This window comes from Urtica dioica, chromosome 2 (genome assembly GCF_054948205.1).
Source record: "Urtica dioica subsp. dioica isolate 48M chromosome 2, U.dioica_male_clone48M_v1_H2, whole genome shotgun sequence".
Taxonomy (NCBI): domain Eukaryota; kingdom Viridiplantae; phylum Streptophyta; class Magnoliopsida; order Rosales; family Urticaceae; genus Urtica; species Urtica dioica.
Window position 1 is genome coordinate 48,912,995 of NC_142757.1, and position 141,434 is coordinate 49,054,428.

The following is a 141,434-nucleotide window of genomic DNA, read 5'->3' on the forward strand; positions in this document are numbered from 1 at the left end:
CTTCTTTTCCATTCGCAACTCTCAACTCTCGTGCGACGAAGAAGAATCACTAGATTTTGGGGATTCGCCGATTTTGATTTCTTGTTGATTTGGGTTTCTCAATTTAGGGCTTTGGGGATTTTGGGTTTCAAAGTTTATGGATTTTGCTTCATGTTTCCCTTATCACAACATATCTAAATAAACAAATGCGATAAATACATGATTTTAAATTGATTTAAAATGAATTTGAAACAAATAAAAAGAATTAATTGTTTAAGAAATAATCTCGGTCTTACACGTATTCCCGTTCAATACTAATGCCATAAGTAGTAACAGCGAAACAAAATATCAACATTAGTGATTTTTTACCGCAACTTTTTAACGTTGAGTATTAAAGTGCACCAAATCGAAAAGTTTTAGTATTTTTGCCGCCAATATCTCTTAAGAAAATATTTTATGATATAAAATAATATAAAAATCATGCCTAGAGACCCTTTTCAAGTTTGAAAGGTTAAAGAAGATATTTTGGACCCGTTTATGGGTCAATCCCTCTTAATGTTACTTATGGAAGTAGGTTTGTCAACAATGACTGAGAACTTAAACCTTCTTGAGCGGACAACTAAACTAATATTTAAGTTGGTGGAAATAATCTTAGGAATTTCTACCTTTTGGTAATTTAAAATTTGTACATTGTAATACACACACACATACATGTGCGCGCGTGGGGATAACCTTTAGAAGGGCTCGAAACCAGTACGACTTGAAAATAAACCGATCACATGACTATTTAACATATTATTTTAAATGGATCGACCACTGAGAGTCATAGTTAACTATAAATTGTTTTTCATTATTCAAACTTGCATATAAAATTCTATATATTGTTACGTTTTGTAACGTTTCTCAGGGACGGAGTCAATGTAAGTCCGGGAGGGGCTCAAACCCCCTCCATTTTTTTACATTTTTGAGCCAATTTTTTAAAAAATTACATTTTTTATCTTAAAAATTTACATTTTTTACCCTAAAAATTTATAAACTAGCTCCCCTTAAAACTTTTTTTTTTCAAATTAGCCCCCCTTGAAATTCGCTTCTGGCTCCGTCCCCGACATTCCAAATTTTTTATTTTATGTTTATTTAAGAAAAAATGCACCTTTGCCAGCATGATAAGAATTCAATATGTACTTTACTTGTTTTTTTTTAAATAATATATACTTTATTTAAAATATCAACATCACAAAAGAAAATATAGAAAAAGCATTAATTTTAGTAGAAAGAATAGAACTCCTGCCTTTTTTAGTAGAATACGACTCGAGAAGAAAGCAAGAATAATAATATTGAAGAAAAATACAAATTAGAAAAAGGCATTTAGAATTTTTATCGCAGAATAAAACTTTAGAAGAAAAGTAAGAATAATAATATTGAAGTAAAATAGAAATTTGAGAGAAAAAAAGATATTGTTGAGATGGAAAATGAACTGTATATGTATGGCGTAGGTCCTTAAGTTAACTCTCTTCATATCTTCATTTTCTTAAAATAAGAATAAAATAAACAAAAATAAAAGAGATTCTCTTCATCTTCATACGCGTTTGAGAGAGAGAGAGAGAGAGAGAGGAAAGAAACAAATAAGCTGTCACATGTCACCGCCTGACGAAGTCACGTGATGGACTTTGGATAAAAATAGGAACAAAAGTTCTCTTTATTATCTATGTTATAGATATAAGAGGTTGAACAAATATATAAATTTATTATGCTATCACATATATATATATATATATATATATATATATATATATATATTCTAAAATTAAATAAATATGGACAATATTATTTTGGGCAGTGGCAAAATAGCCAAAATAAAACTATAGAATTTGTTTTTAGCCTACGTTTCACAACTTTTAGGGAAATAACCAACATGCTAAGGTGGCAATAATTAATAGACTAATTTGCCCTTTTATTTAATCAAATGAAAATAATGAATATAAGGAAATTATAATGCTAAATTAAATAATAGGCAAAGTCAAAATTGTTACACGTAGCCCTTAAACCTCTAACAAATCTCAACAAAATATTTTATCAAAGATATTTAAAATTAAATAACATTAATTACGGTGCTATAATCTAGAACTGTTTCACCTGGTCGCGATATTATAGGGAAGCGTTTTAAATATGTAAACACGCTAAGCTAAAGAGACCCATTTTCAATGCCCAAAAAAAGTCCTTCCTAGCTCATAAAAGCAGAAATCAGACGAAGCTCATAAACGCTATCATCACTGGGAGCTAAAAAAAACGTGTCATAACAACCTTAAATATAAAAGTTATTGGACCTAATTCTAATTAACACACGCATAAAGAAATTATCAACACATACGGAAAAAAAATGTCCAACAAATTAACACACGCACAAAAAAAGGAAGAAAAAATATACGCTAATTAAAAAACTGCCTTAATTATTAAAGGATAAAAAAGTAAAATATATTTTGCCACCTAATACGTTTTACTATTTTCCTAAAAACTCCAAATATAAACTAGATCTCAAACCTAATGTTATAAGTGACCTACTTACTTACAAAACTCTATTATTTTTGGGATTCGATCAGAATAAATGATATCAACACTTGTCTCAAACATGAGTAGAATGGTCCTTATTTAGTTGCTCTTGTATTCCCTTATAGTCTCTGCTACGTAGTGTTTGGACGGAATCAAAATGTCACGTGCATGACCATTCAGTTCCAAACCAGCCTATATTCCCTTGAAAAAAAATAAAAGCCCTCAACGATGCTTTAGTATACACGCTTTTAGTAGTATAGAAAGTGAATTAGTGCGTTTACAACTCCAACATAAATTCACACCAAGACCTCTTGATTTCAATATCATTCATGGATCCATGAATATATGTAGTTGTTTTCGTAATATTTGAAATAAAGAAAGTGAGATTCTTGGCTTTAGTGCTTTACTGACATAGATTGAATCTATGGAATGAAATATAAGTTAGTATAAATCACTTTTCTCTTAAAAAAAAAAATCAAATTATAGGTTTGTTTAAAATGTTTCATGGATGTCCCCACATTTATGCATTCTAATATTGTTCCAAGATAACGCTTTATATGAATAATTGACGGCTACTAATTTAAATTAGTAGTACTTTTGAGTAGAATAATTAGATGGGACATGTTCGTACCAAGTAATATTCAGGGTTGATGAATGGCCAATATAATATATGCTCACCATATAGTCCAGCAAAACAAAAGTGTATATAGCCATGACATAGTCTGACATAGTCCAAATGCAATAACAAAATAGAAGGATTGGAAATAATAATGAATCTTTCATTATTTAAATTACATTTTGAAACGAATAACTAAAAAAAACGTATAAAGTTGCACGGAATGTAAATGATTGAACGAGTGCAAATAAAGAGCTAGAATTTGCGCCATAAAATCGATTGTCACACAAATAAGAGAATCTTCTGACATCAAACAATACCTAGAAAATGAATACTAGACATTTATAGTGAAATAAATTTAGGTTTAGGTGTGTAATGTCTAGTATAGTATTGTTTCTCTAGGCATTTATAATTGTCACACACCCTATTCTAATCAATGATTCACGTTAAATGTTAAATTTACCCTATACACATTTTGACCCATAAATTTTCAGTTTTTTACATTATACATTAATCTTCAATTCACTTGAATTTATTAGCTTAAGTTTTATTTCGAATTAATCTTAATCTTCAAATGTTGGATCATTTTGTGTCATTTTAGATTTAAATATATATTAAAAAAAAAAACCATTTCATTATCCTCGATTATGTGTCCACCATTGCTCAAGTGTTTATCCCTGTCATCCATCAAAACGTTGGTTAAAATTGATAAACATAACAAAAAGTACACATTACAAATATTTATATTGGATCAATTAAGGCAACCATTCATTTTTTTTTTTTTTTTTTTGCGGCTGCATTATCGAGTGTAACCTTTTACTTGCACTGTGACTGTCGTTATTTTGAATGAAAAAAACGCTTGAAAGGCTAAAATAATTAAATATTAATTACATTATTTTATAATAATAAATAAATACTTACACAATAGCATAAAACAGTAGTCTTGACTCTTGAGTATGGCCATAAATCTAAAATCTAATTTCATTTATATATTATTCCCAGATAGAAGAATGACCGCAGTCCGGACTCAAGATCACCAAGAAACCCATCACACTTTTTTTTCTTTTTTTTTTTAATTCCAAAAACACTTGAACAACCCATTTCCTTCTTATCCAACTTCTCTTCCGTACGATCTCTTTCCCTAAAACGGACTTACTCCATCGGACCAGATTTCCAGCTTCTCTAGAGCTCAGTCTCAATGGAGGCTCTTTCTCGCCTCATCGACCATGAAGCTCTGTACCGGATCGTACAGCTTCAATCCCTTATCGTTCCTTCCAGTCGCAATCTGCAATAAAAAAAAAAATATCAAATTAATTCACATCTGATTCATAAAAAAAAATCTCCTACGAAAACATGAGAGTCTCTCTCTCTCTCTCTCTCTCTTCGGTGGACTTGACAGTTCCATCTTCGGAGACGCCGATTCGGTACTTTTTTCCGGTTCGGACATCTTGTTTTTTCCTTTTGGGTCTATTTTGTTTGGTCAAAGCTTCAAGCTTTTTCCTGACCTTGAAGTACCTCATCGACCAGATCAAAACGGGAATAATTTATCCGATGATCAGTGACGGAGCCAAAAAGGCTAACCAAGAGGGGTATAATTTGTAAGCTTTTAGTAAAAAAAAATTTAAAAAAAAGGGTAAAAAAATTGAGAGGGGTTACCTGACCCCTGTGACCTCATATAAATCTGTATCCGCCGATGATCATCTCTTTTGAGGCTTTTTTTTTTTTTTCTTTCTTTCTTTTAAAAAAAGAAGATCTGAGGAAATCGTCCTTTCTTCTTTTTAATTGAAAGGAAATGGTCCGTTCCTGTTGCTTGTATTCCATTTAGTATCCGCCACATAGTGTTTGGACGGAATCACGTAATCTGCATGACTCTTCACTTTGAAAATCTACGTAAGAATCTAAAGATAAAGATAAAAATATTATTACAAAATAACTACAACCAATTTGGCTTTTTTTTTTTTTTTTTTTTACACGATTTAGTCTTAAATGTTTTACGGGGAAATAAAAAAATAGAAAAAATATGAACAACATTTCCTGTGTTTAATCAAAATTAGAAAAAAATATGAACATTTCTTGTGTTTAATCAAAATTAGTGATTTATTTTAGAGCGTTCTAGAAATATGATAAAAAATAAACCTCATTTTTTTGTTTTAACTCATGTTTGCCAAACTTTATAAATATAGTCAAACGGACTGATAAGCAAGAAAAAAGTATGATTTGCCCTTATCTATTAAAAATTCGTCATGTTCTCTCTCCTACTTTTTTCCTACACTTTTTTTTTCATAAAAACTTAAAAAAAAACCATATATATCTCATATGAACTCGAAATTGAGTGATTCAAAATCCTAAGGATTCGTGACGCCGAGATCTTTAAAAATATATCCATTGTAATTGATGAAAAATCATGTTTAATGTCATAGATGTAGAAAAATCTCGTTACTACCTTAGACATGAAAATAACTGAAAATTTTCGGAAATCATCTAGAAATAAATGAAAACATAAACATGATGCATTAATCATGATTTTTCATCAAACACAATGGGTCTATTTTTGAAGATCTCGGCGCCACGAATCTGTAGGATTTGGAATCACTCATTTCGAGTTCGTATGAGATATATATATGGATTTTAGAAGTTTTGATGCAAAAAAATATTTGAAAAAAAGTACGAGACCTTAAGTGACAAATTAAAAAACAAGAAAGAGAAAGTGATGAATCTAGAAGAAAAAAACGTTATATTTATTTAAGGAAAAATATGGAATTTTAACCCATTACCTATAGTGCCACATAATATATTTGATATTTTTCTAAAACTCTACAAATGTGGGCAAAATCCTAAACCTTGAGTTTAAGGTGGCGTAGTTAGTTACAAAATTCTTTATTTGATCAGATTTCAGAAATATCAGACATCTCACTTCAGCTTAATATAAACGAAACATACCTCTCCTAAAAAAATTATGTTATATTGCAAATAACACATTTTTTTCGTTTATTTTTTACCAAAAAAAAAAAAAAAATCCAAAATACCCTTAATAAAGTAACTCTTTATTTTATAATTTATATATAAAAAAAAAATAATCAAAATCTTTCTTTATAAAAACGTTAAGGATTTTTTTAGTGAGGTTTTATTTTTTAATAGAATAGTAAATAAATAGTTATCTTATTAAGGGCATATTTGGGGAGTCCATTATTTTGTAAAAAAAAATAAACAAAAAATGGTGGTATTTGAAATATAACATATTTGTAGAAAAAAAATATGTGTCATTTATATTAAACTAAAGAGAGGTTTATGATATTTATGAAAATTAATAGGATAAATCGCATATTTCGATTAAACACATATTGATATTTTCTCTAAAAAATATGGATATGTTAGACGCAATTCAATAACATCTAGTTTAGAAGCGATTTATCAATGTCACTTTGAGAATTAGAAAAATTAGAACAATTAAGCAACCTCAAATGTTAACATTTCTATTTAGCCAACATTTAATAAAAGTTTCAAATATATTCATTCTTTTGATGAGTAGTGGTACCTAGGATAGCCTAGTGGTAATTCCACACTACCTCATGTGTGGAGGTCGTGGGTTCAATCACCATTGCAGCGAAGCTGCCTTAATTAAAAAAAAATCAACTAACGCTGACGTGGTAAGATTAATCTCCATGGCTTATACAAAAATACCATTTTATATGAAAATCGGTGGAAAACGTTTATAGCCAACATTTGCAACAAAATTAGAAGTAAATTGACAAACATTATTATTTTCAATTAATAATATATATCTTTGAATTTATGTTAGCACTCGTACCCTCTCTTTCTCTCTCATAAATCTTTGAATATTTGGTAAAAAAAACCTCTCACTCTCTCTCTGTCTCGGGTGGAACAACTTACACATAGCAAGAGCAATTGGTGGCGTAAAACGAGAAGAAAAGGTGGAAGCTCGCAGACGAGGGATCGCCGTGTGTTGCGCGTACCGCGCGAAGGAGAAGTCGGCCGAGAAAGAAGGTAGCCGAATTTTTTTCATTCTTCATGAGAGTTGAAACTTTTAGGGTTTGAAGAAAATGGGGTTTTTTTCTCTAGTTTTTCAGGATGATTCGATGGACGGGAGAAGACTGTGAAGTTTACTATTGTTGTTTTCGTGATCGAGGTAAAACACTCCTCTATGTTTGGTCCGAATTTGAAAATGAAAGTTTAGGGTTTCGTTTGTTGATGTTGTTGTTTGGATTTTGTAAATATGAAATTGAATTGGATTCAAGATTCTAGGTTTTCATATTTGTGTGTTGATTTGATAAGAGTTCAATTTCTGGAAACTTCTCTTGAATATGTGTTCTTGAGTTTAGAATTCGAATTGATGATATGTTGTCGTTGAGGTCTAATCTTTTTGGAACTTGTCATTTGTTTATTTAGGTTAATTCGACACGTAATATTGTTGAATCTCAGATATCTTTTTTTCGTAATTTATCATTTATTTATTTTGATTAATTGAAACATAATATTTTTTAATGAAATTAACCATTGATTACTGAAATTTACGGAAATTGCAAGATTTCTAGTCCGGCTCGTCAGTGATGTTCTTCGCATTGAGAATTTGTGTGAGGTATTCTTCTTGTGGTCTCGTCAATGTAGTCTTACGCGTGTGTTAGTGTATTTTCACGGGATTCGATTACATGTTTTTATATTTTTGTATACTATTTCTAGTATTAAATAATTACTTTCCTATTTGAATATAAAATAGTCAAAAGACTGTAAATTTACTTTAGTAAGGGTATTTCATACTTTTTCAATATATATATATATATATATATATATATATATATATATATATATATATATATATATATTGTAAATGACTACTTTACTAAATAAACAAAACATTGGCTATTTCTCTAAATTTAAGTTTTTAAATGGCCAGATAGCTAGAGCATCCTTAAAATTATTTAAACGCAATTTAGTCACGTCTATTGCACCCAAATTCATCAAAAACATTTACTACATTATTACGAGACATTTAATTTGGGAGAAATATTGTGATGACCATGATTTTCAAACCATCGATCTTATTTTATCTTAGTCATGATTCTTAATATTAGAGGATTTTTTTTAAAACGCATTATGTAATGATTCAAAGAAATTAGAATTAAGAAAGACCACTCTTTAATAAGATTTAGTAATTTTATATTATTTTTTATTCTGAAAATTTGTGCTTCCTCTCCTTACAAATACCACATGTTAGTCTCTCTCCTACTTTTCCAAAATCCTAGATGAAAAGAAAATATGTTTTTCTTATCTCCAATTCGCTGCTCGAATTAAAAAAAAATCATTTCAACCCCGATTCAAGTGAATTTTTAGTGTGTTGTTCAAAATTATATCATTGTGTCGTAGTAATATTTTCATAGCCTTAAGATCAATATCAAGTCCTTAATGATCTTTTCCAAACTCAGTCGCTGTTTTGAAAGTCGGAGTTCACTATTCCGACTTTTATTTTTATTTTTTATGAGTACTTACATATCTCCGTTTGATCTCAACTTGTAATATGTTGTTTGTGAAAATGTTACCGAATTTGTTTCAAAATGTGGTTAGATTTCATTTATTATTTTGAACAAAATCATTCTATCAAGAAAGTTTTGTAGATCAGATTGTGTGCCGGAATTCGAATTTTTTTTACTAATATGATGTTTATCCTTTGTTTTAGCATTTTTAATAGTGAATTAAATTATGAGTGTAAATTACTCTCACATAAATAATTTAAAGTGTAATTCATATTTATTCTTGTGAATGAAGTCTATTTTTCTTTCATGTTTTTGCGAAATCTTCAAGAACATAAAATATGTAGTTTTAAAGTTAAAAATTAGTGTATTTTGAATACGGAAGTGATTATTTGTATTTAGAAGCTTTAATTGACGATTTTATATATACGAGTTTTATGAAATAGTTAAGAGCTTATTTTGATAGTGTCACTTCAACAAATATAGCTCAAAATATTATTTATTATATACATGAATGTCTATATAACTTTTTTTCTAAAGTTTTCATTTCTCCCGGATAGGGGTATTTTCACATTTTCACGTATAACTTACGTTTCTTAAATTTTCCAGAAACTAAGTTAATGCTCTTAAGTTTTATACATAATAAGTGTAATTGGCGAAAGCTTAATAACTGTTTATCCTGATTAGATTTCAAGTTGATTAGCGTATCCGATTCTTTCAACGGTCAAAGATCTTAAATTTCCAACACTGACGTGAGAACAATCTCACGACACTACAAATTAGTTTTACATAAATATGAGATGAATTTATTATTCATGATTAGTTTGCTTGATGGTATCGTGCTGATAGTATAAATCTGATTAATATGAGATGTTTTTGGAATATTATGTCTTGATATGTTATGATATGGTGTTAACGGTGCTTTTAGTTTTGATGATGTGTGGTATAAGCTATGTTATGTTTCATGTGAAGTGATAGGTGATGTATGGATAACATGTTTAGATTTATAACTATATTATCATATGATGTTATGTATTATTATTATTTATGTCACATGTCATTTTTATATGTCACAAAAATAATAAAAGTGAAAAGATAAGCAAGAGAGTCGTACCGTCTCGAACTACGGAGGTCTTAAGGAGAATTTCTCGAGCCGACTTACGGGCCCAAATGAATTTTTTTTATCATATGTTATAAGTTTCAAAGATGGAGGGAAGTATGAGACCTTGAAACTCCATATCCTCATCTCTAAATCTCACACTGAAGATTGGTACGGCTACTCTAGGGGAGTCCCGAGTAAAACACTAAGAACCGGTTCATGCATTGCATTACTTATCTTGTTTTGTGAGTTTTATATTGTTCTCGAGCGTTAGCTCATTTCCACAAAAATGCTACGTCTATGATGAAGGTAAACTTATGGCTTAGTGATGAGGGTGAATCAGCAGCGTCGATAACAAGAGGGTTGAGTTTCGATTGCCACTACGTAAGAAAAGACTTACTCTACGCATAAGGTAACGAATTTTAATGTTTTTATAAATGAATATTTTAATCTATTTTTTTAGCTGAACTTCCTAATAACTTGTTTCCCATTTAGTTATTATGAAAATATAGTTTCTATAGTAATGACAATAAAAAAAATGTTTTGATCAAATATGTTTGGGGAAATGGTGGCAAAAATACTTAATGTTTAGATAAAACAATATTTATATATTCATTTTTTTTTTTTTTTGCAAAAATACTCAAAGTTTCAAATTCAGTTACACGTAAATACTTTGCCGTTAAAATTTTTGTTTGAACTTAACGGTCCGAGTAGTAACGGACCCACTATAACGTAACATGTGGTATTTTTGCCAAATAAAAAAAAACTTTGAGTATATAAATAGTATTTTGATCAAAAATTGAGTATTATTGTCACAATTTCCCCAATATGTTTTATAAGTATTAGTATTATTTATTTTTACTATGGTAATCAAGATGTTTTGGTTTTCAAAATTATTAGTTCTTATTAAGGAACGATCTTTCTTAATTCTAGTTTCTTTAAATCATTATATAACGTGTTTAAAAAAAATCGTCTGATAATAAGAATCATAACTAAAATAAAATATAATTTTGTAACTAACTAGGTCACCTTAAACTCAAGGTTTGAGATTTAGCCCACGTTTGGAGAGTTTTAGAAAAATAGTTAATTATATTAGGTGGCACTAGAGGTAATGGGTTAAAATTCCATATTTGTCCTTAAATAAATATAACGTTTTTTTTTTCTAGATTCATCACTTTCTCTCTCTTGTTTTTTGATTCCCCACTTTCTCTCTCCTACTTTTTTTCAAACATTTTCTTTTTAATCAAAACTTTAAAAATCCATATCTATCTCATACGAACTCGAAATTGAGTGATTCTAAATCCTACAGATTAGTGGCGCCGAGATCTTCAACAATAGACCCATTGTGTTTGATGAAAAATTGTGTTTACATTTTCATTTATTTCTAGATGATTTCCGAAAATTTTCAGTTATTTACATGTCTCAGGCAGTAACGTGATTTTTCTACATCTATGACATTAAACATGATTTTTCATCAAATACAATGGATCTATTTTTGAAGATCTCGACGTGACGAATCCGCAGGATTTGGAATCACTCAATTTCGAGTTCATATGAGATAGATATGATTTTTTGAAGTTTTTATGAAAAAAAGTGTAAGAAAAAAGTAGGATAGAGAAAGTGACGAATTTGTTAATAGATAAGGACAAATCATACCTTTTTTTTTGCTTATCAGTCCGCTATATTATTAAAGTTTGACAAACATGAGCTAAACCAAAAAATGAGATTTACTTTTGGCTATATTTCTAAAACGCCCAATAAAATAAGTACGATGATCCGAAAAGTTGAGTAGTCACAAATATTATGTTTAAAAACACGTAATATGTTGTTTTAAGTGAATGATATTAGAAGTGTGAAGTGCATGTATAACCACTAACATAAATTAATCACACCATCGCTTCTTGACTCATGGATATGTAATTTTCTTTTCGTACTATTTTACCAAACAAAAGTGAGATTCTATATCTTGGCTTCATTCACTTGGATTGAAATATGTTGTATGTAATATAAGTTAGTGGAATCACTTTTCTCTTTCTCTTTGAAATTAATAAATCAATATATAGGGTTGTTTAAAAGGTTTCATAGACGTCCTCACATCTATGCATTCTAGTATTGTTCAAAGATAAGAACTATCCCCAGTGATTTTAAGGGTTTATACTGTATGTGATGTTTTGCTAGGACCATAGTTTCAATATTTCATGGTCTAAGTTATACTTTGTAACGAATAAATAAAGATATACTTTTAAAGTTGCAAAGTGTGTACATGACATGATGAGTTCGAATCAAATGAATCAAGGTCTATTCAAAATACGATTTAAATGATGTGTTTTAAATTTACACCATAAATATAAATGGTCGCACATATAAGAGAATCTTGTGACATTACTCACTGCCTAGAGAAACAATACTATATATAGTCCATAGCTAGCATCTTAATGGCAAACCAAATTTGTGAAATATAGTAGGATTGTTGCAATATACTTATAATTAAATATTTATTTTTAAGAAAATATTTAAAATTATCAAGGAATATCGAAATCATGCCTAGAGACCCTCTTATCGTTGGAAGGGTTATAGAAGATGTTTTGGACCCGTTTACCAGGTCAATCCCACTTAATGTCACTTATGAGAGTAAGATTGTCAACAATGGTTGTGAGCTTAAACCATCTCAAGTGGTCAACCAACCTAGGGTCGAAGTTGGTGGAAATGATCTTAGGAAGTTCTACACTTTGGTAATATAAAATGTGTACATTCTATATATATCTTGTCTTGCTAAACTTTAGTTTATATATATAATACGTATATATATCTATATATATATATTCTATATATACTATTCTATACATACTTAGTTTGTACTTGTAATTTCATTTCAGGTTATGGTTGACCCTGATGCTCCAAGTCCAAGTGACCCTCACCTGAGAGAATACTTACATTGGTATCTTTATTCTATATTTTGTGCTATTTATCCGCTTAATAAATCAAAAATATTTTCTTACCGCTAACTTCTCAACTTCATGTGTAGTTGCACTTACGTTTTTTTTAATATATATATATATATATATACATATATATATATATATATATATATATATATTTACGTATACGTACATAGTTTCTTCTATTTATATACATCTTGAATGTTTATCGATCTGATCCTAATAATCATTTAATTTTACAAATTGAAAATTCATATGAAATAGCTACATAAATATAATTATTATTAATACACGAATTGAATTAATAGCCTATAATATATGTACCATAATATTATGTAGTTAAAAAAAAGCATTACAAAAAAAAAACTTTTAAATGATATCATAACTCATAAGATATGTGTTCGTATTATAAAATAAATATTGCACATTCTAAACAATCGTAAAACTATTTTGAGCTTTTATGCAACATTCTGGTCTAACTTTCTATTATTTAAGAAAATAGAGCTATAAATATGTTCCATTTTGAGGTTTTACGTAAAAATTCTAGTCTAAATTTCTACTATTTAAAGAAGTAGCTTAAAATAAGACGATGCATGTGTCTATAATAGATTTTTAATATTCGAATACTTTTACTCTAATTTAGTGTTCAATAAAAAAAAATAGAGAATACTTTTACTCTAATTTTAGAGAGTATCCAATGAACTATTCCAAACAGTTTCATTTTTTTATTACGATATTATTAATAAATGCCATCTTCACGCTTAAGTCTTAGGATAGCAGACGTAGTTGTGGTGCATCACACTCTTCTTTTATGATTGATTATATGAAATTAGTTTGACTAAAATTGTGTTAATTTTCAGGTTGGTAACTGATATTCCAGAATCGACGGGACCGACTTATGGTATGTGAATTGATCATAATAATCATTATCAGTGTTGGACGTACAACCATTGAAGGCCATGGCCCCCCCTTATTTTTCTTTTACACTTTAGTCCTTTCAAATTAATAACTATCCAATTAATTTTCATTTAACTATTTATGGAATATTCACATTAAAATCTATTTCTTTTATTTGCTTATAGTTACAAACTATTTCAAAAAAATTATAAAAATTAAGTTAAAATTTTATTTTTTTCAGCCCTTCAAAATAATTAATTTTTACAATTAGCCCCCTGAATTTGGTTTTATTATGGCTCTACCCAAACTCTAGCTAGCTAGAGGCAATTACATATTGGATTATGTATATGTAGGACATGAAGTGGTGTCCTATGAGAGCCCTCAACCGACGATAGGGATTCACCGTTATGTGTTGACGTTGTTCCGACAGATGAGGAGAGAGACAGTGTTCGCGCCCGGGTGGCGCCAAAACTTCATAACTCGAGACTTTGCTGAGATTTACAATCTCGGTTCTCCCGTTGCCGCCATTTTCTTCAACTGCCAGAAGGAAGGTGGCTCCGGTGGAAGGTCTGCCTTCACCCGAAGATGAATAAACTCGTCTCTCTTCTCTAAATATAATTAATATATGTGTGTGCCAATAAGGGCTGGATTTAATGATATGTCCACTGCCTTATATATATGACCTATATGATAAGGAAGCTGCAACTAACTAATTGTGGCCTTCGTGTACGTTTCTTATCTTGTAATACCTATGCAATGTATGAAATAATATAAAAAAATAAAAAAAATATATGTATAATATGTGTGTCGTTCGTTGGAAGTATGTTTCTTGTTGTTACGTATTGATTCGAAATGTATATCATATCCCGACGGTGTATGAAAAATGTTGTTGAGAATATATATTTATATTTCTGCATTTACAATATGTGCATGATACATGCATATCAAGATTTTTTTTTTTTTTTAGTCAAACGCCATACCACAAGGAACTCACAATAAGTTACGATAGTCAGTGAGACGGCCAAATAAACATTTTTTCATTTCTATGTGAGTACGTCATTTTACAATGGAAAATTGTACAAAATAGCCGTTTGAAATTTATTGATTAGCAAAATATACAAAGCTTCAACTTTTTGGCAAAATAGCCAACTTTACGTTTTCAAATTTTTTTTACGGCCACGATTAAACTTTTTGATTATTATTATAAGCAATTTATCACTTTAAATTTTTTTTGAAACCAGATTACTACACATTTTGGCTATTTCACTAAATTAAGACAAATTTAGGCTAGTTTGCAAATTCATAACTTTAAATTGGATATTTAGCTACATCACCATTTTACAATATATATATATATATATATATAATATATATATATATATAATATATATATAGCTAATTAAAACAATAAAGGTTAGCCTTTGATAGAGACAAAAGTCGTTATAAAGGCTCAGAAGTGCTTTTAAAAGTTTTTTAGAAGCTATATAAATCACTCTTAAAAGTCCGCTAATAAATGATTTAGAACTAACAAGTCTTTTATAATGATTAGAAACAGAAATCGTTTTTAATAAGTCTTTTATAATGATTAGAAGCAGAAATCGTTTTTAATAAGTCGTTTATAAAGAATTTAATTAAAAGCGACAAGTCTCTTTTAAAAGTGTTCCTGACATATATAACGGGAGATCAATTAGAAGTGACTAGCTTCGCTGGATTATGAGATTCAAGGACATGAAACTCGTGTAGATGATAATTAAAATCAATATATAATTATATGTTTTGTTAATAAAGAAACTTGGAATAGTAGTTGATGAATGAATTCATTGGTCACTCATGTTAGACATCTCACTCTATATGCTTGTTTATGTAAAAAAAAAGAAAAAAAAAAAAAAAAAAAAAAGAAGAAGAGTTTGACAACACAACAACTAAAAAGATCAAACAATAAATTTTATATTTCATCATAGTTGTTGAAATCAAAAAATCGAAATCAATAGTCACAAAAAATTCGATTTATTATATTATTCGAGGGGTCTCGAAGTCACGAAGATGATACTCAGATTCACGAACAAAAAACAATAACAAGAAAGATTGAAAAGAAAAGTAAGAAACAAATGAGAACTAGTGCATTTATCGATTGAGTTTGGTGCAGTACAACTGTACAAATGAATATTGAAAGCTATATGGGATGCTGGATAATAATCAGTAATGCCTAAATTGCTATGTACAAAAAAATAAATAAATAAATAAAGATATTCAAATTATAAGATCCTCTAATTAGGAAAAGACGTGGTTGTAGCTGTTGTAATTCCTTCTCCTCTTATCGCTCCACGTCCTTCACTTTGACTGAATTTGTGGGATTGACTTGACTTCGTCCTTCTGCATCCTAATCGGCCTTCCTTGCCCAATTCGTGGGCTTCTTTGCTTTGCCCGAATCTACAAATATTAACACATTTACAAAACACTAAATATAACAGCTACAACTATTTTAGTTTAGTTTACCAAATACCTATTTGCTTTTGAAAATATCAATTTTTTTTCTTACAGTAGAATATAAAAAGTATTTTTTTAAAAAGCACAGCAACTCTAAGTATATTCAATATATCACATACTTTAAATAGAGGTGTGCATAAAAGAGAAAAAAAATGCAAGTTAATCTCTCTCTCTCTCTCTCTCTCTCTCTCTCATTTGTTGAAAACAAGCTCACACTAAGAGCATCTCTAACCCACTACATAATAGAGTAAAAGTGAAAAAATAGAATTAGATTTGCTCCAACCCAACCCCATTTCCCACTCTATTATGGAGTGGGTGAATAGGAAAACTCCAAATATAGAGTTCCTCTATTCATTCCACAAAAAAAAAAAATAATAATCATATTAAAATAAGTTAAATAATTACAAAATGACCCCAAAAATTTAATGTATTTTAATATTTTACAAGGAATTATATTAATTTATCAAAAAATGATGTTATATTATTAAAGTACATAGGATATACATAAATTAAAACTTTAAAAAATAAATTACTAAAATGTAATACACTACAAAGTGAAGTGTAAATTATAAAATGATAGACATAAGCCATTTTTTAGTACTTAGGAACGTAGTGTTCCTCATCGTTGAAATTATAATAAATTGTCGAGTATTTAAATGTTATATGAAATGTGTGTTTATTTTTTAAAAAAATTATTTTGTATTTATTGGAGAGTCAAATAATTATTTTAAATTGATATAATGAGTACAAAATTGTATAGCATGATTGGATACAAAATATACAAGTTTAATATATATATATATATATATATATATATATATATATATATATATATGGACTATAATGTAGTAACTGGGAAGTTAAAATTATTAAATTATTATGGATTATGGTTTTTTGGTGTAAAAAATTGAGTATTGAGTTGGAGATGAAATACTGTTTGAAGTAACATAAACTGCATTTTGAAGTACAAAAAATTACATTTATGGAGTTTTGGGTTGGAGATGGTCTAAACCAAGGTTTAAAATATATTGACGGTATATCGCTATCGAAGACACTTTGGTAACAAAATCTTAATATATCGTTTCGTTTTATAAAATATCACTTAAATATCGAGATATATCGACGAAATGCCAAAATATCACGATATTTTAAACGTTATAAAACGTAAAATATAGTCTAATTTCGGAAGAGAATCGTCTGAAATCAGGAATAAAAAATAAAATAAAAAATTCACAACTTTAAATAATCCCATTTCGAGCGGGCCTAAACTGCAATAAAGCCCAGTTTACAAGGCCATATGCTTTGATGTTGACGTCAATGTGAGACATTTGAAAAGAAGCAATTGTCTTGTTTATTATCGCTTGTTCTATCTTCGCACGTTAACTTTGTATGTCTTTTTAATAAATATACGTACCTTATTTGACATGCCTTCTTATTACATTTCCTTATTTATTTTTTATTTATATATATGATATGACCAAGATTGTATACGAGTATATGACAATATACGGGTTTAGTTTTTAAGAGCAACTCCGATGGTGTAATTAAAGGACTTGCTAGTAATTTTAAAAAAATTAAACTAGTTGCTTAACCATTATTGTACTTTTTTTTCATTTGCTTAGTGAAGCAAAGTAGCTCTATGAAGCCAATAGTTTTAGTAAAACAAATGGGCCCCCACTCTTTTTTAAACAAATGTTAAATGTAACAAGTGTGTCTCACACTCTACTTTTTTCATGTGGGTGTATGTCACTCTTTAGCTTTGGAAGTAAGTTCGAGCAACAACCATGATGTGATATTTTTAACATTTATTTTATTTTTAGAAAAAAAAAGCTACCCATCTGAATGCCTAAAGCTAGGAGAGTAATTGGCTTAGCAATGGAGAATAATATTGTTGTAGCTTAAATTGCTTATGTTGCAATTGAAGCTAATATGGTAGTAGCTTACCATTAAAGATGCTTTTAGATCCATGTAAATAGGCCAAATGAAATGTGAGAATTGTTATGCCGTCTTTTTCTTATGGTAAAAAAAAAACGACGCCCCAATCACAAAAACGACGTTATGATATAAAAGGGCAGTTTAGTCAAACACGCATGACTAAAAAAGCAAAAACCAAAGCCAACCAAGCCAAAAACCAAGTTGCAACCAAGCAAAAACCAAAGCCAACCAAGCCAAAAACCAAGCTTCAACCAAGCAAAAATCAAGCTTCAACCAAGCAAAAACCAAGCGCCAACCAAGCAAAAACCAAGCTTCAAACCAAGCTTCAACCAAGCTTCAACCAAGCTTCAATCAAGCATCAAACACCAGTTTCTTTTCCTATAAATAATTCACTCATTCTCAACTCAAAGGGACAAGAGAAGAGAATCCCCCGAACTCAAAGAAAACTCTCTAAACCCCGGAGACTCTCAACCCCAAAAAACTCAACTCTCAACTCTGGAATAGAGTCTGAACCGAGAATTCCCATGAACTACGTCATGACCTGATCCCGCAAGGCGGGTACGTAGGCAGCTCACGAGGAGCACGGTCACGCCCCCCAAGCGAGCTCCCTCCAGGCAGGGCGACCTCCAGGCGAGCTCGACCTCCAGGCCAGGTTCGACCCTCCAGACGAGCTCGACCTCCAGCCAGGTTCGACCCTCCAGGCGATCTCGACCTCCAGCCAGGTTCGACCCCCCAGGCGAGCTCAACCTCCAGGCGAGCTCGACCCCTTAGGCGAGCTCGATCTCCAGCCAGGGTCGACCTCCAAACCGAGCTCGACCACCAGGCGAGCTAGACCCTCAGGCGAGCTCGACCTCCAGACGAGCTCGATCACCGAGCGAGCTCGACCTCCAGCCAGGGTCGACCTCCAAACCGAGCTCGACCACCAGGTGAGCTAGACCCTCAGGCGAGCTCGACCTCCAGACGAGCTCGACCACCGGGCGAGCTCGACCCCCTAGGCGAGCTCGACCTCCAGCCAGCGTCGACCACCAGGCGAGCTAGACCCCTGGGCGAGCTCGACCTCCAGACGAGCTCGACCTCCAGACGAGCTCGACCACCAGGCGAGCTAGACCCCCAAGCGAGCTCGACCTCCAGACGAGCTCGACCACCAGGCGAGCTCGACCCCAGGCGAGCTCGACCTCCAGACGAGCTCGACCCCTCAGGCGAGCTCAACCTCCCAGCAGGCTCGACCCCCAAGCGAGCTCAACCTCCAGGCGAGCTCGACCCCCCAGGCGAGCTCAACCTCCAGACGAGCTCGACCCCCAGGCCAGAAATCAAAGACGAAGAACGCGTTCCCGACGAAGAAGAAGGCAAAGCATTGTTTCCCTCTTTACGATTCTAAGATCCTCTGAAGCTCCTGGACGCTTTGGGCTTTGCCCCGAACTTCCTTGAGCCCTTTGGACTCTCGAAAAGTAATTTGGGCCGATCCAATACCAGGCACGTGACTATTCCAGGCACGCCACGTGTCCTCAAATGTTAAATCCAAAAAACGGCTTAACAAGAATTATATTATAACCAACGTTTCATCCATTTTTGTTAAATAGCCATTTATATGACGTGGCGAATATATCAAAATTTGTTGTACCAATTCTAGCCCTATTAATTTTGATTATACGAACATATTCTGAAAATAATAAATTCTTATTAATTATAATTAAGGCGTTTTATTTGTGTTGACCCATGTTTATAGACATTAGTTATTCAAATATCATGTAATTACGTTCAAAGTTGTTCCAATTTAAATTATTTTGGGAAATCCCTAAAAGTATGAAACATGATGTTAATATCATATTCGACAAGTTTGATCTTCTCTTCTCTGCCAATCTCAAACCCAGATCCTCCACTGACTGTAGACGTATATCGCTTTCGGTGTTTTCCCACGTTGCGGATTTCGCAACTAGAGTAGAACGTGTTGACCCGATCCAGTTAAACACCTTGCTGTGATGTCGTTGTTGCAGTCATCCGAGCATCTTTTTTTTATGAGGTTTAGCTCGCTGGAATCATCACGTACCTCCTCTCCATCGCCAATATCAAGGTCTCCTCCGTCGACCAAAAAACTCGCTGTAGACAAGCTTCTTCCGCTGCGCGATAGTTATGTACGATTCTTCTTGTTCAATGGCCGGCAATGCGTCTTAAAGGTTTGGAGACGCTATGGAGGAGGGGAAATGGCGAGTAATATTCGTAGTGGTATCATTCATGCGGTGGCGGGTGAAATAAAGAGTGAGAATCTAAAATATCACCAATTTTAGAGTGCTGCTAGTATGTGTGCACTCTCGCTCATCAATGGTGAAACTGCTTTTTTTAGATTAGTAAATTAACGGTAATTAACGTTTTTCATAGTTTTTCAGGTTTTATTTCTGTAGCGACTCGAAATTTTAAGATTTTTGGATTGGAATAATAAGTTTATCGAATTCATTTGAAATATATTAAGGTAAGGAGAAATCTCGGAATAAATAAAAGATTTATCGAGTTCATTTCGAATAATAAATTATTTTCCGATGAGATGTTCCGGAATTTAATTTAAGAAAATAAATTCTCAAGGACGAGAATTATTTCCGAGAAACCTTAAATATATTTGAATTAATCGAGAACGTACGAGCGAATTCTCGGTTTGAAGCTCTAAATTAAATGTTCGTTCAGTTACGGTTTTAGTCACAAAATTTTGTGACAAGGACGTGGTTGTCATGATTTTCTGGGCTCATTTGAAAGAAAACTTGAGTTCAGGGTTCAGTTTAATTGAAACGAAGCAAGAACAAAAAAAAAAAAAAAACGAAGCAAACAAACAACAACGAGAAACCTCGTCACTTCATCAGCTTCCTCGTTTTCCCTTCTTCCGTCTTCTTCTTCTTCTTCTTCTTCTTCAGCCTTCGCGCGCCACACAAACCCGAGCTCCACCGCGCAGTGGCCGAGAGAAAACGAGCACCGCCAGCTCACCAAGGTCACCGACCGGAAAGAGACGCCGGAAATAGAAGCTAAGGTCTCGTGTTCTTCATCTCCTTCATCAAGGTAAGGATTTGAATGACTCTTCTTCCCAGATTGTTTTCTTTTTTGAGGTCTAGGGTTTCAATATGGGATTTTCTTATTCTGAGCGTGAATCTCCAAATTGATGGTGGATTTGAGTTTAAAATCTTGATACAAGTAGTGGTTAACCTTGTCGGATTTCTTGTTTAATTTCGGATTTCTTGTTGAGATGGTATCCAAATTAACTTGTTTTCTAACTTTAATTTCGATATGAGTCACGTCTAATTGGCGTTGCTTATTATGTGTTTGTGAAGATTATTTGTGCAATTATTATCTTTTTGTATTTCATGTAATAGCTCGAGCGCAGACATTTAGTTCGGCTCAATTTCGAGTATATCTAAATGAAAGTAGTTTTCCCCACTACGATTACATTTATTCTATACGTTGAAGATCTAGGCATATATGATATTACTCATATATCTGTGTTGATTGAAAGAAAAAGTGTGTGTTGCAGTATTAAGCCTCATGAATTGAAGTGGCCGTGTTTTGGTTTCATTGTGTAGCTTAAATGGTAGGTGAGGTGCTTCTGGGCTTGCCCGGACCATGGGCTAAGAATTATTGTGAGCCATCTGATCATTACACAACCAAAGTTGGTGGACTTCCTGTGAGTGATTATGCTTTTTCAATTTCTTGCTTTATTTAAATCTAATGGCTTTATGAAATTTGGTAGTGCTAAGTAGAAGTAAGTTCCGAGTAATAGTGCTCTTTTTCAACAGGATTGGCCAGTTCCTGCGGATTTGTTGAGACCCAATCTACTCGAGTGTGGGAATTGCAGAAGTAAACTTGGTCTTATTGCACAGGTTGTTATTAGCGCTTGTCCAAAGTATTTCGTTACTTAAAACTATAAACCATAAGCTTGTTGACAAGAATCTCTGGGGTCCCTCTTCGCTTATAGGTCTATGCTCCTATTTCCAGTGGAAAGTTACGTATAAAAGAGCGTGTTATTTTCATTCTAGGCTGTTTGATGCCAGAATGTTCGAGTACCCTCAGGTTTGTCCTCGAAATTTTCTTTAGGTCAGTGTCCGTGTGCGATGCTTAAAGCCAAACACGACGTCTCTTTTTTGCAGTTGTCGAGCTCTTCGTATTCAGAGATCAGATCAGGTCGTCGACGAATCGAGCGATGCCTCGCATGAAGTTGTAGCTCAAACCGGAGTAGACTCGAGCATAGGATTTGAGGACGATTTGGATGATGAATTTGATGAAGAAATGGATTTGGAACAGTTGAGTAAGGCTCTATTTGAGGCTGCAAGTGCAACCTCCACCGCTTCAGAATCCCGTAAATCGAACACGAAGTATTCTCCAGCGAGAAGAAATCCAGAAGTAGTGGAAGATACTAAACAATCTGTTACATTAGGATTCATGAATCGTAATACTCTACTTTATAAAGCCCCCTTTTTTTTCTCTTGCATCCTATCTCATTTTCTGTTACGTTTAGATGGGGAAAAAACCCGAGCAAGTTTAATTATGCATATTTGGTACTTGCAGCATTGCCGTGCTTCTACATATACACACAAAAGGAATCACCGTCACGTGACATTGCCTCGCTTTGTTCAAATTACGAGTCGATTTCCATTAAGAAAGAATGTGTTGTCGAGGATGACGAACCTGGTGAGTCATGGGACGGCGAAACGTACGAGTATGCTAAAGCTCTAACCGTTGACAGGACATACCTCAAGTTCAAGAAGCGATTGGATGCGTGCCCAGAACAATGTTTCAGGTATTGAATTTGAATCAATAGAATATAGTTCCTTAATTGTTTCTAACGATTATAGCGCTTGATTATTATGGTTAAAATGGTATAATATTTTTTTCAGGTACTCATTTGGGGGCAAACCAATTATGCCTGAAAAACATGAAGTTGAGGCCGGGATTTGCGAACTGTGCGGTGGCTCAAGGCACTTTGAGATGCAATTGATGCCTCCATTATTGTATTTTCTTCAAGAAGGAGCCGATGATAGTCGACACCAATTCTTGGCGAATTGGGATTTCATGACACTTCTCATGTATACATGTCCAAATGTAAGTCCTATTGTTCAAATGTAGTTTACCTTCTCTTAGATTGTTGTGTATATTTCTTTTTTTTTTTTTTTTTTTTTTTTTTTTTTTTTTTTTTTTTTATAAATAAATGGCGTGTGATATATTGCTACCGTCCTCTGAGATATTTCTCTCCACTTTTTTTTTTTTTTTTTTTTTTTTCAGAGCTGTTTCCAGTCTGAACAAGAAAAACATTCCAACGATGACAGTTGGACTGTGGCGGAAGAGGCTATTTTCATTCAAATGGATAAATCTATTAGTGAAAACCTTGGGCGTGTCTAGAAGTGTCGATATGCGATCGTGTTTTTGGCTTTGGCACAACCAAATTTTGAAGTGCAGAGTTGTAGGAAATTTTTTTGGGTTAGTCAGTGATGTGTTGTAGATGAGAGACCTATTAAATTTTGTTTAATACCATAGTTTCTATACAAAGTTATTAATTTAGAACTTGAAGCAAAAAATCGGTGTCTACAATTGAAATTCTAAACATTTCCCAGCTGTCATAAGAGCTACTTAATTTTATTACCATTTGAATTAAAACATTCTTATACTTCATCCATATGGGGGTCATTTAATTGTACGCGTCTATTATTTACTTTCCTGCATATTTCTTTGTAGCGATCAGGAATATGTGAATGCCCGCGAATTTGACAAACTATACAAGACAAAGTCTTTGGCTATTTTTCAAAAGGTTAAAACGTACTCTTTAATAACTGAGACATCTATTTATACTTACACTGAAGCGATAAGAAGGGGTAACAGAAAAGCAAATGATTCTTGAATTCTAGCTAAGAGAAATGTCCTAAGGATAATGGCAGTCATGTTAATTCAATCGGGATTCAACCCGGACCATGTTCTCCCTTGTAGTATGGGATTGTACACTGATTTTATAGCGAATGAAACATTAATAAAAATTGTCGATGGTGCCAAAAAGTTGAAAATCTTGTGTGTTCGTAATGTGCCCCCCAATGAGCAGCACATTTCTATTGGATCGAGTGCATGTAAATCCTCGTCTCGCTCTTATATATTGGAGCACGGTACAATTAGTGGATCCCAGATAATGAATGAAATAAACTTTTAAGTTACCATGATGACCAAATGCTCAGGTATGTGGTTGGCTTCTTGACTGACTTAAAAGTCATTGGCATGACTTTGTCACTGGCCCAAATTTGGACGATCCACACAATGTGTGACAAGTGAAACAATTTTAAGCAGTTTTTTGTGTTTATTGCTTTTGTTGGGGGTAGTCGTGAGTCGTGAGTCGTGTCAAAAATCATTTCCCTTAACTTTATGATGGGAAGTTTATAGGTTGGAATGCATCCATGCTAGATGAATAACATGTTTGATAAGAAGTATATATATAATTGACAGTCATCAATTTTAGTTTTGGGTCTAACATATATATATATATATATATATATATATATATATATATATAATGTATATAAATAATGTATATATAAAACTTGTGATAGTAACAAACAATGGAATTAGATAATGTCTTTTTTCAGCAAGCCCTTCTAAGAGGGTAACTTGTATCGACTTACTAACGATCCGTTTGACACTCAGAAAATGTGAGGTAAAAAAAATGAGAATTCGTTGTGTTTTCCAAACTTTATTTGAATCGAGACAAATAATAAAGAACTTTGATTTCCACTATTTCCAAACATAGCAAATTATTTTGATTTCATTTTCTTTCAAATTTTCACTTTCTCCGGCATTTTCAGAGTTTCAAACGGACCCAACATCATCGTGATTAAAAAAAATTGAATACTATTTTAGGAAATAATTTGTTCTCCCACGTCTCTGTAGGAAATAAGATATTCATAGTATTTTATTTTTATATAGATATGTAATAAATAATATTCCTTACTATCACGAATAGAATTGTATCCAAGTATCAGGAATCAGCCTACTTTGTGACTGTAAGTGTGTGTTTCAATAATAAAAACCTCCAAGAGAATTATTTCTGCTCTCAAACATCCAACATCTACAATTTCCATACAATCTACGCCATTTCAGAAGAATCTCCAAGTAAAATACACATCAGTGCGATTGATCAAATAAAGTAATAAACCATGGAATTGCAACATCCACACGGCTCACGATACAAATCAATGTCTGAATGCTAAACTCTTTTACGGGTATGCCTACTCAAACTTCTTGATCATCAACAAGTCGTTCAACATTTTCTCAATCGCTTCGTCGTCATGAGATCGTCCTCTGGTCTGCAATTTTTCAGAGAGAGAGAGAGAGAGAGAGAACAACAATAAGATGTTATACAAACTATTCATAAACAGATAAATAGTGTAAAATAATTTTCTTAAGAATAATAAGTTTATTTTGGATACGAAATGTAGGGAAAGAATGTACCTTGATAGAAGGTACCATGGCAATAGCTTCTTCCACGGTTTCGGGGCAGAGTAGGGCTGTACAAAATCGAACCGAAAAACGGATAAAACCGATATCCAAACTGAACCGAAACCGAAATCTGGAGCCACGTCAGATAACCGAAATTCGGATTCGGATAATCGATCCAGTTTAAAAAACTGGACCGGATATCGAATGTGATTTTAGACAAATTTGGATATCGGTTATACAACCGAATTTTTTTATTTAAAAAATTAAATTAAAAATAATTAAACATAGGTCTTTCACAACCACCTAGACCATGATTTTGAAAAAAAAAAAAAAAAAAAAACTTCACAACATTTTTTACCTAACTTTTATTTTTTATTTTTTAAATCATGAATTATTATTTTAGAGCTTTATATAACTCGTTTTGTGCTCGTATTTAAATCATTTTAGAACTAGATATGTACTTTAAACACTGGATAGCCGGTTTGTTTAAACCGGATATAAAACTGGATCCGAAATTTAAAGAATCGGATAACCAAATTTTGAAAAACGGATATTGGACCGGACAGTGACGGAGCCAGTATAGGCCCAGCAGGGGCTTAAGCCCCCCTCAAAATTTTTTTTTTGCACTTTTTGCCCATTTTAAAAAAAAATTACATTTTTTTCCCTTGAAAATTTATACTTTTGGCCCAATTTTTATAAATTTTTTACAATTAAGCCCCCCCTGAAATTTTTTTTTCAAATTAGCCCCCCCTGATGGGCTTTTCTGGCTCCGTCACTGGGACCGGATATTGGATTTAAGAAATCGGATAACCGAATATTGGGATAACCGAATTTCGGATTTAGACTAAACTGGACCGGATATTTGATCAAATTTTTAAAAACCGAATATTCGGATTCAGATATATAAAATGTAAGAAACCGAACCGAACCGATTCAGTTTCAACTCTAGGGCAGAGATTGCCAAGAACAAAAAGCTACGTGATGAGAAAAGGACAAAAAATTAATCCCCATGTACCTAAAATGTGGGTTAACTCATGGAAAATATTTTACCTCAAACTCGGCCAACTGATATCTACTCAAGATTCTAAACTTCAATTAAGGCCACAACTATGTGCGTATATAAACAACTAACCCATTGCTCTTTATGTGTTCAAGTCTCAACAAATAAAAAAATAAAAATAAAAAACAAAATAGTTAGGATATATTGCAGCGACTTCTCAAACACACTGTAAGATCAAGATGAAGAAAAGGGGTCAAGAGTAAGACTGTTGAACCGGCAAGAATACGAGTCTGTTAAATTAAAGTATAAAGATCGGCATTGCGCTTAACTGAGAAACTTGGTTCATTGGATCATCGGACGTCTATTGAAGCTGCTCGTACTTGTGTTCGAGAATGAGAGAAACTTCACAATTCATCAGACATTTGGCCTTCAAAAACTCTGTTTAGATTCGAGGAGATTAATAATTAATCTGAGTCCACCATCACATGAAATCGCTAGATTCATCTTCTATAGACGACTCGCTCGATGCAATTCGGAGACCCAATAGGTCTTCGAAGCGATGCCCTAAAGGCTTTGGGCCTACTCTCGGCTTGGTCTGGGCCGAAGCTCAGACATTCTCGAACTTTCACTGGCCGAGTCAAACCCACGTGAGGGAGTTCTCTGAACGCCATTTGCCTATAGCCCGCCTCTTCTATCTTCCGCTCATTAGTTTCTCTTATCAAATATCCTAATTTTCCCGTTATGGCAATTTTATGATGGACGATACGGCTATCTAACCATTTTTAAGTTTGTGTTTGGCAAAATAGCTCAACTTTTCAAAGTTGAAGCAAAGTAACCAAAATTTTAAAAGATCCAAAAAATTTCCCTAAACCGTAAAATTCTCTCTCGACTAAAATTCTCTCTTCTTCTCCTTATTACCCAAACCAGAAAATTCTCTCTTGACCAAAAATCCTAAAATGCTCGACATTGTTGTTTGATCGCCGTCGTCATCTCTGGCAATCATCGTCGTCATCTCCGTCAAACGCCGTCGCCATCTCGGAATTTTAGATATCGGAGCTCGCATGTGCCTACTCGCTCCGCTACGTCCAATGCGTCGCCACAATCATTGGCATCGAGAAAGTCGTCCTCTCGCCGATCTCAGTGTCGTCTTTGTGATCTGCGACAGAAGGAGAGGGTTCACCATCGACATCGTCAAAGACATAACTCTGATCGAGAGCAGAGTCGTGGAGAAGATGGAAACGGTTGGGGAGTAAAAACCTAGGGTTAGGGTTTTGTGGCTATGGGATCTTCAGCCAGAGGACAGAGCATCCACAACTTTTGACTTGGTTTGGGGCTGGATCGAGTCAGAGATCGAAGATCAGCGTCGATCGTCATCACCATCGTCGTCACTGTCTTCTTATTTTTCCTCTGTTTCCGATTTGAGTATTTTTGTTATTGAACAATGGATCAACATTTTTGAAAGCAGAATTATATATTTTGATACTTTGTTACCTTCAAACTTAAATTTTGATAAGTTTTTTATTCTTCTAAGTAGATTAAATAGGCTATATACTTACGTACATAACTAGCTACATAATATTAACCAACTACCTAAAGAATATGAACTAACTACTGACTTAGCTAATAACTAAAAATATAAAAACAACTTTAATTATTACACGTGATATTATCTAATAACCTACGGTACACTAACTGACTAAAGCACTACCTTTAAAATACTATTTGAAATCTATACAGTCCCTTGCATATTTGGACTAAATAACTACATTTTCCAACTCCTCACGTCTACTACCAGTTGAATAATTGCATAAGTAAATTTTCATTATGCCATTTTTTTAATAAAATATTGTTACGTTAATTTCTTTAGAATTTCGGGTATTAGGAGTTGACGTGTTAGTCAAGCTTCCTTGTATTTAGGAGTTGTTAGGGGAGTTAGCTTAGGAAATAAGTTATAATCGGTTCCTTCATTATAGCTAATAGGTTGTTGTTAGTTTAGCTATTTTATCTCTCATGATTTATGTACTTATAGGTGATTAATGCCGAATAATAGTATCAATCGAGTATTCTCTCAAAACACTAGCCCTTTCTTCATGGTATCAGAGCAGTGTTAAATCTCGATCCAGAAATGACTAAATACGGCCAATCACACGCCCTAGCATCCTCATCCGAAACCTCTTCCCTTAACAACATAGCCGATCAAAACCCTCACACCATTACTAGCCATAAGCTCAATGGCCAAAACTATCTTCAATGGTCCCAGTCAGTCCAAATGTTCATCTGTGGTCGCAGCAAAGACGATTACCTCACCGGAGAAGCCAAAGCTCCGAAGACAGATGACCCAAAATTCAGAATTTGGAAGGCTGAGAATAACATGGTCATGTCATGGCTAGTAAACTCTATGATGCCTGAAATAGGTGAGAATTTCCTACTCTACTCCACTGCATCAGAAATCTGGGAAGCCGTACGTGTCACCTTTTCAGATTCAGAGAACACTTCAGAGCTCTTTGAGACATAAAATCTCCTTCATGATGCAAAGCAAGGAGATGCCTAAGTCACTCAATACTTCAGCACACTAACAAGATTGTGGCAGAGAATTGATGTCTATGATCAACACAAGTGGAGTTGCCCTGGGGACTCTCTTCTCTATGCTAAAATCTTGGAAACTAAACGTGTGTTCAAGCTCTTATCAAGTTTCAACAAGGAACTAGACGAGGTCAGAGGGAGAATCTTGAGCATCAAGCCACTTCCAACCCTCCGAGAAGCATTCTCAATGGTCAGGCATGAAGAAAGCCGTAGAAAGCTCATGATGACAACACAGTTCACCTCAGCCTCGAAAAATCCTCATGATAGCTCTGCTTTGTTGGCACATGAAGAATCACAAGCCTTTGCTGTCAAGGCACCCTACAACAAGGCAAAAAAAGGAAGACCCTATTGTGATCACTGCAAGAAGCCAGGGCATACACGTGAGACATGCTGGGAGATACATGAGAAGCCAGCAAACTGGAAGCCATCGAGATACTCAAAGGACCCGGAGACACAAGCCAACTCAGTATCGTCAAGCCCCTTCAGTCCTGAGCAGCTTGAGATGCTCACATGCATCATCAGAAAAGCTAGCCAACAAAGTGACTCGCCTACAACTGGATTGGTGGCTCAAAGAAGTACAATACTTAAGGCTATTCAAGCCTTAACAGCATACCATGTGACTACTAATCTCTCAATTGTGTGGATCATGGACTCTGGGGCATCAGATCATATGTCAAGCAGTTTCCATCTATTCACCAATTATACACCAAGTAATGAGAATTTGTATGTCACAATAGCCGATGGATCAAAGGCTTTGGTAGCTGGGATTGGTTCAGTAAAAATCACCAATCAACTCACATTGAGATCTGTATTACATGTGCCTAAATTACACTGCAATTTGCGGTCTGTTTATAAGGTAAATAAGGAATCATGCTGCCTAACAATTTTTGATGATGTGTCTTGTGAAATTCAGGAAAAGAAATCAGGGATGACGATTGGCAGTGCTGAAATGTGTAGTGGACTCTACCTCATCAAGACAAGCACTGAGTCCAGCAAAATTGCCTCAGCCTCAATTCTAAAAAATAAGTCAGCCTTCTCTCAAGCAGATAAAGATATTATGTTGCATCACTATCGTTTAGGCCACCCTAATTTCATGTACCTCAAGAAAATGTTTCCCAAATTATTCATCAATAAAGATACAAATTTGTTTCAGTGTGATGTGTGTCAATTATCAAAGCATACTCGTAGTACTTATACCCCTAAGCAATATGTCCCATCAAAACCTTTTTCTTTTTTACATAGTGACATTTGGGGTCCCTCACGAGTGAAAAATCTAAATGGTGCTAGATGGTTCCTAACTCTCATTGATGATCACACTAGAATCAGTTGGGTATACCTTATGAAAGACAAATCTGAGGCTAGCTCAATCATCATCCGATTTCACAAAATGATCAAAAATCAGTTCACCTCAGACATACAGATTATACATTCAGATAATGCCAAGGACTATTTCAATTCACAACTCAACACTTATTGTTAGTCTCGGGGCATTATTCACCTTAGCTCATGTGTCCAAACACCTCAACAGAATGGCATTGCTGAAAGGAAAAACAGACACCTATTAGAGGTAGCTAGATCTTTTATGTTTACCTCACATGTACCCAAATACCTCTGGGGAGAAGTCATTCTAACTGCCACATACCTCATCAATAGGATGCCCTCAAGAGTCCTAAAATTCAAGTCCCCATGTGAGAAACTGAGAGAATTCTTTCCAACAACTAGGCTCATATCCACCATCTCACCTAAGGTCTTTGGATGCTCAGTCTTTTAAGCAATTTTTGAGAGAAATTTCGTGCAACCTAGCCCTCCCTTGACCGTGCACTTCTGCTTCTCTTCCCCTCGGAAATTCGTTTCCATTCTTAGTAAAATAAGAGAGATCTCGAAACATCTAGTTTCGTGATCTAGTGAGATAAAGACTGTGCCCACTCATCTTTCTTATTCGTCTCGGAGATTACGTTTCGGAAGACTAAGGTGTCATCACATCGAGTCCTTTGAAGTAGAGTCCCTTATTTGATCGTGTGGAGGCTTGTACGTTCAAGACTAAGACGGATTGCGAAAGCTTTCAGTTCGTGAACCGAAAATCAATGTAAGTACTTGTTTACTCTTGTTTCGGTTGCTTGACTTATATGCTCTCTTATAATTTTTAATTAACATAAATCTATATCTTGTCATGTAATCATTGAATTAATTAGCTCATGATTAGCGTAATTTATTACTTTTCCGCATTTATATGGTTATATGGGGGAATCATCCCCGACATAAAGTAGAGAGGTAGGGAATAACTTTGTAGAAAGCATAACTTTTTATTTTGCTTGATGGAAACTCAAGTACATCATCCCTATTTATACTAGTGACATTCCTAAATCAATGGATAAGATTTTGCCACCACAAACTTAATCTTATGGCTAGAAATAATTTTCTAGAGTTTTCTCCACATTTCCTATCTTATCATTATCTTCTAGAGTAGTCTTTGGATTTATCTAGAATAGGCTTCTAGAATATGGACCTACTACAACACATATTTGGGCTTAAAACTCATAAGGCCCAAAACTAATAAACTCAAAATCAATTTATTATAAGAAGGTATTTGTTGATGGGGAAGGATCGGAGTTGCTTCAGAGCTTCGATGCAACCCTCAACCTCCGGTGATCCCTCCGACGAAGTCGCGGCCGCCAAACCCGCCTTCATCGCCGCCGTGTACAGACTCAACAGCTCGCTTCCCGACATTATTCATGATCGATTGATGACTGTGTGTTGTTTTGCTCTGATCGCTTTGCTTTTCTTTCTTTTTGTAACCCCAAGACTAGTTCTGTAGATCGCATTTATAGGCCCTGTGGGAATTAGGGCTCCTATAAGGATTTCTCAGCTTATTTTCAACGTTAATTACCTTTCTTATGTTGTTTCCAAAATAATACTGCCCTCGCGTACAACAAATCTGACTTGATTTCATATATATATATATATATATATATATATATATATATATATATATATATATATATATATGTTTGGTTATTTTTGTAGCTTTTACGGCTTTTGTTTTACGTTTTCTCACTATATTTTAAATTCTTTGGTTATATTATCACATATATACCTTGTGTGCCAAATATTTTTAAGTTTTTTTTTCGGATAAAGTAAATTTTTTAAGGTTAACGTTAGCTAAACATACTTGAAAACTTTAATGTCAGCTAGAAATATATTACTTATGATAAGGTAAAATATATCATAAAAATATCCACGGTAAGCAAACAGGGTAATGCTACTATATGTTTTATACTATATAATGATACCAAAAAAAAAAAAGATTAACTGGTTCACCTCATGGTACAAATTCTTCTCTATTGTTTATTAAATATCACAAAAGTTCTCAGCTTTTATTATGCTTTCTATTTACTTACATTTACACGTGTTTGTTTTTTTATACCAACCATTAATTACCCTAACATTTCTTCATTTTTATACACACATTATTTCAAGGGTTATTAAGTTATATAGCCAGACGGATATAGTGGATTGAGATATAGCCCACCTTTGGTTAATTTCTTGTAAATAGCCAAGTAAACTTATTAACAGATTAATAAAAGCCTTATTTAACACAACCAAACATATATTTTAGGTAGTTAATAGGTTGCCACGTATGCAAGTTGGCTATTTACAAATTATTTACCAAAGGTTGGCTAATTTACAATTCATATAGTTTAGGTGGCTTACGTAGCCAATTTTTTGTTATTTCAAATAGCAAAAATAAGCATTATTAGACCCTTATAAATTAAGAACGGGATTAAAATATTATATTAAGGAGCCCAAATAGAAAACTTGGGTAGGCCAATAGAGTAATCTCGAAATCCGGATAAATGGTCCACGACGAAATCGCTGAGCTGAGCCATTCAAGCCTCAGCCTAGCTGACCGAGCTAAGTCCATCTTATGATCGATCGGTTCGATTTGACGAGTACTCCTTCAACGGTACATGACAACCCCGATGCCAAAGACCATTCAAAGCACGTTCACTTCAACCGAACGATTCTGAAGCGCAATGTGTCTCTAAAGAATCGAAGCTCATGAACATAAGATTCAGAGATATACTTAATTTGGCACTTACTTTTCTCTACGCGCACATACTTTTGACCCAAGCTCACTGATATTTGTTTTCTATTTCACCAAACTATATGTTTTTCGGAACCAAAGTTTTTCAACTGGAATTTACTTAACCAACTAACACTGGAAGGTGTACGATATATAGTTGTCAGAACTAGCAATTCAATTTTGTTGATCAGTGGAACATAAGAAGATTATCCGGCTCTTAACTCACGATCTTTCAGTTTTCTCATGATTAGTAATTTAATGAATCTATTCTTTGATATAATAAAAAGGCTAGGAATGATATCGGAAACATCTCATCATTCAAGTACAACATATACATATATATATAAACTATCGGCACCTGGCCAATGTCTTGGCCGATGAGATGTCGCCGGTGAGACTCCTCAGCTCGTGGTGGATGATCAATCGAGCCCGCTTGTTCCTCGCCACGTCACCATCGACCTTCTTTCCAAGCTGTTTCGGTGGGGTCCACTTTCTTGGCCGCTCTTCGATGAACTCGACGACCTTGATCTTCACCAGCAACGCCTTCCAAGTCTCCATGATCTCCGAAACGGCTTTTCGGATTCTCGCGTGACGATTCTTCTGCATACTTCCAAGCCTCCTTTCAACCTATTTCATATGAAAATATCGAAATCAAGAGCCTGTTTCTGTTTCTTTCCCGACATAGTATATTATTATAATGGTGTGTGTATTTTACGTACCTGAGTGGAGATAAGAAGGTATTTGCTGATGGGGAAGGATCGGAGTTGCTTCAGAGCTTCGATGCAACGCTCAACCTCCGGTGATTCCTCCGTCGAAGCCGAAGCCGCCAGACCCGCTTTCATCGCCGCCGTGTACAGACTCAATAACTCACTTCCAGACATGATTCACGATCGATCGATTACTTGTATTTTTAGGGTTTAGAATCAGATGACAGAATATCGGTGGTTGTGTGGGTCTGATATCTTAAGAAGAAAAAATACGTGTGATATGACTAGCTATCTGGGATGTACTTATAAGCCGTTTTGCTTTGTAGAATCGGACTAGGATTAACAATTGGAGTCCGACTTTGAGGTTAACCTTATTATCTCTCACTTTCCACGTTCGTTCGAGGCTTTTAATTAATATATTTATTTCAGTATATTATCATTAATCCTGACAAAAGAAAAAGGAAACTCTTTATTCTCCGCGTATCATTGGATATTTTTATTTTGTTTATTAAATAAATAAAAAAAACTCCCATTTTTGTCGTTTCCGGACGTTGTCGTTTTTCTTTTGTCGCTCGAGTATAATCAAAATTTTAAGGCGGATGTGCTTATTATAAGTTATAAGAGGTTCATTATTTGTATCCTCATACAGGGGCCGGAAACTAAATTTAAGTGATGCTAAAAGTGTCAAAATTTTGAATTTACGGGGGGCCAAATGTCAAAATAAATTTTTTGAAGGTAAAAATTAAATACAAAATTTTAAGAGAGACAACAAATTAAGTTTAAAATTAGATAACAAAAATTATTTCATTTTAAAAACATATTTCTTAATTACAAAGGTATTTATAAGGATCAATTTTAATTTTTATAATTGAATAACTTAAAAATTAAAGACTACTATGATAAATAAAAAGGGTTAAAATTTTCTTTTATTCTATAAATAAATAAAAACCATCAAGGCTTTTTATTTGACATTGGATGCGTAAATATCTTCTTTGGTGTTAGTAAAATGTAATAAAAAAAGGTCAAGTTTTTTTTTTTTTTTTTTTTTTTTTTTTTTTTTTTTACCTGCAATGGAGTATAGATGGAGGGAGCTAATAAGTGATAACAGTGTGGTTGGGTTAGAATTGCTTGGTTCACAAAACAACCAAATATGGTTGCAAATAAGTGAGAGTAATTGTAGAGGTGAGTTTTGAGTTTTTGGACATAAATGCTCTTAAAACCTCAGAATAACAACATCAAATTGTTCAGTCGTTTTATTCATCTGCTTATCATTGAGGAGGTTTTTCACTACTCGGAGACGGAAGTTTTTGGATAGCTATTGACAGCTGATATATCATGCAATTAAGAGTGTAAATAAGAAGTCAACCAATAATAATAAAATTGATGCATATATTTACAATAAAACTGCACACTTAGTTATTAAAAAAGTGAAAAAGTAGTTTCTGTAAAAAAAATTAAAGTAATAAATGAGTGAAAATGACTAGTTATTAAGAAGAAAAAAATAACTTCTGCTGTAGTTTGGCAATGAGTCAAATTAAGATGGCTATTTTCTTTCATTATCCAATTTCTTATAGGTAAAACCAATTTTTTTTTTCTTTTTTACGAATGTTAATAGCTCTATAAAAAATAAACTCTTGGAAATAGTCGAATAACTACGTCCTAATTTAAAATTATAGTTTAAACAACTCTATATTAAAACTATAGTCCAATTCATATATAATTGACGCATACTTGTTCTCTTAATTTAGGACCACACTATTTAATTAACTTAAAATTATAACACAGACGGTTTGCTATCTCGAAATCTCCCAAAAAAAAAACAAATTATGCTCTTTCCTTTGAAAAATCTTGTAAATCTCTCTCTGAAATATTATAAGGAAATTGACAACAATAATATCATTTGTTTGTCACTTACCGATTATCAACCAAAACTCACATATTGACATATTTAGTATCAAATCTATCACGAACTGAAATCAGTTCATGATCAATGGGTCGTGAAATCAACTCAATTCGTGATCGATTTGATACTAAATGTGTGAATATTTGAGTTTTTGTTGATTTTTAGTAAATGATAAACAATTAATATTATTGATGTCAATTTTCTCAATATATAACGCCTTCTTAAATTCAAATATCTATTCAATTATTTGTAATTTCCAATTTGGCCACTTCCGTTCTGTTTTATATTTTTTTACCTAGTCTTTTTTTTTTTTTTTAATTTAAAACAGTAAATCAGTAGGTCAATCAGGTTTGGCGGCCAAATAGCACCAAGGTTAAAAATGTCAATAAACTCGTATGAATTATTTAATAAATTGTTTTTCTTTTTTTTCCAGATATCTTTTGCGAATTCAGTATCAGCGAAAGTGTTCATTGTTATTCGGTTCTTCAATATGTCTGGAGAAGAAGAAGAGAACGCTTCGGAGCTCAAAATCGGAGAGGGTAAATCTCTTTCAGGAATTCCTTCGCTGTAGAATTATCGGATTTCCATGATCTTAGGTTAAATATTCTATGAAATATCTGATTTGATGATCTTAGGTTTCTGCAAACTTTCGTAATGTTTATTTATTTTTTCTTCTATAAATAAAAAATCATGGCTTCATTTTTTTGCTGTAATTAAATTCCATAGCTTATTAGCAAAACTGAATCTTAGGTTGAAAAGCTTAGGAATGCTTGTTTTGAGACTAGTATATTGTTGAAGAATCAATAAAAAACTTATTCCTGATTCAAGGTCATGAACTGCGTGTTAATCCGATTTTTTTAATCGATCTATAGAAGAGGAATCTAGCAATTTCATGTGATGGTGGACTCAGATTAATTATTAATCTCCTCGAATCTAAACAGAGTTTTTGAAGGCCAAATGTCTGATGAATTGTGAAGTTTCTCTCATTCTCGAACACAAGTACGAGCAGCTTCAACAGACGTCCGATGATCCAATGAACCAAGTTTCTCAGTTAAGCGTAACGCCGATCTTTATAACTTAATGTACAGACCCGTATTCTTGCCGGTTCAACAGTCTTACTCTGGAACCCGTTTTCTTCATCTTGATCTTTCAGAGTGTTTGAGAAGTCGCTACAATATGTCAAGCGCTTTAGCCGATACAAAAATCCCGATGCTGTTAGACAAGTGCGAGAGTATCCTAAAATTTTTGTTTTTATTTTTATTTTTAAAAAATTTGTTGAGACTTGAACACATAAAGAGCAATGGGTTAGTTGTTTATTTATGCACATAACATAGTTGTGGCCTTAATTGAAGTTCAGAATCTTGAGTAGATATCAGTTGGCCGAGTTTGAGGTAAAATATTTTCCATGAGTTAACCTACATTTTTATAGTTACATGGGGATTAATTTGTGTCCTTTTCTCATCACGTAGCTTTGTGTTCTTGGCAATCTCTGCCCCGAAACCGTGGAAGAAGCTATTGCCATGGTACCTTCTATCAAGGTACATTCTTTCCCTACAGTTCATATCCAAAATAAACTTGTTATTCATAAGAAAATGACTTGCTTATTTATTGTACACTATTTATCTGTTTATGAATAGTAAATATGACATCTTATTGTTGTTCTCTCTCGCTTTCTCTGGAAAATTGCAGACCAGAGGACGATCTCATGACGACGAAGCGATTGAGAAAATGTTGAACGACTTGTCGATGATCAAGAAGTTTGAGTAGGCATAACCGTAAAAAAAAAAGTTTAGCATTCAGACATTGATTTGTATCGTGAGCCGTGTGGATGTTGCAATTCCATGGTTTATTACTTTATTTGATCAATCGCACTGATGTGTATTTTACTTGGAGATTCTTCTGAAATGGCATAGATTGTATGGAAATTGTAGATGTTGGATGTTTGAGAGCAGAAATAATTCTCTTGGAGGTTTTTTTAATTTATTGAAAAACACACTTACAGTCACAAAGTAGGCTGATTCCTGATACTTGGATACAATTCTATTCGTGATAGTAAGGGATATTATTTATTACAAATCTATCTGCTAATGTTCTACAAAAATAAAATACAATGAATATCTTATTTCGTACAGACGTGGGAGAACAAATTATTTCCCAAAATAGTATTCATTTTTATTTTTATTTTTTGTAATCATGACGATGTCGGGTCCGTTAATAGAAAGTGAAAAGTTGAACGAAAATGAAAATGGTAGGAGAATGCATGGAAACATTAAAAAAAAAATGTTATGTTTGGAAATATTGAAAATTAAAGTTCTTTATTATTTTTCTCCATTAAATAAAGTTAGGGAAAACACAAGGAATTCTCAATTTTTTTACCTCACTTTACTGAGTCGATACAAGTTACCCTCCTCTTAGAAGGGCTTGCTGAAAAAGACATGATCTAATTCCAATGTTTGTTACTATCATAAGTTTTATATACACATATATTGTGTAGATATATATATATACATTATTGTGTATATATATACATAATATATATATATATATATATATATATATGTTAAGACCCAAAACTAAAATTGATGACTGAAAATTATAAATATACTTCTTATCAAACATGTTACTCTCCAACTTACTGTATAGCAAGTTAAAAATGTGTGTCTGGTCTACTTCATTACTCTTACTGGATAAGTGATAACACTCTCTCTTTTATTTATATTACCAAAGATCATAATCTATTAGTTGGAAGACTCGACAAATCATTAGTATTTTTTTTTTTGAAAAACGTGACCGGCACCACGGAAAATATTATTAGAAACCCTCACTTAAGTGGCGGAGGAATACCGTGGTTACATCAAGGACTAAGACCACGGAGGTCGTTCACGGCCTCTTGAACAACATTAGGAGGGGCCGATCCCAACCACTTGGTGCCCGGAACAAAATTAAAAGCACAACTAGCTAAAGCATGGGCAGCCTTATTACAATCCCTTGGATGAAAAACAAAATCCAAGCTATCAAAACTAGGGAAGAGAAGAGTAATATCATTTAAAATAGTACCTAGTTCCGTAACCGGCACCTCACGTCTTTGGAGCGCTGATATCACCTCCAGGCAATCCGATTGAACGATGACACGTAGCCACCTCATATCCCGCGCAAAAATCATACCTTGGAGCACTGCCGAAGCTTCTGACAATTGAGGCGAGAGACCGAGCTGAATAACCGTCGTTTCTGAACCAAGATTGCCACTTTGTCTTCCTGGGGAGGTTTCCACTGCCTCGGCGGGGCTGCCTCCCGTTCTCTCTTGTGTCCCCCGCACGCTTCTTGGTAATCACGGAGGAATTGAAATGGCATAATAACTCGTGTATTACATGGAACGCATAATAAGCGATAAGCGCGCAACACACACATATCAATATATTACACATATCATCTAGCTTCGATGCATTCCAACCTATGAACTTTCCATCATAAAGTCTTTAGGACGGTCAAGAAGCCAACCTCCAGTGACGGATCTAGAAAAACTTATCACGGGGGGCAAATTTGAAAAAAAAATCAGGGGGGGCCAATTTGAAAAAAAAATCTCAAGTGGGACTAATTTGTAAATTTTTAGGGCAATTTTTAAAAATTTTTTTAAAAAATGGGCTAAAAATGTCAAAAAAAAAATTGAGGGGGGTCACGGGCCCTATGTAGGTCCGTCGCTATATCTGAGCATTTGGTCATCATGGTGACTTGAAAAATTTATTTCATTATCTGGGATCCACTAATTGTACCGTGTTCCAATATATAAGAGCGAGACTGGGATTTACTATAAATGTGCAGCTCATTGGGGCACATTATGAAAACACAAGACTTTCGATTTCTTGGTACCATCGACAATTTTTTTTATTATTGTTTCATTCGCTATAAATCAGTGTACAATCCCATACTACAACGGAAGAACATGGTCCCGGTTAAATCCCGAGTGAATTCAAGAATCATTTGCCTTTTCTGTTACCCGTCTATCGCTTCAGTTTAAGGATAAATAGATGTCTGAGTTATTAAAGAGTACGTTTTAAGCTTTTGAAAAAAAACCAAAATGTCAGATTTGTTGGTAGCCAAAGCCTTTGTCTTGTGTAGTTTGTCAAATTCGCGGGCATTCACATATTCCTGATCGCTACAAAGAAATATGCAGGAAAGTAAATAATAGACGCGTACAATTAAATGACCCCCATATGGATGAAGTATAAGAATGTTTTAATTCAAATGGTAATAAAATTAAGTAGCTCTTATGACAGCTGGGAAATGTTTAGAATTTCAATTGTAGACACCGATTTTTGGCTTCAAGTTCTAAATTAATAACTTTGTATAGAAACTATGGTATTAAACAAAATTTAATAGGTCTCTCTCTCATCTACAACACATCACTGACTAACCCAAAAAATTTCCTACAACTCTGCACTTCAAAAATTGGTTGTGCCAAAACCAATAACACGATCGCATATCGACACTTCTCTAGACACGTCCAAGGTTTTCACTAATAGATTTATCCATTTGAATGAAAATAGCCTCTTCCGCCACAGTCCAACTATCATCGTTGGAATTTTTTTCTTGTTCAGACTGGAAACAGCTCTGAAAAAAAAAAAAAAAAAAAAAAAAGAAAAAGTGGAGAGAAATATCTCAGAGGACGGTAGCAATATATCACACGCCATTTATTTAAAAAAAAAAAAGAAAAAAGAAATATACACAACAATCTACAGAGAAGGTAAACTACATTTGAACAATAGGACTTATTACATTTGGACATGTATACATGAGAAGTGTCATGAAATCCCAATTCGCCAAGAATTGGTGTTGACTATCATCGGCTCCTTCTTGAAGAAAATACAATAATGGAGGCATCAATTGCATCTCAAAGTGCCTTGAGCCACCGCACAGTTTGCACAACCCGGCCTCAACTTCATCTTTTTCAGGCATAAGTGGTTTGCCCCCCCAAATGAGTACCTGAAAAAAATATTATACCATTTTAACCATAATAATCAAGCGCTATAATCGTTAGAAACAATTAAGGAACTATATTCTATTGATTCAAATCCAATACCTGAAACATTGTTCTGGGCACGCATCCAATCGCTTCTTGAACTTGAGGTATGTCCTGTCAACGGTTAGAGCTTTAGCATACTCGTACGTTTCGCCGTCCCATGACTCACCAGGTTCGTCATCCTCGACAACACATTCTTTCTTAATGGAAATCGACTCGTAATTTGAACAAAGCGAGGCAATGTCACGTGACGGTGATTCCTTTTGTGTGTATATGTAGAAGCACGGCAATGCTGCGAGTACCAAATATGGCTAATTAAACTTGCTCGGGTTTTTTCCCCATCTAAACGTAACAGAAAATGAGATAGGATGCAAAAAAAAAAAGGGGGGGGCTTTATAAAGTAGAGTATTACGATTCATGAATCCTAACGTAACAGATTGTTTAGTATCTTCCACTACTTCTGGATTTCTTCTCGCTGGAGAATACTTCGTGTTCGATTTACGGGATTCTGAAGCGGTGGAGGTTGCACTTGCAGCCTCAAATAGAGCCTTACTCAACTGTTCCAAATCCATTTCTTCATCAAATTCATCATCCAAATCGTCCTCAAATCCTATGCTCGAGTCTACTCCAGTTTGAGCTACAACTTCATGCGAGGCATCGCTCGATTCGTCGACGACCTGATCCGATCTCTGAATACGAAGAGCTCGACAACTGCAAAAAAGAGACGCCGTGTTTGGCTTTAAGCATCGCACACGGACACTGACCTAAAGAAAATTTCGAGGACAAACCTGAGGGTACTCGAACATTCTGGCATCAAACAGCCTAGAATGAAAATAACACGCTCTTTTATACGTAACTTTCCACTGGAAATAGGAGCATAGACCTATAAGCGAAGAGGGACCCCAGAGATTCTTGTCAACAAGCTTATGGTTTATAGTTTTAAGTAACGAAATACTTTGGACAAGCGCAAATAACAACCTGTGCAATAAGACCAAGTTTACTTCTGCAATTCCCACACTCGAGTAGATTGGGTCTCAACAAATCCGCAGGAACTGGCCAATCCTGTTGAAAAAGAGCACTATTACTCGGAACTTACTTCTACTTAGCATTACCAAATTTCATAAAGCCATTAGATTTAAATAAAGCAAGAAATTGAAAAAGCATAATCACTCACAGGAAGTCCACCAACTTTGGTTGTGTAATGATCAGATGGCTCACAATAATTCTTAGCCCATGGTCCGGGCAAGCCCAGAAGCACCTCACCTACCATTTAAGCTACACAATGAAACCAAAACACGGCCACTTCAATTCACGAGGCTTAATACTGCAACACGCACTTTTTCTTTCAATCAACACCGATATATGAGTAATATTATACATGACTAGATCTTCAACGTAAAGAATTAATGTAATCGTAGTGGGGAAAAACTACTTTAGATAAATTTTTGTATCATAATACATCACTTTTCTCTCTGCCTCATCTTTTTTTCTATCTAAGATTTAAACATGTTAAAAAATGATTTGTGCATTTTGTTGGAATGTCGTTGGCCGGGAGTCCGATAGTAGTTTGTTTATTTTTAATTTTTATTACTCATATATATGCATATAAATAAACATATTAATAATTTTTATTTAATTTTTAAGAACATGTCTATTTTATTCTTTTTACTATAATATATTTATTTTGCCAAACGTTAAATCAACTTTTGCTATCAGCTACAGCTGTTTTATAAACAGTTTACCAAACACTTGTCAGTTTTTTAAACATTTTTTTTAAAAACAAAGCTAACGGGGCCGTTATATATTTGGGAAATTGACATCAATAATACCAATTATTTGTCATTTACTAAAAATCAACAAAAACTCAAATATTGACACATTTAGTACCAAATCGGTCACGAACTGAGTTGATTTTATGAACCATTGATTGATTTGGTACTAAATGTGACAATATTTGAGTTTTTGTTGATATTCGGTAAGTGACAAATAAATTGTATTATTGTTGTCAATTTTTTATATATATTTCAGAGAGAGATTTACAGAGATTTTCAAAGAAGAGAGCCTTTTTTTTTTGGAGATTTCGAGACAGCAAACTGTCTGTGTTATAATTTTAGTTTAATTAAATAGTGTGGTCCTAAACTAAGAGAACAAGTATGCGTTAATTATATATGAATTGGACTATATTTTTAATATAGAGTTGTTTAAACTATAATTTTAAATTAGGATGTATTTATTCGACTATTTCCAAGAGCGGCCTTGGGCTAAGGCGGGCTAGGCCCATGCCTAGGGCCCCATATTTGGATGGGCCCCAAATTTTTTTTTTCTATTTAATGAATGAGGCAACAAGCCTCTCTTCCGCCTAGCGACGCGAGTCACACAACCCAAACGAAGGCTTCTCCTCTGCCTCGGCGACCCAAACGAACGACTCATTCGCCTCCCAAACGAGCCTCTCCTTCGCCTCTGCGCGACCCAAACGAGCCTCTCCTCCGCGCGCACGTCAAGTGAAGTGAGCTGGTCAGCACCGAGCGTCCGAGTTCGACCGAGCCTGCACCCAGCACCGAGCCAAAATTTCTAAGAAGGGATTCGATTCGAATCAAGGTGAGGAATTAGAAATTTCTCCCCAAATTTTTACTTGAGATTGAGAATTAGGGATTTCCTTCTATCTGGTTTGAATTTACGTGTTCCGCTGAGTTTGAGCAAGCAATTAGGTAGGTTATTAGGTATTTGATTTTATTTGAGTTTGAGCAAGCAACATGAAGACTGGAAGAGTCCGTGTTTGATTCTTTTCCGCTGAGTTTGATTCCCTGGTTTGATTTTCCACTGAGTTTGAGCAAGCAATTAGAATTAGGTATTTGAGTTTGAGTTTAATCGTATAAGCCTGCATATAAGATATGTTGTATGTATTATATTCGTTTGAGTTTAATTGTAGTAGTATTATATTCTTATATTCTTAATAGTTTAATTGTGACATAGTTTGAGTTTGAACATACCAAGCAATTGTTTTTATGTTTTTTGCGTGTGAGCATCAAGTATTTGGCTGTAATGCAAGAATGATCTATAATAATAATACAGACTGTACATATCAAGCAATAGTTATGCTTTTTTGTGTGTGAGCATATTTGGCTACAATAATTAGAATTTGTATTTCACTATGCTTTTTTTTGCATCTTATATATTTATGAACTTATTTTTAATTGTTTTCAGCAGTTAATTTAATGAGTTCAATTGGAAGATACAAGTCGGGTGCAGAAAACAGAAAAGAAAAAGAGAAAAAAGAAGTTTTACACAAGAGTCAAATTGGTTCTCTCGATAAATATTTTAAAAAAGATGTGGTTACGGATGAAACAAGAGCTAAAGTCGGGATTGAGAACGAACAAACTAGTCAAAACGAGAACGAGAACGAACAAACTAGTCAAAACGAGAATGAGAACGACAACGAGAACGAGAATGTGAATGAGAACGAGAACGAGAATGTGACCCCGAATGAAGAACACGATAATGAAATAGGTTCCATTTATTTTGACGAGGATGATCCGGCGAATTGGAAGCAAATAAATCAAAGTCTTATCGATTTTCTTGTTGAAAAAGGTCCTAAAAGAAACATTGATATGAGATTTCCTAAAGATGAGTCTGATAGAAATTTCTCTTCAAGTCATTATTGGCGAGTTTTACCGAATGGAGAGAGACAAGACAGGAGGTGGTTGGTGTATTCAGCTTCAATCGATAAAGTTTTTTGCTTTTACTGTAAGTTATTTGCAACGAATTGTCATAATGTAGGCCTATTAGGTGATGGAGGTTTAAATGATTGGCATAATATTTTTGCACGACTTTATAGCCACGAGAAAAGTAAGCTACACGTTGACGCTATTGCTAATTGGTTGGATTTGGAAAAAAAAAGGCTTAAACAAGTGTCAACCATTGACTCGAGTTTACAAGAACATATCAACAAAGAAAAGGAGCATTGGAAACAAGTTCTACAAAGGATACTTGCTGTTGTAAAAAGGCTTTGGAGAAATAATTTGGCATTTTGCGGGGATAATGAAAAAATAAATGAAGAGAGGAATGGGTTTTTTCTACAGATGATAGAATTGCTTGCAGAGTTTGATCCCACGATGCAAGAACATATTCGCCGTATCTCGAAAAAGGAAATTGATTATCATTATTTGAGCCACAAAATTCAAAATAAATTGATTCAATTGATGGCAAACGAGGTGAAACTCTCAATTGTTTCTACAATCAAAGAAGCAAAATATTTTTCGGTTATACTTGATTGTACGCCAGATGTTAGCAATGAAGAACAAATGTCTCTAGTAGTGAGGTGTGTGAATATTTCCAAAAATCCAATTGTGGTTGAAGAGTTTTTTTATAGAGTTCATAAAAGGTAGATGACACTTCAGGGCTTGGACTCTTTAATGAACTTTTTCATATTTTGGAGGCTCATCATCTTAATGTTGATGACATAAGAGGGCAGGGATATGATAACGGTGCTAACATGAAAGGAAAAAATAAAGGTGTACAAAGTAGAATGCTTGAAAAGAATCCTAGAGCATTTTATTCACCTTGTGCTTGTCATTCTCTAAATCTTATGCTTTGTGATATGGCTAATTGTTGTCCCAAAGCTGTGTCATTTTTCGGTGTCATACAACGAATATACACATTATTCTTAGCTTCTACGAAGAGATGGAAAGTCTTTAATGATCATATGAAAGGTCTCACTGTCAAGCCATTGTCGGAAACACGTTGGAACAGTCGCATTGATAGCGTTAAAGCAGTAAGATACCAAGCCCCGCAGATAAAAAAAAAAGCTTTAATGTTTTTGGCAAATAGTAATGAAGATGCCAAGACAAAAAGTGATACTGAGACTTTAGTCGTATACAATATCCAGAATTATGAGTTCTTGTTGGCATTAATTATTTGGCATGATCTGTTATTTGTTGTTAACAACGTGAGCAAATTTCTCCAAACTAAAGATATGCAAGTGGATGTTGCCATCAAAGAATTAGAAAGTCTACTTGGCTTTTTGAAGCAATACAGGGAAATTGGATATGATCAAGCTAAATTACAAGCTACAACGATAGCAACTGAGATGGATATAGAGCCCGTGTTCATTGAAAAAATAAGAGTACAAAGGAAAAGACAATTTGATGACAATGCTAGTGACGCGCTCTCACAATCTGAGGAAGAGTCCTTCAAAATTAACCATTTTTTCTACATTGTTGATCAAGCTATATCGTCATTCCATACCAGGTTAGATTATTTAATCTTACTATTCAACACTTACTATATCAACAAATATTTTTGTTCATAATTTATTGTCATAATTATCTTTGTCAATAGGTTTGTACAGTTTCAAGATTTTGAAAAACAGTTCGGGCTTTTATTTGATTTAAAGAAATTAAAGGTCGCCGATAAACACACTTTAAAGAGTTTCTGCGACAATCTTGCATCATCGATGGAGCATAATGAGATTTCAGATTTAGACAAGAATGATCTCTTCAAGGAACTGGAAAATGTTGAGCCATAGTGTCCCGAAAGATATAAACAAAGCAATCGATGTTTTGAATTACATTAAGGACTTGGATTGCATTTATCCAAATGCGTGGATCGCTTGCAGAATTATGCTAACTTTACCGATCACGGTTGCCCATGCAGAAAGAAGCTTCTCAAAGTTAAAATTGATCAAGTCTTATCTTCGTTTAATTATGTCGCAAGAAAGATTGAGCGGTTTAGCTACTCTGTCTATTGAAAAAGATATGGTCGAGAAATTGATTATATGAATTTGATTAGTACTTTTGTATCTAAAAGTGCTAGGCGTGTTATGTTTTGATGAATGAAAAACTTGATTATAATTTTTTGTTTTATATTTAATTTTTTTTATTGTTATCAAAAGGCCCCAAAATGTTTATTCTTTATAGAGTTATTAATATTTGTAAAAAAAAATGTGGTTTTACCTAAAAGAAATTGGATAATGAAAGAAAATAGCAATCTTAATTTGACTCGTTGCCAAATAGCAAAAGTTTTTTTTTCCTTAATAACTAGTCATTTTCACTCATTTATTACTTTAATTTTTTTGCAAAAACTACTTTTTCACCTTTTTAATAACTAAGTGCGCAGTTTTATTGTAAACATATGCATCAATTTTATTATTATTGGTTTACTTCTTAATTACATTCTTAATTGCATGATATATCAGTTGTCAATAGCTATCCAAAAACTTCCGTCTCCGAGTAGTGAAAAACCTCCTTAATAATAAGCAGATAAACAAAACGACTAAGCAATTTGATGTTGTTATTATGAGGTTTTAAGAGCATTTATGTCCAAAAACTCAAAACTCACCTCTACAATTACTGAAATAAAGAGTTTCCTTTTTGTTTTGTCTGGATTAATGATAATATACTGAAATAAATATATTAATTAAAAGCCTCGAACGAACGTGGAAAGTGAGAGATACTAAGGTTAACATCAAAGTCGGACTCCAATTGTTAATCCTAGTCCGATTCTACAAAGCAAAACGGCTTATAAGTACATCCCAGATAGCTAGTCATATCACACGTATTTTTTCTTCTAAAGATATCAGACCCACACAACCACCGATATTCTGTCATCTGATTCTAAACCCTAAATATACAAGTAATCGATCGATCGTGAATCATGTCTGGAAGTGAGTTATTGAGTCTGTACGTACACGGCGGCGATGAAAGCGGGTCTGGCGGCTTCGGCTTCGACGGAGGAATCACCGGAGGTTGAGCGTTGCATCGAAGCTCTGAAGCAACTCCGATCCTTCCCCATCAGCAAATACCTTCTTATCTCCACTCAGGTACGTAAAATACACACACCATTATAATAATATACTATGTCCGGAAAGAAACAGAAACAGGCTCTTGATTTCGATATTTTCATATGAAATAGGTTGAAAGGAGGCTTGGAAGTATGCAGAAGAATCGTCACGCGAGAATCCGAAAAGCCGTTTCGGAGATCATGGAGACTTGGAAGGCGTTGCTGGTGAAGATAAAGGTCGTCGAGTTCATCGGAGAGCGGCCAAAGTGGAGCCCACCGAAACAGCTTGGAAAGAAGGTCGATGGTGACGTGGCGAGGAACAAGCGGGCCCGATTGATCATCCACCACGAGCTGAGGAGTCTCACCAGCGACATCTCATCGGCCAAGACATTGGCCAGGTGCCGATAGTTTATAAATATATGTATATGTTGTACTTGAATGATGAGATGTTTCCGATATCATTCCTAGCCTTTTTATTATATCAAAGAATAGATTCATTAAATTACTAATCATGAGAAAACTGAAAGATCGTGAGTTAAGAGCCGGATAATCTTCTTATGTTCCACTGATCAACAAAATTGAATTGCTAGTTCTGACAACTATATATCGTACACCTTCCAGTGTTAGTTGAAAAACTTTGGTTCCGAAAAACATATAGTTTGGTGAAATAGAAAACAAATATCAGTGAGCTTGGGTCAAAAGTATGTGCGCGTAGAGAAAAGTAAGTGCCAAATTAAGTATATCTCTGAATCTTATGTTCATGGCCCTCGAGGATGCTCGACGAGCTTCGATTCTTTAGAGACACATTGCGCTTCAGAATCGTTCGGTTGAAGTGAACGTGCTTTGAATGGTCTTTGGCATCGGGGTTGTCATGTACCGTTGAAGGAGTACTCATCAAATCGAACCGATCGATCATAAGATGGACTTAGCTCGGGGAGCGTTGGTGCGGGCTTATTCGAGGGGAGCTCGGTCAGCTAGGCTGAGACTTGAATGGCTCGGCTCAGCGATTTCGTCGTGGACCATTTATCCGGATTTCGAGATTACTCTATTGGCCTACCCAAGTTTTCTATTTGGGCTCCTTAATATAATATTTTAATCCCGTTCTTAATTTATAAGGGTCTAATAATGCTTATTTTTGCTATTTGAAATAATGTGTGTATAAAAATGAAGAAATGTTAGGGTAATTAATGGTTGGTATAAAAAAACAAACATGTGTAAATGTAAGTAAATAGAAAGCATAATAAAAGCTGAGAACTTTTGTGATATTTAATAAACAATAGAGAAGAATTTGTACCATGAGGTAAACTAGTTAACCTTTTTTATATTTATATAGTTACCGCGATTTTGGCGGCCACGGCTTCGGCGGAGAAGTCACCGGAGGTTGAGCGTTGCCAGCAAAGACGGTGCCGGAGAGGAACATGCGGGCCCGCTTCAACCCCGAGCCGAGGAGGAGGGTTCTCACCGGCGTCCGGTAGTCTAGGCTCGACGAAACAAACAACTGTTCTTTGTTTGTTCTTTATATATATATATATATATATATATATATATATATATATATATATATATATGTGTGTGTGTATCTAAATATAAATTTATGTTGTAGACATGAATGAATGATGAGTGTTTGAGTGGGTGCCAACCTAGTTGGGATGTGCTCGATATCTCTTTCCTATCATATCATTCCTTCCATTCTTATCAATAAATTAAGTTGTATTTATTTGTTTGTGGAAAGTAATATGCATCACAGCGTCGTCATAAAGAAAACTAATGTGTTTCTGTTTACTAAAGGAAAAAAAAAGGCAGGAGAGAGACAAGTAATACAGTATGTTCAAATTTATATTTTAATTTTTTTTTATATATTTTGTAACTTGAAAAAAATAGGAGTGATTAATTTTTTTTTTAAAGTAAATAGTTATTAAAATCAATAAATATATAAAAATAATAGATGTTAAAAAGGTGATTTTCGTTAATCATATCAAATATGAAAATAATAAAAAAAGATAAAAACAATAACAAATTGAAAATGTTTGGCCCCTTGGGAGGTTGTGCCTCCCCATGGACGGTCGGTTTCGAACGCGACAGAAGCTTCAAAATTTGATGTCGGTGGCGGCGGAGATCTTCAACGTACTATTGAGTGCTAAGGTATTTAACCCATTGAAGATTCAAGTGAGTCAGATTTTTCAACCTTTCGGTTGCAACTGTAGAAATCTTCGACACCGGTGCGGGAGAGGGAAAGATATGTAGGCCAGAGATGGAGATGGGTACGTATCAATGGACAGAGAAGATGAAAGGAGTTGTGAGAGGTAGCTATTTAGTCCGAATATGCAAAGAAACACATAGATTTTCAAATAGTAGCTTTAAGGTGTTTGATTCTATTTTCGAATTTATCCATGGGAGTAGAAATTAACACAACAATATTTCATTCAATCCCAATGTGGCATAATGCAAATTTACGTATGCAATTATTCAACAATAATTTGTAAAAGAACGAGTAATTTTTTGTTTTATTTTGAAACTTATAGTCGAGATTTGTATAATTCAAGTAAAGGATGAATGTTTACCAAAACCGAAAGACACTAAAGTACAAGCTATGAATCTCGTCTTAGCTAGCATAGAACACCTAGCTTGTGATGTGGTCGTAGGCGAGCTTGCAATTCCTATCAAGCTCATGATGAAAGATCAATTTAATGGATACATCAATTTCCAAGCCTTGTATGTTTATAAGAAAATGGCCAACGAGGTTATTTGGGATTTTGTTCGTGATATCTACTTTGATATCTTGAAAACTCTTCACAGATTTTTGAGTTGAAGACCCGATTATGACAATCAAAGCAAGGGGATTGAGATTTAGGTGTGATACTTGTTGAAAGAAAAACTGAAGTGGATATTGTTTGTAAATTTTTATATCACATGGCTCGAAATCAATACAACACTATTATAAAAGATTTTAAGAAGTGACAATAGTCATGAATATTATTCCTAGGACTTAGGAAACTTTTTCAAAGAGAAGAGAATCATTCAACAAAAAGTTCGTGTAACGACACTCCTCAACAGAACGGCATCACTGACAGAAAGAATAAACACCTTTTTGAGATGATTTGTGCTCTACTCTTTTTTACTAAGGTCCCTATATATATCCCTAAATATCTTTAGGGTGAGGCTATTTTATTATGCACGATGAGAACATAACCGCCGTTGTTAATTTACAAAGGCTATAATGCTTATTTTTGCTACTTGAAAAATATGTTTGTATAAAAATAAAGAAAGTTTAGGGTGAATGCATGGTTAATATAAAAAAACATGTGTGAATGAAAGTGTAAATAAATGGAAAGCATAGAGGCCGAAAACTTGTGTGATATTGGGTGAACCATAGAGGAGAATTCGTAACATGAGGTAAAACAGTAAATGTTTTAATTTTTTTATTATTATTATTATTATTATTATATAGCATGAAACACAAAATAGCATTACGTTGTTTGGTTAAAGTGAATGATTTTACGATATAGTCGTATATATTCTAGCACACATTAAAGTTTTCAAGTATGTATATAATGAGCTAGCTTTAAAATACTTACTTTATCCGAAGACAAAAAAACAAAAAAACAATATTTTGCACACTACCTATGTGATAATATAACTAAATATAGTGAGAAAAGGTGAAGCATAGCCCGTAATAAAGCTCACAACTATATATATCTATATATAATATATACACATAGGATATCAAATAATATTTGTTGTACGCGAGGGCATTATTTTTTGGAAACAAAATTAGAAAAAATTAGAAAGGTAATTAGCGTTGAAAGTAAGCTGAGAAATCCTTACAGAAGCCCTAAATCAAAGGGGTTATAAATAAGAGGACTAGTCTTGGGGTTACGCAGAAGTGCCGAAAACAAACATCGTAGAAATTTGACTTACAAAAAGAAGCTATCAGAGCAAAACAACACACAGTCATCGATCGATCGTGAATAATGTCGGGAAGCGAGCTGTTGAGTCTGTACACGGCGGCGATGAAAGCGGGTTTGGCGGCTTCAGCTTCGTCGGAGGAATCGCCGGAGGTTGAGCGTTGCATCGAAGCTCTGAAGCAACTCCGATCCTTCCCCATCAGCAAATACCTTCTTATATCCACTCAGGTACGTAAAATACACACGCCATTATTTAATAATATCCTATGTTGGAAAGAAACAGGCTCTTGATGATCACGATATTGTCATATAACATAGGTTGAAAGGAGGCTTGGAAGTTTGCAGAAGAATCGTCACGAGAGAATCCGAAAAGCGGTTTCGGAGATCATGGAGAAGTGGAAGGCGTTGCTGGTGAAGATCAAGGTCGTCGAGTTCATCGAAGAGCGACCAAGAAAGTGGACCCCACCAAAACAGCTTGGTGGTGACGTGGCGGCAAAGAAACGAGCCCGGCCCATGGTGTTCAACCCCGAGCTGAGGAGGAGAAGGAGGAGGGCTCTCAGCGTCAACATCTCGTCGGCCAGGGTGCCGGTAGTCTAGGAATCTCATCAAATGTTTCTTTTTTGTTATATATATATATATATATATATATATATTGTGTATCTAAATATGTATATGTCGTAGACTTGATCATGAATGATGAGATATTAGAGTGGGTGCCAACCTAGTTGGGATGTGCTTAATATCTCTTTTCTATCATATAATTCCTTCCATTCTTATCAATAAACTTGGATCCATTACTTTACTCTTGCATCATATATCTTTTTACCTCCTCATCATCATATACAATGCCAACCCTTCCTTTTTCCTATGGTAGTCTTTATTTTCCCATCAAATACAAATGACTTCATATAGCTTATGATCATAGATACTAGTCGAAAAGCTACATGTCATTAATAATATATCTTGGATACCCTTAACTACATGTTCTTAGATAGATAAAATATATATTATCCACCCCAAGAGAAACAACCAGGCCTAATTTTGAGTGAAAAACACGTTTAATAAACCTACACAAAAAGTTATCTTCCGGTTTGAGTGTCAAGAACAAAAATCGTAAAAAGAAAAGAAAAAACAACACGATTATCCTGATTCATATTCAATGCGAATCCTAATTATTGAATCTGAGTATTTGATAGAGACGAAAAGAGATGAAGAAATTTATCAAATCAAATCAGAGAAGAATGAATTTCATTAACCAAGAAAGTTCTGACAAACAGATATATATAGACAAATCAGAGCTCATTGTCCAGGGTCAACATGACACGTGGCAAAGCAGCTGCTGAAAGAAAATAAAGGAAATACTACAAGTCGTATAGAAGGAACGACACTAACGACACTAAAAGAAAGAAACAAACACCTATAACTGCAAAACACCCCCTCAAGATGAACTATAGATATTCTTAAAGTTCATCTTGCTCATCAGAAAAGATAACGCTGGTGAAGCAAGAGGCTTTGTGAAGACATCAGCAATTTGGTGTTGAGTTCGAATAGGCAAAAGCTTCAGAGAGCCTTGTTGCAAGTGATCCCGGACAAAGTGCAAATCGATCTCAATGTGCTTTGTCCGTTCGTGGTATATTGGATTCGAGGCGATGTGAATGGCCGCCTGATTATCACAATATATCACCGGCGACGACCCTGACTGAACCTGGAACTCCCTCAAAAGCTGCTGCAACCAAAGAACTTCACTCGTAGCTGCCGCAAGAGACCGGTATTCAGCTTCCGCCGAGCTCCTTGACACTGTAGTTTGCCTTTTGGATTTCCAAGCGACTAAGGCATCTCCTACAAAAACACAGTATCCAGTTACTGATCTTCGAGTATCTGAACAAGTAGCCCAGTCAGCATCTGAAAATGCTCGGAGCTGAGTAGAAGAGATAGCAGGGTAAAAGAGGCCAAATCCTGGATTGGATTTGATATACCGAAGAAGATGATTAACAGCCTGTAAATGCTCAGTCCTCGGAGCCTGCACAAATTGACTTAGAGTATGCACAACATATGTAATGTCAGGACGAGTTATAGTCAAATACAATAAACGACCAATTATTCTACGATAATGAGTAGAATCATCTAAAAGATTGCCGCTATCAAGAGCTAAGCTGATCTTTGGATTCATTGGGGTTCGAACTGGTTTGGAGTCAAGAAATCCAGCACTCTCCAAAATCTGCAGAGCATATTGTCTCTGACTCAAGACAATGCCAGACTTTGCTCTAGCAATCTCCAAACCCAAAAAGAACTTCAATTCTCCCAAGTCCTTCAACCTAAAAGCTGCACTCAAATAAGATTTGACACGAGAGATCACTTCGTTATTTGGACCAGCAACAATTATATCATCAACATATAATAAAATCACAACAAAACTATGACCAGTGCCACAAGTGTACATAGAATAATCACATTTAGATTGAGTAAAACCATATTTCACCACAGATTCAGTGAATTTGAGATTCCATTGCCTAGAGGCTTGTTTAAGCCCATAAATGGACTTATGTAATTTACAAACCATTTTGACAGTGCCATCCATATTCACCCCATGTGGCTTATACCCCATGGGCATATCCATGAAAACTTCTTCATAGAGGTCTCCATTAAGAAAGGCATTACTTATGTCTAATTGTGACAAAAACCAGTTTTGAGTGGCAGCCAAACTTAACAGACATTTAACAGTAACTAGTTTGGCTACAGGTGAAAAGGTATGTAAGAAATCAACTCCCTCTTTTTGAGTGAAACTCTTAGCTACCAAACGAGCTTTTCTCCGAGCTAGGGTGCCATCAGAATTTAATTTGTTTGTGTAGATCCATCTACATCCAACAGAACTTTTCCCAACCGGCAAAGGGACAACAGACCAGGTGTTGTTCATATGCATAGCTTGAATTTCCTCTGACATGGCATCTCTCCAGTCCTTGCTCTTGACTGCTTCATGATAGAACTGAGGTGCAGATAGAGCTGAAACAGACAAGACAAAATCTATGAAAGAAGAGGATAAATTCTCATAAGTAAGAACTGTATCAAGAGTGTGCTTAGAGGTATAGCCACGTGAACCTGCTTTAATGAGATTACAATGGTATTCACGGAGATAAGCAGGTGGAATGTGTTGCCTGGTTGACTTTCGAACAGGCAGTGATTGTTCAACAGGAATCTGATCAGAAATGTCAGCTGCCAAAGGGTCAGGAATGACATTTTCTGAGCTGTCTTGAATAGCCTCGGGAACAAGGTTGTCATGACTGTGAGGATCAGTCTCACGGGAAGTAACATCTCTATGAGGCTCATGAACGTGTGGCATAGATGGAACCTCATCAGTGAGCACAACAGGAAGAGGTATAGTTTCAAAAGGATCAATTTGTATATCCCTGAGAGTAGTGTCATGAAATGGGAAAACCTTTTCATGAAAAACTACATCTCGAGATATAAAAACTTCTTTAGAGTTCAGGTCTAACAATTTGTAGCCTTTCACACCTTGAGGATATCCTAAAAAAATACATTTGCGAGCCCTTGGATCAAACTTGGACCGGTTAGCTGTGATAGTAGTAGCAAAGCATAGACAACCAAACACTCTAAGGTTATTGTAATCAACTTCCTTTTGGTATAAAAGCTCAAAAGGGCTTTTATTAGATAAAATAGGAGAAGGAGTCCTATTAATAAGATAAGTAGAGGTTAGTACACAGTCAGTCCAAAAACGAATAGGAACTTTAGATTGAAATAACAGGGCTCTTGCAACATTCAAGAGGTGTTGATGCTTGCGTTCCACAACAGAATTTTGTTGTGGTGTTTCAATGCAAGAAAATTGATTAATAATGCCTTGTTTTGAAAAAAAATCTGCAAAGACCAACTCACGTGCATTATCAGACCGAAACATTTTAATGTTAGTAGAAAAGTGGTTTGAAACATATGCACAAAAACGAGGTATAATGCTATGAACATCAGATTTATGCTTCATCAAGAAAATCCAACAAAACCTTGAATGATCATCCACAAGAGTTAAGAAAAAACGATGACCTGTGCGAGAGGCAACTTTGTAAGGGCCCCACACATCACAGTGAATGAGGTTAAAACAAGAACCAGAAAAATTGTTTTCTGACACAAAAGGTAACCTATGTTGTTTGGCCAGCGGACAAATACAACAAGGTTCACCTGAATGATCAACAAAATGTAAATCTAACCGGTTTTTAAGAGCATCTAATCTCTTAAAAGAACAGTGGCCAAGCCGTTGATGCCAGATTTCTGCAGACACCTTATTGACGTAGGATACGGAATTGATGAAGCAATTCTTGTCAAGAATGTAGAGGTCGTTGATACAACTACCCCTGCCAATCGTCCTCGAACGACTGATATCCTGAATCAAAAAATAATCATCGAAGAATGAAATACTCACTCTCGATTTCTTTGTTAGTGCTTTGACTGATATAAGATTGAACTTAAAACAGGGAACATATAAAACATCATAAAGCACAAGATCAGGACTCAATCTAATATTTCCAATCCAATCAACAGGAATAACAGTACGATTTGGGAGAGTAACATGAGAATTATACAAAGACTTTAGGCTAAGAAACTTAGACCTATCTGCACATATATGTTTAGTAGCACCTGAATCCATAATCCAAGAATGTAAAGAAAAATTAGAATAAAGTGCAGAGTTGACCAAACCATAAAAACCTGATTGGAATGAAGTCATGTTGACTTCACCGGATGTACCAGGATTGGTTGGGAGAGCGACAGTGAGCTGGTTGGAGAGATGATTGATCAGTTGATGGATCTGATCATTTGAGAGATGAGAAGACGATGCAGAGTTCTCAGATGTCCCTCCATTTGCCATGCTTTCCACTGTGTTGGCTTGATTCTTGGATTTGAACTTGTAACCCGGTGGATATCCATGTATCTTGTAGCACTTATCCACGGTGTGGCCAACCATTTTGCAATGAGTGCAAACAGGCTTGTCTTTTCCTTTGAAGCGCTTCTGATCATCACGTACAGCCATGGCCATGGTGTTGGTTTGATCACTGGAAGAAATTGCATCAGATCCGATGGATCTTTGAGTTTCTTCTTGACTCAGCATCGCATACGCCTTGGTGATTGGAGGAATAGGCTCCATGAGCAAGATCTGACCCCTAGCATGAGTGTAGGACTCGTTCAAGCCCATGAGGAACTGCATAACATACTCCGATTGGGCGAACTCAGTCAATTTGGCTTTTCCTCTACAATTACACGGACAAGAACACTTCGGTTTGAAATTGCACAATTCTTCGTGCAGCGATTTCAGTTTTGTGAAGTAAATTCCAATCGACTGCTGATCTTGAGCAAGATTCACAAATTCACGTCGGAGTTGGAAAATCCTCGGTCCATTGGACAATTGGAACCTTTCCTTGAGATCATTCCAGACGCTTCGAGCTGTACCACCAAAGAGAATGCTAGAAGAGATTTCCTTGCATACCGAGTTCATAATCCAGCCAATGATTGTGCTGTTGTTGCGACTCCAAAGCCGGAGGAGATCTGGATCTTCAGATGATGGCTTGTTGATAGTTCCGTCGATGAAGCCGAGTTTGTTCTTGGCTTCAAGAATGATCAGCATTGACCGACTCCACGGCATATAGTTGTTCGATCCGGTGAGAAGGTGAGAGACGAGACTTCCACCAGAGGAATCAGAATGATGAAGGTAATATGGCGAGAACGGATCTTCCATGGTTGACCTAGGTCTCGGATTTCCAGGAGCGCGAAACTCCGTCGTGTCTGATTGTTCCGTCGACATCGAAGCGGTGATTCTCAATCAGAGAAACGAAGGAGAACGATTGATAATCAAGATACTCAGAGTGAGCGGATATGCTCTGATACCATATTGAATCTGAGTATTTGATAGAGACGAAAAGAGATGAAGAAATTTATCAAATCAAATCAGAGAAGAATGAATTTCATTAACCAAGAAAGTTCTGACAAACAGATATATATAGACAAATCAGAGCTCATTGTCCAGGGTCAACATGACACGTGGCAAAGCAGCTGCTGAAAGAAAATAAAGGAAATACTACAAGTCGTATAGAAGGAACGACACTAACGACACTAAAAGAAAGAAACAAACACCTATAACTGCAAAACTAATTAATCGAGTCACGGCTCGATTATTTATGGACCCACGATTAATGTACAAAGTATGAGAACAATTTTGCATACTGTTGCTTCTTCTACAAGTCTGATCTTGTTCTTCAGACTTCCTTGAGCTCTCTTGAAAATCTCCCCTCGACTCACACTCATAAGCGTTGCCGTCTCTCTCTAATTTTGTTGTACAATCTCTGAATTAACACTAAAGAATGAATGACTTAAATCTATATCGATTCTGTGTCTATACACACACGACTTGGTTTATATGTCCTAACATAAAAGGCAACTTAACCATCCTACCTGATAAATGACACGCTTTAAATTCTACAAATATGTTCCACATCAGATGGAGACTCAAAGAGCCGACGAGCTAATCACCACTTGCGTCACTTGTTTCAAGTCCCACAATCAGGGTCGACCCAAACTATTATGTGAGTTTATCAATAGTAAATTACTGACTTTATAAATATATATTAAAAAGAAATTAGGTATGATAATTTGTTTTCCCTAAAACTTTGAAGCATTTTTTCTTAAAATTTGAGGATTATTTTTTTCACAAAAGATTTGGACTCTTAGACTATTGCCTAGGTGATTTAAGCTTGGGTCGGCCTGCCCACAACAACTATTGGAAATTATGCTGATATACATATTTTATTAATTATGTACAGATATAAGATATATATGTAAATAACTTCCCCTTCAATCGATAAAAAAAAATACTACAAATTTTTTTAATATGAGCCTTGAAGATTATTTGTGATAATTTGTGCTTAAATTTTAACGACAAACTTTAAATAAAAAAAAATTAAAATCGCTGGTTAAAACTTACAATAATACTGAATATTGATGCAAATTGACGAAGCATATTCTGTAGAGATTCTCTTTTTCTTTTCTTTTTTCCTTTTTTTTATATAAATTAGATCGCCAAAAATTCTCTCAGTCAACGAAAATTCGCTCAAAACAAACACGCGCGAGGCGCGGCTATTATTTCACCTTTGTTGATTCTCAACACCCACTAAGATCACGCCACGCGTCTCTCCAGATCTCCCACAGAAAGAAACCAAATTCCCCAGAACCACCAAAAAGCGTGCTTTCGTGTTTAACTTTAATAGCCTCGACGCCAAGCGTAGATCCTTCAGAAAAAAAAAAAACAGACAAAAGAGAACGCTTTTTCCCAAAAACTCTCTTCAGCGACCTTCTCAGGTAAAGTTCTCAATCTTCTCTTCTATATGTTGAAACATTTTGGTGGAATGTGTGTTTGTACCATCGAATCCGTGGGCAAATCGCGGATGGTTTGCGTCTTTTGACGGAATATTTGATTCTCGGCCTCAATTTAGGGTTTTGGAATCGTTTTTGGCTTTCAGTTGGATTTATTGTTGGATCTATGTAGGGGATGCAAATGGTTGAAGAATTGTACCATGTGACCGTAGTATTTTATTTTTGAACTCTGGTATTTCACTTTTATGAGAACGATCCAAATTTCGATTAGGTATTCTGTGGTTTGATGAGTGTTAGCTCCATGGCATTTTTGTTTTGTCTCTTCCTTCCCACGTTCCAATCGAAGCTGTTTGTTTTGATTTTTTTTTTTTTTTTTTTTTTTTATAAGCTTTTGGGAGTGTGTGTTTTCAGCTTGAGAGATTATGGGCTTGACAAAAGTGCTGTATCTATGTGATGTCTAGTTTAACTGGATTTTCCCTTTCGATTTTGTGCTGCAGATTTGTCAGCTTGATCTTAATGAATTCAAGAGCTACTGAAGCATCTGTGGTTTCCTGTACATCGGGAAACAAGAGCGACCTCTGCTTCTTCGGGATTTTCCTTTGCTTGCTGCCCAAATTTCTCGGAACTCTTTTCGCATTCGTGAACTTCTTGTTGATTACCGCCGTTGACCGAAGTCCTTCGGCGTTTGAGAAGATTAACCCGTAGCAAGGATTGGCAGTGCTGTTAACTCTCCCATTTTTTTTTATAACCCTAATCTATACTGCGACATGGTTTTCTCTCAGTTTTCTGGTTCGGAGAAGAACCCATTTGGCAGACAGACTCAGAATCAGAATCAGAACCAGACTCAGTTTCTGTTTTCCAAGAATCCCGCGGATTCCCTCGTTTTGGATCACGTTGAACTAGATTTCTCTGATTTATTTGGCCCTGTATCAGCCCAGGCACCACTAGAGGCTGTTCGTGACGATTTCGACCTCTCTGTTTCCATCGAAGAGTCAAATGAGATAGTGTACGATGACCCTGTTGTTATCCACAACCGCTCACATTCTCTGGTCGGTCCATCGTCTTATGTTAGTCACTCGCTGAAGCTCAGCAAGCTCACCATGCACGAGCCAGAGGTTGCAGAGGAAGAAGTAGAAGCAGTCACGATCACGAAACCCGGCACTGTTGATGAGTCTGTTAACGAAGTCGACGGAGATTCAAAGGCAGTCGAAGCTGTGGGGCTCGGAGACTTTGAGGTTTTAAAGGTTGTTGGACAGGGCGCGTTTGCAAAAGTATATCAGGTGAAGAAGAAAGGGACGTCTGAAATATATGCAATGAAGGTTATGCGAAAGGACAAGATAATGGAGAAGAATCATGCTGAGTACATGAAAGCTGAGAAGCATATTTTGACCATAATTGACCATCCATTTATTGTCCAGCTCAGATATTCATTCCAAGTAATTCCTATTGAATCTCTTTATCTTTTGATTTCTGCTAGTAATTTACATGCTCTTACTTTTAAGCTTCTTGAAACCGATGACAAGATAGCACAACGTCTTGATGCCTAAAATGTGTTTTATGTTTCCAAATTTTACATCTGGACAGGTCAAGCTTGCTATCATTTATAATTAAGATAAAGCTCAGTAATATCTTGAAACTTCTTTTGTTGTTGAAAAGATGCACTTTATCAGGATTTATAGCCAAGTTCTAAGTTTAGTTGAGTATTTAGATAGAAGGAATAAAAGGAATAATGTTGTATTTCTTCTTTAAACAAAAAGTAATGACAGGAGTACGAGGCCTGCGATCATAAGTTGGGTTTCTTTTCTATTATCAAATTCTGATTTGCACTTACTTTCTATTGCAGACTAAATATAAGTTGTATCTTGTCCTGGATTTCGTTAATGGAGGGCACCTGTTCTTTCAGCTTTATCACCAAGGCCTTTTCAGGTAGCTTTTATGGTTTATTTGGTACCTGAAAATCCCGGCGGAAAATTGAGAACCTGTCGTATTGGATAGAGACAAATTCAATGTAAAATATGAGGGAAATTTTGGGGGAGAATGGACAACTAGAATTGAGATTTCATTTTCCTTGTAAAAGCTAGTGAAAAATGAGAATTCAAGCAAAGTTGCATATGTATGGTTAGGCCTATGTATGGTCATACGTGTGTCTCTTCTCACTCCCCCCCTCTTTACCTCAAAATTTTCTTGAATTCCTAATTTCCTATCGCAATAGTGAATGTCGATGTTCCCTTACATTCTCTATCATAAACTCCGGGTTCCGAACATAGCCATAGGTTTTCAGTCCTAGATAAAGTATTTATGCATCAGCTATATAATGAAATCTCACTCTTTTTTTTTCTTCTTTTCTTCCAGAGAGGATCTAGCTCGTATATATGCTGCCGAAATTGTTTCTGCGGTTTCTCATCTCCATGCAAACGGCATAATGCATAGGGATCTCAAACCTGAAAATATCTTATTGGACGTAGATGGCCATGTACCTCTCTCTCTCTCTCTCTCTCTCTATATATATATATATATATATATATGTATATGCATATATACACATATATGCTGGTTTTACCAGGACAAAAAATTGGTAACTGACATAGTTGTTTGATGGGCAGACAATGCTTACTGACTTTGGGCTTGCAAAGCAATTTGAGGAAAACACGAGATCAAATTCCATGTGCGGAACAGTGGAGTATATGCCACCTGAAATTGTACTCGGAAAGGGACATGATAAGTGTGCAGACTGGTGGAGCGTGGGAGTCCTCTTATTCGAGATGCTCACGGGAAAGGTTTGTGCCCTTTTTTTCGTATCATTTTTAAGAATACTTAGAAGGAAGTGATAATGTGATCAAACAACATTGATGTACATTCCATGTGTTTGTGTTGCCTCAAGTGGTTAATTACTTCGCGCTCCTGTCTGTGGGACTTCCCGTTATACCTTTCAACATATAATCATAACATAATTAGTTTTTAATTTAAATATAAACAAACCGTTCAACTTATACTTGAAGTTTAGGTTTGGGTAGTTTTAACAAACGTCAATCTTACCGTGCTTGCTGGTTTACTCCACTCGGAACCACCGGAAATCTGCCTCTGCAAACAGGGCCTATGTATTACTGATGTGTTCTCTTCATACAACATGTTCAGTGAACTTGATACCATGTGACTACACTCCTTTTAAAAAAAAAAAATCAAGATAAAACATGATTTACCATGTTTAACACATAATCTTTTATGCTTTGAATCGCTGTTCGACAAGTCAACATTCATCTGAAAGGATCTTAGGCTAGTTTTATTCCTAAAATTGCATGAGCAGTATATTTTTTTATCCCAACTTCAGTTTTCCGTATTCTTAAAAATAAAATTCTGTTCTGCAGCCTCCTTTTACTGGAAACAGGGAGAAAATTCAACAGAAAATAGTGAAGGACAAGATCAAGCTGCCGGCATATTTGTCTAGTGAAGCACATTCACTACTGAAAGGGGTATGTGTTCGGTTTTTCGCTTGATCTGGTATTTTCCGTTATATTATCTTCTATTTCAATAATATGAACCGACCTATTATGACCCGGCATCTGTGTTTTGTGCTTTCTTAAGTCAGTTTAAACTGATTGGTTACATCAATTAGAGACCTAATGCACCGAGTTTTGTTTTTGATTTTTCAGTTGCTCCAGAAAGATGTTAGCAAGCGCTTAGGGAGCGGTCCGCAAGGGAGCCAGGAAATCAAGAGCCACAAATGGTTTAAGCCGATTAATTGGAAAAAACTCGAGAGGCGTGAAATCCAGCCTAGTTTCCGGCCGGAAGTCGCCGGAAAACACTGCATCGCCAACTTCGAGAAGCGGTGGACCGACATGTCGCTCGTGGATTCTCCGGTCACGAGTCCGGTCGGCTGCGGAAACTTCTCCGGATTTTCCTACGTGAAGCCCCCGACCTCGTTTCTTCACAGAGACAGCTCTCTCTGCTAAGCTCTCTCTCGGACGCATTTCTCGTCCAAGCTTCATATTTATCAAGTTATGTACTGCTGTATTTCCTTTCTTTATATATTTATTGGCACTCTAATCTAAAATCAAATGCTTACAGACAATTACTTTCCTCATATATATTGTTCGTTAAAAACGTGGTTTATTATTAATTACAACAGAATTCTATTTTTTTTTTAACTTGTATTTTGGGTGCTTAAAAATTCATCTTTGAGTCAAGATTGGATAATTGGCATATGGGCAATAGCGGCACATGCGTGGATAAAGGGTATGCCACGCGGACAAAAGCCAGCCTCTGCTGAAACACCAAAAATGAATAAAATAATAATAAATAAAGCGTAAGTGAGAAAAAAAGAAAAACACTGAAACACTGGACTGAACTTGTTGAAGTTAGCCATGGCTTGCTTGGCAATGGCGTCTTCAAGCGCAACGACAAGCACATTAAACAAACACAGCAACAACCCAACAATCACACACTCAAAACCCATCTCTCTCTGCTTCTTCACAAACACAAACAGCCTCAAGTTTCACCGCACCCAAAAGTGCAATGCCTTCCCGGGCGAGCAAAACTTGGAGGAGCTTCTGAGCTCGACGGACCAAACAATCATCCCGGCTCTCCGGTCAACCCTTGAGAGGTTCGCCGGAGAGTGGCCGGAGCCGGAGAGGTGGGGCGTGTTGGCGTTGGCGGGGCTGACGTGGATATACCTGACGGCGAGGCCCGGCGTGCTCGTCGGAGCCGTAGACGCGTATCTTCTGGCGCCTCTGCAAGTGGGTCTCGACGGCCTGACCGGAAAGAGGCGGTGGAAGAGATCGGACTTCGTGGTCGGAGACAAGCTCGGAGAAGGGTCTTTCGGGGTTGTCTACTCCGGCGCTATCGTCCCCAACGGCGTTGACGCCGAAGAGGCTTCTCAGATCAGAGGCAGAGGCAGAACCACCAAGTTGGACAACAGGTTCAAACAGAAAGTCATCCTCAAAATGGTACTTCATTATCATCTCCTTTTCAACTATACTATCATCACCAAGTTGAACGGAAATTTATTAGGAGGGGCTGATTAGAAAAAAAAAAAAAAAAAAAAAAAAAAAAAAATTCTCGGGTGAGGCTGATTTGAAAGTTTATTAGGCTAATAAAAAAAAATTCAATATTTAGGGCTCCGTCCCCCGGTTATCCGTACCGTTGTATGTTTATGATATAAAAAAATGGTACTTCATTATCATCTTCTTTTTCAGCTATACTATTATCACCAGGTTGTTGAACAAGGCTTTTTCTTTTTCTTCTTCTTCCCTCTTTTTTTTTTTTTTTTTTTTTTTTGGGGGAAGCTGGAACTATTAAGAAAGTTTACATAATGAAGCTACTAAACACTAGGGATATTACTAGAGGAAATTTATTAGGAGGAGCTGATTAGAAAAATCAATATATAGGGCTCGGTCCCCCGGTTATCCATACCGTTGTATGTTTATGATATAAAAAAATACCTTTACACGAAAAACTAATTCTTTTCTGATCAAAATTTTCCGAAATATTCGTTAGTATTCATGCGACTCTGAGATACACTATTTCAATCTTTGGTGTTCTTATGTTGCATTGTGAAACTTGTGTTTACGCTTGTATCTCATTATCTCCCGTATGTTACCGTTTTCCATGTAAGTTCAGATCATCGGAGGTTAAACAGCATTGTGCTGTGTGTGAAAGTGGTAATTAATGAAAGCCCATTTTCATTTTTAGCATTTTTTTTTTTTTTTTTGCTTCAGTGTGATTAGTTACGCTCTAATAGAAGTGATCAGGTCAAACTCGGCGTTCAAGGGGCTCAAGAATGCGGCGAGTTCGAAGAGTGGTTCAACTACAGACTCTCGAGAGCGGCCCCGGAAACGTGCGCTGAGTTCCTCGGCAGTTTCATCGCCGACAAGACCAATTCCACTTTCATAAAGGGAGGGAAATGGCTCGTCTGGAAATTCGAGGTACCCTTTAATTTATTGAGAAATTGTCAATTTGCCACCAATTCCATAACATTTTCCCACTTTCCACCAAAACGCTAATTTTTCCCAAAATGTCACATCTATGTCAACAATGTTGACATCTAATAGTTAAGGGCAAACATAGATGTCAACATTGTTGACATAGATGGTGATATTTTGGGAAAAATTAGCATTTTGGTGGAAAGTGGGAAAATATTATGAAATTGGTGGCAAATTAGGCAATTTCTCTAATTTATTTTATTTTATTTATTTTCTTTCTTCGAAAAACAAACCGAGTAAGTAGTGATAAACGCAGGGAGATCGGAGTCTCGGGGATTACATGAAGGATCGGAGCTTCCCGTTCAACTTGGAGCCGTTCATGTTCGGGCAAGTCCTCCAAGGGGTTGACTCGGTCAAACGCAGCGCGTTGATAATCAAGCAGATAATCCGCCAGGTCATTTCTTCGCTGAAGAAGATCCACGACACGGGGATCGTTCACCGTGACGTGAAGCCCGCGAACTTGGTGGTGACGAAACGGGGCCGGATCAAGCTCATTGACTTTGGCGCCTCGACGGATCTCAGGATCGGGAAGAACTATAACCCGGATCGGGGCCTACTTGACCCGGACTATTGCCCGCCCGAGCTCTATGTCATGCCCGAGGAAACTCCGAGTCCGCCTCCGGAGCCGATTGCCGCGTTGCTTTCTCCCATAATTTGGCAGGTAATAATATTGCAACCTTTTTTTTTTATCCCACGTAATAAATAAAAAGGAAAAATTGTACAAAATAGCCATTTGAAACTTATGGATTAGCAAAATAGCGAAAGTTTCAACTTTTCAACAAAGTGGTCAAATTTACGTTTTCAAAATTTTTTTGACAGCCTAGATTAAAATTTTTTACGATCATTGTAAGCAATTTATCACTTTCAAAAAAATTAATCTGGGGGTCAAAAAATTTAATCTTGAAGCAGTGTCAAATGAAATTCTCTGTGGTTGCAGCTGAACAGCCCAGACTTGTTCGACATGTACTCGGCGGGGATCGTTCTGCTGCAAATGGCGATCCCGACTCTGAGGACCTCGGCGGGGCTGAAGAACTTCAACTCGGAGCTGAAAGCGTTCAAATACGACCTGAACAAGTGGAGGGAATCGAGCCGGAGGATGCCGGACTTGACGATTCTTGATCTGGACTCGGGACGGGGCTGGGATTTGGCCACCAAGCTCGTCACCGAGAGAAGATCAGACCGCCTCTCGGCCTCTGCCGCTCTGAGGCATCCCTATTTTCTGCTCGGCGGCGACCAGGCTGCAGTGGTTCTCTCCAAGTTGAGCTTCACCAGAGACTGAGACCCACCCGATTACGGTTTTCTCAAGTATTCGACACATGGTAGGCTCTTTTTTTTTTCTTTAGTGAAAATCGAAATCGTCTCATGTGTTTGGAAGTCGTGGAAAATTATTTGTGGGAAGAAAAAAGAAGAGTTTTTTTTTTTTTTTTTTCACAATCTTGTTTCGAGGTGCGTATAAATTTTTAAAGGAAAAAATTACGGAGAATTGAAAAATTAAGGAAGATAAGAATGCTGACTGTATAAATGAAATACACGTTGTATTTGTATGTTGTTCTTCAATTTTTCTCTTGTAGATTTTTGTTGATCCAAATAGGTCAATGAAAATGCTATTTTTTTTTTTCGCGTTGTGCTTCAGTCAGTCTTGTTTGCAGTCTAAGTGAAGTAAATCAAGTCTTAGGCTGTTGTCAAATCTCCCAAAATGTTTGGCTTATTCTTACTAATCTATATTTGCTTTTCTTAAAAGGTTTTCTCGGGAACTTCAGACGTCTTCAGATCAGTTCCGTAATTCGATCGAATGGTCTGGTAACTTTTCGAAAATGTCCCTGAAATTTCAAGCTCGGTCCCGTTTCGAAAATTCTTACCTTCCCAGATATAATTTATCGGTTTCTTATACATGTATAGCCACATTTCTTCTGACGCAGTGAAAAATATATTTTTTATTTTTTAAAATGAGACCAGTTAAGGTGTTTTAACTTAATTTGTAGCTACGCCAAGATGTGTACAAGAGAAACACCACACCACCGAGCAGGGCTTTGATGTTGAGCTTGCAGTAGTATTATTATTATTCACACCTACAAATCACCTTTTATTTTAATCTTTTACAAAATTTAACCCAATAGTCTTGCACGCAAATGGATAGATAGATAGATAGATAGATAGATAGATACACACTGTAGTCAAAAGAATCTCTCTCACACATACACCATCTTCTCGCTCGAACCGCCTTACAACTCAGCGCTCTTCCTTCTGCAACCCCAACGGCCAATAGTCTTGCACGCAGATGGATAGATAGACAGATAGATAGATAGATAGATATAAAGATAGATACACATTGTAGTCAAAAGAATCTCTCTCAAACACATACACCATCTTCTCACTCGAACCGCCTTACAACTCGGCGCTCTTCTTTCTGCAACCCCAACGGCACTTCCACGCGCACCTCGAGTTGAACAACGCGAGCCTCTTCGAGTGGAGAGACACGATCTTCGAGGTCGAAGGCGATTTGGAGAGAACGATGGCGTACCCATCGTCCATGTACTCCGTCCCGCGGGGGAATATCTGCCACAAGAGGCTCCCGGCTCCGGCCGCGCCTTTCCTCGTGGAGTTCAAGACGGCCGCGTAGACTGTCTCGATTAGGGCGTCTCGGAAAGTCGAGTTGTATCCCGGGTCTTTAGCAGAGACTCCAAACTCGGAGAACACAACTGGCATCCTAAGGTGCTTCTCGGCGTCCTCTATGTGGGCTTGCATCCATGTTTTCGTGAATTGGATGTGTGCTTCCGAGATTGATTGTGATATCCTTCATGGGGACAAAAATGCGATGAGAGTTCTAAGTTCTAACCTTAATTATTTTCAACTGAAATTTTTGGTTAAAACAAGGTTAATATGGTTTTGGCCGTTTTTTTTTTTTGCGCCATAGCAATCTAGCCAATTTTAAACTTGATTTTAAGGAACTAGCCAATGTTCCATTTATGTTGATAAATTAACCATTTACCACAAGTAACACATAGAAATGATAGGGGACAATCATGTAAAATGTTATCTGATTAATGAGGTCACGTCACAAAATGTGACTAGATTTTAAACATGCTCAAAACGTTGGTTAGATTGCAAATCCAACGTTTCAAGTGGCCTAGTCCGTGAGATTTTTTTTTTTTGTTTTTAGTATATAACATGTATTTTTCATTTTAAATAAAGTTAACTAACGTTAATCTTTTTTTTTTTTTGAAGAGGGTCAAACTTAAAGGAAAACTTATGGTTAAGGTTAACCGAAACCTTACATTTAAACACGAATATCAAAATTTATGATAAGCTCACCAAGAGTCGGCGTAGATGTGAACCGAGGCAAAATCGACACCGAGGACTTGGTGGTTTCTGATGAAATCGGTTCCGACTTGCTGAGCGTAAGTGTTGGGATTGACTTGAACCCTGTCCGGTGTCGAGGGGCCGTAAAACCCTTCCAATCCGATCTCCACGAGATGTTTTGGATCGATGCTCTTCACGTGCATCGCCATTTCCTCTATCCAAACCTAAGAAGATAAACAGATTCTAGGATTATATTTTTTCGGAGCACATAATGAGGCACAAATAGTTTCATAGCTGAAGAAGCAAAAACCTGAAGAGTATTGCCCGAGGGATCGGATGTGCACCGGGGCTCGTTCATAAGCTCCCAAGCGAAAATCGTCGGATCGTCCTTGTATGTTATGTTGTTTACCGTGTTGACTCTGTTTAGCACCGCCTGATATTCACATAAAACGTCGATATAGCGAACGTTATAACTGTGTTCGATTCAAAGGAAATTACAATGTCGTAAAAAAAAAAGTGCAATAACTTGCCTTGACATGTGCTTTATAGTAACTTTTGAGAGTTGGGTCAGAGAAAAAATCATCTTCCGAGGTCAAGTTCAGTCCGGCGGCTTTTCCCCAACTGACATATTGAGGCTTGCCACCATAAGAACCCCAATTGTTGACTAGTGAAAGTATGAGCCTAACTTTGTATCTCCTTGCTTCACTCACTACAAAATCTAGAGCCTGCACAATAAATGAATATAAAAATTAAAAATCACTAAGCTCGCATATATTGCACAAGACTAAAAGAAAACAGGAAAAAGGGTTAAAAATGTGCTAAAGTGAAAGTTGAAGCAACATCAAAGGAAAGAATATATATTTTACTTGTGCAGGAAGTTATCTCAATATAGTGTGTTAACAAGGCTGTTATGTTACATCAAGCCGCGAAAACACGAAACAGTACAAGAATTTTCACTTTTGCCCGACAGAACGTTTATTTTTGTAGAAAAAGCATAGTCACTAAAACAGGGGGGGCGATCGAAACAAGCGAGGTCGTACTCGTACCTTGAAAACTTCTTCGTCGTAAATCCCGGGAGATTTCTGAAGAGCACGCCACTGACCGTCGTTGAAGGCCCACGTGCGACACACGGTAAGCCCGTGGGCCGAGGCCTCGCTGAAGAGCTCGGAGACCTTCCCGCGAGTGGACTGATCCACCGCAAACGTCATCAGCCAGTAAGTGTTGAAACCGTTCACGTAAAAAGGCTGGTCGTTGATCGCAAATTGGTTTCCATTCTTCTGAACAATGTCCCATGGTGATACCACATCCTCCTCTATCTCAACCACCTCTTCAATTTTAATCCTAAACAATACAAAAACAAAAAATATATATATACGAGTGTATTGTATATACATGTGTGTGTGTGTGTGTGTGTGTGTGTGTGTGTGTGTGTGTGTGTGTGTATGTGTGTTTCCCTACCCATGATTTGTGGAAGAATCTTGCTCTGCAACACCATCCATTTGAAGAAACAAATCACTTCCCATTATTTGCTCAGCTCCACTAAACTGCTTGACAAAAACTAAAGCAATTGATAAGAGAAAGAGGATGATATTATGGAATCCATGTTTTGTCATTTGGGTGGCCATAGTAAGTGATACTAATGATCTTGTTTAATCCAATGTGTATATCTCTGAGTATATGTATATATAGTTTACAATGTTTGTGTATTTGTATTCACAAATGGCTATAAACTGATTGTAATGGACAAGATAAGTGTTGAAGATGAGAATGGCAGTGTTTTAAGCTTTGAAGGAACGATTTTTGTACTTTAATTTTTCTCTTCATGCCTTTTTTTTTGGCTTCTTTGATCATCTGAACCATTATTCCTTGTTTTAATCCAATAAAGGGGTAGGAGTAAAGTTACAACTATGTGTGAATGGAAATTTCCAAGGTACGTCAATAATAAAATTTAAAAAAAAGTGGGTCCTTGTGATATTAGTCCTTAAGTAAGTAATGTTGGGCTATGAAAAAAAATTAATGGAAATACAAAAAAATTTGAAGCTTAAATATATGGTGTCATTATACTTCTTAGTTAAAAGGTCTTGATCACTAGAACTATCTATTGCTTATGAAAACTAGGTAGGTAATGCTAAGTATATAATGACGAGAGGGAAAAAAACAAGAAGACATATATTAACCTTTGTGACTGAAGATATGTGGATGATTGAAGATGGTTTTTGCTTGCCCTCAACGAGAAGAATATTATGAAAAGATTAAGAAATTTTGAAAGAGTAAAAAAGAAAAGAGGAAAAGAGACGAGAATTACTTGTACTGATCAAATATGAATTTATAAATAGTCGGTTTAGGGAAAAAGTCCAATGGGACTTTTTTGGCTTTTATAGGTTCAATTCAAACTCATTTTGGTGTTACGTGTCTACAATTCCGCGAAAACTCCCATGCATTTAGATTTTCCTAATAAATAAATAAATATATCATGTTTCGTTGTTTTCTCAGTTAATGAGCTTATAGATTATAGTTGAGTACTTGGGTTGCTTGTTTTTATTTTCTAAATTGTATTAATAATGCGTTATTTCAATAAATAAATATATTATCTTTCCCTGGAAGAAGAAAAAAAAAATGTTGAAAAAGAGAGCAGTTTCACTTCATTTCAGCTTCTTTGAAACCGTGATGTCTCAAATTAATTAGCGCATAATAACAGCATCAATTAATGTTGATGATAAGAAGGGTTTTTTTTTTTTTCCCCTTAATTAACACTTTATTTGCCACTTTCTTGATCTTGGTACAATACACTATCATATTAATATATCGACGAGATTTTTTTAAAACTTATTGTAATATAATTATGACGGTCTTTTTCTGTTGTATAAACACCACATCCCCGTCGTAGAGCATACAATTACGTCTGTCGCGATGATAAAATTTCCTATCACGATGTTATCTTGTACGACGGTTATTATTACGTCATGGAATTTCGGTGAAATTGCACTTGAGGATGCCGCGACGGAAAAAAAAATCATGTCATGGCGTGATAAAAAATTTACCATGACGATTTTCTTCGTGGAATCTACATGAATTTCCTCGAGATCGCCACATCGGTAAAAATCATGTCATGATGGGATAAACATATCATTCTTCTCTCGTGGATTCACCATGCTATTACACTACATCTCATCCCGACGCACACATTCCAGCTGCGACGAGATACATTCCAAGACGGTTATTAACCATCGTATATACTCTCGACGCGACGATAAAATGGCATACTCACGATGAAACAGATTCTCGTCACGACAAAATTCGTTCTTGTCGCGACAGAAAACCATTTTTGAGCATTTTTCACGATGGAAAAAGACCGTCTTAAAATTCATGATACAAATTATAAAGTTGAAATAGGGGTGTCAATTCACGGCGGTCCTATTTTCGTTGTGTGAACTTACCACGACAGGGGATTCTACTAACCATCGTGAACTCCCACTTTTCTACTAGTGATTAAACTTTATAAATATATACCTTCGGTCCCAAACTTTAAACGATTCATTTATTTTATTTTTTCTCTTCTCTATCTTTCTTCATATCTCTCATATAATTTTTTTTATTATTAATTTTGAACATTTTTATTTTATTTCTTTAACTTGTGTTTAATTCTCTTCTGACATAGTTTCATAAGTTTTTTTTCAACAAATTTTATACATTGTTTTTTTTTTTTGTGAAAAAAATTAATGCGTTCTAGGGAAAAAATTGATAAAGAAAAACTTCTAAAAAAGCATGAAACAACTTCGCAAATCTCAATTATTTTAATATCCACTATCATGCTAATTAGCGAATGTGGTATTTGTTAACTTGCAATTTTTTGTCCGTTATGAGTTCTTTGGTGAGCTGATTCGATAATGGACGGTACAATAGTTTCTCGTCCATTATATAGTTGTGCACAAATTTTCTCAGTGCAAACATATCTAATTTTCTTCCTCACTCTTCCAACCTCTTGAACGGTCTCAAATTTAGATTTACCACTTAATTAGTTCCATCAAATCCTCACTATTGTACTCTAAACTGTATTACTTGGTTATATAACATTAAGAAATCAATCAAATTTTTGTATAGGATCTATCTATATACTTGTCACGTAGCATTCTTCACGATTTTTCTCTTTCATAGTCACTAGAATTCTTGTCCTCGCCACCGCCATCTTCCTCTTCTAATTAGGGATTATTCTGAAATTTTAAAAAACTTTCACCAAAATCCAATAAATGTTTTTATTCCAAAACTATGATTAAATTTGTCAATAAACAACGATTTATTGTCAATAAACACAGTTATTTATTGACAATATTGTCAACAAATGCTCATACTTTTGGAATAAATAGTACTTATTGAATTTTGGTAAAAAACTTTTTAAATAGTTATAGTTTTGGAATAATCTCTTCTAGTTTTGTAGGTGATATGACTGAATGTAAACTCACGTAGAAGGCTGTTGCTCATATTCACTTTATATTGTCATGAAATATATTTTTTAGGGTCTATTAGGTATATAGCCAATTTAAACGTTTGTTTTTGCAAAATAATCAACGTTTCGTAAATATAAGGTAAATAGTCACTGCATCTTATTTACGCTTATTTACAAGCGCCTATATTTTAAAAAAATATCCATAAATACCCAAAAACACTTGAACTTATTTATGGGTATTTTTGTAAAAATATACTTGTAAATAAAATGCTATGATTATTTTCCTAAGATTTATGAAACGATGGTTATTTTGCTTAACTCAAACGTTTAAATTGTCTATTTTGCTCATTTTTCGTTTTTTTTTTTTATGAAATTCGTTATCATACTTTTGAAATATATGGCTCTTATTGGATAATGAGGAAACACTACCAAGTGTAGTTTTGGAATATTCCTTATTGTCATTAGAGCTAACATCAACATAAGCCCAAAAAAAAAAAAAAAAAAAATCTAACGTGAACTCGTTGTCACCATTTGTATAGCTAAATGCAAACTCTGTGATTAGGGATAATACCCATATGCATAACTAATACTTTGGACTTAATGATTAGTGATCTCAAAAAATAGAGTTGATGCATATTAGGCATACCTATATGCATAATCAGGCCCGTCCAACATATACGAGGCTTTAAGCAAAAATAATAATAATAATAATTAGGCCTTAAGAAAACAAAGAAATAATGATATCTTAAATTATTAAATAATAATTTCGAACCATAAATATCTAAATAATACATATTAAGTGTGTCACTAAATTTTTTCTTGCTTTTTGTGGTATACAAAATGTACACATATATTTTGTCATCTCATCTTATTTTCATTATTGACGCTAAAATCTCAACGTACACGGTTCAAAATTCATTACAAAACCTAAAATTGATATAAGAAATTGCAATTGTAAAGCATTTCAGACCCAAAGGTATATTTTTCTTTTACCCGAAAAAACCTCCAGTTATAAGAAAATAGCTTGTTTACGTATTAGTTTTTATTAATAATATGCAATCATGTGGCGTTTCCTAAATCGTAATTGGTCTATCTCAAGCTCGCGCTGACATTTTTTTTTTGTTCTTGAGAGAAATGCTTATTCAAGTATATTCGCGTGTAAAGTTTTGTTCCGATATTAATAAAGATCAGTAAAAGTGAATAACCCTAAAAAAAATACAATCAGCTATGAATATATAAGACTCGAGGACAAATAAAAATATATCACTCAAGAGGGTCGCTTTTTTATTTGTTTATTAGTTTGGACCCATTGCATCTGCAACGCTAATATGAGAAAAAGTGAGCCTATCTTTCACTCAATTACAAAATTAACCTGAAAAATGGGACCTATTTTTTACTCACAATTTTGGAGCCCTAAGCAATTGCTTAGCTCGCTTAAGGGTTGGACCGGCCCTGTCCATAATCATTATTGGTCGTTCTCTCGGAAATAAAACGAAGTGTGGGTGATAATCTCATCAACAACAACAATAAAAATACTTAAGAGTTTCCATTTTCACGAAGAAGTTATTCAAAAAAATGTACTCACCTACATTCGCCGCTTCGGGCTATGTTCGCTGTTCGAACTCGACAAATCAGTAAAATCTAAGAAAAAATTCCAAACTTTCTCGACGTGGGTTCATGAAAAACCTTTTGAATTTCTTTTACATAAAGCATAAACCCTTGGAAGTTATGCCAAATTCAATTTTTTTTTCAAGATTGCCTTCATGTGGAAGAAGACATGTGAGATTTCCCTAACAGGACTAACTTGCTAAAATCAACAAAAGTTAGTGATGATATTTCCTTAAAAGAATGTAAGTTTAAAAATTCTTTAAAAATAAAAAATAAATGGGACACGTGGCCTAATGCCCCATTTCTATGTAACTTTGTTATTCAAATCACTCGCAAAAAAGCTACACTTGTTCACATTGCTTAAATACTTTCATGTCGTTTATGGGCATTCACATTGTTTATGTACTGATAGAAATATTTTAAATATACAAATAAAATAAAATTTAACTATTTTTTCTTTTATACCATTTTCCTTCATTCATACATTCACACATGTAATGTACAATTATTTAAATTAAATATATAACCACAAATTATATTAACAAATTTTTATATCTAAAATAATGAAGACATTCAACCATTTTTGAAGATTAAATCCATGCCCTCACGGCCTCGCATAAGACGACCTCATGGAAAAAAAGACATTTGCGCCTTTCACTCGTATACATGAAATTTATACACGATTTATCTACGTTGTCATATACATGAAACTTATGCATGATTTATCATTTTCAGTGTTTTCTTTTCAAGTTAAGTGCTATATGTTTGTTTTATATAGTTCGTTTAAGTAATGGTCGTTTTAAGCAATGGTTGTTGTTTAATCCCTCACGCAAAGGTCTTTTGGGATTTAGATTTTTTTTTTTTTTTTGGCTCAGTATACCCTATTTCAAGTTTGTTATCACGATAATAGTTTTCAATAAATTATATGTACATGTAGGTTTTATTGCGAAAAACATTAAAAAAAATAATAATTGAAAAAGTGTATCCACTGTTTTATCTAGATGTTTCTTATTATGATGTTCTTAACAAGTTATGTAACACCGGTAAATCAACAGATTAACAAGACAATTAAAACTATAAATAAATAAAGAGACAAGTAATTGGTAACTCAATTCTGTCAATCGTGCCTACTTATGCAGGGATGCTATCCCGGTAGAAAGGAACTTCACTTTCATATAGAATAAGTATAACCGGTCCAATCTGAATGATCACATTTCAAACACCCTTACTTCAAAATTACCTTAGTGAATTCCGACTCATGCTCCCCTTGAAGTAGAGTCCCCTCACTTCCACTCAACTCACTCAGGCTCCCCCAAGTGATTGATCAACTCACTTCCCCTGTACGTGATCTACAATACCACAATAACAAACCCAACTTTGTCGATTGCACGAACAACGGCAATAAAGAACAAGACAAAATTAAACCACACAAAAATAAAGTGTTTTCGCTCAAACAATCTCTCGAGAACTCTAAATGTGTAACCGGACTTCTGAGGGTAGACTTTCTCCTTTATTATTGAGACCTAGCTACGAGAATGATAACAATGGCGGAAGAAAGTGTTTGAAAATTTTATAGAGAAAACTGAATAACCTTAAATTCTCATTTAACAATTATAAAAGCTGAGACTGGTATATATAAGCAGTCCAGCGTGTAAAAACTAACAAAACAGTCTATCACACAAGAGAAATGCTCACGAATAAAACATTACACGTGTACATTCAGACTCAAACAAAACAAGGTAAACATGTGAAGGTAAAGCGACCACGTTTTAGTCTTGTTCCTCAATACTCCCCCTCAAGCGATACCAAACAAATCTTTTAGGTAGAGCTTGGATAAATCCAACGTTAACGCTGGTGCCGGCAAAGGTTTTGTAAACATGTCTGCAAGCTGATGATGAGTCTGTATAGGCAATAGTTTGATTGTACCAGCATTCACGTGATCCCCGACAAAGTGAAGATCAATCTCCAAATGCTTTGTATGTCATGAAACGCATGATTCGAAGTAATGTGAATTGGTGCTTGATTATCATAAAACAGAACTGTTGATTAAGATGAAGATATCTTGAAATCTCTCAATAACTCTTGTAGCCATATGATTTCACTGGTGGCAGAGGCTAAGGACCTGTATTCCGTTTCCCCATAGCCATATCATTTCACTACAGCTATATGATCTCTCAGAAACTCTCTCAGTTGTTTGCTTCTTAGACTTCCATTAAACCAAAGAGTCTCCGATAAACATACAAAAACCAGTCACAGAACGCCTTGTATCTTGGCATGTACCCCAATCTACATCAACAAACCCCCTAATTTGTGATGAGGATTGAGCAGAGAAAAACAAACCAAGTCCTGCAGCAAAGGAGAATGAGAACAATGCCGGAAGAAAGTGTTAGAACGCAGATAGCTATGATACCATACTGCGACCTAGCTACAAGAATGATAACAATGGCGGAAGAAAGTGTTTGGAAATTTCAGAGAAAATTGAATAACCTCGAATTCTCATTAAACAATAAAATAAATAAAAAATCTGAGACTGGTATATATAAGCACTCCAACATGTACAAACTAACAAAACGACATATCACACAATAGAAAGGCTCGCGAATAAAAACATTACACGCGTACAATCAGACTTAAACAAAACAAGCTAAAGAGATGAAGGTAAAATGATCATGTTTTAGTCTTCTTCTTCAATATTTATAGGAGTCGAAACCTAGCAATTGACGCCTTGCTATAGTTTCTCAATTTTATCGCCAAGTTCTGATTCGGTGGAGAGACAATCGAAAGCGAATCAAACTAAATATAATAGACTTACGTAGAATATCCATGAGAATCGGATCTGTCACAATATTTGCCAAGTAGCACATGTCACAGCTGAAATGGTCTAAGACCGTAGAGAACATCTTGAGACAGTTTTGTCAAAATACAAAAACAACCAATTCAACATAACGACAAAAGTGTTAGAGTAGCCTATCATTGCAAAATAAAGAGCAATTAGTGCCATTTTTTCAAAAATTTTGGAAAAAAAATACCATCCATTTTTTTTTTCAATTTTCAACCGAAGTACTTACTTGTTGTTTGTGTATATTACAATCGTCTCATGATCCCATATTGTTGGGAATTGAGCAGTGTTACTCCATTTTATTGAGTGGTAGACATATTTGTCACATTTTAATGAATTATATCGTAACACTACTCATGGTTGCGAATTTTCCTTCAGATCTTGAGGAAAAAAAATCAATGATTTGGGTATTTTTTTTAAAAAAATTAGTCGAACTAAGCCACTTGAAACATCGAAATTGTAATCTAGCCAACGTTTCGTCCAAATTTTCACTCTAGCAAAAAATGATGACGTGTCTTAATTATGTAAGATGTTAATTACTATAATATCCTCTACTAGAATTTGCTTACAAAACTTGTAGCCCACGTTTGATCAACCAAAATTTTCGAAGTTAATACACGTGTATATATTTAGAATTAAAAAAAAAAAATCTATATTTGGCAAAGTTGGTTATTGAGCGTATATTTCTTTCTAATTTTTTATTGATCTCCGCTGCTTTGTTAATTTATGTTAATTATGGTAAATTTACATATGTGTAGGTAGAGCACGTGTATATATTTAGAATTTTAAAAAAAAATTCTATATTTGGCAAAGTTGGTTATTGAGCGTATATTTCTTTGTATTTTTTTTGTTAATCTCTGCTGCTTTGTTAATTTTTGTTAATTTCCGTTTATTTTACTTACAATAAACTTCGGCTGGCTGAAACGTTGGCTATTATTTGGTTTCTATGATTTATGTTACATAAGGGTATTTTCGATTTTTTCTAACCGTTTGTTTCTGTAAATGGCTAGATTGCAAAATTTACCAAACGTTGGCTACATCCTTAAAACCATGTTTGAAATTGGTTACGTTGCTAGATTACCCTTTTTTTTATTTGAAAGTTTTGAAAAATCGTTGAAGCTTAATCTGTGAGGTAGATTTAGATTAATTGAGGTTTTTTTTTTCATAACCACGAGTTTCTCGCCTAAAAAATATTGATTATTTTGGAGTCTTAGGGACAAGCACGTAACATCACAAGTTTGGGAAAACAAAAGAGAAAAAGACAACAATTTATTGACTTCAATAAATTCATTGTTCAATTCGAGTTTCATTTACCTAATTCCTTTATTCGAAGCTTTTATTTTGTAGATTATTCTAATTAGTTAGCTTTTTGTTTTTCTATTTTTGTGCTGATTTATTTTCTTAGAACACAAAAATTATTGTTATTAACGGCATGAAATAGCTAAATAACTACTCTCAATTGAAATTATACTCAACTATTTAAATATAAGAGAATTGGCCAAATTCATGTCTACATCTCTCCACGAGGCGTCTTACTTTAACTTTAGCTATTTTCTTAATTTTTATATAGTTAGGTTAAAAATTTAACGTAGGAAATAGAAATGGGGTATATGTCTAATTGATAAGGTTGTTTTTTTACGTACTAATAATTTATATCCAAATCCGAATTGTTGCGAGTTCTCAAGTATTTTCTAATGATTCTGTGTGTGTGTGTGTGTTTATGTTGATTTATAGGTTTGATGGAGTAGCTGGGTGTTAAGGCCATTATTGACTCATTTCTCAACTTTTTGGAGCATTGGAGAGTCGAAATACGTCAGAAGGGAGTGTTGGCCAAGGAGAAATGAATTATATGGCGCGCAATGCACAATTGTTGCACCAAGCTCCTAAGAGCATCTCTAAGGTTTGCACGTTCTTTGCACACATTTTCATGCGGCGTGCAACACTTTTGCACGCCATATAGAACACCCCTCGATTTCAAAAGCACACAGATCAAAAAATTATTATCTACAATTTTAAATCATTTAGAGCTCTTTGATTCCATCGAAGTGCTCATATGACTCCAAAAACCCATTGAAAACACATGTAAAACAAATTAGAGACCAGAAAATACATCTTGCCTCTTTTTTTGTTTTTGTTTTTAGATTAGTTTTTGCTTTGTTTGGAAAAAAATTGGAAGAGAAGGAGATTTGGGAGAAGAAACACTTTACCACTGTTCGCACCATCGTCAATTATAGTTTTTCTTCTTCCCTTTATATTTAGTATTCTCATGAATTTTATGAACATTGTTTTGAGATTATTTTCCATGACTTTTACGTTTTCAATTTCTTTGAACTTGTTACAAGCTTTGTTGGCACTGCTAATTCTTCTTCTAGTCTTATAATTGAGTTTGAAATATGTTGTTCAATGTTCTTCATCTTACGGATATTTGGAAAGATATCGAGATCACTGAAACTGAACCGATTCAGTGCTATTAAATCTTCTTAGACTATTGCTAAACATATTGAACCTTGTCACCGCAGCTACTATAAATCATCGACCTTGTATCGTGAAGAAAATATGATTATCGACACTCTCAGCAAATATAATCACTCTCTTGATCCTTGCAAGATTTTAGATTCTCATGTTTTTACATCTTAATGACAATTATTGTATTGTAAAAAATTGTACGCGATATAGATATCACAAAACATATGTGTAATATGTACTTCTTAATCTTTCTTTAATTAATTTAAATTTATTTGTTTTTATTTTTATTTAGAGCACTTTAAGAAAATATCTTGGTTCCATCCACGTTTAAAAAAAAAAAAAATTCCTAGATGTAAATTAGTTTCATTAAAGCTTTTATGTAACTGAATACCCTCAAATTATGTCATTCGTGTTGTCACTAAAAAAAGAAAAGGAAAAGAAAACGTAGAATACAAAAATCTTTTGGACATTTATACGAAACTAAAATATTTGTAATAATCAAGGAAAGGCACTAGCACATGCATTAGGAATAAATAGTTCTTCAAATTTTCAAAAGAAAATTAGGCCTATTTATATAAATGATAGAAAATACAGCTTTTAAACGCGACACAACAAAATATTTATATAAATAAACCCACTAAATGAAATTAATTTATTCTTTTGGTAACGCGTTTGATAATGTATCTATCTCGCACTTGGTCTTAGCACACACTGAGCTGTCAAGCGGACCAATCATAATCCTCTAGGCTCTAACTGGCAAACTCCACAAACACCGAATCGCTAAATTACCCCAGGCCTTTCAACCACCCCACCAGTTATTTTGCGGAAAAATAAGGGCATATTAGTCATTTAAGAGACGAAGCCGGTCCAAATAAAAAGAACACGATTAAAAAATATAAATAAAATGAGTAAATAAACAGAGAGTTGTAGGAGAGTTATGTTCTCCTTCTTCTTCAAGTCAGACGTTAGTTTAACTCTTAATAATTTCAGTTTCTGTCTCTAAAAAAGTCTCTCAGTTAAGAAATTTTTCGATTCTTCCGAGTCGACTCAGTGAGTTTGTTCATTGTTCGTCCGGTCGTTCGATTTTATCCTTGCTCCGTGATTGTCGGCGTTCGTATGAAGTAATTGAGGTAAGATAAAGCTCAATCTATTACAAAAGCTAAGATCTTCTTTTTAATTTTTTTTTTGGGGAAATATTTTCCTTTTATTTCAGTTTGTTTTGTTTCTATTTCCGATTGACTAGGGGTTTGACTGCAATGCAGTGAAACTTCAGTCTTCTCTACTCGCGATCTTACAGAATTCTGAAATTTTGCTTATTTTTTGTTCAGTCATTGTCTTCGAAAACCCTAGGTTTCGTTCATGGTCGGGTCGTGATATCTCTGAGTCGATCGTTGGTTCTGAGATCTCGCTTCTAAGTTGAAGTAGAAGAAGAAGAAGAAAGAAGTTCGGATCTCGATCTCCGATACAAAGAAGTGTCCATGAAGAAGTTGGAGAATTTTAGGGCTTTGTTCGTCCTAATCTTTCTCTACGCGATTAGCTTCTCGGCCGATCTGAGCTCGGCGCAGAGCTACGTCCCCGCCGAGCAGATCTTCCTCAACTGCGGTGGTCCGACGGAGAAGGACTCCGACGGGAAGTCATGGACGTCGGACATCGGGTCCAAGTTCTTGAAAAAAGGCGATAACTCGACGACCTCTCAGGCCTCGACTCAATCCCCTTCGGTCCCGACCGTCCCTTTCATGACTGCGAGGGTATTTCAGTCCGAATTCACCTACAACGTCTCTGTAGCTCCGGGCCGGAAGTTCGTCCGGCTCTACTTTTACCCGGCGTCTTACAAAGGCCTCAACACCACCGCCGGAGTTTTCGACGTCACAGCTCAGTCATTCACTCTCCTCAGAAACTTCAGCGCCGTCCAGACCGCCGAGGCGCTGAACTACGACTCCTTCGTGAAGGAATACTCGGTCAACGTCGAGACCACGGCTCTGACTCTCACTTTCAAGCCGTCCTCGAGCGTAGCGAACGCATACGCGTTCGTGAACGGGATCGAGATCGTTTCCATGCCCGACATGTACACCTCCGACGGGACAACTCCGGTCGTGGGTCAGTTGACGCCGATCATTATTGACAACACCACCGCTCTCGAGAATGTTTTCCGGTTGAACGTCGGAGGGAACGACATCTCTCCGTCCGGCGATACGGGTTTGTTGAGGTCGTGGTATGATGATACTCCGTATCTCTACGGGGCGGCTTTTGGAGTTCCGGTCAGTGCTGATTCGAACGCTACGATCGGGTATCTCGAGCCGAGCCAAGCCTACATGGGTCCGATCAATATGTACTCGACGGCGAGGTCGATGGGGCCGAATTCTGCGATCAACAAGAACTTCAATCTCACTTGGATTCTGTCCGTGGATGCGGGTTTTTCTTACCTGGTCCGGCTTCATTTCTGCGAGATTACAGGTGTTATAAACAAGATCAATCAGAGGGTCTTTTATATATACCTCGGGAATCAGACAGCCACGGATCAAGCTGATGTTATCGCCTGGGGAGGCGGGAAAAGCATGGTCGGATTGCATCAGGATTTCATAGTCCTCGTTCCGAGGGGAGGGAGTCCCCAGAAGGACATGTGGCTCGCTCTTTTCCCGAACGTCGCTGCAAAGTCTGAGTACTACGACGCGATCCTCAACGGCGTGGAGGTTTTCAAGCTGAGCGAGTCGAACGGGAATCTCGCGGGGTTGAACCCGGTCCCGCTCCCGAAGCAGCCCGAGATCGACCCTTCCCGGGTCATACTGGCCAGCCAAGGAAAAGGGAAGAGCAAGACGGCGATCATCGCCGGAGCGGCGTGCGGAGCGATCGCTCTGGCGGCTCTGCTCGTTTTCCTCGCCGTGTTCGTGACTCGCCGGAGAAGGCAAGGGAAAGATTCGAGGTCGAGCGACGGTCCCTCGGGATGGCTTCCTCTCTCTCTATACGGAAACTCCCACTCGGCTGGGTCAGCAAAGACGAACACGACCGGAAGCTACACCTCGTCGCTGCCCTCGAATCTCTGCCGACACTTTTCATTCGCCGAGATCAAGTCCGCGACCAAGAACTTCGACGAGTCCCGAGTCCTCGGCGTCGGCGGGTTCGGAAAAGTCTACAAAGGAGAGATCGACGGAGGGACGACGAAAGTGGCGATCAAAAGAGGAAACCCTCTCGCCGAGCAAGGCGTTCACGAGTTCCAGACGGAGATCGAGATGCTGTCGAAGCTCAGACATAGACACCTCGTGTCCCTCATCGGGTACTGCGAGGACAACAACGAGATGATCTTGGTCTACGACTACATGTCCCACGGGACTCTCCGCGAGCACCTCTACAAGACCCAGAAGCCTCCGCTGCCATGGAAGCAGAGGCTCGAGATCTGCATCGGCGCGGCTCGCGGGCTTCACTACCTCCACACCGGAGCGAAATACACGATCATCCACCGCGACGTGAAGACCACGAACATCCTATTGGACGAGAAATGGGTCGCGAAAGTCTCCGACTTCGGGCTCTCCAAGACCGGCCCGACCCTCGACCACACACACGTCAGCACCGTCGTGAAGGGCAGTTTCGGGTATCTCGACCCGGAATACTTCCGGCGCCAACAGCTCACGGACAAGTCCGACGTGTACTCTTTCGGGGTCGTTCTCTTCGAGATTCTCTGCGCTCGCCCGGCTCTGAACCCGACGTTAGCGAAAGAGCAAGTCAGCCTCGCCGAGTGGGCCGCGCACTGCCACAAGAAGGGCATTCTCGAGCACATCCTCGACCCGTACCTCAAGGGCAAAATCGCTCCCGAGTGCTTCAAGAAGTTCGCGGAGACGGCCATGAAGTGCGTCTCGGACCAGGGGATCGAGAGGCCGTCCATGGGAGACGTGCTGTGGAACCTCGAGTTCGCTCTGCAGCTCCAGGAGAGCGCGGAGGAGAGCGGCGGAGAAGGGTTCGCCGGAGGAAAAGAGGACGAGTCCTTCTTGGCCTGCAAAGGGAAGAAAGACGTCGGAGAAGTCTCGCCGGACGTGACAGACTCGAGGAGCAGCGGGCTGAGCATGAGTATCGGTGGCCGGAGCTTGGCCAGCACAGATTCCGATGGGTTGACTCCGAGCGCCGTGTTTTCGCAGATCATGAACCCCAAAGGGCGTTGAGATCGGTTTCAGTTCATTTTTCCGGTTACTGGTGGGTTCTTTGGTTTTTTTTTTGTTTTTGTTTTTGTTTTTTTTAAGCTCGTTATTATGTTATTTGATCAAGTTAAATTATTTATGATTTGTATCTAAAGCTTGTTACTTTGAAGGATGTAAAAAATAATATTATGTTCATGTTGTTGCTGTTACACTATTATTACTAGTACTACTACTATTAATCTCTGAGGATAAAAGACATAAGTTTGGATTTTGGCTTCTAATTTTCCTTTTGTAATTTTCTTCTTGTCATATTAGGGGATATACTCGCTGTTATCATTGTTGTCTACACATTACACACATTGTATTTGTTGATATTTACAATAAATATTATTATAATTCGTATCATTACAACGTGGGTAGGGTCTACCATTATGCTATATGAGTTGTTGTCACATAGATCACACGTCTATATTGGAAATGAGACTTTGAATTCTTCTGTGATTTGAATCAGATGAGCAAGATCTAGTAATTTATTTTTTTTTCCTTCTTTTAATAGGTGCCCTACAAAAATGCATATGTATAATTTTATATGTAGAGCGGTTGGTGGTGGTAATATAGATTCCAATAAGCTGGCATTTGTGAGGTGGGAATAGCGTGACGCGCTTTGAAAAGAAGGAAAATTTATTCAGATAAAAAAAAAAAAAAAAAAAAAAAAAAAAAAAAAAAAAGAGGAAAATTTATCATTTATATCTAGACGTCTTCTCACCTTTTTGTTCTTTAATATTTTGATTGACTTTTTATGTTCTTAAATATATATGGATTGACATTTTATGTGCTTAAATATCAAAATAAGTGTAATATAAGTAGATAATATCATATCACAACGTGTATTTAAACATAAAAAAAATGAATATCAATAGCATTAACAGCGCGCCGATGCTCTCACATAAAGTGGATTCCACTTGTCATGTGGGTTCCACCAGTGTGAGTATCAGCGCGCTATCTCATATCAACGCTCTTCAAACATGGGTGTATGAAAATATATATCGTCTTTGTTAGAATTTCGGGATCAATATATAGAGTGTCTTGTTATAAAATTTCTTATTTAAGTCGTTCTAAAAGTTACTATTCAAGAATAAAAAATTTCTCTACATATTGAAAAAAAAAAGTAAGAACCAAAGCGAAACCAAAAATTTATTCTCCATGAACAAATACCCGACCATAATTTTGGTATTGTAATTTGGGCACAACTAAATAGAATTTTGATTGTGTTTTTCCATGTTTATGTGTTTAGAAACAGAGACCTTAGTCAATGAAAAATAATCTAAATTTTTATGCTTTTATTATGAATAAGTAATTCTCAAATGTAATATTGTCTATTTTTGTTTATGTCAATTTTAATAAATTATGATGCAAAAACATAATTTAACAATAAATAATAAGTGAGGTATAATTATGGTTGCCTTTCATTTATAATGATGATAGAATCATTGCTTAAAAAATTTAATTACCATAAATACTCGAGAGAAAATAAAAGATAAAATAACATGATATATTATAAAAAAAAAAAAATTAGGTATAAAATATCAATATAATGGATAAATATTCATAGATAGGGACGTACAAATAATATGGCATAAAACTCAAGTATTTTTTGCCGCTATTTTATCGTTAGTTTTTCATTTTAAAATAAAGAAAATTCTCTAAATAATAAAAAAAGTAACGGGCATAATTCTTCGTAGTTGTTCGTTGCTTCATCCCATAAAAGCAACATTTAATATTTTAATATCTTAATGTTAATGTATAATAAAAAATTCAAAAGTTGATATTTTTGTAATAAAATAATTATATAGACATACATGTTACAATTCGAATATGTATAATATATATTATGTTCTCTTTTGTGCAACTGTATTAAATCAAAATCAAAGGCGTGAAGACAACTAATTTGTCGCGTTGGATTTTTTATAAATATTTCTGTTTTCGTCTTAAGACACCTTCTTCTTCACCATAGAGCACTCATCGGTGCTTAAACTTTATAGTTCAATACATATTATAAGAAAAATGTATTTTAATGCAGTGTTATTTAATTATATTTGAAGTCTGAAACATAGATATTCCATTACTTTAAATTTCACATAGATATTTAAAAAAATGAACTAGCCATTCAAGAAAAAAAAAATTACTATCGGCGTAAAAAAATCTCATATAATATAACATCACTCTTTTTGTTTTAATAATAATATAACATCACTCTATGTTCAAAATATTAGAATAATATATTTATTTTAGGGGTATTTTAGTGTTAGCCTCACATCATATATCACCCGATTGTAAAAAAATTTCGTCCATTAAATTTGCTCATTCTCTATCTATCACGACTGCTAACGACACTCTTATGTCATTAGTAGGGATTGGATTTATTTGCACCCCAACGACGTCAGTTGGTCACTTATGTGATTTTGGTTTTTTAGTTTCGCTTTCTCGTTTTGGTTGTTATGTGCAGGACCTTCATTCCGAGAAGCTGATTGGGACAGACCGTAGGAAAGGGGGCTTTACATCTTAGATGAGCTGAGAGCTTCTAGCGCTGAATTGTCTTCTTTTCGTCTAAGTCATTCATTTTCTAGTTTTTATTTGTGGCACTCTCGTCTTGGACATATTTCTGGTTCTCGTTTAAAGTACATAGCATCCACATGAGCATTTGGAAATTTTCAGACTCATGATATATTTCAGATTGTTGTGGTTGTAAGTTAGCAAACTTTCATGTTTTACCTTTTCGCTAAAAGAGTCTCTGTTTCTCATGTGTCTTTAGACTTAGTACATTCTAACGTTTAGGGATCTTCACATGTTCCTACAAAGGGTGGGTCTCGGTACTATATCTCATTTATTGACGATTCTATTCGGTTTTGTTGGGTTTATCTTATGAAACATTGTTATGATTTTCTTGGAATTTGTCATATGTTTTGTGCTTTTGTTAAAACTCAATATTATGCTGTCATTAAATGTTTTCGTTGCGACTTAGGTGGTGAATATACGTCTAGTCATTTATCTGATTTTCTTGCTTCTGATGGTACTTTCCATCAAACTTCTTGTACCGACACACCATAACAAAATGGTGTCACCAAGAGAAAACATAGACACGTCTTTGAAACAACTCATTCTTTCCTCTTGCCTACACATGTTTTAGAGAGTTTTGAAGGGAAACCGTTCTTATTGCCGTTCACTCCATAAACAGAATTTCATCCTCCATTACTTTAGGTTTGTCTCCCTTCCAAAAACTTCATGGTCATGCTCCTGATTATACTTTCTTGAGGGTCTTTAGTTCTGCTTGTTTTTTTCTCCGACCTTATGTCGAACGAGTAAACTAACCCCTCGTTCTGCTCTTTATTTCTTTCTTGGTTATGGTGAAGGTCAAAAGGGATATCGTTGTTATGATCCATTTAGTCAAAAACTTATGTCTCTCTTCATGTTGTGTTTCTTGAACATATCCTTTTTTACTTCATTCCCTTAGATACTCCAAATTTGCACAAGTCTATCTCACTCGCATTGTTCCTTTTGAGTCTTGTATGATTGATACTTCTAACCCTACAAATTATCAACTTCAGCTTATCGATATTCCCCCTACTCCTACTGCCTCCCAAGATGAAGCTTCGACGAGTGTGGATTCAACGCCTCCCCATCATCCTTCTCCACCTCGTTACCCACAACGAACCCATAATTCCACTCAGTTACCTAATTATGTTTACTCCACATACTCCACCTCTTTTCTTTCCTTCTTGACTTATATCCACCAACTCTCTGAGCCATGTTCCTATAAATTGGCTGTTCTTGACCCCATTTGGCAGCAGGCAATGCTTGAAAAACTATATGGATTGTACAAGACAGGTACTTGGGAAATTGTTCCTCTTCCCGAGGAACGTAATATTGGTTCTGGTTAGGTCTACAAGATCAAAACTAAGTGCGATAGGACTGCTGAGCGATACTGTGACGACTCGGCTTTCCGGACCGTCTTACTTATCTTACTTTTAAACTTTCTTTAGAAAAATTGAGATAATTTTTTTTTAAAACATAACTTAAAATATAAAGTTTGAAAACTCATGACCAAAAAATAAATTTTTCATTTAAAAACTTGATGAACGAAAATAACCAAAAAGTCGAAGTTGTATAATCGAAAATCAAAACAAAAAATACGATTGTACTTTTAATGGAATTGAAAAGCGTAACTTAAACCATTAAAAATAAAACCTTGGGTTTGGGATTATTTAAAAACTAAAAGCAAAACGGAAGTCTTTTATTTTCGTAAACAGCAATCATAACCCAACCGTCTCGCTATCGCCACTGCTGATCCACCCTCCTCATGAGTTCATATGTTGTTTACCTACAACATGGATGTATATACATAGAGTGAGCTAACGCTCAGCGAGAATGACTATAACTCACAAAACATAAGAATATATACATAGAATGAGCTAACTTCAACGAGCATAACTATAACTCACAAAACATAAATAATAAAATGCATGAACCGATTTTTAGTGTTTTAAGCTAAACCGTGACATAAGATACCCTATTATAAGTCTATCATATTTTAATTCGGGAGTCCCCTAGAGTAGTCGTACCAATTTTCAGTGCGCACTTTAGATACAAAGATATGGGGTTGCAAGGTCCCATACTTTGCTTCATCATATAAACTTATAACATATGAGAAATTTCCCCATTTGGGCCCGTAAGTCGGCTCGAGAAATTCTCTGTAAGACCTCCATAGCTCGAGGGGGTACGACTCTCTTACTTATCTTTTCACTTGATTATTTTCGTTACATACATGAATGACATATAAAATAAAAATACATAATAAACATATATGATAACATAGTTAAAAATAAGAACATGTTATAAATATTATAATTTACAACGTATGATCACATAACACAATATAACATATCATATCATCAACTCGACATATCATAACATTTCACATACTAAACTCTCATATCATATCATATCATAACATTTCACATACTAAACTCTCATATCGTATCATATCATAACATTTCACTTAACATGACTAACAGACATATCCAAACAAATAGACATATCTAAACAAACATATCCAAACAAATCACACAAATAAAAACACACAATCTATCTAATTCAGATCATATAGTCAAAGTATTTATTTTCGAATGAATCCATGTTGCAGTGAGATTATTCGCACCTTCGTTTCGAAAAGTACGACCATTGGTCGTGAACGACTCGGTAAAACTAGACAGCTCGGAAAAGCTAAGCGGCTCGGAACCTAATCGACGGAAAAGATTTTCGGGGATCAGCTATCAGAATGGGACCATCACGTTGTCGTTCATCACTTCCGCCATGCAAATCGCCGACTTGTTTACGAAGACTCATTCCACTCCACGTTTTCGATTCTTAGTTAGCAAACTCTCGGTGTTTCACACTAATGCATCGTGAGTTTGAGTGTGGATATTAGAATAATGTATTTTATATTAGAGATATTTTAATCTTAGCTTATTATTTGTATTTGGCTATTTATTTTCTCTCTTATATCTTTTCATGATTATTTTTGCATTATAAAACCCTAGCCTCTTTTTAGCTCTCTCTCCCTTTTCCCATATTCCTTTTCTTCTTCTCTGTGCAATTTCCACACAAAAGAAGTTGAGATATTGAAATTCCAAATTAGGCAATTCTCCAATTTTATCATTATCTTATAAATTTTATCATTAATACATCACTATTCTAAATACTATGTGACAGCGTGATAAATTGTATTTCGATGTTAGTGCTGAAAATGGTATGAAAAAGAAAACCAACATGAAACTTCAATGTCTCCATGTGATCTGATTGCTTTAATATGAGTTGTAACTTGTAACAATTGTTGGTGGTTTTTGAAATTATTGCTTGAGACGAAAATGTTTGGGAAAAGAAAGCTAATGGAGTAAGAAACTAGGAGCTTTTTGGGTGGTTACATTTATTTTCCTACTAAACTCAAGGCTTGGATTAATTAATATTTACGTACTCAATTCATTAAGAATTTATTACCAAGAAATTTTCATTTTTTAAAGAGAATTTTATTTTTTAGACCTATTAAGTAACAAAAGTATTGTAAATAAATTTATTCTTTACACTATTTTTTAGACCTACTAAGTAACAAAAAATCGTAAATAAATTTATAATTTACACAATATTAAAATTTAATTATTATCACGTTTTAGTCCATTTACAATTTTTTTTCCTACTTGGTAAATTTAGAAAATGAAAATTTATCTTTTCAAACTAACCAAGTTTCTCTATATCTTTCTTGAGCCAAAACAATTTTCTCAATATTCATTACTCATTCCATCTGTACCTAATTTTTAAAAAAATGGGAAATACGTTATAGAGAAGTGAAACTGTTTCTTTAAATTAAAATTATAGTAATAAATAAATCGGTCCACACACGATAAGGCATGGGGTATCTAGCAATTAGATATTGGAATAAAGTTTCAGAAAGGATCCGAAAACATTAAAAAAAAATGTAATATTTAAAATTCCCAACAAAGTGAGTGAGTGAGTTTATGTTTATCACAAACATTACGTGGTGGCCTCTAAGGCACTTACCTAACAAAGTAGACAAATTTTCCAGTCAATATCTTACTTTTTTTTTCACATAAATTTTTCCCTTTTTCTATATATATTAATAGATAATTTGTAATATGCAAACTGGAAGATATATACGTCTAGAAGGGTTATCTCAGTTGGTAAACACCCGTTTTCTCGTTTCTCAAATGAAGAGAGAGTTCGAGTCACTGCAGAAGCAATTTGCTAAAAAAAAAAATGGAAGATATATCTTAAATGGTATCTCTTAAGGATTATAATCCTCAAACAAATTATTACGACTTCATATCAAATTAAACCCATTAGGAATGAGAGCTTACATAAAAATAAGAAAAATTACATGAATTGAGTTACGTGAAACGTTGAAACTGTAAACTAGTCAACGTTTCGAATTTTTTCTTTAAATAGTCAATTATGATGATGTGACAATTGAGCCAAATATTTGCTTTTGATTTTACCCTTTTTGTTTAAATTTTTTAAATTAAAAAATAATTAATGAAAAATGGTGAATCAGATTCGCTTAATGTGTTGTTTTACGCGTAATAAAAATAAACCAGTAATTGATATGGAATTACGTTTTACTTATTTGAATATATTGTCACATTTTGATCAACCAAATTTCTCAATTAACGTAGCATTACAATCACTACCATCACAAGTGACAAGACCACGATTTCCATCCACTACGCCGACTTCAATGGAAGACGATGAATTTGAAGCGCTTGAATAATAAACCAGTAATTGATATGGAATTACGTTTGACTTATTTGAATATATTGACACATTTTGAGCAACCAAACTTCTCAATTAACGTAGCATTACAATCACCACCATCACAAGTGACAAGACCAACGATTTCCATCCACTACGCCGACTTCAATGGAAGACGATGAATGTGAAGCGCTCGAATCGCCGTGGCAAATCGAGTCCGTCCCCTCCGACGATGACTCTCTCAGCCGTCGTGAATCCGTCTCCGCACCATCGAAAAATCTCGAAGACTCCTCGAACTCGCCGCTTCCACTTCACCGATCAGCGCTTGGACATATCGGACCATCATTGTGGTGGCCAGAGCTGCAGCGATGAGGCTCGCTCTAGGGCTGAGACTCCGCGGAGCTTAAATTTGCTATATAATCAACATACATTCTTATCTACAAAATAAAGGTAAGTTTGTGCAGTGTTATAAATAGGCTAGTTCATTTTGGTATCAGAATTTTTTAGGACTGAAATTATAGTTTTATTGATGTTATAAAATCAGACCACATAATATTTTAATAATTTCAAAGAATCAGCTCTGGTCTACTACTACCAGTGCTAGTTTTGGATAAGATTGACTTCAAACCATGCGGAAAAATTAATTATCTTCATAGTCGCAAAATTGTTCTTCAAAGAATACAACGAAATTGATTCACAAATTCAAGTGGATCCACAGATTTTCCACATAATTTTTTTTATCCTCGTATATACAAAGCAAAGACCACATCACACACACACACAAAAAAATACATATATATATATATATATATATATATATATATATATATATATATATATATATATAAAGATATAGGTATATAATATATGCGAAAATCACTTCACGTTGCTCTTGCTCGGAATCGAATCTGCAATGGCGGTTATTTTCTTTTGCAACTCGGGCTTGTTTGCTCCGACGAGCTTGTCGATTTGTTTGCCGTCTTGAAGGAAGAAGAATGTCGGAGTTGCTTTGATATCCCACGAAGAGCTAAACTCCTGCGATCAGACCAAAAAAAAAATATTCACAACCAAGTTCATAAAATAGGCTCCAACAGATCTGAACAGAGAATAAGCCACAAGGTTTTAAAAATTAGAAAAAAAAAGGTTTCGATGTTTACAGTCATTTCATCAACGTCGACGACGAGAAAAACAAGAGAGGGGTGTGTCTCTGACAGCTCGCAGTAGAAAGGCGCTATCATTTTGCACGGACCGCACCAGGTTGCACTGAAGTTCGCGATGATCTGGTTCGAGAATATTATTTTTGTATCAAAATGCAAGTATATATGAATAATATAAGCATGCAAATAATGTTATACATAGCCAAAATGAAAATTCACTTCGAGGTGATGATTTATGGATCTTTCTTTGGAGGACTTCTTGTTCTCTTCTCATTTCCTTATTAGTTCAGCTACAACACCTCTTTTGTTGATAAAATAATCATCTACACATTCTAATACCTACATTGCTTCTTGTTCTTTCTTTCTACTGAAATTGAGACCACACGACACGAATGTCTTAATAATTTCACAAATCACGATCTCTGTGCCATTGAAAACTAACTATAGCCCTGCTAGTCAACAAGTCTAGAATCTGGTTTTTGTTCGATAAAGCTTCGAATAACAGTATATAATCAGATATTTTACTTTCTCAAGCCTTTGCAAAACAGAATCATCAATGCGGAAAATACTAAGAGAACGACATTTTTGTATTTTATTTCGATTTCTGGTCCTCCCTCAATGTCATATAATCAACACTAATGATGAATAGGTAGTTATATTAATTATAGGGAGGGGGTTTGAGCAACAAATCAGCAATAAATAAATAATTATTATACCATAACTATAGACTGGAAATCAGTGATCGGTTCAATGAATCTTCTAATATGATGCAAAATAACAAGGCCTTTAAATGGTTGAAACTGAAGCGAAATACAAGCAAATAAATATCAACCATCCATAGATTCACTACCATGTTCAAGATAATATGACAAACGAAGTTTCTGTAAGCTGTGACAACGTGATATCACGCAGAAAATAAAATCAGGATCGCTACTCGTCTAATATATACATCTCAAAGACCAGTTTTATGACAATAAAGTGGATGAGCTCACTTTTCGTATAACAATTGGTTTTATAACAGTATATCAGAACCAGGATTGTCTATTCGTAAAATAATTTCCTGAACAAAAGATTTACGGACCATTAAATAAAGCTACAGAACAAAAAAAAATAAAGTTAAAAATGACCACAAAGTGGAATCTTTTTTGCATCGTAGATTTAAGGTTATATCAAGAAATACTTGTGGTTAAAAAGTACAAACAAACTCACAATTTTTCCATCCCTTTTGGCTTCTTCCAGTTTCTGATCCCAACTTTCTTGGGTAGTGATTACGGTCACATTACCACCAGCAAACTCAACATTATGATCAGATTCCGTGTCATCCGTTTTAGGCTGCAAGAATATTGAACGTTGACATTAAGTTATGTGCATTTTTATCTAATAAAACAAAAGCCCTTTTTTGTTCAAATGAGGAGTTCGCTTTTAGTGCAGATACGTATCGAGTATCGACATCTGTGGAGGTCGAATCTTTATCTGTAACGTCAAGAACTTGTAAGCGAAGCAAGATCGAAACTATTGATTGTAACGGAAAAGACTCGCTCCAACGTGTGTAATTTTTACGTAACCAAATCTACTTTTCACCCCAACCCTAAAATTTAAAAAAATAAGCAATTTAGTCTTGCATTTTCACCACAATTTTTTTTGCAGATATTAATACTATTTCTGTCCGGCTATAATATAAAAGTTAACAGATAACAATCCGTTCAGTTGACCTCTCTCATATATTCAAAGAATTCTAACCAGATTATGGTTGATTAGATATTAAATGATTCCATTCTCAATTATGGTAAACTTGACAATGACTTAAGTGTACAAAAAAATCGATTGAAAAAAAATTGTACTACGAGCTTTTAAATAAACAAATCCATATAGCACTTCAAACTGAAGAAAATATTGACCTTAAGACAGCAAAGTCCCATTCTGATTTTTCAAAGCTGATCTCCGACAGAACAGAGCCCTGAAAACTAAAATAAAATAAATCAATTAATTCATCAGCAGCAACAACATAAACATTTTTTTTATTAGTCTTTTCATTCTTATGCCTAGTTCTATAAAATAAAATAAAAATAAAAACATGAAAACCAATGAAAATCATTCTCAAAAGACAGAAAGTCCAATACTTTCCCATCTTAAGAGATACCATAAATATGGGGTTTTAAGACAAATCCATCTACTTATATCGTCACGGCATATGTAAAATATATATATATACCTAAATTAAGCAAAATCTATGTTAGATTAAGCTGGAAGAAGAATTGTGACAGAAAATACTGGGCCAAACGCACAAAAACAAAGCAAAGATCAAATCTCGAATCATAAATTTGTTCCGTTATGGCACTTGATAAAACAGACAGTGTTAAGCTTTGATTATATATCCAAACAACAATCGCATTTAATTTAGAAATGCATATAACAAACAAGGTATAACTAAAAACGAAAGCGAAGAAGAAATTGTTTAAATTCAAGCAGAATTACCTCCAAAATGAATTATGGAAAATCCAGCATGAGATTAGAGGTTGATACAGTAACCGAAATCCCTAAATTGAGCTTCAGATTTAGCTCGATATTGAAGAATCTATATAGAGGAAATTAAATCAGAAGAAAGCAAGGCAAACGTGAAGAAGAAACAAATGGTCAAAAGAAAACAAAAAGCTTTCGCTATGTCCTTTTTAGGAGGCAAAATTACCGGCGTGCCCTGTATTTAATTAATGCGGACTCAACCTGAATTTTACAAATATATTAAATTGTAAACCCCAATTGTACTTGGGTACTAGTTACTTGTCAAATTCAAGTATGATATACAAGGTTTTAAATATCGGCGATATATAGGGATATATCGCCGATATATCCATTTTTTGGAAGTCTCGGTAAAAAATCGTGCATAACCGTTATCGTTTTATAAAATATCCATAAAATATCGGTGATATATCGGTATATCCCTATATATCCGTGAAAAATCACCAGACGATGAAGGATTGTTATGCCATATCGCCGATATCAGCCGATATATCTCTGGTATGAGTATAAAGTTCGGATATTGTTGAATTTTTTTTTTCCATTTTTACATCGATTTAACTCTAGTTTTGTTGAATTTTTTTGCATATTTGAGATTAGTACTTGATTATTTTTTAGATCCCCAACTTTTTTTAAATTTCCGACGAGTTTTTCAATTTTCCGACGACCCGCCACCCATTTTGACGGCGGCCGGAGAATTTTCCGGCGAGTTGAAAATTTTCAGAATCTTTATTTCAAAAAGGTTAGTGTAGAAATTATGATATTCCAACGTGTGAATTGGAATTTATGATTGTGGACGGGAATATGTGATATTGAAATTAGGATAGATAAATTGTGATTTTAGAAAATGCGAATCAAAACATGTGATTGGGATTGTGATTGGAAAATGAAAGGTGGCGGGATAACTCGAATGAAATACCACTTGAGTGGTAACGATCCCAATAAAAATGCGAGAGCATGCACTAAAGTTCCTCCCGAGGTTCGAACCGAGATCCGAGAATTGTTTGTCATGAACTTTGTAGTATTTGATTTTGTATTTTCATAATTTGGATTCCATGATATATATATATATATATATATATATATATATATATATATATATATATATTTGGTTATTTAAAAATATCTACTTGTTATAGGATTTATGTCGATATATCCGTTGGTAATCGATATATCATCGATATATCACCGATATCATCGGTAGTCGGTATTGAAATTGTTATAGAATATCCGTCGATATATCCGTCGATACTCGATATATCCGTAAAATCAGAACCTCGGTATGGGTATCGGTATCGATATTTTAAACCTTTGATATAATAAGGGAAACTTGATAAATCAAGCATTTTGTTACACCACATTTGAAAATAAAACCATGTTTTGGTACTCTTAGGAAAACCAAGCATTCTTGTTTATGAAAAGTCAAAAATGCCCTCACTTTCCTTCTTCTTTCTTCCTTCAGTAATAGTTAAATGAGTTCAAGAAAATAGAAACAAAAACACGGAGCAAAACCCACGGGACCAAACCCACGCACGACAAGAAAGGATGAAGCACGAACCGACGAAGCCCGAACCAGAGCGCCGACGCAAACCAGTCCTCCTCGTCGCCACCATTTCTCTCCTTCCTCTTCTTGTTCACGTCGCTGCACACAACGCCTAAGCATGAACGGACGATGCCCACACCCTAATTCCTTTAAACTCAAATTTGTTGGGCCTTCTATGTAGTTAACCACTTGAAAGAAGAAAAATGGGTAAGTTTCGATCTCTAATTCGATGATATTTTGTAAGAAATTTGTTTGATTTGCTGAAAAAATGAGTTTGGGTTCGTCATTTGGGATCCAGGAAAATGTTCGAATTTGTTGTCTGTAATTTCGAACTTTATAGTTGTTATTTCGATTGCATTTCAAACTTTTTAACTTGTACAGATTTGACTTCAAATGTATACTTTTTAACTTCTTAACAGGTCCAAACGTTAATATATGTTGTTTATTTGATGGTACTTGGGTGAACAAGAGGATGGTGAGGAAGACGACGATGATGATATCGGTTTATTTGAAGTACGCCTTCAGCCATAGCGTCTTGTACTTTTCGTCAGTAGTATTGGATTTTATGTCTTGGATTTCAGACATTTTCAGTTATTTTATGTCTTCGATTTCAGACATTTCAGTTATTTTATGTCTTCGATTTCAGACTTTTCAGTTATTTTATGTATTTAAGACATTTCAGTTCTTTTATGTAATGGATTTCGGACTTTCCAGTTATTTATGTGTTGGATTTCAGACATTTCAGGTATTTTATGTAATGGATTTCATACTTTTCAGTTCTTTTATGTAATGGATTTCAGACGTTTCAGTTATTTTATGTCTTTGATTTCAAAACTTCCAGTTATTTATGTGTTGGATTTCAGACATTTCAGTATTTTATGTAATGGATTTCAGACATTTCAGGTATTTTATGTAATGGATTTCATACTTTTCAGTTATTTTATGTTGTGGATTTCAGACATTTCAGAAATTTTATGTAATGGATTTCATACTTTCTAGTTATTTATGTGTTGGATTTCAGACTTTTCAGTTATTTTATGTCTTTGATTTCAGACATTTCAGTTCTTTTATGTAATGGATTTCAGACTTTTCAGTTATTTTATGTCGTGGGTTTCAGACTTTTCAGTTATTTTATGTCGTGGATTTCAGACTTTTCAGTTATTTTATGTCTTTGATTTCAGACATTTCAGTTCTTTTATGTAATGGATTTCAGACATTTCAGTTATTTTATGTCTTTGATTTCAAAACTTCCAGTTATTTATGTGTTGGATTTCAGACATTTCAGGTATTTTATGTAATGGATTTCAGACTTTTCAGTTATTTTATGTCGTGGATTTCAGACATTTCAGTTATTTTATGTCTTTGATTTCAAAACATTACAAACTCAATTTTCATCCAAAAAACTAGTCTCCAAAACTACAAAAGTAATTATCATTAAACATTACAAACTCAATTTTCATCCAAAAAACCCAATTCTCTTCGCAACTACACAATCCAACACAAAATAATTAAAAACCACAAACAACTTTGAAATTGAGAAAATAAACCATTAAATAAACCGATATCATCATCGTCGTCTTCCTCACCATCCTCTTGTTCACCCAAGTACCATCAAATAAACAACATATATTAACGTTTGGACCTGTTAAGAAGTTAAAAAATATACATTAGAAGTCAAATCAGTACAAGTTAAAAAGTTCGAAATGCAATCGAAATTACAGACAACAAATTCGAACATTTTCCTGGATCCCAAATGACGAACCCAAACTCATTTTTTCAGCAAATCAAACAAATTTCTTACAAAATATCATCGAATTAGGGATCAAAACTTACCCATTTTTCTTCTCTCAAGTTGTTAACTACATAGAAGGCCCAACAAATTTGAGTTTAAAGGAATTAGGGCGTGGGCATCGTCCGTTCCTGCTTAGGCATTGTGTGCAGCGACGTGAACAAGAAGAGGAATGAGAGAAATGGTGGCGACGAGGAGGACTGGTTTGCGTCGGCGCTCTGGTTCGGGCTTCGTCGGTTCGTGCTTCATCCTTTCTTGTCGTGCGTGGGTTTGGTCCCGTGGGTTTTGCTCCATGTTTTTGTTTCTATTTTCTTGAACTCATTTAACTATTACTGAAGGAAGAAAGAAGAAAGAAGGTGAGGGCATTTTTGACTTTTCATAAGCAAAAATGCTTGGTTTTCCTAAGAGTACCAAAACATGGTTTTATTTTCAAATGTGGTGTAACAAAATGCTTGGTTTATCAAGTTTCCCTATAATAATCACTCTCATATTAGAATTTAGGATGGAATATAATAACCATTCACAATATTTTAAAAGCAAGTAACCCAAGCTTGTTTGGGCCAAGTGTTAACACCACTTTCCTCCCAATATTCGGACGCGGGATCGAATCCTGACAGGCGCAATGCCCACATTTAATAATTTTTTAGGGTGTGTTTGTGTGGTTCTAAAAATAGATACTTATATTTTTTCCAGTCTCTCATATTTGTAAATATCATATCTTGTAACATTGGCTATTTATAAAGCCCTCCCTAAAAAAAATATTTTAAAAGCAAGTGTATGATAATTAATTCGCACTTTGTCTATAAAAACTTGGTGAAAGTCTAAAAAATACGTACGAGGTTCTCAATCTTTTGAATGGGCATTATTGAAAGGTTGTATGCCAAAATTGAAATTTCATGGAAATCAGAGGAAAATTGGACGGAAACCAAAGTTTTGGAGAGTCTCGGAATCGGTTCTTAGAAAATCGAAACTTTTCCTGAATTCCGCGGTAACTAGGACGGAAACCGGTTCGTGAAAACCGACTTGGTTCAGTGATTTTTTTCCAAAAAAACTATGGTATTTAAGAGAAAATCGAGATCAAAATAAAAAAAGTATCAAGAAATTTTAGGATTTTTTTCGCTCAGAGATTCTCTCATTTTTCCGGCTGTCTGAAGGCGACTCTTCTATGAGTCCGACGGAAAGCGAGCATGGAGACCGGTAAGTGTTCAAATCCCGATGAACATCAAACCTTGATGATTTTTTTTTTTTTTTTTTGTGAAATTTTTTGTGATTTTTTTATAACTAAGTTCAATTTCTTAGTTTCTAACTTTATTATTGATATTAATATTTGTTTGTATCCAAAAAATTTCATTTTTTTGTCAGATCCAAAAATAGGGTTTTTTTTAATGTATTTTTGGGTTTTTTTTTGTTAAATTAGTTGTGGAATATGGATGTTTATATATAATTAGTTGGGTTTTTATATGAATATTATCATTATTTTGATTTTATATCCAAATTTGTTGAATTTATTTATTAAATTCGAATTTAATATAATTTTAAATAAATGTTGTATTTTTTAATTTTTTATTTTAGTGTTGGTGTTTGGTTTATCATTGTGTTGATCTATTTGAATTATGTCTCGTAATGTAACGAAGATATTGTAAACTATTTCTATTTTATTTTATGTTATGTATGAATTTTTATAATAGTTGTTCACCGGATTTTTTTTGCTAACTACGGTATTTGACGGTATTTCTCGACGATAACGATAATTTCAACTATATAATTTACTCTTTTTGTTTATCACGGTATACCGGTGACTTATCATAGGATATCAACAAAATTTAAATTTCGATACGGTAACGATAACGGTATTTCGATAATTGGTAGTATGACAAACCGAGTTGGATTCTATACTTACGAAAAGTTGGGATTAAGGGATTTACCTCGTGACATTACTGTTCGGTTGAGGAATTCTCACGTTATAGATCCTGTTTTTTTGTTTTCTTTTTTCTAGTTATTTTTATTTTATTTTTTTATATCGAAATCATGCAGTATTTTACACGTCTGATTCCATGGAATTTATTGTGCATTGATATACAACAGCTTTTCTAGTTGAATTTGATCAAAAATATATTTTTTTTAAATAATTTTCGCTGTAAAATATTTTATCTTTTATCTTTTTTTTTTTTTTACATCTGTCGGAGTTAATATACAAAAGCTTTTCTAGTTGAATTTGATAAAAATAGATTTTTTTTTAATAATTTTCCCTGTAAAATATTTTATCAAAAATATACTTTTTTTTATTTTTTTTTACATCTGTCGGAAGTCAATTTTTTTTAATCTAACATATTTTGAATGTTGATGCTATCTCATTGCATACATTAGATACCAATTTTTGCAAGTCTTTAAAGATACTGATATTCAAATGGAAACATTTTTCACCATTTTTTTTTTCAAATCACTCTCATACATAACTAATTATTTATTCACCTATTTCTCATCTAACTATTCATTCTATATTAAGAATTGTAATCATTTTAATTTTAATGATTAAGAGTTATCCAACTTTCCAGCAATGTATTTAGAGGTGATCAAAAGCTATATATATATATATATATATATATATATATATATATATATATATGTGTGTGTGTGTGGTACCTAGTACAAGTTAGTTGGTAATTTCACACTACATCCAAAATAGAGGTCGTGGATTCAATATCTCCCGATAGTAAAGCTATCCTTAAAAAAAAGTCCATTAGGAAAATAGCCAACTTAAACGTTTGATATCGCTAAATAACCAACGTTTGGTAAATCTCAAATAAATGGTTATTTTCATGTATTTACAGATTTAAATCTTAGATAAATAGATACCTCCATATATAAGGTCACATCATTCTTTACGGCTATTTACCTAAAATTTATCAAACGTTGGCTATTTAAAAATGTCAAACGTTTAAATTGGTTATTTTTTAATTTTCTGAAAAAAAAACTAATTATATGAAGTATTGGGGTATTGATAATAGTAATAACCATCATTGTACGAGTTTTTAATTTGTTATCATTTTTTTTATCATAGCATTAAATTACACTTGATCGTCGTTAAGTAATAGATATGTCTCAGAAACTATATTAGAATTATGAGATGAAGTACATGGAGATTTTATTTCATCCCCCTCCTACTAACAACATCAACCTCTATCAATGAAGATGTATTTCTCATTACTTCGATACGTCGTGGTCAACCATTGCTATAATCTGTTAGATAAATAATACGTAAATAATATTTATTTACGGGAATAAAAAAATCAAACTCGATAATAGAAGAAATAAAAGACAACAACAACAACAACAACAACAATATTATAAACGAAAAGATGAAGCGAAAACAAGATAAGAAGAACAAAAGCCGATGACCGTTCGACGGTTTCCTTAAAGCAATATTGCCCTTCCACGGGTGCCAGAAACGACGGGCAATTTACCTCCTAGGATACAAACGTAGCCTTAAATGCACGGTTATACTACTCTTGAATTAATTCCCAACATAACAAACAAGTTACTTGTGGGAATTAAAACTTTATGAAGTGAACTTCGCAATAAGAAGATAAGGATTGCCCAAGCCCTAGCCCGAGACATTCCCGAAACCCGAGCCCGGCCCGGCCCGGCTCGGCGGCGGCGCGCGTGTGTGTGCGCGAGGGGTTAAGAGTTAACCCACCCACACTCTCCTCTCTTGTACTTGCTTATCTACTAAAAAAAGATGATAGTATATATACACTACACAACACACTTACCAAACCCATGTGGGACTCTTGAACTTCACTTTATTTAAACATAACAAATGTGTTCTTTAAGCATACTTTGAGCATCAATTTCTCATTCATTATAGCTCCGATTTTGGCAAGCTTATAATCGATATTATACCATATTCCGTAAAGAAGAATAATACGAAGGAATTATCAAATTCCGTTGAGTGGAACCCACTCAAATCTTTGCCTAAAGTCAGCAGCTCATTAGATAATAAATACTCTTTATTATCCACAACTCTCTAATATTCCAACATAATCATCTCCGAGTTCACATGCCCTTTGTGTCTATCCGAGATCAACCTATATGATGCGGGATAGTGGACGACGATAATTTTAACGTCTTAAAGTGGTGAAAATAGCATGTAAGTTTTTCTTTTCTTCAATTTTATCATGTATCTGTTGACATCCTAAACCATCTTATCTTATGTTGTCTGTTTCGTCCAAACATACTAATAGAGTCAAACACATCATCTACAAATATAGCATGTGCTTAGCTCCCCAAATGATGAAAACAATCACTATTAAAAAAAAAGTTGGAGAAAAAAATTAAATGAACAATTATCTAATAATTAGAAGTTCACTTATCTTGCAAAGGAATTATTTTAAAACTATCACCTCCTCCTCAATTCTTTTGGATCAAAATATAATATATTAAAGTTAATCCAAAAGTATAACTTCTTTATATTTGTTGGTACAAAATTATCATCAATGAAATATCTTTTATTTTTCTTTCATATTTTTTGTCTAGTTTATCTCATGGTCGTCAATAATCTATTTGATTTATTGACATTGTCGATATTACGATTTGTATTTTGGGAAACCTGGAAAATCTGGGGAAAAAAACTCAATCTCATTTCGAGCCTCTCTCCGTTTATCGGCGAGGATCTAGGTTTATTGATCATGACTATAACTATAGAGTTTGGATTTGAGTTTTGGTGTTTCTTTGTCATTTTTGGTGGAGAAGAAGAAGAACAACAACAACAACAAAAATCCCAACGGAGAAGAAGAATAATCTGTGTGGAGGTGAAGAGAAAGAAAGAAGAATCTTAAAAAAAAAAAAATTGGTTTGACGAATCTGGAAATTCGTTTGAAGATTTATTGATATTTTGTCTTTTTGTTGACGTGAATGTCAATAAATCTTCAAACGATTCTAGTAAATTCTTTGAAGATTTATTGACATCGTTGTCAATAAATTTTTCTGGATGTCAATAAACCTGAATTCATCATTTTAGTGTTGAAGATTAAATAAATAGTCTCAATAATTCTCCGTCGGGATTTCTCTTCTTCTTCTTCTTCTTCTTCTTCATTTGTTGTTCTTCTCCACAATAAAAATTGACAAAGAAACACCAAAACCTAAACCCAAGCCCTAAAGTTAAAGACATGACCAATAAACCTAAATCATCACTGATAAATAGAGAGAGGTTCGAAACGATATTGATTTCGGATGTGTAATTTTTGTTTTTAATTGGTTTGCTTTGAATTTCTTTTTTTCCAAAATTTTCAGGTTTCCTAAAAAAAAATCGTAATGTCGACAAAATTTATAAATCAAATAGATTATTGACGATCATGTATAAACTAGACAGAAGAAATAAAAAAAAGGATATTTCATTGAAGGTAGTTTTGTACTAACAAATAACAAATAGAAGTTATACTTTTAGATTAATTTTGATATATTGAATTTTATTCCAAAAGTATTGAGAAGATGATGCTTTTAGAATAATCCTATTGTAAATGTAATAAGAAAAATAATATATTTTTCTTACTTTATTTTTTGTAACCTTCTGCCTCTTACTTTACTATTTGACGTTTCTTCATATATTTTTATTTATTATTATTATTAATTTTTTTTTAAGGAATTATTATTAATTTAATTATCATAATTAATTTCATCATAATAAAATGGTTTGAAAGGCTGAAATCAAATGCTTCGCGGCTCACGAACCTTTATATGAAGTCCACGAAGAAATCCATCGAACACAACTCAACATATAAGTGACACGATCGTGTCTAAACTTTGATTTATTACATCGTTAATTACACAGCAAAATACGCGAAAGCAAGTGACTAACAAAGCAAATTATCAATCACGAGAATAAAAATAAAATTGAAGTACTCGGACGAGCGATCTCGTGGATTTCGGTTTCCGTATTGATTGGAGTTTAGGATCCGAAGGTACATCTCAGCCATTTCAATTTCAAATTTTGTTTTCGTTTCATTTCAATTTCAAGTGCATTTGATTGTTCTTGTGATTTTAGGGCTTAAAAAAAAGCTCGCATTTTGTACTCAGACACATCTTTTTTTTTTTCTTTTTTTTTTTTTTTGAAAAGTTTTTTGAGATTTGCCAATGGAGGTGGAGAAGAGTAAGAAGAAGAGGAACAAGAAGAAGAAGAACAATAATGGACAGAACAAGGCATTGGACGAGATTTCGGAGGACCAGAGTCAAGCGAGCACTGAGATTAAGAACGATGAGAGTCAAAAGAAAGAGTCTGATGATGTTTGTCTCACTGGAAATGGTTCCAATGCCTTAGACGCTGTGAGTACTAAAACTTATCAAAAGATGAAGTTTTATTTGTATTTAGTTATTATTTTATAAGTCAATCAGATAAGATTTTGGTTTGGAGAAGCGTCTGAGATCTTTTTGTTTGTCCCTTGTAAGAATCCAATTAGAAATCTGCAAAAACAACCCGAATGAAAATATGAATATGACCGATATGAGTAATGGCATTGTGAAGAACCTGAATTCCTTTGTTTCCTCTTTTGGGATTTTTTTGGAACCTGAATTGTGAAGAACCCAATTTTAGCATTTATTCTTAAACTGCATGATTTGCAGGCAATTCTAGTTGAAAGTGAAAAACAACAATGGCTTCAAAAAGAGGTAATAAACTTGACCGTGTGTGCTTGCTCTATATCGGGGTCGCTTTGCCTTTGCTTGTCCCTTTTCTTTTTCTCCATTAAGCTTCCTGAATTCTGTTATTACATGGATTCATGTTTTAACATTAGATTTAATTTTTTAATATATTTTACAGGCCACTTTAGAAGAAATGATTAGACAATTACAGGCACAAAAAGATTCTGACTCAAAGAAGGAGGTAGTTGTTCGTGTAACTTTTGATTTCGATATTTCATATGATATCATATCATATGAAGTAGTGTGCTTTGATTCGGGTTTTCAACGATGCAAATGCAATTTCTTTTCCAGGCTACCTTAGTAGGTACAGTTAATCAACTACATGAAGAGAACAATCTACAATTGCAGAAAGAGGTAATGTAGTCTTACCTTAATCACATAGCTTAGATGGGAAAGTTTGACGTAACCTTTTATTTGTGTGTGTGTGTGTGTTTTCCAGTTTGCCTACGAAGAGACAGTCAAAATGTTACGGGAGGAGAATAATTCTCATATTCAAAAAGAGGTATTTGAGACTGCCAACAGAAATATAAATTATTGGTCTATGCTGTTACAATTTTATATTACACATCTTGTTTAGGGCTCTGTACTTCATTCATTCGTTCATTTTTCAGAGTGAATGAGTCATTTCTTGACTAAATTTTTCTAGGCCAATCTTGAGATGAAAATTGGACAGCTACAGCAAGAGAAGGATTCCTGGGTTCAAAAAGAGGTGAGCTTTATTGATCTATAGTCCTACTTGCAGTGCTTTCATGACATTATTATACAGTCGAACTTAGCAAATTTTTGGAATATTTTGATGGTGTATCAATTACAGAGCCAGTTTGAGGAGAGAATAAGCCAACTAGTAGATGAAAAAATCACGTGGAATTTGAAAGAGGTCAGTAATTGATCATTTTCCCCTATACGTTGTTTGCTTCCTCCAATTGGGCTGTGGAAATGGTAACAAACATATAGTATTAAACTGTCTGTGGGTTGCGCTTTTGCACTGGTATCTTATGTCTGAGTTATTCAACAGGAAAGCTTAGTGGATAGAGTTAGACATCTTGAAGTCGAGAAACGCTCTCTGATTCTTAAGGAGGTTAGTCTTCCTTGCACATGTCTATAAATTCTCTGATAAGTAAAAACTACACGCACGGAAAAATAAATTGTATTTTTGTAATTAGCAAACATAATTAAGTTGTAGATTATTGCTCGTAACATTTTAAGCTCAACTTGGTTGATTTTTGAATTTCCAGTCTTTGCATTTTAGCGTATTGGATTGTTGACCAAATTCCTTTTTTAGAGTTTTATTGAGGTCTGTAGAGAAGCAAATTTGGAATATTTACTTTTGGTGGTTTGGATTTTGGAATATTGGCTACCTTTGTTTATGGACTGCCGTGTAGTAGCGAGGAATAGATAAAACTTTATTTGGTCGTGATTTCTTATGTTGTTTATAATTTTTTCATCTTATTTTAGCCTTGTCGTTTGTTTCTTCTGTAGGATTCCAATAGAGTGACGATATCAACTTTGGGTGATGATATTGCTGTGTTGCGGGAACAAGTACGTAGTTCCGTTGATTTTTCGCAGAGAATTTACTTAAAATACTCGTTTTTGTGCCTGCTACCAAGATTTAACCTGGATTAAAACTAGCCTACTAAAAAAAAAATTAGATAGCCTAGTAAAATGCAAAGTTTTAGTACTTCATTTGCTTTATTTCATTCTTTTAAAATCAACTGAACCTTAAATACTTTCCTCAATATTTTCTTTTAAATGGGATTAGCTTGGCAGGTAGCGGAGTTGGAAAAGACCAGAAACTATCTCTTAAATGAGAATCGAAAGCTGCTTGAAAACATATCTAGCCTTCAATTGCAAATTAAGGACATTCAAAGCATCGCTTCTGAGCAGTCACTTCCCGAACTTACGAAGGTTTGTGTGTTCATAAACGTTTATTTGAAACACAAATCTTCCTCTTTTTTATGTTGTTGCGAGAACAGTTATACTCCTAGAACTTTTAGATTTTACCTTCCCATTTATCCCATACCTTCCATATATATGGTCAACTTATCTTAAATCTGAACTGTGTATTTGGTTATGGTTATAGCTCGCTTCTGAGCGCGACGAGTTGAGCTCCCAAATAGAATCAGCATTTGCATTTGTGGAGAGATTAATGGAAGAAAATGCCGAGCTTGTTGAGAAGGTAATAAATTATACTGTTGTAGATAATCCATCATTGTGGTGTTTATATGTATCACTCGAATCTCAATGTAGCGTCTGTTGATTTCACAGGTGAGCGAGCTTCTAATCCAGCTAGATCGTCACCGTGGTTCTTATCCCCGGCCTTCAACACTAGCGCCCGAGCCAATAATCGAAGCCGAAATAGGCCATGAATCGAACTTAAACTCCATAGAAATCATACCGGTCAGAGAGGAAAGAAATGGAGTCAACTATACCAGCGTTGACCATTTTGCCGAGGAGTCCAGCGAGATCGTGCAAATTCCGCTGGACGAGAACGATGTTTCGGATCTTGAGTTACAGGTTTCAGAGAGAATTGGAGAAGAAGAAGAGACAACTTCGTTCACGGACGCTCCGATGATTGGAGCTCCGTTTCGGTTGATATCTTTCGTTTCTAGGTATGTCAGTGGTGCTGATTTGGTGGAGAAGAATTTTTTGAAAGTATAAACAAACCCTAATTTACATGGAACACCCAAATTTGTTTTAATATTTTTGGGTAGACTAATCACTGCTTTGACATATGGGCGGGCGGGCATACATTTTTTTCAATAGAAGAGAGAAAAAAAATATTACAATCGAGTCAAAAGATCACGACTAGGTAAAATATAATGGCCATTTATTTTAGGTGGTGACTGGATTTGAAATGCTATGATATGTTTTATTGTTATTTTTATATATTTGTTCTTGGAGCGAGTACATTTTAGGAGCAAGAAATGCAATATCATGCTTCTCTACTTATTTAGTATAACTTCAGGATAAACTATATATATATATATATATATATATATATATATATATATATATATATATATATATATATATCAGCGTAGTGCATGATATATATATGTTGCACTACGCTGTAGCTGTGAACCGGGGTTCAAGAAAGTTAAATTGAATTGCTATAAAGTAAAACTTTAGCCGATCATCAAGAGCTAAAATCAGACTAACCAGACAACACCTAATATGCTTTTAGTTTCAACTTTTGCTCTTTTTTTTTTTTTTTTTTTTTTTTTTTTTTTTTTGTTGTTGTTGAAAAATCTATAACCAAATGTTTCAAAGGGAGATCTAGTCATAGCATACTGGGAAATCCTGTGTTCAAGTTTCAGGTTTTTTTTTTTTTTTTTTTTTTTTTTTTTTTTTTGTTCTGATCAAGTTTCAGGCTAATTATTTAATACTCAGGTAAAATAACATGTGTCATGATGCATGATTTTTAATATATGAACTCTAATATTAATATCGATACATAGAAAAAACAACTGTACTTGGTATCTTTCACAAGAATATGGCCAGAGTCGGCGAAAGCTTATTTTGGTGATAAATTTATGCTCGACGGCAAACAGTTTTACTGCGATCCATCATGAAGGACCGTCGAATAGTGAGAATATCGGAGGAGTGCGGTGACAAGGTGTTAAGCATCTTTGTCTAACGGAAGGTACCAACATGGATTAATGACATGACATCCGAGATCACATAAGCAAAACAACCGTTATTCGTCATTATTCGGAAAGTAAAAGTGGAATATAAATCAGAATGCTCAAAGTTGCTCAGTGCAACATGAAAATCATTCTTGTACTAGAAAATAGATTCACGCGAGGATGAAAACACTTACTGATGCTTTAAGAAACTATTTGAATTGGAAAAAGAATTAGCACCATCGGCTCAAAGTGGAAGATCCGAGTTTGACGAGTTCATGGCAGGGTACTCCGGAAGTGGTTAATAGCCTTAGCTTCAAAGAGGTTTTGACCAACTGAAATAAGGCTTCTACATCGTCTTAAGAAGAAGTTTTGGCTCCTTTGAGCATGAGACTCGAGTACGCTATTGCCTCGAGCGGTGTCTAGAATTTATCTCGAGTACGTTATTGCTTCTTTGAAAATCTTGAGAACTGTTCAGATTCCAAAATTAGACCAAAAAAGGTTTAATGAATCAATACCACGTGATTACCAATAAATCATGAGCACTTATTTAGCCAATTGACTTTAAGGAACTAGCCAACGTTTCGTTTATTTTAGGTAATTATTTTAGTATATCAGCCATTTATCAAAATTAATTTATGAAAATGCTAGGGACAATCTTGTAAAATGCTATATAATTAATGAAATCAAGAGTATCCCTCGTGTTTAATCGAAATACGAGATTTATCCCTTCGATTTCTAGAAATAGCAGATATATCCCTTCTGTTTAATATAAATGACATATACCTCCCTTAAAAAAAATGTTACATTACAAATATCACAATTTTCGTTTATTTTTTACAAAAAAATAATTTGAACTCCCCAAAATACCTTTAATAGAATAAATATTTATTTACTATTTTATTAAAATAAATCAAAATTTCTCTTTATAAAAAAATCCTTAACTTTTTATAAATAAATTTTTTAATTTAATTTTTTTGTATATAAAATAGAAAATAAAAAAGTATTTCATTAAGGATATTTTTGGGAGTTCAATTTTTTTTTTTTTTTTTTTGCAAAAAATAAACGAAAAAGGTGGTTTGGTTCTTGGAATAATGCCCGGTCATTCTGTTTATTTAATGCATTTCTATTTCTTTCAATGCTAGGAATTGAAGATATTTGTAATATAACATATTTGTAAGGAAGATATATGTCAATTATATTAAACTGAATAAATATGCCTGATGTTTTTGAAAATTGAAGGTATAAATGGTGCATTTCGATTAAACACAAGAGATACCGTTGATATTTTCCTATTATTATGAGAAACACGAAGAAAAAAAAATTTAATTTATGAGATAAATGTTGTTCAGATGCGACAGAGAAATTTGAAAGGAAATTGTATACAAAAGGTATAATTATAAGAAAACAATTCTTTCACCTCACTAAACTAATAAATGAAAAAAAAAATATAATTCTAATTACAATAATACGGTTGGTTATGATTTTATTTTAGTCATAGTAAAAAATATAAAACAAAATAAAATATGATTTTACATGGACCTTAACCTATAAATACCGGCTCGGGTGAGGGCAAAACAAATTCGACTTACGCTTAAACAGAAACTCACATAATTCTCTCAAAACAAAAACACTCGAAACCCTAACAATGGCGACGAACACGGACTCCGATCAGCTCGGCGATCACCGTCTCTGCAAGCGCAAGGCGATCGAAGACCTAACAATGGCGGCGAACAGCGGAGTAAAGCTCCTCCGGCGAACCACCAGAACGAAGACGGAGCTCGAGGATTATCGGCTCAAGAAGCGCATGAAGTTCGAAGACCGAGTCGGTCGAGCTCCGCGGAATATCAGCGCGTGGGTTAAGTACGCGCTGTGGGAAGAGTCTCAGAGAGACTTCCATCGAGCTCGGTCGGTGTGGGAACGAGCGCTGGAAGTGGATCACGCGAACCACGCGACGTGGCTGAAGTACGCGGTGATGGAGATGCGAAACCGGTTCGTGGACCGCTCGCGAAGCGTGTTTGAACGCGCCGTCGCGCTTCACCCGAATGTGAGACAGCTCTGGTACGGGTACATTCACATGGAGGAGTTGGTCGGAAACCCCGCCGGAGCGAGGGAGGTTTTAGAGCGGTGGATGATGAACCAGTCTTCTCTTGAAAGTCAGATTATTTGTCAAGCGGTTGAATTATTAAAGCTTCATTAATAAGTGATTTTGGCCACTCCTGGCTGCGTTTAATTAATCCAATTCCTTCTTTACAAAAAAAAAAAAAAAAAAAAAAAAAAAATCTAGAGAGGCTCTTTGTTGGTGAATAGATAATTATTATTCATACTAAATCAGGCAATGAACATATGTCAGTAAAATAATATTTATCCACGTAATAATGTTGATACATGATAATGTCGATCTAGGCCAACATAAATAGAGTATACTCTAAAAGTAAGAGTAAAAATAGTCACTACTACACCACCTATCATGATCATGTATCAACATTATTTGAATTAAAGTAAATATTTGTTTGAATTTTTTGAATAAATTCCTAAGGGCATCACTCTCCGTCAATGTCATTGTTTCCTTTGTTTGTTCACATATTTTTCCGCATCTGCAACCTCAACATCAAGATACGTGTTGTGGGCGATGGTAGATGAACATTTGGTCGTGCAATATAAAATACAATACAAAAGTAAACAATGGAATTAAATATATGATAGAGGAAAGTGATTTTATTAGAGCTTGAGCAATATGTGTCATGTTTTGGAAGTAATGGGAGCTTTGCCCTATTTGGATGAAGACCCGACTTATGATTTTTTTTGAGTTTCTTCCTCCATGATGGGTGGGTTGACCTTCTCGTCATCTTTCTTTTCTCTTGGGCCTTGTTCATTGCATGACCAAGATCCACCACCTCTTCTCTGATACATCTACCGTGATCAGCTAGTGGAATGTGATTATATGACCAACAACATGAAGATCAATCAGCATCACATACAGTTGCACATGAAAGTTCCAACTTCCAAGCCGGTTTCCTTACCAACTCTCGGTTGACCTAGAGATGATTGTAGAACCCGAGGAACTTCTCGGGATCTAACCTAATGCATTGAGAGAGAGAGAGAGAGAGGAAAATTCAGGCGTTCATCAAGTGGCATGGACTCAAAAGAATTTGAAGCTTCGCAAGAGGGTCTTGAAGTGATAAGAGGGTTAACATACCACCTTTTATCTGGTCTTAGAGAGACAGTTGAGTGGATCGTGCACTGAACAGTCTTCGGCGTCTTGGTTGTCTAACAACCATTGAAGGAGCGTATTGTCAAATGACCGAGCTAACACACATGCGAACAGTGTTAAGACAAGATTATTCAAAAGGAGCTCGATCGGCTAGTAGTTCGTAGCACCGGGCTTAGACTTGAAGAGATTCGCCCGGCTCGGTAATCCTTCATGGGCTTGTCATCCGGGCTTTGAGGTCTCCTTTCAGGCCTGGACCAAATTTTACTATTTAAGCACATAAACTCGAGAGAACGAAGTCCAACATGACAATATCAACCTCCATGGTTACCAATAAATAAATAAACGAAAATGGTGTTATTTGCAATATATAACATATTTTTATGGGAGATATATATCATTTATATTAAACTGAAAAAATATATTTGATATTTTTGAAAACTAAAGAGATAAATCACGTATTTCAATTAAACACAGGGAGGAGTTGAATTAATAAGCTTTTATTAAGATATAGTTTTGTTCTTCTTCCTGTGTTTAGAAGTCTCTACTCTAATAAGGAAACATTAAATGAAATTTAACTCAACACTAAAAAAGAAAACAGATCTGTAAATATTTATACAAAGTTATGTAATGAGTATGGGTCATAAAATACGTATCCATTTGATAGGTCGTAGTTCCATTGATCTAGGCCAACATAGATAGAGTATATGGGATAACCTAGTCTCTCGTTGTGTTGGTAGAATGTAGTTCCAATGGCATCTATATAGATGGGATCATGTGGACGGCAACAAGGTCGGGAATAAATATTGGGGATGGTGGTGGATACTCGTTGTAAGAGTAAGACCCATCATAACTTAGATATGTGTATGATTCATAAGATATTGTAGATTGGGGACGGGCTAGACTTCTTCACTTGTGACTTGTTCAAGATCAATTCCTAAACATTGAGCTGCAAGAGCTATTGTAGTAAACATCAATGGACTTCTAAAATTATGTCGCACTAGCATAATAGACCACGATATCGATGATGTTACCTAGTAATGAACTTCTCTCATTGCCTCATTTGTTTGTTTACGTATTTGTAACCTCAACATCAAGATATGTGCTATGAACCTCTTAGGTGATGGTAGAGGAACATTTGGTCTTGCAATATAATATAATATCAAAAAAAAAAAATGCAATTACGAAATTTAATATATGATAGTAATTTACCTAGAGCTTGAGCTAGTGTCATCATGTTGTGGAAGTGGTGGGAGCTTTGCCTTATTTGTGGGAACATGTTCTTGAATCAAGAAACGACTTACGCCTTTTTCGAGTTTCTTCCACCATGATAGGTTGACCATCTCATCGTCAACTTTCTTTTCTCTTGCACCTTATTTCGTGCATTGTATGACCAAGATCCACCAACATGTTCTTGAATTGAGTGTTTGGTATTATTGGCGTGGGAATGAATTATGTATGGTTTATTTTATTTTTGTTAGTAATGTATTGAGCTCATGAGCTCTTAGAGGGAGAAACCCGAGCTTCTCGAACGCGTGGACTGTGCTCCGTTCATCGTTGTATCAAGTACCCCTTTTAAGCTTAAATAAACAAAAAGACCTCAATACCAAACACATGTCTCTTTTTATCATTTGAGCATCTAAAAACAACAGTAGTGTACAAACATGAACGTACAAGTGAGGAGACTTTAGTATAGATTTGTTGGAGTTGGGAAAAATACGAATACATCATCGTTGGTTGGATGTTCGTCGGCTAAGGCTCAGTTCTGCAGCTCCAAATGGTTAGCAAGTGCAAAGATCAGAGCTCTGACCAGGCTACGGGTTTAAGGAATAAACAAAGAACAAGTTGATTTACAATAAAGAATCTTGGAATCTGAAGGGGATTGTTTGACATTATAAACCATTTATATCGCTTTTTATGGCTTCTTTTCCTCTTTTAAAGATTTTAAATTGTACTCTTTAGAAGCAAGGTCGGCTCGAACTCGCCCGAAATCATGAAGGCCTTAGGAGAATTAATATTTTGGGCCCTTAATAAAAAATATAAAATTTAAATATTTTGAGTATATGCATAATATATATTTAAAATTTTGGGATCAACCCAATAGGGAGCTCTAAGTACCGATCTTGCTTGTCTATAGTCAGGGCTGACTCTGGTTAGAAGCATGATCGGCCTGAACTCGCCCAAAATTATATATATTTAATTATTTTGAGTATATATGATATACATTTAAAATTTTAGGACCAGTCCAATCGGAAGCTTTAGGTTGCTCACTTGTTCGCCTATAGTCAAGGTCGGCTCTGGTTAGAAGACCTGCCTAGGGACTAACATTATATCGTTTTTATGATTATTTCGACTTAGGTTGTGACTCTGGTCTTTTTAGCATCACCCATCGCTAATCTCTTTCGTTTTAATGTAATGATTATGATTTTCTTATACTGAAAAAAATGTAATCGATGTCACAAGTGTCACAAGCAAAGTCCCTTATTTTTGTTTCAAAGTCTCTGCCTTGGGATCTACGGCAACGAGCGATGTTTACGCCTGAAGTTGAGATCATGTCCCCCCACGTGACGTCTTCAATGCTTGCACTTAAAGAGTGTGGTATGGGTTAGGCTGTTTCTGTCATTTAAAAAAGTAGAATAAAAATGGCTGGAAAAAATAAATATCATGTATAGAATGTTTAGACAGGTACAGGGAGGGTGATCAACTAATATACCTAACATTTTATTGTGTTTAATGCAAACTCAAAGCGCAATACAAACATCTTATACACGTAATTTGGTTGAATTCTCTAATGTTGAACTTGCTTAATTTTTTTATATAAAAAAATATAGCTTCTAAAATTTGTACGGTTTTCTTCAAAGTTCTAATACACTATTAAACCGAATGAAGAGCTTAGAGAATAATAATAAAAAAAAAAAAAAAAAAAACTCACTTATATAATATTACATTTAAACCAAAGTACATTAGTTCCACAGAACAGATTCAACAACAAAAGTTTGACAATTTTTCTGAAAAAATTAATAATAAAATAATAAATATAATTCTTCCTTCTGGTGATGAAAAGAATACCCCAAATAGATTAAAAGCTAATGTTGTTATATCACCCTCTAATTTAGGCTTATAACCACCAGCATTAGCATTATGACGCGGGAGGCTCGAAACGGCATAAAAACGGCATTCGAAACCTTGATTATGAAAAAAGAAAATAACCCAGAATCACAAAATAAAACAAACATACAAATGGCCTCAGTCACGGAGTTGCCTCGGGGCAGGTCTCGTCATTCTCCCGGGAACCGAATCTCCTCGATCATCCTGACGACCTCGTCCATCTCGGGCCTCATATCCGGGACTTGAGCCACGCAGGCCATGGCTATCTGGACCATCTGGACGAGCTCGTCCTCGACCTTGTCGTGGCACTCGACGAGCTCTCTGTCGAAAACCTCCTCGGACCACGCCTCAGAGACCACCGACCGGACCCACCGCGGGAGGTCGATCACCGTGTCCCGGCCCGGAGACGGCACCGGAGCCTTCCCCGTCAGGGCTTCGAGGACGAGGACGCCGAACGCGAACACGTCGGATTTTCGGGTGAATTTTCGGGTCTCGGAGACCTCGGGGGCGCCGTACCCGATGCTCCGGGATGGGACCGCCGGGAATCGCATCAGAGGGGCGAGGCCAAAGTCGGAGACTCGGCCGGTGCCGGCGGAGACGAGGAGGTTCGATGATTTTATGTTTCCGTGGACGAGGTTTTCTCGGTGGACGTGGGCCAGCCCTCTCGCGCAGTGGAGGAAGATCTTCAGCCGAGTCTCCCAGTCCGGCGAGGGAGTTCCGCTCTCTTTGTTTCCTGTGGAAAATAAAATTGATAATCGGGAACGGAATGAAGAAGGTGAATTATAATGCAAGCAATCTTAATCTCGTGTGCAGTGAGTAGAGATGGTAATTATTTTTTTTACAGGTTTATCACTGAAGGTCAAAAATCAATGGGAAAGTTAAGTTTTTACGAGCATGGGTGTGAGCGATTCAAATCTCTTTTTTTTTTTTTTAACGCACTTCATTTCAGATATCGAACGGATTTCTTTCTTGCTTGGACGAGATTATAGAATTTTCAGGGTTGTCGAAGAGAGTAAGCACGTTAAAAAGAGAACAGAAAGTAACGAAGGTTATAAGGTAATTGGTTACTTCTCTCATTGCCAAATAGGTTTTTAGATGAAACAAATGATGCTTTGCATGGTATCAGAGCATAGCTCTTAGAGCTCGCTTTCCGTTAATTTTTATTTTATGGAGTGTTCATCAGAGATCAGTTCAAAGGCAAACCCCTACATACATTCGTGAACTTTGCTCTGAAGTCTTCCTCGAAGAGCACATGAGCAAGGTTATGACTCGGTAAATAACGGCCCGATGACTCGTGGCCATGATCAAAAGCGCGAACAAGAAGCAAAAGCCATGGCGTGAAAAGTTATGGCAAACTCACGACACCTTGTTGGAACTTCTCAGGAGGATCAAGTCAACTCAGGATCAGCGAGGATGGACTTCAATGCAAAGCACATTTAATTTCATGAAGATTTTTAAATTGGTTGGGAGATTCAAGCTTCTATTAAAAGAGAGAATCACAATATCACTCAACTGACAAAGAGTTCAATGCCTTTAAGCACTCAATGGATGTTACTGATTTTTTCAAAGTTTCCATCAAAAACATGCTCGCGCACACATGCAAAGTGATCAAAGCGAGCTAGCTTAGAATTCTATATAAGCAGATTAATGGATCAAAGTTTCTATAAAAAAAATATAAAAGCTAAATTGTAGTGCAAGGAATCCTAATATCACGAACTAATCTAAGACTTTACTAAACCCGAATGGGAGTTATAAATTAGACAAGGAATCTAGCTTAAATTTTGTCTGAAAAAAAAAAACAAGGATTTTTTTTCGAACGTACCATGTAGCAACGCAGAAAAGCTCCCGCCAGCGATGTAATCATAAACCAGAAGTATTTCGTCCTTTGTATGGATATACGCTCGAAGAGGAACGACATTCTCGTGCCAACCGACCCGCCCGACATTTTCGATCTGCTGCTCGAATTCTTGTTTACTGACCACAATCTCCTTAAGCCTCTTGATCACCACCGCCGTCCCGTCCTCCAATACCGCCTTGTAGCTAGTCCCGTAGCTCCCTTTCCCAAGCACCTCCGCCGAGGCTCTCAGAAGATCCTCGAGGTCGAAGTTGTAATTACACCCCTCGAAGAACACCAGCTTGTTCTTCTCCGCTTCTTGTACTCCGCCTCCGAAACCCTCCTTATCGCCCTCGGTGCTTTTGGGCTTCTCTGCTCCGCCGGATTCTCGGGTTTTTTCCCTCCCCTTCCGACGAAAAATCGCGATCGTTACGATCACGAGGAAAAGCAGAGCGAGACCTGCGACGATGATGGCTGCGATGGCCTTGACGCTCAGCTTCGTTTTGGAACCGCGGCTCGGCTCTGGCGAAGGAGAAGGAGCGGGAGATAATACACATCGCTCCAGCGGTGGCCCGCAGAGGCCCGGGTTTCCTTCGAAGCAAGAAGCGGGGAATTCTCCGAGAGCGTCCGGGATCAGACCTGTCAATTCGTTGTAGCTCAGATTCAAGCTCTCGAGTCTCGGAACGTTTGGGATCGGACCGGTGAGAGAGTTGTTATAAAGGTAGAGCCCGGTTAGATGGGTCAGGTCTCGAACGGTCTCTGGGATCTCTCCGGTGAGCGAGTTCAACGAAAGATCCAATACGGTCAACTGGGGCGAGAGAGCCGAAGGAATTCCGCCCGAGAATCGGTTGTTTTGGAGGTACAGATACCGAAGCGAAGGGATTGAGAGGAGGTCGTTCGGGAGAGGCCCGCTCAGCCGGTTCGACCTGAGGCTCACGGTTTCGAGGCCGTCGAGCTTCCCGAGAGTGTCGGGTGGAATCGGACCGATCAATCCGATTCCGGGGAGACGGACCGCGATCACATGGGACCCGTTTGGGCTGCAAGTTATGCCGACCCAGAATCCACAGACCGGAGTTTCGGGGTCCCAATTGACTCTACGTCCGTGAGGGACATCGGCGATGAAGTCTAGTAGCGATTTCTTGTGTGTTTCGTCTATGTCGCCTCTTGTCTCGGTGACGAGTATGAACGCGAGGAAAAGTAAAGCCGTGGTGAACGAACCCGGCTTCATTGTTCTCTCGGGATTCTTCTTTCCCTGAAATATGATATAAAAGAGGTACAACACTCATGAAACCATTTTAGCCCAAACTCTTAATGAGAAAGCTTCAAAGATTGACCATTTAGGTAGTATAATAAGCTAGTGAAGCAGACAGAGTTCTCTCAAGATATCAATAACAATATTGATCATTAAAAAATGGAATTCGAGCTAGGAAAAATAATTGAAAACAAGAAAGATAATCTTCTTCCCATTTCTAAGTGGGAGCCACGTTTTTTTTTTTTTTACATCAACGACTATACCTACCGGTCAAAGAAGAAAGAAGCGGAATCAGCATTGCGGTGACCATGGAGTCCGGCGAGATATCTCAGAGAGAATCGAGGACGAAGAGGTAACTCCGTTCACGGACGCTCCGATGATCGGAGTTCCGTTTCTGGTTCTGACTTGCGGAGAAGAATTTCTTTGAAAGTGTAAACAAACCCTAACACCCAAAATTTGTTTCAATTATTTTTGGGTGGACTAGTCACTAGCTTTTTTTTTTTACATTTGGGCGGGCATACTTTTTTTATTTTTATTTTTTATTTTTTATAAATCTATCAAGTCCACTAGAAGCAGACTTATTTTTCAGACCGACCGCTTAACTAATTGACTTGCAAAAGTAATACCTCCTTTAATGATCTACTTTAATAGATTCCTAAAATACTTTTTAAAGCTAATACTAAACAAATAAATAAAACATTCAAAGAGTCTCGAGTCTAGACCTCACTAAACTTTCATGTGCGTATTTTGTAATTTTTACTAGAACAAATCAATAATTTATTTCTTATTAATTAATCACATTTCAATATTATAGTATAGAATCATTTTTTTCCTTGCAGGATATGAGTGAGTATTATTTATTTTTAATACGATGATGAGTGAAAAAAAAATTGATGATCTTAGAAGAAGTTTGAACTTGAGCTATATATTTTGTTCTCCAAAATTGAGTCTTAAGTTTTGGAGGGCAAGTGTTATCTTTTAGATCGTCGTATCATATTGTCGAAGTACATTTCATGTAGAACTTAGTGAAGAGAATTAATGTGACGAAGGTCAACGAAATTAATTGAGGAAGAAGGAAATAGAATAAGACTTTTGATATGACTACATTGATGTTTATATTGAGAATAATTAAAAATATTTTTCATGTCGTTGAGCATTATTATATTACAATTGACTGCATTAAAAGTTAAATACAAATGATAAAAAAATCGCTAAACTTCAATAATAATGACATTTCATCATTTTTTAGCAGTATTATAGCCAATGTGAAACTTAATTTTGACTAAATAGTCAACGTTTGACATATTTTGCATAATAACTATAAACTCACATTAACTCAAAAAAATCATACTATAATAACCTCCATTAATACCAAACGATATTTAGAAAACAATCATGCAAAAACAAGAATATCATATCATACCAAAAGAATAATTTAAAGAAAACCACCATTCAAGCAAAAACAAGAATATCATATCTGCATATACATGACAATGTATACAAAATGGCACACGATTTTTTTAAAAAGAAAGATATATCATCTGTTGACCCATTTCTCGAGAATAAAAGAAATACATATCCAACTTCTAATTTTCAAACTTCATTTCTTGAAATCAAAGGGAAAAAAAACTGAGCTCAAATCAACCAAAATATATCGAAATTAACACAAATTTACATACGCATACCAACATTAATACAAATAAATACAAAAATAATAGTAAACTTCATAGAACTTTGAGACACATCCGTTTTACATATACACCAATCTGATTACATAATCACAAATTTACGGAGCGGACTTTGTTCAAGGATATTAAAATCTTCATATATATTCCCAAAATCAAATATGAACGCCAAAATCAGACTTTGTCCATGGATCTTTAAATCAATTTATTGGACAATCGATACAAACCTGGATCGAACATGGCATTAGCTAGGAGGCTTTCTGATAGCAAGGCCAATATTGGCCAAAGTTTCCAGAACACGCCTCTATGCCAAGAAATCTGAGATTAATTTCGTCAGTGATAGTTTCGAAGTCTTATTTGTTATAGACAAAGCGAGAATCTAGCATCGTTGGTGAATAATACCTGAGGAAAAAATGGAGTAAGGGCTAAAGTTTTTAAGGCTTCAAATAATAATACATTTTCTTTCTTCATGTAATTCGTTGTAATTTTGGTTTGAGGGGTTCATTATGATTAAAGGTGACTATTTATTAGAGAGTAAATTGTTAACCTTTGAGAATATTTTTAAAGTAATTTTGTAGGTGAGTAGGGTATAAAATATTTCGGATTTGATACGTGAGATTAACGATATATGCTGTTAGTTTTGGGGATTATATTATTGTGTAATCATGTAACATTCATGGCATAATTTTGCCGAGAAGATATAATTGTCCCCTACAAATTTTGAATTTTTCTGGTAATGCTTTGGAACCAATTATCAATTATCAATCTATAGTTTATTCATAAGTCGAGTTCATGGTCCCCGTTTGAAAAATCTTGGGACAAGTTGTTGAACATGTCGAAGTTCAAGAGTAAAAAAAAAGTAATTTATCCCTTGCATAGTTTAATACTTAAGAAAGAGAAATACTTAATTATCTGATAACCTATTATCTGTCTCTATTAATTTTTATAACATTTTAATATGATTAATTATTATTTTTAGCTAACTCGCATACATTATATTATTGAAGTACCGTTCTACAACGACATCATTATTAAATATTAGATTATGACTATTTAGTTTCTCGTCATCAGCCCGTCATACAGCCTACAGGGAGATCACTAAACAAGGAATCGATTGTCATTAAATCATATTTTATTAATAATATCTGTCCTATTTTTAATTCTCCTTGAACATAAAATGTCCTACATTAAACTGTCATCATTGAACATCCGAACGACTATTGGAGCTCTTCGTTCCATGTCCCTCTTGAGAAGAAAACGGAAAAAAGAGCTGATACTTTTCAGGTGTTTCGACGACATAAATAATTACTCTATCTCTTCTGACTTACACACGTTGTTCTTGTATTTTCTGTTAACGACAAAATGAAGTAAAACTCACTCACATGTAAATGATGTAATCATGGGATACGTACGTACGTGGTAATATTATCATAATGTAACCCGATAAGTTGATTGTAGCCAATAGTGCATGGATGGTAAACAACATACGAAAAATGGTTATCAAAGGAGCACATAGATATAGCTAGAAAAATCATTTTTAATGCAAACGTGATGTAACATAGAAGTAGGTAGGAAGTAGAAAGAGAAGATATGGTCGGCTATTTTATTTCCACATGTACACATATAAAGTTGGTATATTAATGTTTTAATATATTTTTACTACATTAGTTAAAAATATGTGATTTAGTGATATAAAACAGTCCCCCTTAAGAAAGCGGAACCGAAATCACACTACCGTTAAGCATGCCGAATAGTACGTTATTTTGTCCTCATCATTAGATATCGTACGTTTTCTTCATATCTCTTTTGATCGTGACTCATCTCCACCACTGGTATCTTCTTTGTTTTCCATGACCTAATATTATTGACTTGCCGTTCTATAACAAGATTATTGAATATTAAATAATGAATGTTAGTTTCACGTCATCAGAGTCTGTCATAAAGCCTGGTTGGAGATCACTAAACTAGGAATCCATCTCCTCTAATCATATTTTATTGAGAGAGAGAGATAGAGAGCATTATTTCTCATTAAAAGCATGGGTGATAAAACATTGAAGCATAAAAGGGTAGAAATAGCTAAAACATCGAAGCATACGAAGGTAGAAAGAGTAGACATAGTCGGCCAGTTTATTTTTCACATACAGTAAGTAACACAGACGTAAACAGTAGCCAACCATGTTGTTTTAGTGCTTTTGGTGATATCAGCAACAAAGCCTGTTTAAGTGCAAAGCCCAATTACCAGCGCAGGGGTTCTAATACACCAGAGGCCACGGCAGCAAGAAGGATATGGGGGAGCGCAAGGCTTGCCCCGACCATTACAGTTGGCTTGTTCACGTAGCAGCATCAGGTGGACCAGCTTCCTATTCCCGCCGAGGACGAGTCCGTCGCCGATCTCATCAGTCTCCCCAGCCGAAGAGCTCACTAACGCCATGAGAACCACCAGCATTATCACCGCACTTCCTTTGCTCATCGTCATCGCTTTGTGTCTGTGTTTGTGTTTGTGTTTGCTATGCTATGATTCATCATCCACCCTCTATTTATGGACTTTTTCATTTCCCATCCCCATGTCCCTTCATTCAATTCATTTCATTTCGATACTGTATAACACTGCGTTGATGAATTATTTTGGGACCTACATTCTGTGGTGTGTAGCCTCTAACCCCATGTGCCTTCATTCAATTCGTTACTGGGCCTGCCTGCTCTTATTATTTTGTTATGTGATTGTAGGTATACTTTGCTTTCAACCTGTTGGAAAAAATTAAAATAAAAAACTATTTCATTTTTAGTTTGAGGGTTCTATTTGTAGCAAATATCTGAGTCGAGTGCACTCATCGGACACGATGTCTCAAAATATATTGTTATTCCTCCTCACAACGGGTGCGAAATTCACTACTACGGTGATTTTCCACCACACTAAAAAAAACACCTTTATTTATTTCTTACAACGCTCATAAGCTGTAGTAAATGGTGATATTAAAGGCTTTTCACGGCGCTTGAAAGTGAAAAATGAGAATTGATGCTCAAATTGTGTTAAAAAAATATATTTTATGGAAAATACAACAAATCGCACATGACGTGAAAAATGAGAATTGATGCTCAAATTGTGTTAAAAAATATATTTTATGGGAAATACAACAAATCGCACATGAATTGATAAAGTGAGTTCTTTAACCATTTATATACTTGCCTTGCCTAAGTGTTAAATTTTATTTTTGCGAATTCTAGCTAAAATACTTTGGTACAAACTAATTTGAATCCCTGCAATAATGACTTATTTAGTAATAAATGTTCATCATAACTAAACGTTTTAGCATTTTGGAAGCTTAAAGGCTAGACTATTTTGAATAATCTGTAACATCCGGTGCCTTAAAAGGCTGGACGTTTTGAACAGTTTGTAACCATGGATTAATGGGAAATAAACATCATAAAGACGTTATCGGGAGCCGTTACTATACGACTAGAACTCACCTATAAAAGACAGAGCCTCATTCTCATATGACCACACTTTTCATGTGAAAGCAAAGAAAGAAAAAATAAAAAACGATGTATTGATATGTCAAGTTACATCGTAATGTACGAGTCATGCCGTTATTTGAAAATGAAAAGTACATAACTTTGCGACCAAACCGCTTTTTAAATTTTTTGAAAAGCATAAACTAGATGAAGAAACGGCGAAGGTGCTCGGCATTCCATGAATTTTTCTCCATGTTTCCTTTCATCTGTTGTAGTTGGTACGCCCCGTTCCTGAAGTCTTCTTTGATGATGTATGGTCATTCCCAGTTTGCACTGAGTGCTCCTTCTTGTGGCACTTCGGTGTGGAGAAAAATATTTCGAAGGACTTTGTCATCGATCGCGAATTTACGGAGTCGGACATTCCTGTTAAAGTAATAAGCAATTCTTTGTCGGTTAGCTAGATTTCTTTATCAAGCTTTTTCTCGTTTTTCTTCTAGTAAATCGAGAATTGAACAAAGGTTTTCGGTATTTACCTCTGTTGAGTAGTTTTCTCTTCGTATTGTCGAGATCATGACATCCGTTGGGATTAGAGCGTCGGAACCATATACGAGAGAGAAAGGCGCTTCTCCAGTTGTGGAGTGGCTGGTTGTTCGATACGACCATATAACTTATGGGAGCATTTCCACCCAAGCCCATTGTGGCTGTCTAATTTTGTCTTCAGGCCATGTTTGATGGTTTTGTTGACAGCTTCGACTAGCCCGTTGCTTTGTGGTCGGACTGGGGTAGAAAATACTTTGTTAATACCATATTTTTTATAAAAATTTATGAAGGAATCGCTATCAAATTGGGTTCTGTGGTCAGATAGTTTAACTGGAATCCCGAATCTTATGATATTTTTCCAGACGAATTTTTCTATATCGTGAGTAGTATTTTTATTCAAGGGCTCAGCCTCGATCCATTTTGAAAAATAATCAATAGCTACAATGGCGTACCTGTAACCTCATTCTCCCACCGGTAACGCTCCGCTGAGATTTATCCCTCATTCTGCGAATGGTACCGGGCATGTTAGTGAAATGAGGGGAGATGGGGGGAGACATGGGATGTTCAAGAATTTTTGGCACTTTTGGCATTTTTGTACCATGTCCCGAGCATCCTTCTTCACGGTGGGCCAGTATAACCCTTGTCGGATTATTTTTGCGCCAGCACTTCTGCCCCAATGTGACTCCCACGAATTTCGTCATGGATTTCTCTGAGAGCATATTCTGCTTCGTCTTTGTCTAAGCATCTCAGCAAGGGACTGGAGAACCCTCGCTTATAAAGTGTGCTTCCTTCCAGGATGTACCGCGCTGCTCGGAACCTTAGGTTCCGTGCTTCAGACTTGCTTTCGAGTAAGGTCCCGTCTTTCAAATTTTCCCTGATCGGTGTTTGCCAAGATGTGTGTTGGTTTATCTGAAAGGCTAGGTCTCTTTCATCGATGCGTGAGCGCTGGATTTAGATGATGAAACAGGGTTGGAGGCTAACCCCTGAGTGGTTAATTTGGCTATGCGTCTATCTCTTCATTCATTGTCCGGGGGATCTGAGTGATCTCGCAGCTCTCGAACTTTTGTATGAGATTATGAGCTTTTTCGGCATACTGCGAAATCTTTTTGCCTTTTACGTGAAATTCGTTTTTTTTTATTTGATTAATTATCAGTTGAGAGTCCGAGTACAACTTTAGCCTTTTGATTTCTAAATCTTTAGCTATTTCTAGTCCATGAATCATGGCTTCGTACTCGGCATCGTTATTAGATGCATTAAAAACAAATTTTAAAGCAAACTTTACCTTGTATCCGTCTGGCCTGGTGAAAGCAATTCCTACTCCAACACATTTCTCATTTGCGGCATCGTCTACGTGTATTTCCGAGATGGGGTATTCGGCTGGTCTGTACGTGAACTCGGAGATGAAATCCACCATAGCCTGCCCTTTAATGGCTGGCTGAGGTTTGAATTGGATGTCTTACTTAGTCAGCTCACTTGACCACTTCATGAGCCTTCTCGAGACGTCTAGCTTCTTGAGGATTTTTCGGAGCGAGAAGTTTGTCAGTACCGTAATGGGATGTGCCAGGAAGTAATGTTTTAATTTACTGGAGGCGGTTATAAGAGCAAAGGCTAGTTTTCTAGCTCTGGATATCTTCCTTCGGCACTGTTGATGCGCTAAAATGTGTAATATACGAGAAGCTGATGCTTTCTGTCATTCTTTATCAAGGCCGAGCTTACAGCGTGTTCCGAGACAGCCAAATATATTTTCAAAGGCTCTTTTTCTTCTACCTTTCTTAAGGTCGGAGGCCAAGCGAGGTGCTCCTTTAAGGACTCGAAATTCTTGTTGCATTGATCGATCCACTCAAACTCTTTTGAGCCTATCAGCGCATCAAAGAAGCTGACACTTCGGTTCGTCGATCTAGATATGAATCGGCTTCGCGATGCGATGCATCCTATTAGCTTTTGGGCCTCCTTTGTTATTTCGTGGTGGTTTCATGTCCAGTAGAGCGGTGATCTTCTCGGGATTCACTTCTATGTCTCGTTTGTGGACGATGAATCCAATGAATCTTCTTGTAGAGACACCAAAAGTACATTTTATAAGGTTAAGCTTCATTCGATATTGTAGCATAATCTCAAAAGATTTTTTTAATAAATCCTCGGTATGTCTAGCTTTTTTTTTTTACTTTTTACAAGGAGATCATCGATGTATGCTTCCATAGTGACTCCGAGTAAATCTACAAACATTTTATTTAGTAGCCTTTGATATGTAGCCCCAACGTTCTTTAATCCAAAGGGAATTATTGTATAACAGTAAAGGGTCCGTTATGAACGCGGTATGATCTTGGTCGAGGCCATACATTGGGATTTTAGTATATCCCGAGTAGGCATCCATGAAACATAATAGTTCATGTCCGGCCTTAGCATCTACTAATTGATCTATTCTCGGTATTGGGAAGCTATCTTTTGGATAGGCTTTTTTTAAGTCTGTGAAATCCACACAGGTTTGTCATTTCCCGTTGGGTTTCTTAACTAATACCGGATTGGCGACCCAACTTGGATACTTGGTTTCTCTAATAGATTTGTTGGAGATTAACTTATCTACTTCTTCTTTTAAAGCTATGTACCTTTCGGTATTCAACGTTCTCCTCTTTTGTCAAGGCTTTTCTTTAGGATCTATATTTAGCCTCTGACATGCTAGCTCGATATCTATCCCTACCATATCAGCTTGAGACCATGCAAAGATATCCAAATTTTTTAACAAAAGAGAGAAGATATTTTTTGGTACCTGAGTCGAGATACTTTCCAATCTTGAGCTTTTTATGTGGCTGGTCTGGATCTGGAATGACTTCCTCGACCTCGTCACCTGCACCGATGACCCCTCGACTCGGAAGGCGAGGATCGAAGTCAGCGTTGATAGTCATCACCTTATGGGAATCTTTGTCCTGGCTGCTCTTGAGGTAGTCGGCATAGCAGCTTCTGGCTAGCGTCTGCCTGCCCTGTACTTCTCCGAAGTTATGGCTCTGAGCGCCTGTAAGGCGGGTCTTCCGATAATGGCATTGAAGGAAGACTTACCCAGGACTACCACCCATCGGGTGTTTATAGTCTTTGTCCTCGGCTTCTCTCCCATGGTCAGTGGGATTGAGATGATACGTCTTGGTTTTATGGAATCGCCTGTGAATCCGTAGAGGTTCTCTGGAGAGGAGGCCAACGAATCTTTCTTAAGACCCATCCTGTCGAAAGTTTGACGTCACCAGGATTCGATGAACATTCTGATTTTCAATGAAGGCAGAGATGACTAAGGGTCGTTGTGCGGGAATATCACCCACCGTGAAGGTGATTGGTTCCGAGTTATGCTTGATGATCTTGTTTGGCCTTTGCTCGGTAGTGAAGAGGATCTGTCGATGCCCCGCTTCAGCCTCCCTGACGTAATTCTTTTGGGAACTTCGAGTGTTCCCTCCTATGTGTGGTCCGCCCACGATTAGGGATATTTCCCTGTATGCTTCCATCTTCTATTCCTCAGGCTCTTTCTGATCTGCTCGAAACTTCTTTAACGTTCCTCTACAGATTAGAGCCACTATTGTTTCTTTCAAGTTGAAGCAGTCTGCGGTCTTGTGACCGATGTCGTGGTGGAAAGCACAGTATTTCGTTTTATCTCTTTTTGAGATACCTTTCTTGATCCGGTTTGGCTTTGGGAAATCCTCTTGATCTTGAGTTGGACTGAAAATTTCTTCTATTGAAGTGTTCAGAGGATGATACTTATCGTACTTACTCGTGGAAGACTTTTGCGGTCCTGCTCCTGACCAGATCTTCTTTGGGGGGTACACGTCTTCAGATCGATGTCCCCTCTGTTCTTCTTGTCGAGGCTTTGGGACCTCGACTTTTTTAGCCTCCAGCCTGGCCTCCTAGACGTTGATGTATTTTTGTGCCCTTTTGAGGAAGTCGTAATAATCCTGGGGACTAGTCTTTTGGAGCGACCCACCAAAATTCTAATTATGTTCAGATCTTGAAGTCCTCGTTCAGATCATCAACCTGCAGCGCTTGCTCCGAGTAGCAGTTTTACTAATTATGCTCGACAGCAAACAGTTTTACTGCGACTTCAGGAAGGACCGTCGAATAGTGAGAATATCGGAGGAGTGCGATGACAAGGTGTTAAGCATCTTTGTCTAACGGGAGGTACCAACATGGATTAACGACATGACATGCGAAATCACGTAAGCAAAACAACCGTTATTCGTCGTTATTCGGAAAGTAAAAGTGGAAGATAAATCAGAATGCTCAGAGCAACATGAAAATTATTCTTGTACTAGAAAATGGATTCAGGTGAGGATGAAAACACTTACCGATGCTTTAAGAAACTACTTGAATTGGAAAAAGAATTCGCACCATCTGCGTCAGTGGAAGATCCGAGTTTGACGAGTTCATGGCAGGGTAATCCGCAGTGGTTAATAGCCTTAGCTTCAAAGAGGTTTTGACCAACCGAAATAAGAAGCTCTGGCTCATTTGAACATGAGACTCGAGTACGCTATTGCCCCGAGTAGCGGTGTTTAGAATTTTTCTCGAGTACGCTAGTGCTTTTCTGAAAATCTTGAGAACTGTTCATATTTCAAAATTAGACCAAAAGAGGTTTAATGAATCAATACCACGTGATTACCAATAAATTATGAACACTTATCTAACCAATTTCAAACTTGACTTTAAGGAACTAGCAAACTTTTCGTCTATTTTAGATAATTATTTTAGTATATTAGCTATTTATCAAAATTAATTTATGAAAATGCTAAGGACAACCTTGTAAAAGGCTATATAATTAATGAGACCGCATAATCAAATATAGCTAAATTTTAAATATACTTGACTAGATGAGATCTTTCATGAATTATATATCATGAGAAACTTGAAGAAAAAAAATCTAATTTATGAGATAAATGATGTTCAGATGCGACAGAGAAAAATTTGGAAAGGAAATTAAATACAAAAGGTATAATTATAAGAATACAATTCTTTCACCTCGCTAAACTAATAAATGAAAAAAATATAATTCTAATTACAATAATATGGTTGGTTATGATTTTATTTTAGTCATAGTAAAAAATACAAAATAAAATAAAATATTATATAACATGGACCTTAACCTATAAATACCGGCTCGGGTGAGGGCAAAACAAATTCGAATTACGCTTAAACAGAAACTCACATAATTCTCTCAAAACAAAAACACTCGAAACCCTAACAATGGCGACGAACGCAGACTCCGATCAGCTCGGCGATCACCGTCTCTGCAAGCGCAAGGCGATCGAAGACCTAACAATGGCGGCGAACACCGGAGTAAAGCTCTGGCGAGCCACCAGAGCGAAGAAGGAGCTCGACGATTATCGGCTCAAGAAGCGCATGGAGTTCGAAGACCGAGTCCGTCGAGTTCCGTCCGTGGACCTCTCGCAAAGCGTCTTTGAACGCGCCGTCGCGCTTCTCCCGAATGTGAGACAGCTCTGGTACGGGTACATTCACATGGAGGATTTGGTCGGAAACCCCGCCGGAGAGAGGGAGGTTTTAGACCGGTGGATGATGAACCAGTCTTCTCTTGAAAGTCAGATTATTTGTCAAGCGGTTGAATTATTAAAGCTTCATTAATAAGTGATTTTGGCCATTCCTGGCTGCGTTTAATCCAATTCCTTCTTTACAAAAAAAAAAAAAAAAAAAAAAAATCTAGAGAGGTTCTTTGTTGGTGAATAGATATTATTATTCATACTAAATCAGGCAATGAACATATGTCAGTATAATATTTATCCACGTAATAATGTTGATATACAAAAAAATAATGTTGATACATGATAATGTCGATCTAGGCCAACATAAATAGAGTATACTCTAAAAATAAGAGTAAAAATAGTCACTACCACACCACCTATCATGATCATGGCAACCAAATTGAATTGAATACTATAAATTAAAGTAAATATTTGTTTGAATTTTTTGAATAAATTACCGTCAATGTCATTGTTTCCTTTGTTTGTTCACATATTTTTCCGCATCTGCAACTTCAACATCAAGATACGTGTTGTAGGCGATGGTAGATGAACATTTTGGTCGTGCAATATAAAATACAATGCAAAAGTAAACAATGGAATTAAATATATGATAGAGGAAAGAGATTTTATTAGAGTTTGAGCAATATATGTCATGTTCTGGAAATAATGGCAGCTTTGCCTTATTTGGATGAAGACCCGACTTATGATTTTTTTTTTTTAGTTTCTTCCTCCATGATGGGTGGGTTGACCATCTCGTCAACTTTCTTGTCTCTTGGGCCTTGTTCATTGTATGACGAAGATCTACCACCTCTTCTCTGATACATCTACCGTGAGCTAGTGGAATGTGATTATATGACCAACAACATGAAGATCATTCAGCATCACATACAGTTGCACATGAAAGTTCCAAGCCGGTTTCCTTACTATCAAGGATAGTCTCACGTCGACTGGGTATTACGATCCTGAGCTCTTTATAAGGTTTGTGGATTACTCCTCTAATTACCAAGCTTGGTTTTAGATGAAACCCCACACCTTTAAGATGGTATCAGAGCCAAACTCATTCTTGATGTTGGGCCACCCGTTTCTACAAACATCACGCACCAGTTGTTCAATCCTGGGCGTGAGGGGGGTGTATCAGGAAGTCCCACATCGATTGGGGATGTATCCTTTGTGCTCCTTGTAAAGGTAATGGGTTACTCCTCCTATTGCCAATTGGTTTTAAGATGGAACCCCATGATACTTTAACACTTACCAACTCTCAGTTGACCTAGAGATGATTGTAGAACTCGAGGTACTTCTCGGGATCTAACCTAATGCATTGAGAGAGAGAGAGAGAGAGAGAGAGAGAGAGAGAGAGCGGAAAATTCAGGCGTTCATCAAGTGGCATGGACTCAAAAAGAATTTGAAGCTTCGCAAGATGGTCTTGAAGTGATAAGAGGGTTAACATACCACCTTTTACCTGGTCTTAGAGAGACAGTTGAGTGGATCATGCCCTGAACAGTCTTCGGCGTCTTGGTTCACTACCACAAAAAGGCCCTTTAACTATAGTATTTGAATGTAGTCTATATAATTTCTCTACGTTTTTTTTTTCCGGCGTCTATCGCACCGTAGTCTTTCCACTTTGCATAAGACTTCAGTTTTTTGCCGTAGTTTCTTATACAATCCGAAACCATAGAGAAACTATATCACTACGATATTTACATGTAGTTAAAACTGAATCACTACGTTTTCACAATGTAGTTTTTATTGCTTAATTAATTTATATACTATATGACTACATGGTTATAATATAGTCTTTTATGGTTTAATTAATTTATATACTATATAGACTACCAATTTTTGTTGTAGTTGTATCGTACGACTACTTTGATTATCTGTAGAGTTTACTTCCTTGTAATTTTAGATTACATATATAAATAGTAGTTTATGGATCTCTTTTTTATATACATTTTATTTAAATATTCAATTTTTTTTTATAAAAATATATGCTCAAATAAATTCAAAAAGCAAAACAAAATACAATATATACTCTCATATTTAATAAAATCCTCATAAAAGTCACTTACAATTTACAAACACATGCAAACAATGCACACAATTTACTTTGTCAAATAATGAGGTATATCATTACACATATTTAGCACTACATATGAAGCAAAGTCTTTGAATATTTAGCGCCTAGAGTCGCATCCAGTTCCGAGCAGCGTCCCACTTGAGCCCACGACAACAGCGATGTAGAAGAGTCGTGGATGGTTCTCCAAGAAGCTCGGCCTCCATCACTTTGAGCTCTTCATCTCGTTCTTGATGTTCTTGTGAATGCATAAACAAATTAGTTAAAAATAATTCCATAATCTCCACGTATCTTTCTATTTGGAAGAACTTAAATCCCTAATCTTCATTTTAGTCCCTGATTATCTTTAAGAATACTCTTAAAAATTTCATCCTTAATACCATTGTGGGTTAGGCAGTATCTCGTGTGATGTTGTGATAATAATTAGTAGTATTGTAAATGGATAAAAATGAGAGAGAGAGAGAGAGAGAAGATAATTAATATAAAGCGATGGATAAATATATATACAATTAGTAGAAGAGTGAAGGCGGAAAAGAAGAGAGATGCAATAATCAATTGTGGATTGAATGGCCAACGCCGGGACTGTGACCTGGCGCGGTTGGTCGGAAATCATCAATGTCATGCTCTTGGCTGGTCTGGATTAATGGATCATCTGATGACCTATTCATGACCCTAGTACATCATCAAATATAGCTAGATTTTAAATAAACTAGATGAGAGTTTCATGAATTATTATGAGAAACTTGAAAAAAAAAATCTAATTTATGAGATAAATGATGTTCAGATGCGACAGAGAAACATGAAAGGAAATTTAATACAAAAGGTATAATTATAAGAAAACAATTCTTTCACCTCACTAAACTAATAAATGAATAAAAATATAATTCTAATTACAATAATACGGTTGGTTATGATTTTATTTTAGTCATAGTAAAAAAAATATAAAATAAAATAAAATACGATTTTACATGGACCTTAACCTATAAATACCGGCTCGGGTGTGGGCAAAACAAATTCGACTTACGCTTAAACAGAAACTCAAACAATTCTCTCAAAACAAAAACACTCGAAGCCCTAACAATGGCGACGAACACAGACTCCGATCAGCTCGGCGATCACCGTCTCTGCAAGCGCAAGGCAATCGAAGACCTAACAATGGCGGCGAACACCGGAGTAAAGCTCCTCCGGCGAACCACCAGAGCGAAGACGGAGCTCGACGATTATCGGCTCAAGAAGCGCATGGAGTTCGAAGACCGAGTCCGTCGAGTTCCGCGGAAGATCGGCGCGTGGGTGAAGTACGCGCTGTGGGAAGAGTCTCAGCGAGACTTCCATCGAGCTCGGTCGGTGTGGGAACGACCGCTGGAAGTGGATTGCGCGAACCACGCGACGTGGCTGAATTACGCGGTGATGGAGATGCGAAACCGGTTCGTGGACCGCTCGCGAAGCGTCTTTGAACGCGCCGTCGCGCTTCTCCCGAATGTGAGACAGCTCTGGTACGGGTACATTCACATGGAGGAGTTGGTCGGAAACCCCGCCGGAGCGAGGGAGATTTTAGAGAGGTGGATGATGAACCAGTCTTCTCTTGAAAGTCAGATTATTTGTCAAGCGGTTGAATTATTAAAGCTTCATTAATAAGTGATTTTGGCCACTCCTGGCTGCGTTTAATTAATCCAATTCCTTTACAAAAAAAAAAAAAAAAAAAAAAAAAAAAATTCTAGAGAGGCTCTTTGTTGGTGAATATTATTCATACTAAATCAGGCAATGAACATATGTCAGTAAAATATTTATCCACGTAATAATGTTGATATATGATAATGTCGATCTAGGCCAACATAAATAGAGTATACTCTAAAAGTAAGAGAAAAAATAGTCACTACCACACCACCTATCATGATCATGACAGCCAAATTGAATTGAATACTGTAAATTAAAGTAAATATTTGTTTGAATTTTTTGAATAAATTCCTAAGGGCATCACTCACCGTCAATGTCATTGTTTCCTTTGTTTGTTCGCATATTTTTCCGCATCAAGATACGTGTTGTGGGCGATGGTAGATGAACATTTGGTCGTGCAATATAAAATACAATACAAAAGTAAACAATGGAATTAAATATATGATAGAGGAAAGTGATTTTATTAGAGCTTGAGCAATATATGTCATGTTTTGGAAGTAATGGGAGCTTTGCCCTATTAGGATGAAGACCCGACTTATGATTTTTTTTTAGTTTCTTCCTCCATGATGGGTGGGTTGACCTTCTCGTCAACTTTCTTTTCTCTTGGGCCTTGTTCATTGTATGACCAAGATCTACCACCTCTTCTCTGATACATCTACCGTGAGCTAGTGGAATGTGATTATATATGACCAACAACATGAAGATCAATCAGCATCACATACAGTTGCACATGAAAGTTCCAAGCCGGTTTCCTTACCAACTCTCGGTTGACCTAGAGATGATTGTAGAACCCGAGGAACTTCTCGGGATCTAACCTAATGCATTGAGAGAGAGAGAGAGAGAGGAAAATTCAGGCGTTCATCAAGTGGCATGGACTCAAAAGAATTGGAAGCTTCGCAAGAGGGTCTTGAAGTGATAAGAGGGTTAACATACCACCTTTTACTTGGTCTTAGAGAGACAGTTGAGTGGATCGTGCCCTGAACAGTCTTCGGCGTCTTGGCTGTCTGCTAACATTTGTTGAAGGAGCATATTGTCAAATTAATGACCGAGATAACACACATGCTAACAGTGTTAAGACGAGATTATTCTAAAGGAGCTCGGTCAGCTAGTAGTTCGTAGCACCGGACTTAGACTTTAAGGGGTTCGTCCGGCTCGGTAACCCTTCATAGGCTTGTCATTAGGGCCTTAGGAGAATTAATATTTTGGGCCCTTCAATAATAAAAAATATAAAATTTAAATATTTTGAGTATATACATAATATATATATTTAAAATTTTGGGGCCAGCTCAATAGGGAGCTCTAGACACCGGTTTTGCTCATCTATAGTCAGGGCCAAGCACGAAGCCACGTTACACTGTAGCCTCCCCTCAAATTTTTTTTTTTGCACTTTTTACCCACTTTTTATTTTATTTTTACAATTTTTTACCCTTAAAATTTAAAAATTAGCCCCCCCTGAATTTTTTTTTACACATTAGCCCCCCTAAAGTGAAATCCCCCTAAAGTGAAATCCTGGCTTCGTCCCTGGTCAGGGCTGGCTCTGGTTAGAAGCATGGCCGGCCTGAACTCGCCCAAAATTATATATATTTAATTATTTTGAGTATATATATAATATATACATTTAAAATTTTAGGGTCAACCCAATCGGGGCTCTAAGTTGCTCACTTGTTCGCATATAGTCAAAGTCGGCTCTGGTTAGAAGACTTGTCTAGGAACTGACATTATATTGCCCTTACGATTATTTCGACTTTGAGTTGTGACTCCGGTCTTTTTAGCATCTCCCATCGCTATTCTCTTTCGTTTTAATGTAATAATTATGATTTTCTTATAATAAAAAAATGTAATCGATGTCACAAGTATCACAAGCGAAGTCCATTATTTTTGTTTCAAAGTATCTGCCTTGGCATATACGGCAACGAGCGATGTTTACGCCTGAAGTTGAGATCATGGCCCACGTGACCTCTTCAATGCTTGCATATTTAGAGTGTGGTATAAGTAGGCTGTTTCTGTCATTTTAAAGAGTTGAATAAAAATGGCTGGAAAAAATAAATATCATGTATAGAATGTTTAGACACGTACAGCGAGGATGATCCAACTTATATACCTAACCATTTATTGTGTTTAATGCAAACTCAAAGTGCACTACAAACATCTTACACGTAATTTGGTTGAATTATCTAATGTTGAACTTGCCTATTTTTTTTTTTTTTTTTTTTTTTTATAGAAAAATATAGCTTCTAAAATTTGTACGGTTTTCTTCCAAGTTCTAATACACTATTTTTAATCGAATGAAGAGCTTAAAGAATAGAAAAAACAAAACAAAACTCACTTATATAATAATACATTTACACCAAAGTACATTAGTTCCACAGAACAGCTTCAACAACAAAAGTTTGACAATTTTTCTGAAAAAATTAATAATAATAATAATAATAATAATAAATATAATTCTTCCTTCTGGTGATGAAAAGAATTACCTCAAATAGATTAAAAGCTAATGTTGTTATATCACCCTCTAATTTAGGCTTATAACCACCAGCATTAGCATTATGACATGGGAGGCTCGAAACGGCATAAAAACGGCATTCGAAACCTTGATTATGAAAAAAGAAAGTAACTCAGAATCACAAAATAAAACAAACATACAAATGGCCTCGATAACGGAGTTGCCTCGGGGCAGGTCTCGTCATTCTCCCGGGAACCGAATCTCCTCGATCATCCTGACGACCTCGTCCATCTCGGGCCTCATATCCGGGACTTGAGCCACGCAGGCCATGGCTATCTGGACCATCTGGACGAGCTCGTCCTCGACCTTGTCGTGGCACTCGACGAGCTCTCTGTCGAAAACCTCCTCGGACCACGCCTCGGAGACCACCGACCGGACCCACCGCGGGAGGTCGACCACCGTGTCCCGGCCCGGGGACGGCACCGGAGCCTTCCCCGTCAGGGCTTCGAGGACGAGGACGCCGAACGCGAACACGTCGGATTTTCGGGTGAATTTTCGGGTCTCGGAGACCTCGGGGGCGCGGTACCCGATGCTCCGGGACGGGACTGCCGGGAATCGCATCAGAGGGGCGAGGCCAAAGTCGGAGACTCGGCCGGTGCCGGCGGAGACGAGGAGGTTCGATGATTTTATGTTTCCGTGGACGAGGTTTTCTCGGTGGACGTGGGCCAGCCCTCTCGCGCAGTGGAGGAAGATCTTCAGCCGAGTCTCCCAGTCCGGCGAGGGAGTTCCGCTCTCTTTGTTTCCTGTGGAAAATAAAATTGATAATCGGGAACGGAATGAAGAAGGTGAATTATCATGCAAGCAATCTTAATCTCGTGTGCAGTGAGTAGAGATGGTAATTTTTTTTTTTTTTTTACAGGTTTATCACTGAAGGTTAAGAATCAACGGGAAAACTGGGTTTTTACGAGGAAAATGCTTAGGTTTGTATCTAACTATATGAGCATGGGTGTGAGCGATTCAAATCTTTTTTTTTTTACGCACTACATTCCAAGATATCGAACGGGTTTCTTTCTCGCTTGGGCGAGATTACAGACTTTTCAGGGTTGTTGAAGAGAGTAATAGAACGTGCTACGAATCCCACGTTAAAAAGAGGACGGAAACTAACGAAGGTTATAAGTTAATTGGTTACTTCTCTCATTGCCAAATAGGTATTTAGATGAAACAAATGATACTTTGCATGGTATCAGAGCATAGAGTGTTCATCAGAGATCAGTTCAAAGGCATATGAGCAAGGTTACGACTCGTTAAATAACGGCCCGATGACTCGTGGCCAAGATCAAAAGCGCGAATAAGAAGCAAAAGCCATGGCGTGAAAAGTAATGGCAAACTCACGACACCTTGTGGGAAGATCCATGGAAAGTCTCCGGGCGGGGAAGCCGAACCCGAGCTCTTCACATTGTGGTTGGAACTTCTCAGGATGATCAAGTCAACTCAGGATCAGCGAGGATGGACTTCAATGCAAAGCACATTTAATTTCATGAAGATTTTTAAATTCGTTGGGAGATTCAAGCTTCTATTAAAAGAGAGAATCACAATATCACTGAACTGACAAAGAGTTCAATGCCTTTTAGCACTCAATGGATGTTACTAATTTTTTCAAAGTTTCCATAAAAAACACGCTCACGCACACATGCAAAGTGATCAAAGCGAGCTAGCTTAGAATTCTATATAAGCAGATTAATGGATCAAAGTTTCTATAAAAAAATATAAAAGCTAAATTGTAGTGCAAGGAATCCTAATATCACGAACTAATCTAAGACTTTACTAAACCCGAATGGGAGTTATAAATTAGACATTTAACAATTCCTATCTAGCTTAAATTTTGTCTGAAAAAAAAAACAAGGATTTTTTTTCGAACGTACCATGTAGCAACGCAGAAAAGCTCCCGCCAGCGATGTAATCATAAACCAGAAGTATTTCGTCCTTTGTATGGATATACGCTCGAAGAGGAACGACATTCTCGTGCCAACCGACCCGCCCGACATTTTCCATTTGCTGCTCGAACTCTTGTTTACCGACCACAATTTCCTTAAGCCTCTTGATCACCACTGCCGTCCCGTCCTCCAATACCGCCTTGTAACTCGTCCCGTAGCTCCCTTTCCCAAGCACCTCCGCCGAGGCTCTCAGAAGATCATCGAGGTCAAAGTTGTAATTACACCCCTCGAAGAACACCAGCTTGTTTTTCTCCGCTTCTTGTACTCCGCCCCCGAAACCCTCCTTATCGCCCTCGGTGCTTTTGGGCTTCTCTGCTCCGCCGGATTCTCGGGTTTTTTCCCTCCCCTTCCGACGAAAAATCGCGATCGTTACGATCACGAGGAAAAGCAGAGCGAGACCTGCGACGATGATGGCTGCGATGGACTTGACGCTCAGCTTCGTTTTGGAACCGCGGCTCGGCTCTGGCGAAGGAGAAGGAGCGGGAGATAATACACATCGCTCCAGCGGTGGCCCACAGAGGCCCGGGTTTCCTTCGAAGCAGGAAGCGGGGAATTCTCCGAGAGCGTCCGGGATCGGACCTGTCAATTCGTTGTAGCTCAGATTCAAGCTCTCGAGTCTCAGAACGTTTGGGATCAGCCCGGTGAGAGAGTTGTTATAAAGGTAGAGCCCGGTTAGATGGGTCAGGTCTCGAACGGTCTCTGGGATCTCTCCGGTGAGCGAGTTCAACGAAAGATCCAATATGGTCAACTGGGGCGAGAGAGCCGAAGGAATTCCGCCCGAGAATCGGTTGTTTTGGAGGTACAGATACCGAAGCGAAGGGATCGAGAGGAGGTCGTTCGGGAGAGGCCCGCTCAGCCGGTTCGACCTGAGGCTCACGGTTTCGAGGCCGTCGAGCTTCCCGAGAGTGTCGGGTGGAATCGGACCGATCAATCCGATTCCGGGGAGACGGACCGCGATCACGTGGGACCCGTTTGGGCTGCAAGTTATGCCGACCCAGAATCCACAGACCGGAGTTTCGGGGTCCCAATTGACTCTACGCCCGTGAGGGACATCGGCGATGAAGTCTAGTAGCAATTTCTTGTGTGTTTCGTCTATGTCGCCTCTTGTCTCGGTGACAAGTATGAACGCGAGGAAAAGTAAAGCCGTGGTGAACGAACCCGGCTTCATTGTTCTCTCGGGATTCTTCTTTCCCTGAAATATGATATAAAAGAGGTACAACACTCATGAAACCATTTTAGCCCAAACTCTTAATGAGAAAGCTTCAAAGATTGACCATTTAGGTAGTATAATAAGCTAGTGAAGCAGACAGAGTTCTCTCAAGATATCAATAACAATATTGATCATTAAAAAATGGAATTCGAGCTAGGAAACATAATTGAAAACAAGAAAGATAATCTTCTTCCCATTTCTAAGTTGGAGCCACGTTTTTTTTTACATCAACGACTATACCTACCGGTCAAAGAAGAAAGAAGCGGAATTAGCATTGCGGTGACCATGGAGTCCGGCGAGATATCTCAGAGAAAATCGAGGAAGAAGAGGTAACTCCGTTCACGGACGCTCCGATGATCGGAGTTCCGTTTCTGGTGCTGACTTGCGGAGAAGAATTTCTTTGACAGTGTAAACAAACCCTAACACCCAAAATTTGTTTCAATTATTTTTGGGTGGACTAGTCACTAGCTTTTTTTTTTTTTTTTTTTTTTTTTTTTTTTTTTTTTTATTTATAAATCTATCAAGTCCACTAGAAGCAGACTTATTTTTCAGACCGACCGCTTAACTAATTGATTTGCAAAAGTAATACCTCCTTTAATGATATACTTTAAATAGATTCCTAAAATACTTTTTAAAGCTAATACTAAACAAATAAATAAAACATTCAAAGAGTCTCGAGTCTAGACCTCACTAAACTTTCATGTACGTATTTTGTAATTTTTACTAGAACAAATCAATAATTTATTACTCTTTTTTTTTTCTTATTGATTTTTGTACTTGGTTAGCTGAGTTTTAATTAATCACATTTCAATATTATAGTATAGAATCATTTTTTTCCTTGCAGGATATGAGTGAGTATTATTTATTTTTAACACGATGATGAGTGAAAAAAAATTGATGATCTTATAAGAAGTTTGAACTTGAGCTATATATCTTTGTTCTCCAAAAATTGAGTCTTAAGTTTTGGAGGGCAAGTATTATCTTTTAGATCGTCGTATAATATTGTCGAAGTGCATTTCATGTAGAACTTAGGGAAGAGAATTAATGGGACGAAGGTCAACGAAATTAATTGCGGAAGAAGGAAATAAAATAAGACTTTCGATATGACTACATTGATGTTTATATTGAGAATAATTAAAAATATTTTTCATGTCGTTGAGCATTATTATATTACAATTGACTGCATTAAAAGTTAAATACAAATGATAAAAAAAAATCGCTTAACTTCAATAATAATGACATTTCATCATTTTTTTAGCAGTATTATAGTCAATATGAAACTTAATTTTAGCTAAATAGTCAACGTTTGACATATTTTACATAATAACTATAAACTCACGTTAACTCAAAAAAATCAGACTATAATAACCTCCATTAATACCAAACGATATTTAGAAAACAATCACGCAAAAACAAGAATATCATATCATACCAAAAGAAAAATTTAAAGAAACCACCATTCAAGCAAAAACAAGAATATCATATCTACATATACATCAAAATGTATACAAAATAGCACACGATTTTTTTTTAAAAGAAAGATATATCATATGTTGACCCATTTCTCGAGAATAAAAGAAATACATATCATGAAATCAAAGGGAAAAAAAATTGAGCTCAAATCAACCAAAATATATCGAAATTAACACAAATTTACATACGCATACCAACATTCATACAAATAAATACAAAAATAATAGTAAACTTCATAGAACTTTGAGACACAGCCGTTTTACATATACACCAATCTGATTACATAAACACAAATTTACGGAGCGGACTTTGTTCAAGGATATTAAAATCGATTAAAATCTTCATATATATTCCCAAAATCAAATAAGAACGTCAAAATCAGACTTTGTCCATGGATCTTTAAATCAATTAATTGGACAATCGATACAAACCTGGATCGAACATGGCATTAGGAGGCTTTCCTATAGCAAGGCCAATATTGGCCAAAGTTTCCAGAACACGCATCCATGCCAATAAATATGAGATTATTTTCGTCAGTGGTATATCCTCAATTAAAATTATAACTTAATTATTCAATTATAAAAATATAGCCCAATTTATGTCTACATCTCTAATAGAATTATGGATGTCGAGCTAGATTTAAATAGTTAGGATAAAAATTATGTTATACGTCCACTAGTTAGGATTGGACATTGATTTCGCTAAACGAAATGAAAAAAGAACAATTATTAAGAGTTGTTGCTAAGTGACGAAGACGAATGAAGTCGATTACTTATTGCTACGGGACGAAGATCAATGAATGAAGATGAGATTATGAATTTTATGTTATTTGAGAATAATATGCTAGAAACTCAATCTAAAATTCGGCAGAGTTTCCCCTATAATACTAGCAAACCAAAAACCTGCAAACTCATTTAAAAGCATATCCAAATCATCTAAAACTATCATAATAATCAACTAAACCCTAAACAGAACCTCTGTGGCTCGTTTACAACAAAAATACAATATTCTCAACTCATTTATACAATAACTTAACTAATTTTAATTTCATGATTAACAATTTAACACATATTATTAATTAAACTAATTACAATTTCAATTTCAATTTGACAATTTCAATTAACCTAAACTAATCAAAACTAAACAACTTAAACATATTATTAAATTAATTACAATTTCAATTTGACAATTTTAATTAACCTAAACAAATTAAAATTAAACAACTTAAACATATTATTAAACTAATTACAATTTCAATTTGACAATTTCTATCAATTAACCTAAACTAATCAAAACTAAACAACCTAAACATATTATTAAACTAATTACAATTTCAATTTAACAACTTCAATTAACCTAAACAAATTTAAACTAAACAACTTAAACATATTATTAAACTAATTACAATTTCAATTTGACAATTTCAATTAACCTAAACTAATTAGAACAAATTTCATTTCATAAATTAATTACAAACTAATTAACTAATTCATTACAAATCAATTACAAACTAACTAACTAATTATAAACTAAACTACTAATCAAACTAAACTAGTAATCAAAATACTAATCAAATTATGAAAAATACCTAATGAAGCGGAGGGGCTGGTCGGAGGCTCGGGACAAGTCGGAGGAGCTGGTCGGAGAGGCAGCAGCGGAGGGGCTCGTCGGAATCAATCAACACGCAGAAATCAAAAGCCCCAAAATTCGACACTTCAAACCCTAGTTCATCAAATTTCGGCCAAATCACTAACAAACCAAGGAAATCCAAACTCAATCCACAAATTCAAGCTATAACCATCA

At 35.7% G+C, this 141,434-nt stretch overlaps 14 protein-coding genes, 1 long non-coding RNA gene and 1 pseudogene across 21 annotated transcripts; 9 read left to right on the forward strand and 7 right to left on the reverse strand.

Moving 5' to 3' along the window:
• The first annotated feature begins 7,024 nt into the window (after positions 1–7,024).
• Positions 7,025–10,141, forward strand: LOC149405223 (uncharacterized). The gene is made up of 3 exons (XR_016294123.1): positions 7,025–7,147; positions 7,223–7,289; positions 10,037–10,141. It is a non-coding gene; the product is annotated as an uncharacterized LOC149405223 (long non-coding RNA).
• Positions 10,142–12,185: 2,044 nt separating this feature from the next.
• LOC149405224 (protein HEADING DATE 3A-like) lies at positions 12,186–14,407 on the forward strand. 2 transcript variants are annotated; one of them, XM_089606957.1, is made up of 4 exons: positions 12,186–12,459; positions 12,604–12,665; positions 13,527–13,567; positions 13,917–14,407. In XM_089606957.1, exons 1-4 carry the CDS (start codon positions 12,268–12,270, stop codon positions 14,150–14,152), a joined length of 531 nt encoding a protein of 176 aa, XP_089463083.1. In that variant the 5' UTR covers positions 12,186–12,267; the 3' UTR covers positions 14,153–14,407. The 2 variants fall into 2 exon arrangements, with proteins under 2 accessions (XP_089463083.1, XP_089463084.1); XM_089606958.1 differs by having other exon boundaries at positions 13,994–14,407.
• Positions 14,408–20,615: 6,208 nt separating this feature from the next.
• Positions 20,616–23,634, forward strand: LOC149405225 (uncharacterized). 2 transcript variants are annotated; one of them, XM_089602027.1, is made up of 8 exons: positions 20,616–21,027; positions 21,497–21,646; positions 21,759–21,842; positions 21,938–22,032; positions 22,110–22,408; positions 22,528–22,759; positions 22,857–23,061; positions 23,242–23,634. In XM_089602027.1, exons 2-8 carry the CDS (start codon positions 21,551–21,553, stop codon positions 23,356–23,358), a joined length of 1,128 nt encoding a protein of 375 aa, XP_089458153.1. In that variant the 5' UTR covers positions 20,616–21,027; positions 21,497–21,550; the 3' UTR covers positions 23,359–23,634. The 2 variants fall into 2 exon arrangements, with proteins under 2 accessions (XP_089458153.1, XP_089458143.1); XM_089602017.1 differs by having other exon boundaries at positions 20,617–21,027; positions 21,546–21,646.
• A 1,319-nt stretch (positions 23,635–24,953) lies between these two features.
• LOC149405226 (DNA-directed RNA polymerase II subunit 4-like) lies at positions 24,954–27,446 on the reverse strand. The gene is made up of 4 exons (XM_089607795.1): positions 27,353–27,446; positions 26,806–26,872; positions 25,447–25,546; positions 24,954–25,301 (listed from the first exon to the last, which is right to left on the reverse strand). Exons 1-4 carry the CDS (start codon positions 27,444–27,446, stop codon positions 25,224–25,226), a joined length of 339 nt encoding a protein of 112 aa, XP_089463921.1. The 3' UTR covers positions 24,954–25,223.
• An 8,675-nt stretch (positions 27,447–36,121) lies between these two features.
• On the forward strand, positions 36,122–37,679 carry NRPB4 (RNA polymerase II, Rpb4, core protein). 2 transcript variants are annotated; one of them, XM_089604185.1, is made up of 6 exons: positions 36,122–36,250; positions 36,653–36,761; positions 36,865–36,942; positions 37,069–37,102; positions 37,181–37,249; positions 37,401–37,679. In XM_089604185.1, the coding sequence occupies exons 1-6, from the start codon at positions 36,202–36,204 to the stop codon at positions 37,476–37,478; spliced, it is 417 nt and encodes a 138-aa protein (XP_089460311.1). In that variant the 5' UTR covers positions 36,122–36,201; the 3' UTR covers positions 37,479–37,679. The 2 variants fall into 2 exon arrangements, with proteins under 2 accessions (XP_089460311.1, XP_089460319.1); XM_089604193.1 differs by having other exon boundaries at positions 36,149–36,250; positions 36,584–36,761.
• A 2,311-nt stretch (positions 37,680–39,990) lies between these two features.
• Positions 39,991–42,097, reverse strand: LOC149405228 (putative uS5 assembly chaperone tsr401). 2 transcript variants are annotated; one of them, XM_089606375.1, is made up of 7 exons: positions 41,903–42,095; positions 41,707–41,790; positions 41,517–41,611; positions 41,141–41,439; positions 40,789–41,020; positions 40,485–40,691; positions 39,991–40,319 (listed from the first exon to the last, which is right to left on the reverse strand). In XM_089606375.1, the coding sequence occupies exons 1-6, from the start codon at positions 41,996–41,998 to the stop codon at positions 40,589–40,591; spliced, it is 909 nt and encodes a 302-aa protein (XP_089462501.1). In that variant the 5' UTR covers positions 41,999–42,095; the 3' UTR covers positions 39,991–40,319; positions 40,485–40,588. The 2 variants fall into 2 exon arrangements, with proteins under 2 accessions (XP_089462501.1, XP_089462509.1); XM_089606383.1 differs by having other exon boundaries at positions 40,204–40,307; positions 41,903–42,097.
• A 1,846-nt stretch (positions 42,098–43,943) lies between these two features.
• On the forward strand, positions 43,944–46,555 carry LOC149405229 (uncharacterized; annotated as a pseudogene).
• A 6,293-nt stretch (positions 46,556–52,848) lies between these two features.
• Positions 52,849–57,144, reverse strand: LOC149405230 (uncharacterized). The gene is made up of 5 exons (XM_089607796.1): positions 56,121–57,144; positions 55,915–56,051; positions 55,696–55,797; positions 55,461–55,595; positions 52,849–54,843 (listed from the first exon to the last, which is right to left on the reverse strand). Exons 1-5 carry the CDS (start codon positions 57,142–57,144, stop codon positions 52,849–52,851), a joined length of 3,393 nt encoding a protein of 1,130 aa, XP_089463922.1.
• A 1,511-nt stretch (positions 57,145–58,655) lies between these two features.
• Positions 58,656–62,874, forward strand: LOC149405231 (serine/threonine-protein kinase AtPK2/AtPK19-like). 2 transcript variants are annotated; one of them, XM_089606967.1, is made up of 7 exons: positions 58,656–58,760; positions 59,273–60,211; positions 60,619–60,701; positions 61,128–61,248; positions 61,379–61,552; positions 62,141–62,245; positions 62,435–62,874. In XM_089606967.1, the coding sequence occupies exons 2-7, from the start codon at positions 59,543–59,545 to the stop codon at positions 62,723–62,725; spliced, it is 1,443 nt and encodes a 480-aa protein (XP_089463093.1). In that variant the 5' UTR covers positions 58,656–58,760; positions 59,273–59,542; the 3' UTR covers positions 62,726–62,874. The 2 variants fall into 2 exon arrangements, with proteins under 2 accessions (XP_089463093.1, XP_089463092.1); XM_089606966.1 differs by having other exon boundaries at positions 58,657–58,760; positions 62,426–62,870.
• A 110-nt stretch (positions 62,875–62,984) lies between these two features.
• On the forward strand, positions 62,985–66,793 carry STN8 (Protein kinase superfamily protein). The gene is made up of 5 exons (XM_089606965.1): positions 62,985–63,718; positions 64,523–64,696; positions 65,010–65,414; positions 65,691–66,072; positions 66,495–66,793. The coding sequence occupies exons 1-4, from the start codon at positions 63,137–63,139 to the stop codon at positions 66,030–66,032; spliced, it is 1,503 nt and encodes a 500-aa protein (XP_089463091.1). The 5' UTR covers positions 62,985–63,136; the 3' UTR covers positions 66,033–66,072; positions 66,495–66,793.
• A 94-nt stretch (positions 66,794–66,887) lies between these two features.
• Positions 66,888–69,597, reverse strand: MAN6 (Glycosyl hydrolase superfamily protein). Its single transcript, XM_089606968.1, has 6 exons — positions 69,512–69,597; positions 69,100–69,394; positions 68,584–68,778; positions 68,364–68,486; positions 68,066–68,277; positions 66,888–67,547 (listed from the first exon to the last, which is right to left on the reverse strand). Exons 1-6 carry the CDS (start codon positions 69,574–69,576, stop codon positions 67,139–67,141), a joined length of 1,299 nt encoding a protein of 432 aa, XP_089463094.1. The 5' UTR covers positions 69,577–69,597; the 3' UTR covers positions 66,888–67,138.
• Positions 69,598–80,310: 10,713 nt separating this feature from the next.
• Positions 80,311–83,748, forward strand: FER (Malectin/receptor-like protein kinase family protein). Its single transcript, XM_089606969.1, has 2 exons — positions 80,311–80,540; positions 80,739–83,748. Exon 2 carries the CDS (start codon positions 80,889–80,891, stop codon positions 83,559–83,561), a length of 2,673 nt encoding a protein of 890 aa, XP_089463095.1. The 5' UTR covers positions 80,311–80,540; positions 80,739–80,888; the 3' UTR covers positions 83,562–83,748.
• Positions 83,749–91,550: 7,802 nt separating this feature from the next.
• On the reverse strand, positions 91,551–94,685 carry LOC149405235 (thioredoxin H9-like). Of its 2 annotated transcripts, none has more exons than XM_089607966.1 (5): positions 94,490–94,685; positions 93,913–93,971; positions 93,224–93,346; positions 92,015–92,137; positions 91,551–91,892 (listed from the first exon to the last, which is right to left on the reverse strand). In XM_089607966.1, the coding sequence occupies exons 2-5, from the start codon at positions 93,931–93,933 to the stop codon at positions 91,734–91,736; spliced, it is 426 nt and encodes a 141-aa protein (XP_089464092.1). In that variant the 5' UTR covers positions 93,934–93,971; positions 94,490–94,685; the 3' UTR covers positions 91,551–91,733. The 2 variants fall into 2 exon arrangements, with proteins under 2 accessions (XP_089464092.1, XP_089464091.1); XM_089607965.1 differs by having other exon boundaries at positions 93,913–93,978; positions 94,490–94,654.
• An 8,898-nt stretch (positions 94,686–103,583) lies between these two features.
• On the forward strand, positions 103,584–107,254 carry LOC149405236 (Mitochondrial ATP synthase D chain-related protein). The gene is made up of 13 exons (XM_089607924.1): positions 103,584–103,820; positions 103,976–104,181; positions 104,479–104,523; positions 104,675–104,737; positions 104,848–104,910; positions 104,996–105,058; positions 105,203–105,265; positions 105,371–105,433; positions 105,572–105,634; positions 106,036–106,095; positions 106,324–106,461; positions 106,637–106,732; positions 106,822–107,254. The coding sequence occupies exons 2-13, from the start codon at positions 103,993–103,995 to the stop codon at positions 107,212–107,214; spliced, it is 1,299 nt and encodes a 432-aa protein (XP_089464050.1). The 5' UTR covers positions 103,584–103,820; positions 103,976–103,992; the 3' UTR covers positions 107,215–107,254.
• A 7,069-nt stretch (positions 107,255–114,323) lies between these two features.
• LOC149405237 (putative inactive receptor kinase At3g08680) lies at positions 114,324–118,029 on the reverse strand. Its single transcript, XM_089630322.1, has 3 exons — positions 117,852–118,029; positions 116,321–117,584; positions 114,324–115,231 (listed from the first exon to the last, which is right to left on the reverse strand). The coding sequence occupies exons 2-3, from the start codon at positions 117,558–117,560 to the stop codon at positions 114,669–114,671; spliced, it is 1,803 nt and encodes a 600-aa protein (XP_089486448.1). The 5' UTR covers positions 117,561–117,584; positions 117,852–118,029; the 3' UTR covers positions 114,324–114,668.
• A 16,904-nt stretch (positions 118,030–134,933) lies between these two features.
• Positions 134,934–138,713, reverse strand: LOC149405238 (putative inactive receptor kinase At3g08680). Its single transcript, XM_089606979.1, has 3 exons — positions 138,403–138,713; positions 136,877–138,140; positions 134,934–135,757 (listed from the first exon to the last, which is right to left on the reverse strand). The coding sequence occupies exons 2-3, from the start codon at positions 138,114–138,116 to the stop codon at positions 135,195–135,197; spliced, it is 1,803 nt and encodes a 600-aa protein (XP_089463105.1). The 5' UTR covers positions 138,117–138,140; positions 138,403–138,713; the 3' UTR covers positions 134,934–135,194.
• Positions 138,714–141,434: the final 2,721 nt, after the last annotated feature.

Coding starts and splice junctions, on each gene's coding strand:
- LOC149405224 (XM_089606957.1), top strand. CDS start 12,268: ATGCCTAGAGACCCTCTTATCGTTGGAAGGGTTATAGAAGATGTTTTG. Junction 12,666..13,526: donor CTGAGAGAATACTTACATTG/GTATCTTTATTC, acceptor GTTAATTTTCAG/GTTGGTAACTGATATTCCAG. Junction 13,568..13,916: donor ATCGACGGGACCGACTTATG/GTATGTGAATTG, acceptor ATGTATATGTAG/GACATGAAGTGGTGTCCTAT.
- LOC149405225 (XM_089602027.1), top strand. CDS start 21,551: ATGGTAGGTGAGGTGCTTCTGGGCTTGCCCGGACCATGGGCTAAGAAT. Junction 22,409..22,527: donor TACATTAGGATTCATGAATC/GTAATACTCTAC, acceptor TGGTACTTGCAG/CATTGCCGTGCTTCTACATA. Junction 23,062..23,241: donor TCATGTATACATGTCCAAAT/GTAAGTCCTATT, acceptor TTTTTTTTTCAG/AGCTGTTTCCAGTCTGAACA.
- LOC149405226 (XM_089607795.1), bottom strand. CDS start 27,446: ATGACGACGATGATTGCCAGAGATGACGACGGCGATCAAACAACAATG. Junction 26,873..27,352: donor GAGAGAATTTTCTGGTTTGG/GTAATAAGGAGA, acceptor GAATCTAAACAG/AGTTTTTGAAGGCCAAATGT. Junction 25,547..26,805: donor CTCGAACACAAGTACGAGCA/GCTTCAATAGAC, acceptor GTTTCGGTTCAG/TTTGGATATCGGTTTTATCC.
- NRPB4 (XM_089604185.1), top strand. CDS start 36,202: ATGTCTGGAGAAGAAGAAGAGAACGCTTCGGAGCTCAAAATCGGAGAG. Junction 36,762..36,864: donor CCAATGAACCAAGTTTCTCA/GTTAAGCGTAAC, acceptor TTGATCTTTCAG/AGTGTTTGAGAAGTCGCTAC. Junction 36,943..37,068: donor GCTGTTAGACAAGTGCGAGA/GTATCCTAAAAT, acceptor ATTGAAGTTCAG/AATCTTGAGTAGATATCAGT.
- LOC149405228 (XM_089606375.1), bottom strand. CDS start 41,998: ATGGTAGGTGAGGTGCTTCTGGGCTTGCCCGGACCATGGGCTAAGAAT. Junction 41,612..41,706: donor AACTTGGTCTTATTGCACAG/GTTGTTATTTGC, acceptor CTTCGCTTATAG/GTCTATGCTCCTATTTCCAG. Junction 41,440..41,516: donor GAATGTTCGAGTACCCTCAG/GTTTGTCCTCGA, acceptor TCTTTTTTGCAG/TTGTCGAGCTCTTCGTATTC.
- LOC149405230 (XM_089607796.1), bottom strand. CDS start 57,144: ATGGAAGATCCGTTCTCGCCATATTACCTTCATCATTCTGATTCCTCT. Junction 56,052..56,120: donor CATGACTTCATTCCAATCAG/GTTTTTATGGTT, acceptor TTATGGATTCAG/GTGCTACTAAACATATATGT. Junction 55,596..55,695: donor CCGTATCCTACGTCAATAAG/GTGTCTGCAGAA, acceptor TTGATCATTCAG/GTGAACCTTGTTGTATTTGT.
- LOC149405231 (XM_089606966.1), top strand. CDS start 59,543: ATGGTTTTCTCTCAGTTTTCTGGTTCGGAGAAGAACCCATTTGGCAGA. Junction 60,212..60,618: donor AGCTCAGATATTCATTCCAA/GTAATTCCTATT, acceptor TTTCTATTGCAG/ACTAAATATAAGTTGTATCT. Junction 61,249..61,378: donor TATTGGACGTAGATGGCCAT/GTACCTCTCTCT, acceptor TTTGATGGGCAG/ACAATGCTTACTGACTTTGG.
- STN8 (XM_089606965.1), top strand. CDS start 63,137: ATGGCTTGCTTGGCAATGGCGTCTTCAAGCGCAACGACAAGCACATTA. Junction 63,719..64,522: donor AGAAAGTCATCCTCAAAATG/GTACTTCATTAT, acceptor AGAAGTGATCAG/GTCAAACTCGGCGTTCAAGG. Junction 65,415..65,690: donor TTTCTCCCATAATTTGGCAG/GTAATAATATTG, acceptor CTGTGGTTGCAG/CTGAACAGCCCAGACTTGTT.
- MAN6 (XM_089606968.1), bottom strand. CDS start 69,576: ATGGGAAGTGATTTGTTTCTTCAAATGGATGGTGTTGCAGAGCAAGAT. Junction 69,395..69,511: donor GATTCTTCCACAAATCATGG/GTAGGGAAACAC, acceptor TGTATTGTTTAG/GATTAAAATTGAAGAGGTGG. Junction 68,779..69,099: donor ACGACGAAGAAGTTTTCAAG/GTACGAGTACGA, acceptor TTTATTGTGCAG/GCTCTAGATTTTGTAGTGAG.
- FER (XM_089606969.1), top strand. CDS start 80,889: ATGAAGAAGTTGGAGAATTTTAGGGCTTTGTTCGTCCTAATCTTTCTC.
- LOC149405235 (XM_089607966.1), bottom strand. CDS start 93,933: ATGGGACTTTGCTGTCTTAAG. Junction 92,138..93,223: donor CCAAAAGGGATGGAAAAATT/GTGAGTTTGTTT, acceptor TTCTCGAACCAG/ATCATCGCGAACTTCAGTGC. Junction 91,893..92,014: donor TCGACGTTGATGAAATGACT/GTAAACATCGAA, acceptor GTCTGATCGCAG/GAGTTTAGCTCTTCGTGGGA.
- LOC149405236 (XM_089607924.1), top strand. CDS start 103,993: ATGGAGGTGGAGAAGAGTAAGAAGAAGAGGAACAAGAAGAAGAAGAAC. Junction 104,182..104,478: donor GTTCCAATGCCTTAGACGCT/GTGAGTACTAAA, acceptor CATGATTTGCAG/GCAATTCTAGTTGAAAGTGA. Junction 106,462..106,636: donor CACTTCCCGAACTTACGAAG/GTTTGTGTGTTC, acceptor TTATGGTTATAG/CTCGCTTCTGAGCGCGACGA.
- LOC149405237 (XM_089630322.1), bottom strand. CDS start 117,560: ATGAAGCCGGGTTCGTTCACCACGGCTTTACTTTTCCTCGCGTTCATA. Junction 115,232..116,320: donor CTTTTCTGCGTTGCTACATG/GTACGTTCGAAA, acceptor TATTTTCCACAG/GAAACAAAGAGAGCGGAACT.
- LOC149405238 (XM_089606979.1), bottom strand. CDS start 138,116: ATGAAGCCGGGTTCGTTCACCACGGCTTTACTTTTCCTCGCGTTCATA. Junction 135,758..136,876: donor CTTTTCTGCGTTGCTACATG/GTACGTTCGAAA, acceptor TATTTTCCACAG/GAAACAAAGAGAGCGGAACT.